We start from the raw sequence: 103,544 nt of genomic DNA on the forward strand, positions 1-103,544 counted from the left end.
AAACCACATCATGTTCCAAACCACATCATGTTCCAAACCACATCATGTTCCAAACCACATCATGTTCTAAACCACATCATGTTCTAAACCACATCATGTTCTAAACCACATCATGTTCCAAACCACATCATGTTCTAAACCACATCATGTTCTAAACCACATCATGTTCTACACCACATCATGTTCTAAACCACATCATGCTCTAAACCACATCATGTTCCAAACCACATCATGTTCCAAACCACATCATGTTCCAAACCACATCATGTTCTAAACCACATCATGTTCTAAATCACATCATGTTCTAAACCACATCATGTTCTAAATCACATCATGTTCTAAACCACATCATGTTCTAAACCACATCATGTTCCAAACCACATCATGTTCTAAACCACATCATGTTCTAAACCACATCATGTTCTAAACCACATCAAGTTCCAAACCACATCATGTTCTAAACCACATCATGTTCTAAACCACATCATGTTCTAAACCACATCATGTTCCAAACCACATCATGTTCTAAACCACATCATGTTCTAAACCACATCATGTTCTAAACCACATCATGTTCTAAACCACATCATGTTCCAAACCACCACATCATGTTCTAAACCACATCATGTTCTAAACCACATCATGTTCCAAACCACCACATCATGTTCTAAACCACATCATGTTCCAAACCACATCATGTTCTAAACCACATCATGTTCCAAACCACATCATGTTCTAAACCACATCATGTTCCAAACCACATCATGTTCTAAACCACATCATGTTCTAAACCACATCATGTTCCAAACCACATCATGTTCCAAACCACATCATGTTCTAAACCACATCATGTTCCAAACCACATCATGTTCCAAACCACATCATGTTCCAAACCACATCATGTTCCAAACCACATCATGTTCTAAACCACATCATGTTCTAAACCACATCATGTTCCAAACCACATCATGTTCTAAACCACATCATGTTCCAAACCACATCATGTTCTAAACCACATCATGTTCTAAACCACATCATGTTCTAAACCACATCATGTTCTAAACCACCACATCATGTTCTAAACCACTATCATGTTCCTAAACCACATCATGTTCTAAACCACACATCATGTTCTAAACCACATCATGTTCCTAAACCACATCATGTTCTAAACCACATCATGTTCTAAACCACCACATCATGTTCTAAACCATATCATGTTCTAAACCACATCATGTTCCAAACCACATCATGTCCTAAACCACATCATGTTCTAAACCACATCATGTTCTAAACCACATCATGTTCTAAACCACATCATGTTCTAAACCACATCATGTTCCAAACCACATCATGTTCCAAACCACATCATGTTCTAAACCACATCATGTTCCAAACCACATCATGTTCTAAACCACCACATCATGTTCTAAACCACATCATGTTCCAAACCACATCATGTTCTAAACCACATCATGTTCTAAACCACATCATGTTCTAAACCACCACATCATGTTCTAAACCACATCATGTTCCAAACCACATCATGTTCTAAACCACATCATTGTTCTAAACCACATCTTGTTCTAAACCACATCATGTTCTAAACCACATCATGTTCTAAACCACATCATGTTCTAAACCACATCATGTTCTAAACCACATCATGTTCCAAACCACATCATGTTCTAAACCACATCATGTTCTAAACCACATGATGTTCTAAACCACATCATGTTCTAAACCACATCATGTTCTAAACCACCACATCATGTTCTAAACCATATCATGTCCTAAACCACATCATGTTCTAAACCACCACATCATGTTCTAAACCATATCATGTCCTAAACCACATCATGTTCTAAACCACCACATCATGTTCTAAACCATATCATGTCCTAAACCACATCATGTTCTAAACCACCACATCATGTTCTAAACCATATCATGTTCTAAACCACATCATGTTCCAAACCACATCATGTCCTAAACCACGTCATGTTCTAAACCACATCATGTTCTAAACCACATCATGTTCTAAACCACATCATGTTCTAAACCACATCATGTTCCAAACCACATCATGTTCCAAACCACATCATGTTCTAAACCACATCATGTTCCAAACCACATCATGTTCTAAACCACCACATCATGTTCTAAACCACATCATGTTCCAAACCACATCATGTTCTAAACCACATCATGTTCTAAACCACATCATGGTCCAAACCACATCATGTTCCAAACCACATCATGTTCTAAACCACCACATCATGTTCTAAACCACATCATGTTCTAAACCACATCATGTTCCAAACCACATCATGTTCCAAACCACATCATGTTCCAAACCACATCATGTTCTAAACCACATCATGTTCCAAACCACATCATGTTCTAAACCACCACATCATGTTCTAAACCACATCATGTTCCAAACCACATCATGTTCTAAACCACATCATGTTCTAAACCACATCATGGTCCAAACCACATCATGTTCCAAACCACATCATGTTCTAAACCACCACATCATGTTCTAAACCACATCATGTTCCAAACCACATCATGTTCTAAACCACATCATGTTCTAAACCACATCATGGTCCAAACCACATCATGTTCTAAACCACATCATGTTCTAAACCACATCATGGTCTAAACCACATCATGTTCTAAACCACATCATGTTCCAAACCACATCATGTTCTAAACCACATCATGTTCTAAACCACATCATGGTCCAAACCACATCATGTTCTAAACCACATCATGTTCTAAACCACATCATGTTCTAAACCACATCATGTTCCAAACCACATCATGTTCTAAACCACATCATGTTATAAACCACATCATGTTCCAAACCACCACATCATGTTCTAAACCACATCATGTTCTAAACCACATCATGGTCTAAACCACATCATGTTCTAAACCACATCATGTTCCAAACCACATCATGTTCTAAACCACATCATGTTCTAAACCACATCATGGTCCAAACCACATCATGTTCTAAACCACATCATGTTCCAAACCACATCATGTTCTAAACCACATCATGTTCTAAACCACATCATGTTCTAAACCACATCATGTTCCAAACCACATCATGTTCTAAACCAAATCATGTTCTAAACCACATCATGTTCCAAACCACATCATGTTCTAAACCATATCATGTTCTAAACCACCACATCATGTTCTAAACCACATCATTTTCCAAACCACATCATGTTCCAAACCACATCATGTTCCAAACCACATCATGTTCTAAACCACATCATGTTCTAAACCACATCATGTTCTAAACCACATCATGTTCCAAACCACATCATGTTCCAAACCACATCATGTTCTAAACCACATCATGTTCTAAACCACATCATGTTCTAAACCACATCATGTTCTAAACCACATCATGTTCCAAACCACATCATGTTCTAAACCACATCATGTTCTAAACCACATCATGTTCTAAACCACATCATGTTCTAAACCACATCATGTTCTAAACCACATCATGTTCCAAACCACATCATGTTCTAAACCACATCATGTTCTAAACCACATCATGTGTCAAAGAAGTGACTTTGTAATACTGCTGCTTCACAATGCATTTCTAATTCTCTTCCCAGTCACAGTAGATGCACTTCGAATAAGAAAAAATGAGCCCAACATAAGGTTCTAATTATTGTGAAGTACTGACTGAAGGTGTCCCCCTCAGCCCCTTCATAGACCGCTGTAACACCAGCTTTGATGCAGTGGCAAGGATCCGAGGAGAGACTTTCTTCTTCAAAGGTCTGAGTGCACAAATAGAAAAAAGACATTCATTTTGTGAAGATGACAACTGTCTGGCACTGACACCTTGCACCACTGGTCCTTATTGTCCCTCCAGGTCTGACTATGTGTCGAGTCAATGGTGGGGGCTTGGTATCGAGTCAGGGGGCCTCAGTCAGGAGGCTGTGGAGGGCTCTACCTCCTGACCTGCCTCAGCTGCATGCTGTGCTGGAGAGACCCTCAGATCATGCCATCATCTTTATCAGTGGTATAATAATGTTAATACATGATATTAATTATACTTTATTCAACTTATACAGGATTATTCTTCTTACTTATGAAAAGCATGAATGAATAAATGGATCAGTTACAAAGTTCATTCATAAAAGATTGACGTCTCCAACTGTGTCTTGCTGCAGGTTCTCAGTTCTGGCTGTTCAGAGATCTGTCGCTCCAGGAGGGCTTCCCTCAGCCCCTCTCCTCCCTCAGGATGGGGCTGAGCTTAGATGGAGCAGACAAAGTGGAGGAAGCAGCAGCAGAGAGGTGGGGTCTTGTCTGGGAGCCGGAGGAGGGTCCTGTGTGGGGGAACATGGCAGACGCTGAGGAAGAGAAGCAAGAAGACGACTGGACTCAGCTCCTCAGAGAGGGAGTGAGTGGCATCACCACAGACAGCGAGGGTGTGTACAGATGTGCCAGTAACAGTGAAATAATGGTTAGGTTCAAGTAATGTGGTCACAGGTAATAACACACCTGAACTGCCCAGGAGCCTTACACCAATCACACATATATCTTTGCATGTACATGTGTAGGGTTGTTGAGCTTCTATTTGCTAGCGCTCCAGCAAACATTGTACGCTAAAGGCTATGAGGCGGGACATCTCTAATACCTCATTCACACCAACGCAACTCCGGTTCAAGCTCCGTGCTAGAGCTTTTCAGGTTCAGAACCGGTTCTTCGGTTTAGCTCCGGCTCTTTTCACACCTCCCAGAGTCCGACTGGTGCTGCGTCATTGTTTGCATCATGACGTAACCGTTTGCGTGCCTGCTTCATAACGCCAAACGGCGCGGAAACCCCTCACAGCTGACTCCGACAACAACAACAATGGCCGATTGTGCTCCAGCTTCCTCTGCACCTCTTCGGAAGACCAGATTCCCAGTAAGTAGCTGGTCTCTTCAGTGGACCACTGCTGCTTGTTAAAGAGCCTGTGACACCATCCCAACAACTGTTGTGCAATGAAATATTGGGCTACTAGTAATCTCGAACCGTCAGTTTAAAAAAGAAAAAGCAATACCGTTTCGTTAAATATCAATGATTTCGAACATCGCGGGGAAATTCCTTCGACTCATTTTGAAGTTTTGGGGGAAGCCGGAAGTGACGTCAATGCGGGAACGCTTCGAGAGCCAAACACGGACAAAGTGTGTTGTCATGCGTAGAAATGGTGAATTACTGAGTTTAGGCACGTTAATAACGTTGTAATGAAGTTGACTACAGTATATTCATATTTGTCAGTGCTTTCATGTCAATTTGGCGACATAAACATAAATGATCGTGGTGAAGATGATGATTACATTAGGATTAAAAATCGGGAGTGAGAGCTGCTGAATTTCCTCCCGTCGGATGTGATATAAAAACAAATCGATTATTTTTGTGGTTGTAAACTCAAGTGGATGAAACTACATTTATTAGTGCTTTCATGTCAATTCGGCGAACATATGATACATTAAATGATGAGTGAGGATGATGATTAAAAATCGTTTGTTTGAGCCGGTCTGCATTTCCTGATGAGAAAACAAACCGATGCTTTTTGTAGTTGTAGTACACCAACAACATGGATTAAACGTGTGTTTTTTTTACCACAATGTTGGGGAAATTAATGGATAAAATGCACGGATTATTATTATTATTCCCACTCCGGCCCATCGGGACGAATCCCGATGGGCCGGTACCGAAGTGGGCCGGTCGGATAAGTCACTAGCACATCCCCCACAGGCGGCGCGTGAGGCTCAGGTTTGAGAAGGCTAAATAACTTCTTTTACCTGACGCTGCCCGCCTCCGGCGTCTATAGAAAAGAGATCAACTCAGTGTGCGGAGTTTAAATCTCTCAAGTCATATTACAGGATAAAGGAAATACAGTTTAAACTGCCGTATGCAGAGAAGACGCCGACGTGTCGCACTTATCATTCATATTACATCATCAATCAGATCATCGATCATATAATATCATAATATATCATATATTTCCTTATCTGAGTCAGCTTCTCCAGCCTCATCTGGCCGTGCAACACTCACAGTGTCACAGACTAGATGCAGAAGTATTATTTAACACATTATGTTGACGAAACACTCGAGACAAATGTAATTAAAGTCAGATCCACTCGTGTTTTAGACGTGAACGCGCTCTCAGCTGGAGAGAGAAACCCTGGCTTGATTTACCGAGTTGATAACCAGCGTCGTAGGACCGCTTAGCGAGATCTCGTTTGTTAATTTGTTGTTGTTAGTTTGTTTGTTACTCAAACATATCCAGGGTCTGTTGAACTGGCTTCGTAGTGCAGGGCAACATGATGACCAAATGAGGTTTGATTTCACCGCAGGTTTTATTAGAGTGCAAAACCCTGCCCACGTTCAGCCCATTCAGTTTCTGCAAGCTAAAATCAATGGGCATGTCCGTCAATGGCCGGCTATGCTTTCCAATTTGATATGCCGTTCGAAGAACTCTGATAGTGGTCTCGTATTCTGATCCATAGACTGCTTTTGAATTGCTTCACGTGAAGCAGGTTGAAGTATGTCAGCAGCTTTTACATGGGCTTGTGATTCTTTGCGTTCTTTGATTTTTTTTCTCAGGCTAGCTTGTTGTTTGCACGTCTCACTACCGAAATGAGACACTGCACACTCACCCCATTCAATCGAGAGTTTCAGTCCTTCTCCAGTGTGTTTTCCCAAATATTTCACCTCTTTACATATCCGACATCCCAGCTTTTTGCCTTAACAATGAGCCATTCATTGGTCTTGCAAAAATAGTCCACCTGGTACCTTGTCCAGCAGTCAGGTGCATCGTTTTGCCCGGTGTTGTTGGTGGTAGTTGCGCCAGCAGCAGCTAACGTTAGCGGGAGAGTAGGCTCTGTGGGAGCTAGTGCTACTGAACTTGGAGCAGGAGGCTCGACGAGAGAAGGCACCATTTCAGACACAGCATTTTCTGTATTTGTATTTGTTCTGAAGGGTGGGGCGATGGCAACTTCTTCAGCGGGACTCTGGCTGACGCCTATAGGATGGATGCGTTGGACCTCCACTTCCATTTCCGCTTCTCCCTGCAGCATCGCACGAAGGACGGAGTCCACTGGAACACCCTCGCCCACCGCAAGATCACCTCTCTGCTGCTCCAGCACTTTGCACAGGCATGGGGCGTCCTTCTGCTCTGTCCACTGGCAAGTGTTGGTGAGGAGGACTTTCTGAGATTACTGCTCAGCAGCCAACCAATGGAAATGCTACCAAACCTGAAGGTGAGATATCAAATGATGATGATGTGTGATCAGATGTATTACTATCCATTGATGTTAGCAAAGAGCAAGCAAATGTGTGTAAAATAAGTAATATCTCACAGTGTTCCAAGATTAAGAATTCATTTGGATTTCAGTTCAGGGAGTGTGTGTGTGTGTGTGTGTGTGTGTGTGTGTGTGTGTGTGTGTGTGTGTGTGTGTGTGTGTGTGTGTGTGTGTGTGTGTGTGTGTGTGTGTGTGTGTGTGTGTGTGTGTGTGTGTGTGTGTGTGTGTGTGTGTGTGTGTGTGTGTGTGTGTGTGTCTGTGCGTGCGTGTGTGTGCGCGGCACTAAGGCCAGCGTCCAGCCACAAGGGAGTGTGGGAGTTCATACAATCCTGCTGATCTGACCTGTCGGAGGGGAAAACCTCCATATCCTCCATGTCCCTGAAAACAAACATGAAAGGCTCCTGAGCGTCAAGGTCTTCTCTCTCCATCAAGGCCTCCTTCATTAATTGCAGTGACAATTTAGTCTATTCTGACATGTGTTTGTGTGAGTTAATCTTTACCTATGATATCTGGTCGCTGAAGGGACTGCAATAGCCTGGATGCTGGTCATCAGAGTAGATGCCCTGCAATTCTCCTCTTTTACCTTTCCCAACATCCCCTATGAAGAGAGAAAGAAAATATTGTAATTGAATCACACTAGGACCACAACACACTAAATATGTAATGACACATAAACAATATTATCCAGAATAAGAAGTCTACCTGGTTTGCAGTTTGTGTAAGGCTCAAGCATCCACGGCAGGTGTAATGGTGTACATGACGTTGACATCCTGCTTGTATGAAGCAGAGAACCAACTCCATGTAGCAACACCTGTGTAAAACTAGCCTTTCAATAGAGCCAGTAAAGATATGCATCGACACCACAGCTGTCGTATACTGCTGCACCTTCACTGAATCACTTGCTCTCAAGCCAGCGGAAGTGGGCCCCTCTTCTGAAAGACACAGTGGACATGGTGTCTCTGAAGGTGGTACGCACTAGAGCGAGTGTTGAGTTACTCCTTTCATCCAAGGTCCAGTGTTTCCTAAGCTAAAGGAGCTTATAAAGGAAGTTTCTATCATCTAGAGCAGGGGTGCCCACACTTTTTTGGCTGGTGAGCTACTTTTGAAATGGCCAGCTCACCGAGGTCTACCCTGCTTCTTTTTGGGGGTTGTCACATTCTGGATCCTTTTCAAAAGCTGCTTTTTCACAGTTTCCTTACAAGACACACACACAACAGGTTGCGTTATAACTCACATTAAACAAACTTGTATCAAACTAAATACACCATACAAGTAGTTGCACAGAGCTCTTATTGAACTGGATAAAACACTCCCAGTTTGATAGGCAAATGATTGCAGTGCTTTGTCTGAACCATGAGTTGAAAACTTGAATAGTGACATACCCACTCCGCTCTACTGGTTTGAGATCTGTCCCGAAGCATTGGGTAGTACTCAATTAGACGCTTCGCCATTGCAGTGAGTTCACGGCTGCATGGATAGTTAAAGTCATCCCCAGCTGCTCTTTTAATGGAAATCATGCTTGTGACTGTATTCCTGATCAATCCACAGCGAAGATCTTTGGAAAGGACGTAGTCTGCTTCTTCTCCAGCACGCTGCTTTTCAGAAAAGGTGCTTCGTGATTGCTCCAATTCTGTGTCTGTGTATAAGACAAAAGGCAGAACTCATTCGCAAATTGTACGTGTCCGCCATTGTTCGGTTAGAAGTGGAAGGAGGCTGTAGGAAGGGAGGGTAGACAAACAAAACAAAGCCAAAAAGAAACAAAGAAAAGCAGTCAGGAGAAAGTTGGTTGAGAGGGGGGGGGCTTATGGATACAGAGTTGAAGAGGTGGGTTTTGAGGCGGGACTGGAACAGTATTGATGTGTGTAGGGAGTTTGGTAGTAATATACTGTACATACCTGCCAACCCTACCGATTTGGGCGGTGGTCTACCGCTTTTGACATGTTTCTACCGCCTACTGGGTTAGCTGGCCTTCCCTACCGATTTTCAATCTTCCCGAACTAGAACAAATAGAAAAGAAGAACTAAATAAATACAACGACCTCGCAAGACGGGCTCACCTCTCTCCAGTGATTTCATAAAGTGGGTTATTGAATCCGAAGCGTGTTGCTTCTGCCCTGGGAGACGACAGAGTCATCCCCCCGTTTCCTCGACCACGGTCTGGGAGCCGACAGCAAAGTTCAACAACTGCATGACCTTAACCAGCAGACTCACCCCGCAGCAGTTATCTGAAGTTCAGCCTACAACTTTGACGCTTGTTTAAAATACCCACAACATGTCCTAACATGGGTTTAAACTGCAAGCTATTAAACTTCATTGACTTCAATACATACTTTTTCCGAAATAAGGTCCCATGGGTCGGAAGTAGATGGGCGGGACTTCGCCTCTCTATACACAAACAGTCCACCCAGCCTCGTTTTCAGACAATTGCACATGATTAAAATCTTAATATAAGCTATGAATAAAAGTGAAAATAATGTTACTTACCCTCTCCACTTGCTCGATGACAGCTCATCACAAAGCAGACAGCCGTGGAAACAAAGCACAACGTCCGGAGCCACATAACTGCAGTGGCGACTGGTCATTAGGGGCAGGTGGGGCACCCCTAATCTTGTTGCTTTGACTGAGTTAAGTTGATTCCACATTTACTGTCAAGTCTATTACACTTCAATACATTAGTTGATCAACTTGTAGTCTGTTGACTCAACTTCATGTGTCAAGTTATTTGGACTAGAACATATTAGTTACGATAACTGAAGAAGATTTTGGTTAAACTTATTTGATTGAGTTCTTAAAAATGTGTTAATCAAGTTGGCTCAACATGTACAACTTGTTTTTTCAACTTCTAGTACCAAGTTCACTTACCAGGCAAACCAATAGCTACAAAGTTATACTATACATCAACGTGAGAACTGGCTTAGTCTAACCTGTTAACACACGAACAATAGCTGAAAGGACATTTCAATCAGGACTGTTATTACAATATCAATAACTGAAGAACTCACACACTCATTAACTCAGTGTTGCTTTTTAATTCAAATAAGTGTGTCAATGGATGTCAACATATAAAGACCTTCCTTGGGACATGCAGACCAAACAAAAAACACCCTCTAACACTCCATTGTTTTTGCTCTGGGCTGCTCAAAAACTGAAATGACACTGTCCCATAGATACAACTGTGATTGAGTGACTTGTTGAGTCCATTCTGAGGAGCAAGTGTTCAGGGGTGCTGCAGCAACATGCAGTAAAACACACATAGCTAATAGTATCTCTCTCAACGTAACTGTCAGTCAGAACATTAAAACACTAACAGTACTGACATATCCACTCTGTTCATGGTTGCTGTACAACATCAAATACACACTAGTGTCTCTCGGACACTCTCTCAAAACAGAGCAATAGCAAACAAAATAAACTGGTGTACTGGTGAAACTTTTTTTGAAATTCAGTTCCTGCCAAAAAAGACCGAGATTATGGAATTAAACCAATAAATAAAAGCAAGGATAATTGTGTGTTATTGGTGAGTAAATAACAGTGTGTTATTTTGAAAAGAATAACAAATTAGAAGGAAAAAAAGATTTAAAAAATACGAGGCTCTGAGCCCCATGTATTTTCCTCACAGACGGCAACACTAAAGGTCTACAATAAAGACCTAAATTAATATTTGGGATGTTCTTGCCTTTAGATTCTCCCAATAAGTCCAAGTACAGAGGGTGACTTTGCTGTGAAAAAACACATTTCCACCAAAAAAACGTTAGCATTCATGAAGTAATCTTCGTCATAACTAGAAAACTAAACATCATGTACATGTACTGCACAAATAATCAGAAATAAAAACTCATTACTCGCATAAAATGACATCAAAACGCATTTTAATGGCCAAATGAACCTTAAAATAGGCATTTTCCACCGAGAATAACACGAAGGTCAGCCATCGTTGTTGATCACGTGGTCTATGAAGGTCTATGGGACGCCCTGCCCGTAGAAGCCTGATGGGCAAGGGGTACCCTGTACGTAATATAGCGACGGGGAGGGGCCCTGACCGTCCGTCAATATATGACGGGATGGGAGTGAGAACGTGTTGTGTGTGTGTGTGTGTGTGTGTGTGTGTGTGTGTGTGTGTGTGTGTGTGTGTGTGTGTGTGTGTGTGTGTGTGTGTGTGTGTGTGTGTGTATATGAGTTGGAGGACTTGTTGGTGTGTGTGTGTGTGCGTGTGTGTGTGTGTGTGTGTGTGTGTGTGTGTGTGTGTGTGTGTGTGTGTGTGTGTGTGTGTGTGTGTGTGTGTGTGTGTGTGTGTGTGTGTGTGTGTGTGTGTGTGTGTGTGTGTGTGTGTGTGTGTGTGTGTGTGTGTGTGTGTGTGTGTGTGTGTGTGTGTGTGTGTGTGTGTGTGTGTGTGTGTCTTTAGTTTCTGTGTTTCTGTGTGTTTTTCTCTGTCTGTCTGTCCTGGTATTGTATCCGGGTCAGATTGACCCAAACCTCTTATGAAGGACATAAATGCGGGTGGGAATTTTTCATAAGTTGAAAAAAATAAAAACAATTCCACATGTCCTTCACAATAAATAAGCCCCGGCCATTGAGTTTCAGGTTGAACGAAAATATCCTTATATTTTTTTTTATTCATTGAAAATGGAAAGCGGGTCAATTTGACCCGAACACCACACAAGGGTTAAAAAAGTATCCGTACAGACCAAGCGGCAAACTCTGGGGAAGAGCCGGGAAGCCAATACGGAAGTGCCACACACTGCAGTTCATATATTGGCCGATAGGCGATGGCTGCAGAAAGGAGCAATTTCCATAGACCCCCATGTTAAAATGCCCAACTTTACAGCAGAAAAAAACATGTTTTTCTCCCTGGCTCCATACATTTTTATTATCGATATAGTTAGATTCCACCTTCATGATTATGGATCTGTGAGTGAATTGTTTTCTAACACGACCCTTTTATTTATATTAGGTCTTAAAGTTTTTGCATTAATTAGGGCGTGGTCACGTTGATGGACACGCACATGCCTCACTGTCAGCTAACAGCAACTTGTCCACTCTGCTAGGCTACAACCATAGAGGCTACAACGTTAGTTAGTCATAGTACTGTACTTGACCCTTTAGCTTTAGCCGTGTTCGTGGTGATATACCAGACAATTAAGATGTCGTGCTGTGCGCTTGAATGTACTAACAGAACTTCCAAGAAGTCTACTCTCAGCTTTTTTCGGTGAGTAAAATGATAATATTATACATGTTAACCCCGTTAGCAGGTGTTTGTGTGCTTGTTAGCTTAGCTTGTTATGCAGCTTATTAGCCAGCTAAGGACGTACCCCTTTATACATGTGTATATATATATACAGTTTAGTTTATGATTCAGCCTTGGGTAAGACTTGTATAGTCTATGGCTATGACACCCATAATGCTAAATGGGAGCAAATGTTAAAAGAGGACCCAATTATCCCAGTGGTGGCCGCCGGAGTCCGCCGCCGAAGCTAACCGGAGCCGTAGCTAGCCCGTTAGCTTCGGCCAGCGGCGGAGCCCGGCGTTATAACTGGAGATCAAGGAATGCAGCGAAACGCGGACTTGGTTCGCCTGCAGCCCGCTATAGTATTAGCTAAAGAAATTATGTTGAACAAGGCTTATTAAGCTGAACATCGCCACAATTGTTCTGCTATGTATCGGTACTTATTTTATTTTATTAACGTGTGAATGACAAGCATTAAGAATAACAACAAATAGCTATTTATCTTGCATATTGTCTCGTTTGATTATGAATGTAACGCTTATATAGTGGAACTACACTGTTTTATCAAAACCAAAGTGCCACGCAGTAACTTGGCAGGCATGTATTTCAGCAGGAAATGTGCAACCTAGATTACATTTACCAACACAGACTATATAGAAATATTTGTAAAAGTTGTTCATGCGTTATTAAGTGAATATGGCATGAACCCTCCTGTTGTCTTTGGGTCGGTTTTCATGTATTTTTGAATAAAGGTTTCCTTCAGGTGATCCAGACAAGCTGGACCAGTGGGTGCTGAACATCCGGAGGAATAAATGGACCCCCAACGTTTCTTCTCGCCTGTGCAGTGAACACTTTGAGAGTCATCCCTTCAGCACGGACTCATGGGTACAGATCCTTTTAAAAAATAATAATAACTTGGTTCCATTTGTGAGTGTAAATTGTTGTTACTAATTAAATACATGTTATACATCATACAATGCTAAATAATTGCTATGGCACAGCTTGCACATCAGTGATGAGTAATGTTCTTTTGATTAAAGGCCAAATTAAGATTTTGCCAGTTAAGTATAGAAACATAAAAATCGAATTTTTTTTGCAAACCATCACATTTCTCTTCAATTTATGCAAAGACTCTTTATCATAGATAGAGAATTGCCATTTCCCCCACATACTCTATGTTAAAAACAGATGAATTATATTACCTTTTTTACGTTATTGTAATAGCAACATTCATTCATCTGTTGTCATCTTATAACTTATTTATCTTAACAGCTATCACTGTAAAAAAAAAAAAGATTTAATTTTACTATACAATATTTATCTTTACATTCTGTTCTTGCATATGTCTTATTATATTTACGTGTATATAGATTTCTGCCTGCACTAATTTATTATTCTTAATTTAATTTTGAATTTCTTTTATTGTTTTATGTCTTATATAACTATGTTGCATTGTTGGAGGAGCTCGGGACAGATGATTTGCATTGCCATTCCCACACTGTAGCCTATGTGCTATGACATCAATCCTTTGAATCTGAATCTTGGAAACACGTAATTGTTGAATAGATTAACTGAATAGTTAACATGTTGGCCCTCTATTGTCTTTTATAATGCACTCTTACATTTAAAACAACATTATTCAAAAGAAAGTTGAATATCTACAGACCTCAAAAAGTTATTTTATGTGTTTTTGTTTATTATTTTTATTAGGGAAGGAGATGCCTGAAAAACACTGCAGTGCCCACCATTTTCTATTTCACCAAAGAACAACAGTCTGGAAGGAGAAGCAGGTGAGTAACAATGACGAGGTCAGTGACACTCCTAGTTCGACTGTTAACAGCAAGGAGGAGGTTGCAGATGTCGACCATGGTAGTGGTGAAAACAGTCTTGCTGCTGATCAGAGCAATATCATTATGATACAAGGCATGCCTGAAGAAGCCTTTGTTGTTCCACATGTGGAGCGTAATGACATTCCAACAGCCAATGCTTGTGAGGATGTTGGTTTGGGGAGCAGCAGCCAACAAACAGACTCCGCCTCTGTTCACTCTTACACTTGGGCTTTAAACCAAGACGGGTCATACTGAATAGTTTGTGCACACATTTCTAACATGTGATCTTTCTTTCATGTAGGACGCTTGAGGGAAGTTGCAACGCCTCGGCCAATGGGATGTCTTCTCCACGTGAAAGAGATTGAAGGCATCATTTATAACTTGAGACCATTTTCCAAAAGTGATGACTTGTATTGGCTTAGGCAGTAATGGATTACATCGAACACGAATCAAGATCGTATAGAGAAAAAGGGAAGTGTAATCCTTAGTTACATAGGAAAAGATGTAATCGCATTAGTTTGACTTTTCTAATAATAGGGAAACTCAGGATTACAATCTTATTCAAAACCTAAAAAGAGCAGATAGTGCTTGTTGTAAAATTATCAAATTGTATCTCTTCTCTGAAGCCGTACTGTTCTGTAGGATAATACTTTCATTGTGATTCCGACACCTACTGCCTGAATCTGCTTTATGGTATTATATTATACATTTCAGTAAACACATCATATTAATATTTCTTCTCTCCTGTGTTTATTTGCATTGCATTTGATATTGAGGTGATCCAAAAGAAAAATAAAGTTATCAGGTTACATTACTTTTATATCTTGATACTCACATGAAGTTACTGGTTGTGTTTTTGGCAAGTAGCCCTCCCAACCCTGTACATAAGTTATATCATTTGAATTACTGATACAGTTGTTGCACATCTTTAATTTATGTTCTAGTGTACTTAAGTCATAAAATGATTCGAAACCTTTACTTTTCATAAAATGCAAGATGTAACTTTCAATGTGAAATAGATCTGATTAAATAAAGAGTAAAAGCACAATCTTAAATGTTGACAGTTATCATTTTCCTATGCTTATTGTTAATGTAGTGGTGTTATAAACAAAATGTTGTCGTAAAGGAAATTAAGATGTTTCTATTGTAAAACAAATATTTATCTGCATACTGAACAATTTAGAAACTCTCTCAAAGGTATTATCTTCTGTGACGTTGCGACCCTGTAGGGATTGTGGGTGTTGCACTTCATAATTACATTCTATGGTAGGCTTATGACATTGATGCCAACATACATGGGATTAGGGGAGACCTTCTTGTTGTTTGTATTGTCATGATAAATGACAGTGTAGTATTCATTGTCAAGATGTTGTGTTTTTAAACTTGGGACTCTTTTCAGACTGCTCCGGCTTGGGAAAAGATTTGAGCCTTAATGTGTAATGTTTTCTGTATTGTATGGTAAGCTTATCCTTTCATTTGATAGTCCCATTTGGATGTGATAGCTAACATTTTCAGTAAGCAGTAGACAAAAGAAGTGAAAATATGAATGTAATTTATTTTCAATATTTACATAAATACAGAATTATTTTAACAAATAAAATAACAAAAAACATCATAACAAATACAAAATAAAAGGTTTGACAGACAGCCATGCCCAGCATGGGCCTGGAGAGCTGCAGAGTCCATTGGGGGAAGAGGAGGGGGTGGGATGTGGGGAAGAGGAAGAGCAGCCATGTTGACAGTGTCATGGCTACAGATGTAATGTCTAACTCAACATTAGCCATGACAGTCTGGGCTTAGCAAGGGCCTTAGAATACATACTCTAAAGGCCAAATCCAAAGACAGTGATACTGACATTTTAGCAGTTCACAGTCTTTGGAGGTGGTCTTTCAGGCAATTGGCTAGTGACTTAAAAAGAATATAATTTCTCCAAGGGGTGAAATTAACTCCATCTCGCAAAAACAGCCCAGGACTGTCATGTCTAATGTTGGAGTGGTCAACAATGGCACCATTTAGGCTATGAACAAAAGTAGCCATAACACTGTTAACAAACTTCCGGGCCTTGTCAATTTTGACAGGATTTGCACCAGCCCTCCACCGGCGCCTCTGAGAGAGCATGATCTTCATGCCAGGGTGCCGATGGTGAAGCTGGTGCAGGTCCTCCTTCATCTGGTTTAGCAACTGAACACTGGGCACATCCCCCAAGTCATTGCCGCCACAGTGGATGAGGAGGACATCCGGGACTGCTCTTCCTCGCAGGGAGTAGGAAAAGAAAGGGAGGACACCTCTCCAGCGCAGTTCACCCCAACCGAACCAGCACACCCTCAGGTCGAGGCCAAGGTTGCTGCCGATGGTCTCTGTAGCTCTCTGGGCTCCACGCCGGACATAGCTGTCTCCGATTATCCATACAGTCACTATGGGAGGAAAATAAATGAGAGCAACAAATGCTTCAGATAATGAGGAATATCAAATTAAGTATAAAGGGTTGCTCATTTTGTTCCTTTGACAATAACATACAAAATAACTATGAAATCACACCTGTATGGTTAAAAGTAACAAGAGAGCAAAACCTCAAAAAACAGATTAACAGCAAACAGTTTATATATATATATATATATTTATATACTGTGTGCTGTTTATCTACAATTGTGCACACATGTATATGTATAGTATGTTTGTGTGTAATGTCAACCATCTGAAGTCATGTAAAGTAAGCCAGGACCATCAACTTACAGGTTGTGCAGTTTGGCGTGGAGGAGGTTGCAATCTTCTTTTTGCTTAATGCTGAAATAAATGTAAAAAAATTAATCAATATAAAAGCACCTTTCTTTTTCTACAGTCATATTTCATTAATCACATTTAATTCACGCAACACTAGCCATATCTCTGCTAGTTTACAAAGTTTAGTTAAATGACATTTATATTTGAAAAACGGTGAAGCACTTAAAAAACAATTGTATTGTGTAGGTTCAAGAACATTTAAATCAAAAGGACAAGTTTTGTAAAGTTACAGGGTATCTTACCTTCAGAATATGCCGGGAACGAGGAGCAGTGACCGCAAACTGGGTTGTTAGCATAGGTTGTTAGCTTATTACTGAGAGCATGTTAGCTTAGCTTCTTAGCCTGAGCTAGGTCTGGAACGTCACGCTCGGTGGCAGCAGGTCCCGCCCTGTCCCGCCTCGGCTCCGCCTCAGCACCGCCTCTTTGCCCTTATTTGGAGCAGGCGGGAGAAGGCGGGAGTTAGACTCTGGCGTCACTGTCGAGCCGTTAGTGGCCGACTCCGCCTACTAAGGGCTTCACGGCAACTCTGCAGAATTCTATGGGTGACGTCACGGACCCTACGTCCATTTATATATACAGTCTATGGTACAGACTCAATGTTGTTTCTGCAAACAACATTGAATCTGGACGGACCGACCCATTAAGCGACATAAGCGGCCGCTTAGGGCCCCGCAGCCACTAAGGGCCCCCTTGCAAAAAAAATGGAAAAAAAGAAAAATTGAAAAAAATAATAATCTCAGTACACCGTCGTCGTGATAAGTATGTTTCATTAATTTAAATAATTGTTAATATCTCTAGATTGCCTACTCTCAAAGTCATTATATTATTGAGTCAATAATATGATACATTAACTGTGCTTTACCTGAACCTCCCCCCTCCGTATCATAGGGCCACACTGCAGCAGGATCTACACCCAAAAGGCGTTTCTTTGCTGGTTAAATCATGGAGCCTGCTCATTGTAATAAAGAAAGAACACATTCCTTCTGATGATAATGTTTGGATCCTCTGGATGTCTGAGGGTTTGCACCATTATGCCCACACGGTATCCAGCAGGCCTTCTCATGTAGAACAGTCCACAGAGCACTAAGAAGTTGAAAACGTCTGGACTTCTAAAAACGAGCGAGTACATGATGAAGGGAACCATCAGCAGTGCTGCCCCAACAACTAAGACTAATGTGTGGTTAATGCACAGGCCAACACATTGCATCAAGGAAAGAGCGACTGCAATCCCTGATTTGGCCACTGGAAATGTTACTGAAGCAGCTCCCATCAGCTCGGGACCAACGGCAACTACCCTTCGCCTTGCGCCTGAACATGTAGATGAAAATCCTTTCAGTACCTTGGACTAGTGTTAATTTCGTTGACTAAAACTATGACGAAATATGTTCGTCAACGACCTTTTTTTCCATGACGAAAACGAGACGATGACGAGACGGCAGTAAACAATAACTGTAACGAAATCATCAGGCAATATCGTTGACGAGAAGTGACGAGACGAAAATGTAGTTTACTAAATAAAAACTATGACAAAATCTGTCTTTACTTTCGTTGACGAAAAATGAGGAGACGAAATATTATCAAAGATAACGTTAAATCTCTGATAGTTAGTTTTTCTCCAAGCAGTTCCATTTCCGGTGCTGCGGCAGAGCAGCAGCTGTTTCTGTGCTGCGCGCGGCGGTACATTTGAATTACACCGGGCAGCGGCATAATATGAACTGTCAGGAAGACTCGGGTCTAACTAACCTTATTTAACAGAAAATAAAATGGCAACAACAGGGTTTAGGAGCAGTGGTCGCGTTAACCGAATACCCCCCGTCAGCGCGAGTGAGTGATACATTGTGCACTCGACGGATAATAATGGATTATGACGGAAATGTTACGATCCTGTCCGTCAAAATGACTGGCAGCGAAAAAGTCTAAAGCCACCACTGCTTGGGAGAAAGAAACAATGTGATATGTGGGCTCATTTTCGCTACAATGAGGCGGAGAAAAAAAGCGAATGCATTGTTTTATCAGAAGGGAAGCAATGTGGCCATAACACAGCTGGTAAAAACACCACACACCTGACCAGATACTCTGCAAAACTGCATTCTTAATCATTCAGCCTGTGTTTTTCATCAAATAAGGACAAGATAATCTTATTTATTTATATACTAAAATGACAAATTATTGGTTTTGGCTAGACTAGTTTGACTGAAATGTTCTATATAATCTGATGACTAAAAAAGACTCAACAGTTTTCATTGACAAAAAGTAGACTAAAATAATTAGTTTTCTTTGACTAAAATAAGACTAAAATGCTCAGACTTTTAGTCGACTAAATCATGACTAAAATAAGACTAAAATGCTCAGACTTTTAGTCGACTAAAACTTGACTAAATAAAAACAGGATGAAGGTGACTAAAACTAAAAAGGAAATTTAACACAGGACTAAGACTAAAACTAAATTAAAAAATAGCTGAGGAAATTAACACTACCTTGGACGCAGCAGCTACTATCCATCTATATGCCACGGAATAAATAGATGCAAAAACATTAGGACTAACACCTACTATTCTGTATCCAGCTGTAGATCCTACCAACGGCTCAAAACTACCAGAAATTCTTCTTCGAGCTAAAGGAATAATGACTGTAATCCCTAAAAGAGTAACTCCTCCTATCATATATCTATTTCCAATCATGTATGTGATGTGAGCTCTCAGCTGTTCAAGTAGAGGAAGTCCACCTCCATTTGGGGTCTGAGGGGGCTGAGGCATCCGATGAAGCCTGAGCAACCTGACAGCCTCACTGTGATGAACCTGTTGTGTTCCCTGACCACACAAGGGAGGAAAGTGCTAATGGGAGCATTTATCCAGACTTGTGTGAAAGGCCAGTTGTTGTGTCTGGTGGGGACACGGGATTATGCAGGAGAAAATCACTTCGATGCTTTTAGAATCAGATATAACAATTAAAAATCCCTTTTCGTTTCACACATGTACAATGGTGTTACTTGAGTGGATATTATACATTGCACATGGTGGTGTTAACTTACAGTCTTCATTGTGTGGTGGTCAGTGGTGGAAAGTAACTAAGTATATTTACTCAAGTATTTTACTTGAGTATTTTTTTGACGTGTGTACTTTACTTCAGTGCTTTCATTTCATGCTACTTTATACTTAACCTCACCTCAACCCAAAGCACATGCCTGAAGTTCACATGAGGTCAGACTGCAGTTTAATGCCACTCATAAAACATTCCCCTGATCTGAGGAACACAGCTTAGTGAGGAATCTAATGCTTTTAGTTTAATTTGCTGGAATCATAGGCTGTATACATAAAGGGTGGAATATGAATGGGTTAAGAGGCAACGCTGCCACTGTGTGGTTGATGCGGGATATGGCATGCAGACAGATATGGTGTCGGATGATATGAATGCCAATCCTCTGTTTAACAATTCTGTGCTTTAGTTTTCTTACAGGTAACAGGGGATTTGAACCTTTTCTGTTTAACCGTAAATGGTTTGTACCTAACCTGTTGAGTATATAGTGCACAACCTCAAACTCATACAATACAAATAGAATAGAATATAATTCCTGACCTGTCCGGTGGTGATTATCAGATGTGAAGCTGCTGGGAGTTTGTTCCAAGGTGGGGCTGAAGAGCATTTCCTATACATTGGAGCACCAGAGACAATCACTACACTTGATTTCCCTCCATGTGTCTGCACCGTGGAGTCCTTACATACAGAGCTAACAGCTTGAAGACAATGCATCCCAGATACTGTGTTACCTGACTGAAAGAAGTCATGAGGAAAAAGCATGGATTTTCAGTTTTTACTGCCTTGTGAATTCATTTTCAGGAGATATTTATTTACCACCTCAGGTCTGGAAGATATACGATTGCAGGGGGTTTTCTTACTCATTGAAGAGCTGAACAAAGACCACAGTCAAAGTGAAGTAGTCATGACCGCAGAAAGCATTGCATTTATTTGACAAAATGAGTTACTAGTTACTTTACAAATACAAATGATTAGATTAAACAAAATATGAATAAACAGCGATATATAATTAAAGGTTAAGATATCCAGCAGCAGTATATAAAGTAAACGTTGCTCCACTTTTAACAGCTGTGATGAACACATTAACGTAAACAAAATGAAAGAATCCAGTAATTCAATATAAGAATCTAAAATGGGACATTGGGCGCAGTAAGTACTTTTACTTTTGGTACTTTAACTATTTTTTGATGCCAATACGTCTCAGCTTATAATGCTTTATACTTCTACTGCACTTTTAGTTACTAGTTAGATATAGATTATTAGATAATTCAAACATAAATCAATTATTAAATACACTTTGACAGATATTTATGATATCCAGCAGCAGGACATCAAGTTGCTCAAATTAGCTCCACATGTACTAACTGTGATAAAACACATCAATAATCATTATAGTAACACAATGCGATTCTGAAAAGGGCCATTATGCATAAGGAGTACTTTTACTTTTGGTACTTTAAGTATATTTTGATACCAATGCTTTTGAACTTTTACTTGTAACAGAGTATTTTTACCCTGTAGTATTTCTACTTTAGCTTTAGTAGAATATCTGAGTACTTCTTACACCACTGCTACCTTGAGTGTGGAGCCGTGTGCTACGAAAGCCTGAATTTAAAACAATTAGTTTACAGCTGAAGAATGTTTTCAAATGTAGAGCAGGTTGTGAGCGAGGCTCCGTTTGTAAATGAGGAAGCAGTTCAGAGTGTCAGCGCTCAGAGTTTGATGAGCCCTCCCTCTTCTTCCTGCTCTCAGACACAGCCAGCTCCACTCTGTATTTCCTGGTTCCTCCCCTTCAGATCCACACTGAGGAGGAGGGGCGTAACCAACATGTGGGTAGAGCTGATAGGCTCATTCACTGAACACACCCATGCTGTTCAGATCACAGCTCATAGTTTCAGGTTTCAGGAAGTGAAACTCAGACACTCGCTGCCACTGAGAGGAGAAATGGCGCAGAAAGGAGTTCAGCTGGACCGGGAAACTTTCTCTTGTTCGATCTGTCTGGATCTACTGAAGGATCCGGTGACGACTTCCTGTGGACACAGCTACTGCATGAAGTGTATTAAAGGCTTCTGGGACGGAGAGGATGAGAAGGAGATCCACAGCTGCCCTCAGTGCAGGCAGAGCTTCACACCGAGGCCTGTCCTGCTGAAGAACACCATGCTAGCAGCTTTAGTGGAGGAGCTGAAGAAGACTGGACTCCAAGCTGCTCCTGCTGATCTCTGCTATGCTGGAGCTGAAGACGTGGCCTGTGATGTCTGCACTGGGAGGAAACTGAGAGCCTGTAAGTCCTGTCTTATGTGTTCTATATCTTACTGTGAGAAACACCTCCAGCTGCATTATGAATCACCTGCCTTTGAGAAACACAAGCTGGTGGAGCCCTCCAAGAAGCTCCAGGAGAACATCTGCTCTCGTCACGATGAGGTTATGAAGCTGTTCTGCCGCACTGATCAGCAGAGTATCTGTTATCTCTGCTCTGTGGACGAACACAAAGGCCACGACACGGTGTCAGCTGCAGCAGAGAGGACTGAGAGGCAGAGAGAGCTGGAGGGGAGTCGACTAAACATCCAGCAGAGAATCCAGGACGGAGAGAAGGAGGTGAAGCGGCTTCAGCAGGAGGTGCAGGCCGTCAATGGCTCTGCTGACAAAGCAGTGGAGGACAGCGAGAAGACGTTCACTGAGCTGATCCGTCTCATGCAGAAGAGAAGCTCTGACGTGAAGCAGCAGCTCAGATCCCAGCAGAAGAGAGAAGTGAGTCGAGTCAGAGAGCTCCAGGAGAAGCTGGAGCAGGAGATCTCTGAGCTGAAGGGGAGAGACGCTGAGCTGAAGCTGCTGTCTCTCACAGAGGACCACAACCAGTTTCTGCTCAGCTACCGCTCACTGCCAGCCCTCAGTGAAGCTACACACTCCTCCAGCACCAACATCCGTCCTCTGAGCTACTTTGAGGATGTGACGGCGGCCCTGTCAGCAGTCAGAGACAAACTACAGGACGTCCTGAGAGAGGAGTGGACAAACGTCTCATCGACTGAAGTGGATGTTTTACTGTCAGCAGCAGAGCCCGCCACCAGAGCTGGGTTCTTCAGATATTCACAGGAGATCACTCTGGATCCAAACACAGCAGGCACATATCTGGTATTATCTGAGGGGAGCAGAAAAGCAACATACATGAAACAACATCAGTCTTATTCTAGTCATCCAGACGGATTCACTGGTTATTCTCAGGTCCTGAGTAGAGAGAGTCTGACTGGACGTTGTTACTGGGAGGTGGAGCGGAGAGGGGGAGAAGTTTATGTAGCAGTCGCATACAAGAATATCAGCAGAGCAGGGAGTAGGGGTGAATGTGGATTTGGATTCAATGACAAATCTTGGTCGTTAATTTGTAACCAAAACAGTTATACATTTCGTCACAACAACATCAACACTCCCGTCTCAGGTCCTCAGTCCTCCAGAGTAGGAGTGTACCTGGATCACAGAGCAGGTATTCTGTCCTTCTACAGCGTCTCTGAAACCATGACTCTCCTCCACAGAGTCCAGACCACATTCACTCGGCCGCTACATGCTGGAGTTATGCTTTATCCTAATGGAGCCACAGCTGAGTTTTGTAAACTGAAATAGCCTGAAGTCATTTGAGGAACTCTTCTACTTCTTAAACTCATTGCGTCCATCATTGTTGCTGAGAGCTGAGTGTTCATGTCTTCACTGCACAGAGATCAGCTGTCAATCAAACATGATGGGATGTGCTTTAACGTCTTCTCACGAGTTGTTCTGTAGATGCTGGAGTTTCTTCAGGCGGCGCTCCTTCCTGTGTCTGTGTAGCCGTGGAGGCTGTCACTGCTCAGGAGGGTTGCTGTTCACCTCAACTCATATTTCTCTGCATGGAAATGTAGACTTTGCTCTAGATATTTGTTGAACATCGATATTGATGTATTTGTATGTTGTTGTTTCTCTTGTAAAGCATGAGAGAGAGAAAGCACCAGAGCTTCTTTCATTGTAGATATTTATATTCTAAAAGTCTTTTATTGTTGACTAAGTCTCAACGTGTTGAATGCATAAAGGAGAGTTTGAAGAAGGAAATAAAACACATTAAAAGAAAAGCTAACGGGTTGAGTTTGTAATAAACTGTGTTTCTATGTTCAAGGTGTGAGATGAGTGCCACATTTACATGTCTGTACAAAATAACATGTTGGGTTTTTTCTTGTTAATAAAAGAGCTAAGAGGACACAAGTGGAAATCTCAGTCTTTGTTTGTAATCTTAAAATGAATGATCTCTCCTCTCCAGTGAAGCTGCACTAAGTTGAGTATAATTTGTAATACATAGTTCTTTTTTTACTGCTACGTCCCCAATAAGCTCGAGGACAGAAATGGAGACACAGCAACAAATAACATTGAGAGAGTCGGGGGGAAAGTGAACACAAGCCATTTATTTACACCAAAGAATGGAGAGGAAGAACCGTCTCTGGAAGAGGATCAGGAACATGTGGAGAAATGTGAGATCTGAACAAAAGTGATATTTTTTTATGTTTCAAGATTTTAGTCAGAATATTGAGAAACAAGTCAGAATTCAGAATATTTTAATACATCTTTTTCTTAAGAACATTTATTTTCGGAAAATCTCAGAATTCAGAATAAATATATTTTATTCCTTTTTTTTAATGAAATTACAGAAATCTGAGATTAAAGTGAGAAAAGAATCGCTGTGGTCAGACCTCAACATGTTCTTTACGAGTGAAAGTCAGAATTCTGATTAAAAAATTATTCTTTTACAAAAGAAATTCAGATTTCTTTTAAAGAAAATCTCAGAAATCTGACTTTCTTAAAATATATTTTATTTATTTTCATGAAAACCTTCAGAATTAGTTTTTATAGATCTGAGATTTAAGTAAGAATTTTGATTTATTTCTCAAAAGAAAAAATCAATGCTTTCTTTGAAGCATGATTTTTTTTTCAGTAGTCTAATAAATATATGTGTTATCAGTTGCAAGTGTGTATTTGTTGTAATAATGACGAAAACATAATACATTTCACAGTAATTATAATAACAAATAAAAACGATTTCCTTAACCCTTGTGTTATGTTCACATTTCGCACCCTTTGGTAATGTTCGGGTCAAATTGACCCGGGTCAGATTTCAGGGTTTAAAAAAAATACAGAACTAAATTCAACATGCAGAATTCCTTATATATATTGTCTTTAACTTATTCCCCAACAATATAAATATAAATATATGATTCGTTTTTGAAAATACTCTTTGCTAGATTAAATTTAACAATGGAAGTGTCCATCGTTTTTTTGTGATAAAAATGTAATTTATGTTAAAAAAAAATACACTGTAATAAAAACTAGGTTTACATGTTGCTCATGCTTTTCTAGGACACATGTAAATGACACGTGTTTTCATTAATGTTTATTATTTTTAATCTGTCATATACTAATCAAAGCCCTGAAGGAAATAAAGCAATTGGAACACAAGAACCACACATCCAAAAGTATTTGGCTGTGAAATATAGAGGGAATGAAACATCCATATAAATTACATAGAACAGATATAAACGCAAAGCAAATAAAAACAGTTACCAGTCATATTCATAAAATACAGTATATCCGAAAAATATATTGATGAAGTGACGCTGCAGAACATCATGTGAGTCAATGGGCAAGTCCGTTTAGGAAACACATGATGTACAGAACTTCTTCGTGTGGATAGCACAGATGTACGTGTTGCAGTTGCTGCATGTAGTCTGTGTCTTGGAGTCCTTTGAGGGTCCACAGACCTCACAGCTGGCTGTGGGGGTCTTCCAGCAGCTGACTGTGGGGGTCTTCCAGAAGCTGGCTGTGGGGGTCTTCCAGAAGCTGGCTCTGTGTCAAGTTCATCTTCCAATTTGCTGTCAAATTCTGAGTTTACCTCCACATTATCCTCATCTTCAAAAATGTCTTCCTGTTCCACTTCACCGTGTTCCTCTAATGCATTCCACTCACTCTCATCCATCATTAGCTCCAAGGCTCTGAGCAGAATATCTTTTGGCCATTTTGTTGGTAGATAATTGTAGTTCTGCACTATACACTGTAATGTGCTGTGTATCACAGCGCACTGAGATGTGTGACAAACTGTAAAGCATTAACCCATCACTGTACCCTGTATGCAAGGGCTGGTTTGCCTTCACTAACTGTACGGAGGCTCAGTCACTGGTACATTTGTATATATAAAGCCATGTTAGGGAAACTTCCATCTTATATCTGCTCCCTGATCTCACGGAGAATTGTAAGTGGCTACTGCCTGAGATCGAATGCTGTGGTTTTATTAAATGTGCCAACTGCTAGGACTGTCTTAGGGAAGACAGCTTTTAGATGCGCAGCTCCTCTGTCTTGGAATAGTCTGCACATTAAATGGAAACTGAACAATCTGGTGCCACTAAATGTTTTTAAAGCTCGGTTGGATGCTACTCAATCAGAAGCTATTGGTACCTGTTTATGTGGATTATTTTGTAAATGATGCTGTATGATGTCCTTTTGTTGTTCTGTTTATGTTTTTATGTTTCATGTGGAACTACTTGAGCAGGTCTCCCTTGGAAAAGAGATCAATGATCTCAATGGGATTTTATCTGTATAAATAAAGGTTTGAAATAAAATGAATGTGAGGTTATGTATCTGTGTAGTCCCTCCTCCGGCGTGCAGGTGCGGGGGGGGAGTGCGAGAAAATGTAAAATGTTTATAATGTTCTAGGATAGTTTTGTGTACACACTACAAAGGGTAAAGATCAAGGGAAAACAGGATCAAACAGCTTCTCGATGCAAACAAGTGTGTGTGTGTGTGTGTGTGTGTGTGTGTGTCTTTAGTTTGTGTGTTTCTGTGTGTTTTTCTCTGTCTGTCCTGGTATTGTATCCGGGTCAGATTGACCCAAACCTCTCATGAAGGACATAAATGCGGGTGGGAATTTGAAAAAAATAAAAACAATTCCACATGTCCTTCACAGTAAATAAGCCCCGGCCATTGAGTTTCAGGTTGAACGAAAATATCCTTATATTTTTTTTTATTCATTGAAAATGGAAAGCGGGTCAATTTGACCCGAACACCACACAAGGGTTAAAAAAGTATCCGTCCAGATTCAATGTTGTTGGAGGACGAGGGTCCAGAACCTCCTTCACTCCCTTTGTGACATAAGTGCCCACAACATAACCAAGACAAAGGAACACCATGGCTATCACGGGTTATTTGTCTAAGTTTTGAATATGGAATACAATTAATTAATTCTTGTCTCTGGAGGATTTTACCGACCGACTGCAGTGTCGGTCTTAAAAAGTGTCTCACTGAACACAAATGTTCTAATAGTAGAAGCAAGTAGATCCCTACGACGTCCTCGTTCTTCCATCGCATAGCTGACGTCGCGGTCCTATGGCGTTAGTGCGTCGCTGCTGGTTGCACGTCGAACAGACGGCCCCGCCCCCTTTTACAGGTGAAAACAACAAATCGGCGCCGAGCGGAAAAATATACTTTCGTCAAGCTGCTGTGTTGCACTTTAAACAACAAAAGAAGCTCCAAAATTACGAGTTTCTTTTCTTCCAATTATTAAAAAAAAGGACAATAGAAGAAATCTTTGGCTTCAGACCGTTCACAGAGACAGTAAACAAACACTTGATCACAGTTAGCATCAATCATGCTAATGAGGTTACCGGCAGTCGTCAAAGTGCACAGTTGTAATGTTAGAAGTCAAGGTGATGAATTAGATGCAGCATTAAAACACTTCTAACGTCAAAGGAATCGTTGTTTTGTGTTATTTCGTTCAAGTGTCGTTTGCCACTCGCTCACTGATCGCTGTTACATTAGATGTTTATTTTCAAACAATATTAATTATAATTTGAGCATTACATTCTTGGCTTCTTCCAAGGAGGATCAGAAGGCTAGCATTGTCATAGTTCATTATGCTTCATCTGTTCGTGTTGCATTTGTTCCTGGTTCATATTATTTACAGAGGTTGGAGCCTGACACGACAGTCGTGTGAGGGACTGCGTGAATGTGGTGGTCCCAAACCCACCCCGTCTCAAAGTAAGGCAACAGTTCTACGATGCATTTCAAAAACAAACTAGTACAGGTGTTGAAGGGTTCTGATGTTTTCTGATTAGAAAAGTGGACGGCTGATGCAAAGTCTGGATCAATATGAACAAAGCTCGGCCCGGATTAAGTGCTGATAAGGCAAACAACATTTTGTGAGTATAAATAAGCAGCTCTATTCCCAGGAACACAACATCAGTACATCTGAATAAGGGACGCCAGGTGTGAAGAGTTCACTTCTTGTATCTTCCCAGGAGTTCTCGGGCAATAATCATCCTCTGGATTTGAGCTGTGCCCTCGTAGATCTGCAAAGGAAATGAAATAACATTTAGAAAAGTTATTCTAACGACCTCAGCCATTAGCAAATGGGTGCACAACATCCAGGGCTTGAAATGTTTTATAAACGTCCCGAAATACAATTTAAACCATTCCAAAGTTGAGTGTGTGAACAATAGTTCTTTTGAATGGAGGCTTTACCAGAGGTCATTAAAACAAGTTTGTTGTTGCACTTCTGCACCTCTTGCAGTATCAACTACATTTACACTAGGGATGGGTACCGAGCCCCCGTATTAAAGTGGCCCCGGGGCTGAATTATTAAAGACCGTGGTACCGTTAAGCTCCGACATTATCGGTCTTTTTATCGGTCCTGGAGACATCTAAAAACATGTCATGTGTCTTATTGCTGCACAAACATTATATTGCAGTTTTAGTTTCGCCAACTCCGTTTCTAATGTGCAATAAGGCTACAACATGCGTCTATGATTATTTTCATCTTTCCAATCCAGACGAGAGATCTCTCTCTCCCGTCTGTGTGCGAGGGGGCGTGGCAGTTTACACACACGCAGCTGCTACATGCAGCAACACACACACGGCGGGGATGGCGGAGAGAACGCGCTACGAGGTGTGGTGAAACTTTACCCGTCTCGAGGTGGACAATGCTCGGTACCAATAGTGCAATAAGAGTTTAGCATGTCAGGGCGGTAACACGAGCAGTTTGTCTAAACATCTTGCGAAAGTGCTCCACATCCAGACGGAGGAATGCACCGGGTTCGACTGTCTTTCTCGTAGCTCTGTAGCCCCATCCACGAGTAACGTTTCCACGTCAGGTGTGTTATGTATGCCTGAATCTTCCTCCAGAAGAACCGTTAGGCCTTTGGCAGCATACCTGTCTGCCCCACCTGTGTTGCTCTGTACTAATGTATTTATGCAGTAACGCAGTACATGGTGTACTTCTACTCACTACAGTTCAGAGGTACATGGTGTACTTCTACTCACTACAGTTCAGAGGTACATGGTGTACTTCTACTACTCTACAGTTCAGCGGTACATGGTGTACTACGACTCCACTACAGTTCAGAGGTACATGGTGTACTTATACTCACTACAGTTCAGAGGTACATGGTGTACTTCTACTCCACTACAGTTCAGAGGTACATGGTGTACTTCTACTCCACTACAGTTCAGAGGTACATGGTGTACTTCTACTCCACTACAGTTCAGCGGTACATGGTGTACTTCTACTACTCTACAGTTCAGAGGTACATGGTGTACTTCTACTCCACTACAGTTCAGAGGTACATGGTGTACTTCGACTCCACTACAGTTCAGAGGTACATGGTGTACTTCTACTACTCTACAGTTCAGAGGTACATGGTATACTTCTACTCACTACAGTTCAGCGGAACATGGTGTACTTCTACTCCACTACAGTTCAGCGGTACATGGTGTACTTCTACTCACTACAGTTCAGAGGTACATGGTGTACTTCGACTCCACTACAGTTCAGAGGTACATGGTGTACTTCTACTCCACTACAGTTCAGAGGTACATGGTGTACTTCGACTCCACTACAGTTCAGAGGTACATGGTGTACTTCTACTACTCTACAGTTCAGAGGTACATGGTATACTTCTACTCACTACAGTTCAGCGGAACATGGTGTACTTCTACTCCACTACAGTTCAGCGGTACATGGTGTACTTCTACTCACTACAGTTCAGAGGTACATGGTGTACTTCGACTCCACTACAGTTCAGAGGTACATGGTGTACTTCTACTACTCTACAGTTCAGAGGTACATGGTGTACTTCGACTCACTACAGTTCAGAGGTACATGGTGTACTTCTACTCCTCTACAGTTCAGAGGTACATGGTGTACTTCTACTCCACTACATGTATTTAATACCTTTAGTTACTTCACAGATGTGGATGAATGATGTGAAATATAATCAAGTGTTGAATCAGACTTTAGTTCCACCTGGAGTAAATCCACCAGCTACCCTGCAGTCTACAAAGTCATTCAAACTAGCTGCACCTTCACCAGCTCTGAGAACACTTTGATGATCAATCATTATAAAACATATCATATATATTATTTTGAAATGGACCAATCTGCACAACGACTACTTTTACTGTCTTTCACTATATTTTGATGAGAATACTTTTCTACTTTTACTTGAGGAACATTTTGAATGCAGGACTTTTACTGAAACAGAGTATTCCTACACTCTGGTACTTCTACTTTTAATCAAGTACAAGATCTGAGTACTTCTACTTTTACTAAAGTACAATATCTGAGTACTTCTACTTTTATTAAGTACAAGATCTGAGTAGCCTACTTCTACTAAAGTATAAGATCTGAGTACTTCTACTTTTAATAAAGTACAAGATCTATATACTTATACCACCTCTGTGTATAGCCTATGAAAAAAACGATTAGAAAACAAAGGCTAAAGCTAACGTTAGCAGATAGTGACAATGCGACAGAAAAACGTTTCAGTGCACATCACGCTCTGCCGCTCTGCTCTGAACACCTGAACGGCCCGTTCTAACAGCTGTTCACCAGCGGCTCAGTCTGTGCCACAGTGACTCCGCACAGTTAGCGAACGCACCGTAGCTAATGTAGCTCACCCTCATCCCGGAGCAGCAGAGTTCAGCCGACAGGCAGGAAGACTCGAGCACACACTTCATATATTAAAAAATAACACCATGCGCGTCATGATGGCACATAACAGCTCGCGACCGCAGATTATTTCAGCGATTAGATTAAATGTAAATTATATTTGACGCAACTTTAGTTACATTTCCATGACTTTTCCAAAACTTTGGGAAAAATATTGTTTTCCAGAACTTTTCCAGAGCCTGGAATTTACATTTTCAATTTCCATGACTTTTCCAGGTTTTCAATGACCGTACGAACCCTGAAGAGTACCGTTAAAGGACCGGATCGATAAGCAGTATCGATAAAAGTAGTAGTACCGTTAAAACCTTAACGGTACCCATCCCTAATTAACAATGAATAATCTTCTTTTCTAGATGTCCTTAGGTGCAATCCCTGAAACATCAGCACCCACCTGGTAGATCTTGGCGTCTCTCATCAGCTTCTCCACGGGGTATTCGCTGTTGAAGCCGTTTCCTCCGAACACCTGCACGGCGTCAGAGGCCACCTGGTTGGCGATGTCTCCGGCGAATGCCTTGGCGATGGAGGCGTAGTACGTGTTCCTGCGGCCCTGGTCCACTTCCCAGGCCGAGCGCTGGTACGCCATCCGGGCCAACTCCACCTTCATGGCCATCTCAGCCAGGATGAAGGACACGGCCTGGTGCTGTTGGACAGGAGGAGACAGAGGGGCCTGTTAGTCCTCTCCTCACCTTTTAACACTATACCTGAAGCTAAAGCTAAACAAGCAGCGGGAAAAAAATAAATAAATGATATCCTATAAGAAAATAATTTCAACTGAAACGAAATGATCCGATTCAAAACTAGTAAAAATGAAGATAAAAAAGTTATTTGAGCTTAAATATATTAGTACAGTATAATTTTCTGTGAATTTCAATAACATTGATCCCAAGAAATGGTACAAACAAGACACTCCAGGAGATGGCGCTATGCTTCGTTTATCAAAGTTAATCCCTGCTGTTTTTCATATGCAATCTAGTCTCCTGGAATTCAATGACAAGAGCAAGATGTATTTATTTATTCTTTCAGCACTCTTCAGTAAATTCTGTAATTCATTGAACTACAAATGGGATGCATCAGCGTTATAAGCCTGTGATGGAACGTGTGGTTTTCTGCTGATGAATGAAATGAAGAGAACCAACCTCAGCAATAACTTTTCCGAAGGTCTTCCTCTCCATTGCGTAGTTGGTTGCTTCATCAAGCGCCCTCTGTGCCAGACCTGTGGCTCCTGCTGCCACCTGCAAAGCAATACTTACATTAGCATCACAGATACATGTCTTCAGTGATAAATAAACATTAGCATGAACCGTTTGGTATCCAATTGTTTGCATGTAGCAATATAATATCAGATATGAGATGTCAAAAGAGACATTTATACATGGTGCTACAAATGTCAAGTTCAGTTACAGTTAGGAGACTTACCGGTGGCCTTGTGTTGTCGAAGGCCCCCATGGCAATTTTGAATCCGGACCCCTCTCCGATCAGGACGTTCTCCTTCGGTATCCTCACATCCTCAAAAGTGATGCCTCTGGTATCGGAGCACCTCTGGCCCATGTTTATCTCCTACAAGCACAAAACAGACGAAAGCCCTGTTATCTTGTGGTGTGCATATCACAGTGAGCAACACCGGGAGGATGGGACCACTGACTGGATAGCAGATGTTTTCCTATCAATTCAAATCTAATGTTATTTTATACAAATACACAACATTAGTCTGGAGTTCATAAGGAGCTCACAAGGAGACAAATAAGAAGTCTCAAAGCAGAGGGACATGTAGCAAGATTCTGTCTCTAGAAAGAACGTTAAATGGTGAATTATATACATTTGGGGGATTTTAAACAATAACATTCAAAATCATTCCTTTGGCGTCTTGGGGATAGGTGACTTTTCCCAGGTAAATTGTAAAAATGGCATCGGTTTGTATATTCTGCTACTTCCTAAAATGTACTATCACAGCTTTTGGAGCACACGTGCAACGTTGCAAAGTACCATTACTACATTTAGCTATGGATAAAACTACATTCCTAAAACAATTGAGCCTCATCTTACCTTCCTTCCTACTATAATTCCAGGAGTGTCAGCCTCCACAATGAAGCCAGTGAAAGCCTTGCTGGTAGGACATTTAGGATCTGGGTTAGACCGGGCCAGGAGGAAGTACCTAGGAGGATAAGAGACGTAGAAAAGTAATACAAAAAAAAACTTAGAGCAACAGACAGATGTATGTGTATTTATGAGTGTTATGGATATACGTACATATACATATCAGTTGACAGGTTATTAGGTACACCTAGGTTAAACTAAAGCAGTCTAATACAAAGCCCTTCAATAAAGCCTCCTTTAACCAAAGTTATCATGTTCAGACTTTGTTGCATCAAAAACTAGGAATGTCAGCCAATTTAAATATTTAATCGCACTTTTTTTTTTAATCTGTTCTAAAGGCACGTTTTTAATACTCTTATCAACATATGAGTGGACAAATAAAACACACACACACACACACTAAGAGAAACAGTACATACCAGTTTGCTTTCCCGCCATTGGTGATCCACATCTTCTGCCCGTTAACAACGTACTCGTCTCCCACCTTCACAGCACGGGTCTTGAGGCTGGCCACATCAGAGCCGGCGCCGGGCTCCGTCACACAGTACGCCTGCAGAAAACACCCAGCAGTCAGTTAACCCCGTCAGATCTGAGGCAGGAAAGAGCTATACCTGTGTTCACGTTGTGTTGTTTGTGATCTTTGCATTAATACAAATAACACAGTGAATGATTTACATAGGGCAGCGGCTATTCATTCGTTCTGTCATTTACATCCTTGGATGAAGAATTGTTTACACATAAACAGACTATTTTTTGAATACGTGTGCTATCAACATCAACAAGCATGACTACGCCAGTGTTATTTCTCATACTTACACACATGAGAGGCTCCTCCATCATCCTACCCAGGTACTTACTCTTCTGCGCTTCATTGCCGGCTAGAATAACAGGCATTTGCTGTGAGAGAGAAACGGATGATTAAACGTTGGATTTGCAAATCAGTTTTGAAAAATGACCATCGTAGTGGACTATATTTTTGTGATTTGATTTCAAATAATAAGCAGGGAAAACGACCACCGTACTTTTCGGACTATAAGCCGCGACTTTTTTCCCCATTTTGTGTGTACAGCTAACGGCCACTAGGGAACCTCCTAAATCTATGGATTTTACAGGTAAAATTAACCACCTTTAACTCTATGGGCTCTATGACCGGTCCGCGCCCGCCATCTTTAAGGGCGGGCTCCAGCAGGAAAAGATGGAGGCCGGAAAAGAGTGAGACAGGTAGCGCGCCAAAGTAAAAGTGGAACCGAGAGACAGAACGAGAGCAAGACAGACGGACAATTTAGCTGCTGCGGCTTATATGCAGGTGCGCTTTATAGTCCGAAAAGTACGGTACTTACTCCCAGAGAGTTTGCTTCGATAGCGGTCTGTATGCCTGTGCAGCCATAAGCCAACTCCTCTGTGATGAGGCAGTTGTCAAAGATGGTCAAGCCCATTCCACCTGATTACAAAGGGACAAACATAGCAAGGTGTGTCAAGGTGTTTTTACACAGGCATTAATAAACTTCATTTTCAATTAGAAACCATTTAAACATACTTAAACTGAGATGCTATTCTTTATTTGCGTGTGGGTATAGGCCATCACCTTCAGACTAAATTAATCTGAGACAAGATGAAATAGTCAATCAGCAAGTAAATAACATACCATACTCCTGTGGAATGTGGCCGTTAATTAAACCGAGTTCCCATGCTTTCTTGATGATGGGCAGAGGATACTGCAAAACAGGACGTTGAAGAGTTATTCAATCTTTTTAGAAAATAATATGATCACCACTCTCAGGGGACATTCACGATGCACCAGCACAAAACAAATCTCTGAAGGATTAATAATAGACCTCTAACAAGGCAAACACAAATCTATGTATTCGCCACATGATAAGGATCGGTGCAAATATTTAACGATTTTAATGCACATAAGCTACAGTGTAGAAACGGCATAAGATAAGGGGTTCTTCTTTAGCCAATACTACACAGCTCCATAAACCGACAAACAGTCTGAACCGTAAACAAACAACAACATTGAATAAGATTATAATTGAATATAATCTATTATTTGCATGTATTATACTCACTTCGCCACTCCTGTCATACTCCGCTGCAGCAGGGACGATCACTTCACGAGCAAACTTCCTCGCCGCCTGTTGGAACTCTTTCTGTTGCTCAGACAGCTCTGTGGGTCAAAGCAGCACAACACAAAATCAGCAACTTCAAAACTGGTCATGAATGATAGCGTTTTAATCATCTATTCTACTTCCTTCTCACCAAACGAGAAGCCGAGGGATGTGTTGTTAGATGCAGAAGCACTGGCAGCAGCGGAGTTCTGCAGCCGGATCCCCGACCGCACGCTGGCTTTGAGAAACTGTGGATCAAACTCAGTTTAACAGGGCACCTCCACACCTCTAACGTTTTCATGAAGAATTTAGCGCATATTAGCATTTTCCTCTCAATGTATTTACCATTGGCAAAGAGTACAAGCTACCTCATGAATGTTATATGGTCTCTTTAAAAAAAAATGATATACTCTGCTACTTTTTTACCATGGTTTACTTCTCTGCCATGTGTTTTTTTAAATTAATAATAAAGTGTGCATACTTAGTTATTTTTCCTTTCTTAATATGTAGGACTATTGTCTTCACTTTATCTGCACTATATCTCTGCTGCTGTAATGTACACCCCCCGTTGTGGGACAAATAAAAGGAATTCTGATTCAGAGCTACTTGAAAGTATTCACCTCACAAAGTTTGATACACATAGAGATTAATTTAGTTCTGAAGTGAAGGTATAAATAGAATCATTAAAGACTTTTCTAACGTATTGGGTCAAACATTTTTATAAATATGCAGCACAATAAAACCCGATACACTCATTGCCCAATTGTTTTTCACATCAAGCCATGAGGAAATGACAAATGCCCTTGTTTTCATTACATCACAACAGCCCAGCTCACAATGTGTTTGGCTATATTGCTTTAAGAAATGTAGGTTTACATGCCAGAATGTTTAGTGTGATTGTAGGACACATACGTAACATCTGATGGAAAGTACCATATACCTTGACTATATCCTTTTTAAATGTGGTCAATGTATAATATTTTAATCATGTACTAATATTAAAAAGAAAAGTCCTTGTATGTTAAAGAACTGTCTGAAAGAGTCGGATACTGATATCCATGACTTGAGTTTTGTTCAACGACCTTCGCTGTGTTTCAAAGATGACCAGCTAGCTGATCATTTGTGCAGAAAGACTTTGCTCATTATGTTTAGCGTTATCTTGGTCATTGTTTTGACAATGACGTTGTTTTGTAACGTCGGTTTTAGACGTTAGAACGCTGTTAGCTAACGTTAGCCGTTGACGTAGTTTAACGTTCCTCTGATTTAAACATTAGGACAATAAGACAACAAGCTGTGTGCATCAAATTAACATAACTATAACTTTTAAAATATGCTGCTGAATTAAAGCTAATTTAAAGACACGTACCTTGTTGAGCAGCATTGTTATGTGTCTTGATAGCACCGACTGCACATATAACTAGACTGAACACCACCACAACCTTTGTCCCACATATGACAACCAATCACAGCCGCGGGATTGATCACGTGTCGTCCCTGGGCATGTGGAAAATGACTTTTCCCCCAGTGTATAATAAGTCCCTTACCTAACTTTTTATATCCATAGGTATGGAAAATGTTTGGTAACATTGTGGTAATGACAGCTTGTATTTGTTCTTTCACGATTTGTATTGTTACACATGGACACATTAAAACTAAGACTGCGTGATGTAACCCACCCTGGTATTAGGAGTAGTATCCAGGGGAGATAATTACGTATGTTGTCGTTGACATTATTTTCCCCTTTACTTATTCAACATATATGATCATATATTTTGTATACTAAAATTGACATCAGGGGTAGACTTATAAATACAAAAGTACATTAAAAAAAACACATCAAGTTTGATTGATTCATACTGTTTTTGATTGTACTACTATTAAGTTTCGATTCAGTCCATTTCTTTCTTATGTTGACAGGGGCTATATAAATAAACAAGCCTTGCTTCATAACCAAACATGTCGGGGACTAGCAACCCAGATAAATACTTTTCCATTTATTTGTCTTGGCATTTCACAAGTGTAGAGCACATAATATCATGAAGTCATTACCTAACAGTCACACATACAGTGGGGCAAAAAAGTATGTAGTCAGCCACCAATTGTGCAAGTTCTCCCACTTAAAAAGATGAGGCCTGTAATTTTCATCCGAGGTACACCTCAACTATGAGAGACAGAATGGGGGGAAATAATCCAGGAAATCACGTTGTAGGATTTTTAATGAATGAATTGGTCAATTCCTCTGTAAAATAAGTATTTGGTCACCTACAAACAAACAAGATTTCTGGCTCTCACAGACCTGTAATTTATTCTTTAAGAGCCTCCTCTGTCCTCCACTTGTTAATGGCACCTGTTTGAACTCGTCATCAGTATAAAAGACACCTGTCCACAACCTCAAACAGTCACACTCCAAACTCCACTATGGCCAAGACCAAAGAGCTGTCAAAGGACACCAGAAACTAAATGGTAGACCTGCACCAGGCTGGGAAGACTGAATCTGCAATAGTGCAGCACGGTGTGAAGAAATCAACTGGGAGCAATTATTAGAAAATGGAAGACATACAAGACCGCTGATAATCTCCCTCGATCTGGGGCTCCACGCAAGACCTCACCCCGTGGGGTCAAAATGATCACAAGAACGGTGAGCAAAGATCCCAGAACCACACGGGGGGACCTAGCCAATGACCTGCAGAGAGCTGGGACCAAAGTAACAAAGGTACCATCAGTAACACACTACGTCGCCAGGGACTCAAATCCTGCAGTGCCAGACGTGTCCCCCTGCTTAAGCCAGTACATGTCCAGGCCCGTCTGAAGTTTGCTAGAGAACATTTAGATGATCCAGAAGAGGATTGGGAGAATGTCATATGGTCAGATGAAACCAAAATAGAACTTTTTGGTAAAAACTCATCAAGACGTGTTTGGAGGAGAAAGAATGCTGAGTTGCATCCAAAGAACACCTACTGTGAAACATGGGGGTGGAAACATCATGCTTTGGGGCTGTTTTCTGCAAAGGGACCAGGACGACTGATCCGTGTAAAGGAAAGAATGAGTTGAAAGTCCTTGTTGCCCAGCAACAGCCCCAAAACATCACTGCTCTAGAGGAGATCTGCATGAGGAATGGGCCAGAATACCAGCAACAGTGTGTGAAAACCTTGTGAAGACTTACAGAAAACGTTTGACCTCTGTCATTGCCAACAAAGGGTATATAACAAAGTATTGAGATGAACTTTTGTTATTGACCAAATACTTATTTTCCAAATAAATTCTTTAAAAATCAGACTGTGATTTTCTGGATTGTTTCTTCTCATTTTGTCTCTCATAGTTGAGGTATACCTAGGATGAAAATTACAGGCCTCATCTTTTTAAGTGAGAGAACTTGCACAATTGGTGGCTGACTAAATACTTTTTTGCCCCACTGTATATATGACGCTAATTTTGACCCCTAACACCATAGTAGGGCAAATTCTGAATGCAGCTGCAAATGTCCTTATACTCAACTAAACAATGTTATGTGCCTTTTAATAGTTAATTCATGTAGAGAGCAAAAATAGCTTTGAATTAGGGCTGTCAAACGATTAACATTTTTAATCAGATTAATCACAGCTTAAAAATTAATTAATCATGATTAATCACCATTCGAACTATGTCCAAAATATTCCATTTCTTTATGTATATTGTTGGGAATGGAAAGATAAATGAAAGAAGGCGGATATATCCGTGTAACATACAGTAGCCTATGTATGTTTATAACATTTTTCTGTGTGTCAAAATGAAAGTCGGCCCACACATCTATCAATCATCAAACCGTGGGGTCTGATTTCATTACGTGTTGATTTCAATCAACACGGGGGGGGGGGGGGTGATCTAACCGCCTTCTGGAAAAGCTTCACATGTACGTCGGTACCAAATGCGCTTTGTGACACAAGTGACGGTAAGCATTTCAGATTGTTGCCCCGCATGCGTACCTGCGTACCAGTTATGTGCAACTACTACAGCAAAAGTATTCTCCGTCGGGACTTCCTGCAACAACACCACGCCGTTATCTTGATTCTGATTGGCCAGAAGACATTATCAAAGATGTTCTATTGAGAAGACGATCACTACGTGACAAAAGTTTTCAAAACCGTTTCTCGTCTTCGGTATTTCCAGACAAGTGGCTACTGAAATCAATCTTACTAACTGCTGTCTGTTGTGAGTTGTCAGACTTTATTTTGCTTACTTTAACATCATTGTTCATGGTGGGGCTAAGCCATTTCTTGGTATGGGTGTAGCCTACCCCAGCCATACCCTGGCGCTGCCACTGGTGGCACGTATGGGTCGGGCCATTCTGCACATGCGTTAAATGCTTTAACGCAATTAATTCAAAAAATTAATTACCGCCGTTAACGCTATAATTTTGACAGCATTACTTTAAATACATGAAAACATTGATGGTTAGAATTCATTCGAAGTTAGTACAGTTTGTTTCTGTTCAGAACTATACATCTGTTGTAATATTTACATACTGCTTTCTAGGCAGGAAAAGCAAAACATATATATTTTTTAAACTAAAATTGTGGACACAGTTACGAGACAGTTGTGGGGCTTTTGGATTTTATTGACGTATCAAACAGCTGAACATCCATTTGCCTTTCTTGGCCTTGATCTTCCTCAGGTAGAACTCCAGCTCCTTGCCTTCCAGGATGTAGCCGTCACACCTGCCGGGTCTGGATGCAATGCAAGCTGCAGGAGGAGAGACAACATGTCAGCTGAGGGGAACAACCGCTATCAAAACCTGTCCAACCCCTGTCTATTTTACAGGGATCCAAGCTCTGTGGCATTAATACTTTGACTCTTTATCATACTATAACGTTTTATTTAAATTAAGAGAAATTAAGGATTTGTTGCCAAACGCCCATGAAAATGTAAGATCTGTAACTTCAGCACCCAGACTAGGTTATAAGTAGGGATGTCCCGATCACCTTTTTTTGCTCCCGATCTGATTCCAATTATTTGATTTTGACAATCTGCCGATACCGATTTTTCCCGATCCGATCTTTATGCGATGCGTTAAGAGAAAAAAAAGGTAACAGATAACGGCTGGTCATCTAACGCGATGAATTCAGCTATCTGGGCTTACTGCTACTATTAGACACTGCACCCACTCTGTTGCCAGATTTCAGAGAAATAAGCAACCAGGTCTGAAAACAAGCCCAAAGAAAGCAACACATACATGATGTTGTGTAATTTTAAACCAAAACTAAGTCCTCAGGATGACTTTAAGACGTGAACATGGTCATTTTTGTTTTGTAACATTAAATTAAAAAAATATATATTTTATATTTAAAAAAAAAAAAAAAATCCCGATCCCCGATTTTTTTCTCCCGATTCCGATCTTTTGAAAATCGCGTGATCGGCTCCGATCCCCGATCGCGTGATCGGATCATCTCTAGTTATAAGTGATGTCTGTGCAGGTAACGGGTCTTTCTCAGAGTCACATTATCATCACTTTCATTCAGTAGCAGAACTGGACAAAGTTATCTTCATTGAGAGACGTATACCAGCACAGACAGAACTGTATAGAGGCGTAAGGGACATTTTCTACCATTTAGTTTACTTGAGATCTTGGTGGCTTGGTTGGAAATTAGCCAGTGATGCAGTCCATGTAATGATTTAAGGACCATCACTACAGTAGACGACAGATGTTCAGACTCACCAAGCCGTTTTCCCTGCTGGAACTGCTCCTCCAAGAGGGGGCTGATCTTGGCCGTCTTTTGGCGTACTTCTTCTGGGTCCTCTTTGACCTCCTCTTCCTCAGGAGTCTTAACAATGGAAAGAAAGCCCATTAGCAAGATATTAAAAGAACTGCGATGCATTTCTGAAAGATGATTCTAAAATGCATAAAAATGTACTACTCATTACAGGGGCATCTGAAGCGCTTATGAGTCCCTGCTAGTATTAATTGAAAGGGTGCTTACAGGAACTGTTAAATAAGCATTCAAATAAATAAAGACAGAAAACTAACCCATGATACCGAAGTGTTTAGGACTTTAGGAAACTGCAGAGTAAGGGGGTGCAGGTAAGAGGTCTTTCTCAGAGTCACATTATCATCACTTTCATTCAGTAGCAGAACTGGACAAAGTTATCTTCATTGAAAGACGTGCACCCCCGAGAGTCTCACGATCTGGAATTACGAGAGGTGTCTTTGTGTGGCTTTAACAAAATGGATGCATTCTCTGGCCCAAGTTACACACATGAGTTATGATTCTCTACACAGAGCAAGGGGTAGTGTAAATGTGTGTCCTTCCACTTACGAGCTTGGCTCCCTTCTTGCGTCCCAGAGGAGTGGCGAAGTGGGCCTCGTACCACTGCCTGTAGGGAAGAGAGTCCACGAGCACGATGCAGTTCTTCACCAGGGTCTTGGTTCTGACCAGCTCGTTGTTGGAGGCATTGTAGACCACATCAATGATCCTGGTCTTACGTGTGTAGCCTGTGTACACAACATAAAGGGCAGTTAGTAAAAGCTAATGGCTGCTTCCTTTGGACCTGTTGTTAGACAACGAGTAAATAAAACTTTATTAAAATGCTAGGCACAGGAAACAGATCTTTCTCAGATGTCTTTGATATCAGCACTTGCATTCAGTAGCAGAACTGGACAAAGTTATCATCATTGTAAGATGCCTTTTGTGAAATAAATCAAACTTACACTCAGAGCCCCATGAGAAGTTACCGACATCCAGCCTCAGAGCACGGTACTTCTTGTTCCCTCCACGCACCCTCACTGTGTGGATGCGACGGGGTCCAATCTAAGAAAAACAATAATAAAAAAGACAAATGTTAGTTTTGCGGTTTCCTAGGATTCGGGTTATCCATGAGTTAAGATTGTATTCTGATGCGTTGAAGTGTGTCAGAGTAACTATGACATGTCCGGGCATTGGTAAGTCAAGAACTTTGATCCAAAACGGCTCAAAAATGACAAACCTAAGGTCTCTTTTTCATCACCCACACTTCAACACCGGCATGAAAGCAGGTGATCACTGTTTTACTCACTTTTGTGTTTGCTGGAGGGCGTCCAAGCTCATACTTCCTTTTCTTGTGGTAGGGCTTGCGTTTACCGCCGGTCTTGCGGCGTTTATGCCAGTTATCCCTTGAGATACCTTAATAGAAAGAAACGTGGATAAAGAAGCAGGGGTTAGATCACCACAACCCACAGGACAATTTCCAGAATGATTTGCTATGCTTGAGCGTCAGTTCTCCAAGGTAAGTTTTCCTCAATTGAATTTGGATCCGCTTATGAGTTTCATCATGTTGCTCAAGCATTAAAACGTTACAATTCTGCACAGGAGAAGGCATCTGTGTGTGGCAGTAACAAAATAGATATATTCTCAAGTTACACACATGAGTTATGATTCTCTACACAGAGAAAGGGGTAGTGTAAATGTGTGTCCTTCCACTTACGAGCTTGGCTCCCTTCTTGCGTCCCAGAGGAGTGGCGAAGTGGGCCTCGTACCACTGCCTGTAGGGAAGAGAGTCCACGAGCACGATGCAGTTCTTCACCAGGGTCTTGGTTCTGACCAGCTCGTTGTTGGAGGCATTGTAGACCACATCAATGATCCTGGTCTTACGTGTGCAGCCTGTGTACACAACATAAAGGGCAGTTAGTAAAAGCTAATGACTGCTTCCTTTGGACCCGTTGTTAGACAACGAGTAAATAAAACTTTATTAAAATGCTAGGCACAGGAAACAGATCTTTCTCAGATGTCTTTGATATCAGCACTTGCATTCAGTAGCAGAACTGGACAAAGTTATCATCATTGTAAGATGCCTTTTGTGAAATAAATCAAACTTACACTCAGAGCCCCATGAGAAGTTACCGACATCCAGCCTCAGAGCACGGTACTTCTTGTTCCCTCCACGCACCCTCACTGTGTGGGTACCTTAATAGAAAGAAACATGGATAAAGAAGCAGGGGTTAGATCACCACAACTCACAGGACAATTTCCACACAATGATTTGCTATGCTTGAGCGTCAGTTCTCCAAGGTAAGTTTTCCTCAATTGAATTTGGATCCGCTTATGAGTTTCATCATGTTGCTCAAGCATTAAAACATTACAATTCTGCAAACAGATTGACATTTGAATCTTGTTAAATGGACTTCCTCACTTTGTGCAAAACTTTTCATTTAGAAAACAACAAGGAAAACATCGAAGTGCCATCAACTCCTGGTTAAATAAAAACAATCTGTATTCATGACTAGAAATTATACAAAGCACTTTTCTACATCCAGTTTATCCTATATTCACTTTACCGTTCTAAAGTAACTTCATAAACTCATGGTTAAGCTGGATTAAAGGAGATGTATGATCCAGAAGCCTACGTTTTATACTGTAATTCGGTCTCATAGAACTTAATAGACGTGTTGTGCATCAATTCTATCTTTAGACATGTAATAATTATCTTAGCTAAATTTGGTAGCAATTTCAAAATCTGTTAAAAATGGAGGCCTTGCAAGAACCAGCATGTACCTCACGTGTCCAAGATACACTTCCCATGCCCAAGATACACTTCCCATTACCGTTCACGTTGATCAGATATAACAAACCAAACGTTAAATGCCCACAACTTCCTTCACCAATAAGTATTCTTATTATTCATCGGGTTCGTTTTAGTGCAGCAGCTGGACACGATCACTGCCACCCTGCTAAGCTAACTAATGCTAGCATGCTACAGTTAATACGCAGATAAAACCTCTTGACGCTTTTCATGAACGGCAAACCGGTTAAGTACAAACATCTGAATACTACTGAAATAAGATACATAGCCCCAACAATTGAAACTACACTGCCAACAAGCAAAGCCATCTTGGAGCCCTCCACACATCCTTTTCAGAATACTTAACTAAAATATAAAAACTCCAATGCAGTCAAAAAAGATAAAGCTGTATGTGTTCAGATAACATTTAGCTTCAATATAGCAAACCATTTCAGATAGATATCTTCGTTAAAACATCAGATGGACAAGGATTCTCCCTCCGACCAGAGCGTGGGTATTCTTTTGCCAAAACTACACAGCTCCATAAACCAACAAACTAACTGAACCGAAAACAAACTAACAAATTGAATAAGATTTTAAAAAGTAGAGCGGATACTAAAAACTAAGCTATATGCTACAAGGAGATAAAAGGCATGTGCACACATCGCTCAGACAAAAACAGAACAACAACATTAGTGAAGCTTTAATGTTAATCAATTAAGTCAAGCTATATTTAATGTTACACTGCCACCTATTATTTCCATATTATATATAATATTATATATTCATATATCATACTCACTTCATCACCACTCCTGCCATAGTCCGCTGCAGTGGACTATGGATCTCTTCACGTGCAAACTTCCTCGCGACTTGTTGGAACTCTGTCTGCTGCTCGGACAGCTCTGTGGGTCAAAGCAGCAACACCCAAAATCAGCAACTTCAATAACAACTTCAGTTATTTTTCCAAATGTGGTGAAACTGGTCATGAACGCATGATAGGTTTTAATAATACGAAATCAGCAACGCTGTTAGCTAACGTTAGCCGTTGACGTAGGTTAACTTTCCTTTGATTTCAACGAACAATTTAAACATTAAGACATGAAGGCAAAAAGCTGTGTGCATCAAATTAACATAGCTAAAACTTTGAAAATATGTTGCAAATTTAAAGACACGTACCTTCCTTGTTGAGTGGCATGGTTAAGTGTCTTGAATCCTAGCAGCAGACTGAAGACCACGTTTGTCCCAAATATGCACCAATCAATCACAGCAGCGGGATTGATCACGTGTCGTTCATGGGCCGTGAAGTCCCGCCCATCTACTTCCGACCCATGGGACCTTATTTCGGAAAAATTATGTATTGAAGTCAATGGGGAGAGAAAACTTATCTTTCGATCCCGTTTGAATTGTGCCATGAATTACACATATGATGTTTGTCAATCTTAAAAAATCATTTCCATGTCAAACACTCACAGTTTGTCGTAAAACTGTTGAAATATAAGAGTATGAAAAATACACAACTAGAAAGACTACAAATCCCAGTAAGTTATGTCAAAACTGAAGTCATAATTGTTTTCCTCCACTAAATATAAGAGATAGCTAAGATAACTTTAACAAGATGCCTGTGTGCTTTGTATCAGCAGGTTGTAATCATACCAGCAATGGATCTTGCTCGTTCTTTCGCTTCTCGTCTGATGAAAGGACCAGGAGTGGCTGGATCAAGTTAGCTACCTAGCTAGTAGCAAGCACGTTATTTAGCATTACAGCCGGCTTAGCCTTGTCATTTGTATTAGCCTTAACGTGAAGTAACATTAAGTAACCCAAAATGTTAAACAGTAAGAGTAGTAGTCATATTTCGTGAACTCTTTGAAGAGTCGCTAAGGTAAGAGCCTTGTATGCTAGCGAAGAGGCTAAACTGAAAATGGAAAAGGCTCAAAATCAGCTGGAAACAGTAAGAATAGACACAAAGTTGGAAGTGTTAACGCTACAGCGGGAAACTGATGCAGTCGTGGCGGAGGCACAAGTATTGGAAAATTCTGAAGTCATGCAAATTGAAGTTGAGAAATGCAAATCCGAATCTGAGAAGGTTAAAGCTGATCGCACAAGTGAATATGTTCAATCACAAATCGACCTCCAGATTCTTCATCCTCCCATACGACGCTCGTCAGTTTTGCACGTTGCTTTTCCCTTACGTGCTGAGTCCCACGAAAGCCTCATAACGTGGATTCCACCCGAAAAGAACATTTCACAACAGATCGACGGTCAGCTAAAGCCTGTAAAGAGTGACAATATTCATTTACCTGCCCCAGACGAACCTGAATGGACTATGGTAGAGACAAAGTCTGAAGCCAGCAGACCAAACCCCACCATGAACATACATGCTCAGTCATATACTCCACAACATATTCCTCGAGCTAGCTCACCAGCTACGATGGAGCCTTTGGCACAGTATTTGGCACGACGAGACCTTGTCAGTTCAGGACTGTACCAATTTGACGATAAGCCTGAGAATTTCCGTGCATGGTACTCCTCATTCACCAGTGCAGTCAGGGAAGTTCACCTCACAGCAACTCAAGAATTGGACCTCATGACAAAATGGCAGGGAAAGGAATCTGGCTTTACACAGAGCATGGCAGCGACTTCATGAGTGCTATGCTGCTCCCGAAATCATCGAAGAGTCCCTGTTTCAGCGGTTAGACAGCTTTCCTAAGATTACAGCCAAGGAACACACCAAATTACGGGAACTTGGAGACTTGCTTATGGAGATCCAAGGCGCTAAAGAAGATGGTTATTTAACTGGGCTGTCGTATCTGGACACTTCACGTGGAATTGGGCCTATCGTAGACAAGCTACCTTATGTGCTCCAAGACAACTGGGTTTCCACTGGGTATCGGTTCAAAGTAGAGAACCACGGTCGCTTCCCTCCCTTCGAGTATTTTTGCAGGTTTGTGTGCAATGAGTCGAAGAAGAGAAACAATCCCAGCTTCAGGCATCAGGGAAACACCGCAACACCCACAAAATAAGATAAAGTCTTTTTGAATAATTATAACACAAACAAACCCATCTCAGTGCACAAAATTGAGGTTTCTGCACCCAACGAGGATCCTAGCAAGAACTGCCCATTACATAATCAACCTCATCCGCTAAGAAAATGTAGAACATTCCGAAACAAACTCCTCAACGACAGGAAAGCGTTTCTCAAAGAGAAAGGAATATGTTTCAAATGCTGTTCTTCATCCTCCCACCTAGCCAAATACTGCAAGACTTCTGTAAAGTGTTCTGAGTGCGACAGCCATGCATCCTGGTCCAGCACCTCAAAGCTTCAAGGCTCCTTCAACGTCACAAGAGAACGGCGGGGAGGGAGAAGATTATAACCAGGACGTTGTTAGAACTAGCTGCACAGAAGTTTGTGGACTAGGTCAGTGGAGCCGATCATGCTCGAAAATCTGCTTCGCAAAGATATACCCCAAGGGTTCTAAGGACAATGTCATTAAAGCCTATGTAATTCTGGACGACCAGAGTAATCGCTCATTAGCTACCCCTGAGTTCTTCAAACTATTCAACGTAGAGAGCAAACCATCCTCATACTGTCTCAGAACTTGCTCTGGCATCGTTGAAACATCTGGCAAGAAGGCAGAAGGATTTCAGATCGAGTCTCTGGATGGAAAAGTCCTCATCTCTCTTCCACCAATCATTGAATGTCACGAGATCCCAAATAATCGGTCTGAGATTCCCACACCCAGTGCCGTTCTTCACCAGCCTCATCTTCATATTGCCAATCACATCCCAGAACTGGACCAAGAAGCCGAAATATTAGACTGATTCTAAGTTTAGTGACCTCACAGAGGTCAGGTGGGAGTGTGCTGTCTTAAAGGCGCTTTGTAATGTTATAATTTGTTTGCAGTTCATAAAGTCACCACTAGGAGTGATAATGGTCATGCTATTTTTAAGTTTGCTGTTCTTAGCGTCACTTCCGGTTTACGGCATCGCCACTTCTGGTTTAACGTTAGAGAAACGGCATGGCCAGAGAGTGTATTTCTCCAAATATAATCGGCTTCCATCCACAAGAAACATCCTAGAGGCAATGCTTTTTCATCGCCATGTCTATGAAGAATTGTGACAGTAAACGGTCAAACTTACTACGACTCTGTCTTCATTGGCTGCGGTTTAACTCAGTGTTTTCATCAGAGTTTCAACACACTGCATGAGAACACTACAGTTAACATTGAACATTAAAAAGATCAGGCAGTTCAGGGAGAATCGAAGGCAGGCAGGCAGGCAATTTTTTTTTTGTTGTACTTCTTATCTTTTAAATTGACAAACATCACATGTGTAATTCATGGCATAATTCAAACGGGATCGAAAGATAACTTTTCTCTCGCCATTGACTTCAATACATAATTTTTCCAAAATAAGGTCCCATGGAGGTCACCGGAAAGGGAAGGACTCTCTATTATACTGTTTTTCATCAATATATTATGGGTCTCAGATGTATACAAAACATGTCTCTGAAGTGTTTTGCTCCAAATACCAAACAGATCATTGCAGCATTACCCATAATGCCCTGTTGCAAAAGTGCTGATTCTCTGTCTGTTACTTTAGATGAAAATAAGGAGCCACTCCCCACGCCCCTCTGAGAGGTATTTAGTTAAAAAGAACACAATAGGCGCGTTCACACCGGAGTACTTTCCCCCCGTACTTTTCCCCTTTAGTTCCGTTAGTACCCCTGATGTCGCGTTCACACCAAAAAGAGTACTTAGTGCCGGGAACTTTTACCCCCATTGTCAGTGCCTGCTAGAGTGGTGGTACCAAAAAAGTACCAATTTCTATTGGCTGGGCGAATTGCAAACCACGCCATTGTATTTGCTGGCATTAGCATTATTAGCATTAGCCCCGGGCGCCAACGGAGAGAGAATAACTTATGGCGGTGGAGTGATGAGGAGGTGTCGGCGTTCTGGCGATTTACTCGGAAGGCTTCAGTAGAAGCTGCTGGGAGTCCCAGCAGCTTCTACTGAAGCCAGTCCCGAACTCCAGGGACTTCCGGCCGGGGACTTCGGGTGGCAGTATATGCCGTGAAGTTGTTTGCGGCCTGCCAGTAAACCCAAAGCAGAAGAAGACAAAGTGACGTCAGCGGCTCATTTGCGTAATCTTCCCTCATGGAAAAGTACTCCGGTGTGAACGCGATTGGTACTAATGGCACATTTCCACTGCAGCGGGGTAGCCTCGTTTAAGCATCCCTAAGCGTCCTCGCTCAGGCCTCGGGCTGCCTCGCTGGCCGTCCGAGGCCTGAGCGCATTTCCATTACAGTTTAGGACCTGGGGTAGCAACGCAGTGTAGGCTTTTTTTTCACATTTCGAGTTGTTCCGTCAAGCTCCCGCTGGATTTTATCATCCCCAATGAAATGTAGGAACGTGGTCACCTCCTCGGTCGACCACGGTGTGCTTTTCATTTGACGTTGCCATTTTTGTAGCTCCTCCGTTTACAAAAATGCTGTGTATAAAAATGCTGCAAGCTTGCTTCTAGATATATATGCGACGCTAGGGATGATCTTGCGCGCGATCTTGTGACGATTCTCTCTGACCAATCAGCAGTCGAGAGTGTTGACGTCACTAGTTCAGCCCTGGCCCTGGCCTGATAGAACCACGATTTTATGGGGCCGGAAAAAGAGGGAAAAATTACCCGCTAGCCGGTGCTACGCTATATGGAGAGGCCACCAAAAACTGGCCTGCCCGCTTGAGGACAATTAAGGACGCTTAAAAGGGGCTACCCGCTGCAGTGGAAATGCGCCATTAGTGCCCTGGGGTAATAAGTGCCGGCACTAAGTACAGCAATGTACTTGGTATGAAAGCAGCTAATGGTGCTCTAGAAGTAGATACAGGTGATAAGGTGTGGGGGGGGTTACCTTGGTTGGTGATTGGCTAATGGTTACACGAGCCAAACAATCGTTATGACATCACAAAGTGTCCAAAATCTGATCAGCTCATTTTCAGACAGGTTTTTCTATAAATGGATCAGGACAAAAATTTAGCGAATCTTTTTTCCTGTAACTTTCAGAATGTCTTTAAACAGAGGGGACACATGTTTAAGTATAAAAGAGATGAACAAGTGGATTTTGCATAATAGGCGACCTTTAACCTCTTTATATCCATAGTTGTGGAAAATGTTTGGAAGCATCGTGGTAATGACAGCTTGTATTTGTCATTTCACTCTTTTTATTGTTACAGATGGATGCAGTAAAACTAAGACTGCATGTGTAACCCACCCTAGAATTACCGGGGGCAAATTACGTTCGTTGTCATGTCGGGGACTTTTGTGAACATCATATATTTTGTATACAAAAAGTTGACATCATGTGTAGACTTATAAACTAATGAAAAATGACGTTAAAAAAATAATACAACAAAAATAAAACATGTTAAATACAATTTCATATTTCAGATTACATATTTGTTAAATACACAATTAGCCTTTTTATTAATAATGTTTTTAAAAAGTGCTACTTTATTTTTGGTAAAACATTTCAAAAGTAGTTTTGGATTCAGCCCATTTCTTGACATTTTCCTAAAAATGAAATGAACTGCTCTGCTTCCATACTATCACCCTTGAATTGTGTAACAATCTCTTTATCCTGGAGTTTTATTGTTTGTTCCGTTTTTATTTTTGTTTAATATTTTACCTCAATACCAAAACATGTCAGGGACTTTAACTAGATTAGATTACTTTATTGTCATTACAAAAATGCAAGCACAGTGTAACGAAATTTAAGGATGGTCTAACCAGATCGCAAAACAGTCAGTTACATACGCAATTATCAGAAGTATGTACCAAAATAAATGATACAAAAATAAAGGTAAATAGGAATAAATACACAGATAATAATAAATAAATACAGTGAATACAGAATTGCGCTTCAGCACAGCACACGACAACAACTAGGCAGTATGGGACAGCGTGGAGTTAATTGTCAGCAGTCTGACTGCTGAAGGGAAGAAGCTGTGCGTAGTCCTGTTTGTTCGACCTGGGAGGCTGTGGTAGCGTGTCCCAGAGCGGGTGCCACGTAGGGGGATAAACAGTGTATGGTTGGGGTGGGAAGAGTCTCTGATGATGCGCAGTTAGTTCAGAACTATGCATTTCTTGTTATAATTGCAGCCGTAACTGGCTTTCTAGGCAGCAAAAGAACCTTTACAAATCTTAAAGAAATCAAAAATAGTGATGAACCTGTCAGATAATTATCGCCCCCTTCCAGTATAAAAAACTGCAGAGGCTTCTATTCAGTAGCAAGGGTTATGCATATTGTTAAAATAAGTTGAATGTTTAAATGGTCTACCATTTTCTCAAAAAATAGAAAACATGTGTACCAGAACTTAGTTCTTTCTTCTTAGCTCTTCCAATAATCATGTTAGGACCCCTAGATGTATCATAGTGGTTACCTGTGTATTGAGAAAAGAAAATCACTGAAGTTCCTTAACTCTTCTAAAGGCTGTAATTTCCGTTTAATTTCATTCACTTGGAAAACTTGCATAAGAATAAACTATTTAACCGAACCTGTAGCAACCTTTGAGATGAACCTGACTTATCTACAGGGAGTTCCTAACAGTGGAGTAATACATAAATGCCAGGTTCTTTCATAAAGGAGTTGACAAAAAAAGGGTAGCGAATGAGGTAGTTGACACGATACACTTCAAACAGTTGAGAAATTGGGTTGAGTTTAGTATGCGACACATTTTGGTGGATAATATTGTAACCATTACTGCAGTACAGGCTAGATCACTCATTGCTAAATCTATTTAATGAGATGGGAAAAGAATCACCATATTTAAATGTTTAGCCATTTTGATATTTGCATCTTCTGATATTTTGTTTGCACGTTCTACTAAAAATTCCCGACAAAATGCCACGATTTTGAACCGTGGAAATTCACATTGTACATTAATTTGTGAAGTACTCAAATTCATGAACTACATTTAATGACATTGATGTCATACAGTTTTTATAGAACACATTTATTTCTAGTTTTGTAATTAACTGCACTGAAAAATACATGTACAATAACTCGTTTACATTTACTGCCTTGACCGTATCGCTCTTGTAAGCGTACTGTTCAAAGTATCAGGTCCAATTTAGTCCCTTTATATATTAAAAGTTTTAGCTTGTATTGTCAAAATGATACTTGTACTGTCCGCTGTGCGTGATTGCCCCATCGGGAACGCTTATTTCGCTGTACTCTAGTGACAATAAAGGAATCTAATCAAGATTTGAAAACTTCCGCCATTGATATGCATTTCAGCTTCCAGTAGTCTACTATGAAACCCTGCAGCCTTCTAGTCCAACGTGGGGTTTTTAACTCACAATCCCCACTGACATGAAATACTGTCTGAGAAAACACTCATTGGTTTGCCTGATAAGCTCTTATGAAAACCTTCAATGTTTACATTAAATCACAACATAAAAATGGCTTAATTGGGATCAATTAGGTACTTCTTGTCTCCTCTAACCATGTTTATCAGATGAATACATTTGACAGTTTGTTTCAACCCGTGGCACAGGCCAGATTTCTGGGTGAAGCCGGTCCAACTAAACCTATGGCTGCCTGTGGCCAAGATGACATTCAATGCAGTTTTCTATCAGTACTAAAACAAAGAACCAGTAACGAGACAGCAGACAGTTGTGGGGCTTTTGGATTTTATTGACGTATCAAACAGCTGAACATCTATTTGCCTTTCTTGGCCTTGATCTTCCTCAGGTAGAACTCCAGCTCCTTTCCTTCCAGGATGTAGCCGTCACACCTGCCGCACTGGCCGGGTCTGGATGCAATGCAAGCTGCAGGAGGAGAGACAACATGTCAGCTGAGGGGAACAAAGGCTATCAAAACATGTCTATTTTACAGGGATCCAAGCTCTGTGGCATTGATACTTTGACTCTCTTCATCATACTAAGAGAAATTAAGGATTTGTTAATAAACGCCATTGAAAATGTAAGATCTGTAACTTCAGCACCCAGACTAGGTTATAAGTGATGTCAGTGCAGGTAACAGGTCTTTCTCAGAGTCACATTATCATCACTTTCATTCAGTAGCAGAACTGGACAAAGTTATCTTCATTGAGACGTGCACCAGGACAGACAGAACTGTTTAGAGGCGTAAGGGACATTTTGTCTGATTTTGTTTTCTTGTGATCTTGGTGGTAATTTAAGTATTAGTTTTTCTTCAAAGACTACCGTATATGCTGCCTCTGGAATAGGTTGAATATAGCTTCAAACCTTGCGCAGATTATTGCCTAAATGATAAATTGGAGATATCCTGCTGTAAATTTAGATTCTCAATCCTTGAAAGTATATTTGCATTTCCCATATTTCATTTGAAATGTTCTTCAAATGAAAAATATCTTGAACGCTAACAAATAACCCCTTTGACAATATGACATTTGAGATGTGTCTTTTAGTCGTGGGATTAACCAGCATCAGATTTTGAGACTAGAAGTATATTAATAACAAAAGTGCACATTTCCTTAAACTACCAGGTGAAGTGCTTCCAAATAAATTAACCAGTGATGCAGTCATGTAATGATTTAAGGACCATCACTACAGATGTTCAGACTCACCAAGCAGTTTTCCCTGCTGGAACTGCTCCTCCAAGAGGGGGCTGATCTTGGCCGTCTTTTTGCGCTCATCGTACTTCTTCTGGGTCCTCTTTGACCTCTTCTTGTTCAGGACATCCTCTTCCTCAGGAGTCTGAACAATGGAAAGAAAGCCCATTAGCAGGATATTAACAGAACTGCAGTGCATTTCTGAAAGATTATTCTAACATGCATAAAAATGTACTACTCATTACAGGGGCATCTGAAGCACTTATGAGTCCGACAGGAACTGTAACATAAGCAATAAATAATCTAAACAGAAAGGTTTCTGTCTGTTTGGGACTTTAGGAGCAAGGGGTGCAGGTAACAGGTCTTTCTCAGAGTCACATTATCATCACTTTCATTCAGTAGCAGAACTGGACAAAGTTATCTTCATTGAAAGACGTGCACCCCCGAGAGTCTCACGATCTGGAATTACGAGAGGTGTCTTTGTGTGGCTTTAACAAAATGGATGCATTCTCTGGCCCAAGTTACACACATGAGTTATGATTCTCTACACAGAGCAAGGGGTAGTGTAAATGTGTGTCCTTCCACTTACGAGCTTGGCTCCCTTCTTGCGTCCCAGAGGAGTGGCGAAGTGGGCCTCGTACCACTGCCTGTAGGGAAGAGAGTCCACGAGCACGATGCAGTTCTTCACCAGGGTCTTGGTTCTGACCAGCTCGTTGTTGGAGGCATTGTAGACCACATCAATGATCCTGGTCTTACGTGTGCAGCCTGTGTACACAACATAAAGGGCAGTTAGTAAAAGCTAATGGCTGCTTCCTTTGGACCTGTTGTTAGACAACGAGTAAATAAAACTTTATTAAAATGCTAGGCACAGGAAACAGATCTTTCTCAGATGTCTTTGATATCAGCACTTGCATTCAGTAGCAGAACTGGACAAAGTTATCATCATTGTAAGATGCCTTTTGTGAAATAAATCAAACTTACACTCAGAGCCCCATGAGAAGTTACCGACATCCAGCCTCAGAGCACGGTACTTCTTGTTCCCTCCACGCACCCTCACTGTGTGGATGCGACGGGGTCCAATCTAAGAAAAACAATAATAAAAAAGACAAATGTTAGTTTTGCGGTTTCCTAGGATTCGGGTTATCCATGAGTTAAGATTGTATTCTGATGCGTTGAAGCGTGTCAGAGTAACTATGACATGTCCTGGCATTGGTAAGTCAAGAACTTTGATCCAAAACGGCTCAAAAATGACAAACCTAAGGTCTCTTTTTCATCACCCACACTTCAACACCGGCATGAAAGCAGGTGATCACTGTTTTACTCACTTTTGTGTTTGCTGGAGGGCGTCCAAGCTCATACTTCCTTTTCTTGTGGTAGGGCTTGCGTTTACCGCCGGTCTTGCGGCGTTTATGCCAGTTATCCCTTGAGATACCTTAATAGAAAGAAACGTGGATAAAGAAGCAGGGGTTAGATCACCACAACCCACAGGACAATTTCCACACAATGATTTGCTATGCTTGAGCGTCAGTTCTCCAAGGTAAGTTTTCCTCAATTGAATTTGGATCCGCTTATGAGTTTCATCATGTTGCTCAAGCATTAAAACGTTACAATTCTGCAAACAGATTGACATTTGAATCTTGTTAAATGGACTTGCTCTCTTAGTGCAAATAGTAACAAGGAACACAAGTGCTATCAACTGGTAAAATAGAAACAATCTGTATTCATGACTAGAAATTATACAAAGCCCTTTTCTGCATCCAGTGTATCCTCTATTCACATGCTCATGGTCAAGCTGGATTAAAAGAAATGTATGACCAAGAAGCTTACGTATACTAGAGTAATTCTGCCTCAGAACTTAGACATGTAATAATTAGCTTAGCTAAATGTGGTAGAAATTTCCAAATCTGTTAAACATTGTGGCCTTTCAAGAACCAGCATGTACCTCACGTGTCAAAGATACACTTCCTATTGCCGTTCACGTTGATCAGACATAACAAACAAAACCGTATGTTAAATACACACAACTTCCTTCTCAAATAAGCATACTTATTATTCGTTGTTTTAGTGCAGCAGCGTGTCGGGATCACTGCCACCCTGCTAAGCTAACTACTACTAGCATGCTACATTTAATTCGCCACTCTATTGGCACTGTTAAAACGTCTCAACGCGTTTCATGAACGGCTAACAGTTCAGTACTAACATCTGAATACTACTAAAATCAGATAAATAGCACAAACTATCAATAGTGTGTCATTTTCAAACACATTTCAGCACCAGAAGCTAACTACACTGCCAACAAGGCGGCCATCTTGGAGCCCTTCACACAGCCCTTTCAGAATACTTAAATAAAATAAAACAACTCGAATGCAGTAAACAAAGATCCAGCTGCATATGTTCAGATAACATTTAGCTGCAATATAGCAAACCATTTTAGACAGATATCTTGGTTAAAACATCAGATGGACAAGGATTCTCCCTCCGACCAGAGCATGAAAACACGTACCCATTCTCAGGCGCCGGCTAGAAAGAGGAATCGCAAAGGATCATGGGCAGGTTTGAAGCCACGTGAGCTCGCGATAATTTGCGAGATCTTCATATGGGCGAGGTTTTGTTGTCCACAGAGGAGTATCATCGCGGGTGTTAATGTTATTGCGGATTAATGAACAATTACAGCGATGGAAATTGCTGGAAAAGTAAGAGTACAAAATTAAAAGCAGAGGTGGTTGAAGTTTCAGATGTTGTACTTCAGTAAACATACGAGTACCAGAGTGTAGGAACACTTTGTTACAAAAGTTAAAGTAGAAAAGTATTAACATCAACATATAAAAGTACTCATTATGCAGATTGGTCCATTTCAGAATATGATATGTTTTGATTATAATTATTGATCCTTAAAGTCTTATTGAAGCTGGTAAAGGTGCAGCTTTTTTTGAATACCCTGTAAACTGCAGGGTAACTTGTGAATTTAATCCAGGTGTAACTAAAGTTATTATTCACGGTGTTGATTATATTTCCCATTATTAATTCAAATATGTAAAGTAACTAAAGGTACAAAATAAACATAGAGTAAAAGTACACGATTTACCTCTGAATTGTAGTGGTGTAGTACAAAGCAGCAACAATTTGACTCAATCAAAGTACAAGTCCCTCAAAATTGTACTTAAATACAATACTTGAGTCAAGTACTTAGTGACTTTACACCACTGGGTAATAGCACTAAAATATACTAATACAATGAAAATAACTTGTTTTACTTTACATGAACTTTATTATAACTGAACAACTGAAGGATATTTTATGAGCTCCGAATGGTTCAAAATATTAAACCAGTTTACTGATAGCTGCAGACGTGTGGCTGGTGTGAGGAATGTGAGCATGTGGTTAGGGGTATCTGGAAGAAACCATGACATGCATGCAGGTCCGCTGCAACTTTTACTAATTTTAAATGCAGGCTGAAGACCTTTCTTTTTGCCGCTGCTTTTAATTGAACTATTCACATCTCACACTGCACTGTAACTTTCTGTGTTTTTATTATCTTTGCTTTTTGATGTTTATAATGGTTTTACGCTGCAATATTCTAAATTATCTTAATGTCTTTCATTTTTCTAAAGCACTTTGAATTGCCTTGTGTTGCAAGATGCTTTATAAATAGCCTTGCCTTGCCTTGGTGTCTGCGGAATGAGACACACAGGTACAGGTGAACAGAGACAAACCAGGACACCGTTTGCCATTCTTAATCACTGCGAAGTGACAAACGGACCTTCAGACCAAACAACTTCCTCTGAGTTCTCCACACACTGAAGGTGAGTCTGACCCTAAGCAGCACTTCAAGTGAAGTCAAGTGAAGTCAGTAGAGGAGGAAGCGGAGCAATGACTGACTGTTCTCCCTGTCTGCTGTGTTTTCAGCTTTACTCAGAGACAACGGCCGTTTTCTCAATCTCAAGGATACTGGCTTCCAAGCCAATATGTCAAGGATGCTACGTCATCGAGTGCCGCCGAAGGACTGTTCCAATCTCCAGCATACTTGGAATTCCACCGAGGCCGCGTCCTTGGTTTGGGGTTAATTTCATGTGTTACTTTGTTACATTTGTTATCACCAAAAATGTGTTCAGTGAAAGTAAAGCAAGTTCATAATTAGATATTTTGGTGATAACAAACAAATTACCAACACATGTTCTACGCCACTACTTAGGCTACTTACATTTAAATGTGTGCTGCGTCGGTTCAGCAATTCTCCGCAAGGGTTTTTGAAATTGGTCCGTGCGCAAAGCATTGTGGGGATTTTAACGACGCGAAGTCTACCCATGTGCAGCCTCGACATTTCCCCCAAACCAAGGACGCGGCCTCGGTGGAATTCCAAGTATGCTGGAGATTGGAACAGTCCTTCGGCGGCACTCGATGACGTAGCATCCTTGAAATATTGGCTTGGAAGCCAGTATCCTCGAGATTGAGAAACGGCCACGGCCAAGCCACAGAGGAGGAGCTGAGAGCTGAAGAAGACGTCTCCTTCCTGCACAACTGCAAGGCTGCAGTGGAGAGGCTGCAGCGCCCCCTGCTGGAGGATCTGCCCTCAGGAGCTCTGATAGACCAGGCCAAACACCTGGGCAACCTGAGCTTCAACATCTGGAGCAAGATGAAGGTGTCCTGCCCGCCTCTCATCCTGGACCCAAACACTGCTAATCCAAACCTCTTCCTGTCTGAAGGTCTGACCTCTGTGAGATGAGGAGAGCATCAGAAACGTCCTGAAAACCCAGAGAGGTTTGATAACTTCTGCTGTGTCCTGGGCTGCTCTGAGGGCTTCGACTCAGGGACGTCCAGGTTGGAGACAGCACATACTGGTTACTGGGTGTGTTAGCAGAGTCTGCCCAAAAGAAGGGAGACATATGGTCTGGATTATGGAGAATGCAAGTCTGCAGGGTCACCGTTAGATCGGCACACTCCTCTCAGAGTGCAGACGAAGCCCCGGAGGGTCAGAGTGAATCTGGACTGGAACAGAGGAGAGTTGTTGTTCTCTGATCCTGATACTAGCACACACATACACACCTTCACACACACACTTTCAGAAGTGAAGACATTACCAGTGAAGGTGTGTGACAGTGGAATAACGCAGGGTTATATCTATGATGGTGTTTCACTGAATTGAACCCCTGGAGCTGCACCTGTCTCAATTCTTGTTACTTAGTTTTACAATAGCATTTTTGTTTTGAATTGTCAATCTTTATGAACCTAAAATACATGCTGATTTCCGTCCAAGGGAAAACGTGGGTACAACAACAAATTGTAAGATTCATGCATTTATTCATTAAAATATGTGTTTCATTTAGAGGCAATAAGGGGACGAGTTTTCTTCAAATGATTTCACTCGGTGTCAGAACGTAAAGCTGGGTTGGTTTAACCTTTTCTGTTTGATTGCTACCGTGTCCTTTTAACCCTTTCACGCATAGAGGTCAGCGGACAGTTATTCAAAAGGTCTTTTCTTCTATATGCATGTTTTTTTTTGCATAGTTGCACCATCAGCCACTACATAGGACCCTATTGCATCACCCCATCCACTGCCACTCAGCGGAGAGTCCGTGCTTGATACATGTCTAAGATGAACGACAGAAAGCCACATGGACAAGTCACCTGCTGATATCCTGCCAATGCTTTCATGGAAAGCGCTCCCTGCAGGTATAACACATTTGGTGACAACTAAGGAATCATATAATTCATACATTGACAAAGTATTTATTTTATGTTTGCAGGAAATCATGATTATTTGCCTGTGCACTAAAGTGGACGTCATGCATCACTGGCTATATTTCAACTACACTTCATACTGTTACTGCTACTGTTCTTCTTGAAAATACTTCATTTGCAATATCTTTGTGGGCCTTAAATATAGATACTTAAGTTATTATAATGTAATTTTAAGTTTGCACATCTTTATTTATCATTTTTTTCAAATTTTCAGTTTAGACTTTAACGCATACTGTCCACCTGATTTGACATATAAAAGATTTTTTTCCTAAATTTGAAAAACTAAAGTTGAAATCTTGTTTTTAATGCCACGAGAGCAACAAAAACCCTTGGTAAAAACATCCTGAGTGAGGCTTTCATAATTCATGCATGAAAGGATTGTTGTTCATTTTTTATTTGATGGGTTCCAAAATAAAATTAAAAAAATGTATCCGATTGAATGTTTGAGCAACCATTCATTTATCAGCTACAAACAAATACATGTCGAATTCTAGTTCGGATGAAAAAGTTTCCAAACGTGAAAATCCATAACTAAATAACTCATATTTGCATTTTAGACACATGAAATAAAATACAAATAAACAGTTATGGGGATTACTTTATTAAAAATAATATAAATATAGTAGGTGTTGAGATTGGTCCAGTACTGATCTTATGGCCCTTAGCATACATCCATCTTCATCCGATTGTTGTCCAACATGTCATCATTCTGTGCATAGGAATAGGTTTCAGAGCGTAACACTGCACATCATAAACTACTGTTATGTAATTACAAGAACTACAGAATAATAACATCTACAACGTCAGTCAAGATAATCGATTGACTGCGGGGGCAAAATGCATTATTTTCCGCTTTACTTTTGTATAAATAGGCATCCAAAATGTGTAGAAGTGGAAGCAGCACTAACAACAACAAAAAAATGCTAATATTCTCATCATATCGTTAAATTAATCCTGTTTCAGTTGCAGAACAATACTCATCCAAACGTTGCCCTCATATAACTTTTCAAGCCCGCCACAACCTCGTGTAGCAACTTCAAACACATCCATTCATTTAATGTTTAATTCAAGAAGTAATAAAGTCATTTCATGTTTCCATAGAGTTCTTTATTATATACAGCTATGATTAATTGGCAGTTGTGTCGATATGTGGATACAATTGGCGAGATTTTTCTTCATTCATCAGTGATTTGAAAAGTGTTGGTTCGGGTAAGCAGCAGGAGACGATCACTCCTCCCAGGGGCTCATGTCGGTGTCGATGGCCACGCAGTTATAAGCAGCGTAACGCAGCTTCTCCTCGCAAACCTTTGCACTGCAGGCACAACAACAGCAGAGAAAAAGGATGGGATTGAAAAAAGGACCGTTCGTGTCAATACAAATACGTTTTCATTCATAAATTCTCAGACCAGTTCTGGTGATCCACTAAGTATAAGACGAAGAGTAAGAGAAAGCCTTTGAATGAACAAGTGAACATTTGAAGGAAACCCCCAAGAAGAAGACTTTAAGGGTTTTTTGTGCAACCAATTTTATTTTTAAGAAGAAATTAGCTCACAGCTGGTGTTTAACTTAAACTCCTGCTATAGCTCCACAAACAAGTGCACAGTAAACACAACTATACAGTAACAGGTTTTGCAGGAACAAACACATATCATCAGCGTACCTTGGGTAGTTGGGTAAATACAGAGTGCTGGAACAAGTGGACGAGCGTGGAAGTGCATCAGTTGTTTCCATGCTAAATGAGAAAACAGAGAAATTAATACCTCTATTGTAACGCTCTTAAAGATCCGTTTGTGAAATCTACAATTTCATTTTTAAGGATGCACTCACCCTTTATCTGGAAAGACGTAGATAGGCGCAGGAAGACGACTTCTACCGGTTACAAACCTCAGAAACCTGCTGCGATCCTCTGAAAACAGAAAGTCAGCGTTTCCATTTGTATGTTTTCAGCCTAACAAATGCATCCAAACACTTCAGGCGAGCTGATATCACAAGATGTTGAATACAGTACATATGCTCTGTAAAATATGGAAGAATGAACAGCAAGCTGACCATTGGTGAAGCTCGTCAGTGCATCCCATAAGTACTGCACTCTGACGTCACTCATTTCCAGGTCCTCATAGCGTGCTGGTGGGGAGAAAGGAACAAAATTAATGTATTATAATTACCGTACTTTTCGGACTATAAACCGCGACTTTTTCCCCCATTTTGTGTGTACAGCTAACGGCCACTAGGGAACCTCCTACATCTATGGATTTTACAGGTACAATTAACCACCTTTAACACTATGGGCTCTAGGACCGGTCCGCGCCCGCCATCTTTAAGGGCGGGCTCCAGCAGGAAAAGCTGGAGGCCGGAAAAGAGTGAGACAGGTAGCGCGCCAAAGTAAAAGTGGAACCGAGAGACAGAACGAGAGCAAGACAGACGGACAATTTAGCTGCTGCGGCTTATATGCAGGTGCGCTTTATAGTCCGAGAAGTACGGTAGTTATTTTTGCCAGTGTTTGTTCGAAGATGATCAACAATCGAGCGTCTTCAGCCGTTCTGATTTTTCTTTTCATAGATGATTGTATGCAGAGTTGGGTGTAACGCGTCACAAACGCGTTACTGTAATAATATTACTTTTTCGGTAACGGAGTAGTGTAACGCGTTACTTTTATAATTCAGTAATCACACTACAGTTACTAACATTGCCCCGACACGCGTTACTTCGTTACTTTCTAAAATCAGTCATAATCAAACCTCAACAAACACCTGCAAAGAACACATGCTAAGGTGAAGCTAACGCACATAGCTGTTGTTTATTTATATCACACACACGTAGTTCTTCATCTCTGTTTTCCGGTTGTTGCCTGTTTTGAATGACGAATACACACCGCCGCCTTCTGGTAACTCACGCATGCGCAGTTCGTACGTGCTCGGCTGAAGTCTTTTCGGTGTGCTCCAGTCTGGCTCCAGTGCAACACATGGCCAACACGCAGGAGAACACGCTGACGCAACAGCGTGAGCAGAGATAGACTGCGCAAAATATACAGATAGCAGGAGACAGAGAACAGCCACGGTCAGATAGCAGGAGACAGAGGACAGCCACGGTCAGATAGCAGGAGACAGAGGACAGCCACGGTCAGATAGCAGGAGACAGAGAACAGCCACGGTCAGATAGCAGGAGACAGAGGACAGCCACGGTCAGATAGCAGGAGACAGAGGACAGCCACGGTCAGATAGGAACACATTCAGGAGCTATCTGGATCAGTCTTATGCGATAATGGAAACTGAACTAAAGAGAACATTTGAAACTTTAGCAGTCTGCGTGATCTGCCTGCAGGGAGGGGCGGGCCGGCCCTGCGAGTAAAGTAACGAGTAAAGTAACGAATTACTTTATGTAGAGAGTAACGAAGTAGTGTAATATATTACTTTTTTTTAGTAACGACCCCATCTCTGATTGTACGTGGTCTGAATAAAAGCTTCTAAAAGAATAATTCTGATACATTGCTAGTTTTAATAACTTCCTCTTTGGATTGACCTGTGCTTGTTAACACCCCTTTTGACAGTTGGGATGTTACGATCACATGTTTTCCAATCTTAGAAATCACAATGTTCTTTTAACTCAATTACATTTTTAGACTGAATTTGCAGTAAACAACAATTATTCTTAAGATAAAAGGAGCTTGTTAGCATTCTGATGTTTAGCATGCATATAAGCATGCTAAGATCAGCTAGTTATCACTAAGCACAACTACAGCTGAGGCTGATGGGAATTTCACAAAAACAAAGTATTGGACGATGGCGCTAGATTAAAAGTGTATCAAGTTAGGACAATACTCGTCGATGGTTTCAAGCATGGCACTAAACGGACGGTGTCACTGAACACTCACTGAGTCGTTTCAGGGCTTCCACAGTGATCTCAGGGTCTCCACACACTTTCTTCTCCACTTCCTGCCAGGTGAGCATGTCCAGCACGGCCTGAGGAACGACCTTCAGCAGCCCTGCCTGCAAGGCTGCGATCTGAAACACACACACCATCAGGCACACGCACTTCAGGGATTTAGCTCACTTTGGAACAACTCGCAGTGTGAAGAAAGGCAGTCCCACCTGCTGCCTGCTCTCCTCCAGCCGAGCTTTCTGCACCAGGCGGACAAACTCGCTGCGTTCCTCGTAACCAACGGCAACATTACTGCCGCCGGGGATGAGCTCCACCATCTGGCTGTCGCTCAGCAGCGTGGTGTAAACCAGCTCCTCCCCAAACCTGAACTCATACGTCTCCTGGTCCATGTTCTCCATGGCATCCAGCAGGTTCACCTAGACACAAACCCACAAGTAACCTGAGACGGTTTCTAGAAAAGTCCGGATTAGTGGCTCCATGAGACACTTATGGCGCATTTCCATTGCAGGGCCTCGCTCGGCTTAGTACGGTATAGTTAGGCCTTGTTAGGACTGGCTCACTTTATGCTATGTTTCCATTACAGTTTAGAAGCTGGGGCAGTAACTATAGTAACGCAGTGTAGGCGGAGCCGTGACGTCACCTTCAATAGAGTGGCGAAGTCACGCCCATCTACTTCCGCCCCATGGGACCTTCATTCGGAAAGATAATGTATTGAAGTCAATGGAGAGAGAAAACCTATCTTTCGATCCCGTTTGAATTGTGCCATGAATTACACACATGATGTTTGTCAATTTAAAAAAATCATTTCCATGTCAAAAAAGTCACACTTTGTCGTAAAACTGTTGAAATATAAGAGTATGCAAAATACGCAACTAGAAAGACTATAAATCCCAGAGTCGCGTAAGTGATGTCATAAACGTTACTTCACATTACACTCGTGTTCCTCACCGAAACCTTGTAAAGCCGGTCCCGCATGCTGGCTCTTACGGAACCGACTAACTCCCCTTGTGTGTGTACAGTTCTCAACATGCCCAGACTTGCAGTGATTTTCACCTCTTTTAATACTTTTCACTTCATTCTGAAAGAAAGAGGTGAAATGTGGCAACGTGACGGCCATCTTGGTGTTGGTGACGTATGCAAGACCAGAGATGTAGTTCATTGAGCGGTTCACACAAACAAATGTGTAACTTCACAGTTTTACTTTTATTTTTTTGACTTGCAAAATTATCTTTTAAATTGACAAACATCATATGTGTAATTCGTGGCACAATTCAAACGGGATCGAAAGATAATCTTTCTTTCTCCATTGACTTCAATACATGACTTTTCCAAAATAAGGTCCCATGGAGGTCCGCTGGAAAGGGAGGGACTTCGCCTCTCTATGAGAACCACGGAAAAACAACATCAGCCGTTAGCTGCATTAATTCATGGTTTTTACTAACCGGTATCAGTATGTTGTTACTTCGGCATCATTTTGAAACGTGTATTACAATTAAATCACGGTCAAATATGTTCATCTTGTTGTAGTTGTAGCCCCCTTGCCAGCGATTCTCTCTCTAGTTTAGCATGCTCAGCCCGACTCAGCCTGGTTGTTGGCCCGCTAAGAACCTTCAAAGTCTCAGTCTGCAGAGCCTACGTTTGACATTCAATGTTATCAAGTGAAATCATTTTAAAGTCCTCACCAGCACAGAGTCTACAGCGGGGAAGTCTTTGTTCCAGCTGACTGCCTCTCCGGTCAGCTGCTTCCACACGAGCCCGGGCAGCGCCAACACCTGGGAAGGAAATCCACTCTGAGCATACATTGATTCTTACATTATTGACATACAGTTTAAAGAGAGTAAACTGCACTCACCAGGAAGTCTTTTCCTCTGAGGGCCGCTCCCATCAGCTGGCCAATCCACTCGTACTTGTTGAACTCTCTACAGGACGGGTTGGGGACGTAGTAATCTCTGGCCTCTAAGGAGCCCTGAGGAGCAGCAGGTGAAGAAAAACAAGTGTCGATTTATTTGTATTCAGTATTAGTTAGGGGTGGGGGAAATAATCCATGCAGCACAGTATCGCGATACTTTGCGTGGCGATATTGTATCGATACACGGACGCAGAGTATCGATATTTTATTATATAAACTATTCATATTGCAAATCCAAATTAAAGTTTTTGGTAACAATTGCTTTTTCAATCCACTAGATGGTGCTGAGCTTTTTCTTGTGTGGTCATAGCCATGGGCAGGAAGTTAGTCAAAACAAAGATGGAGTCTTTGATCGAAATATATCGAAATATATCGTATCGCAATATTTAGCATATCGTAGAATCGCAATACTGTTGTATCGTGGCTTAAGTATCGCGATATTATCGTATTGTGGGGAGCCTGGTGATTCCCACCCCTAGTATGAGTCCTGTACCAGTTATACTTTGGTAACATTTGTATTTTCTGTAGCTGGTGAGGGTGAGGTGTTACCTGGTTGGAGGTGCGGCTGAAGAAGGGCAGCGGCATGGCGCACTCGGCTGAGCTGGGACAGAGTTCCTCCGACATGTCAGCCAGGCTGTCCCGAAACCCTCCTCCCTGATCGATGATCCCCTCGGCGATGAACTTACACTCCCACCACTGGTCGTACCGCGCCGGCCATCTGGCAAACACGGAGGAGAGAGACGTTGGATTCAGATCTCAATGGTTTTGTCATTCAGTCAAATTCAGGTAAAAACCAAGATTGCAAGCTTAGAAGTACACACCTGTAATCCAAAGTCTTCTCAAATTTGTCAGATGGCTTGAGGCCTTCATACACCTGCAAGGAGAACAATGGAAATCATAAAGCAACAGTAACAGCTCCCATAATGCATCAGAGACAGACAAACTGAATAATATTTCCTCAAAACATAATCCCCCCAAAAAACGTTTGATGGTAAAGTATTAGCACACACACATACCAACACTTAAATCACTCATCATGCAGAAAAGCCCATTTTAGAACAATTCATTGGATTATAACTATTGACCGGTTCATTTAGGTCTCGCTTTAATGTTGAAGCAACTAAAAGTAGGGCTTATTAATTACTGGAAGTATAAACTAACACCAAATAGAAATAGTAAAGTACTTTAAGAAGTCAAGGCAAGTTTATTTCTATAGCAACTTTCAACACAAGGCAATTCAAAGTGCTTTACAAAAATGAAATATATTAAGAGCATTAAGAGAAACATATTATAAATAACATTTAAAAGTGTTTAAGTGCTTAGTTCCTTTCCATATAGTGTGAGTACCTGATTGAGCACAGCGTTCTTGCAGCTGGGGTCCAGAGAGGGGTTGTCTCGGTGCTCCATGGCCAGCCGGCGGTTGATGTAGAGTCGGGGCATGAAGTTGGGCTTGCTGGTCTCCGAGTCCTTCAGGCACTGAGTGATGAGCGCCGAGCGCCGCTTGGACAGCAGCAGGAACTGCTTTATGCTCTACAGGAGCGCAGGAGAAAGACATTTCAGAGTCATTTCATTAAATAGAGGTGCACTGAGAAATAGGGAAATTATCGGAATGAACAAATAACAGTTTTACAAGCTAGTGGTTGTGGAGAGATATTTAATATTAGTGTCTAACATCGACTAAAATATTTATAGAACTTGTAGATATTGTCAAAACAGCATGGTAGCACAAACTATAACATCTGTTATGCACTGTTTAACACTACTGGTACGGCCTTTTTCAAACCAATGTTCCTATGAATACCATTTATTTAATAAGGAGATTGACCTATTATAATGATTAATATAATAATAACAAAACAAAGATTCAAATATACATTTAATAGACAATAGATGTTAACCTGTTGGTCACAGGGGCACTGAAGGAGACATGTTGCTTATCGTATACAGCCTACTGTATATGGAGAGAATAATGATAAGTGCTAATAAGAAGCGCATGAGGATATTCAATAACACATTTATTACTTATAACCAAACTCTTTCAAAATGCTGTTTCACTGCAATTTAACAAAGTAGAGCAGATACTTTGGGCTTAATTATTATTCAGAGTTTGTCTTGCACATTAAAAGCTTCACAAAGACTCACTTTGATCTGGTTGAAGGTTCCCAGACTGTAATCCCAGGCGGGAACCAGGTGTGGGAGCACGCTGTCCAGCAGACAGATGAACCTGAGAGAGAGGACACAACTAAACAGTCAACAACAACAACAACAACATTGAGAAATGCTTCATGCTTAGAAATCGAAGGACCTGTCAAAGCATTGCATCGGACTTTTCATTTCTAACATTTAAACCACTTTGGGGTAAAAGTATTGCACCCATTTTATCAGATTTTTACAAAAAACAGCTCATGTTGGGGATCAAGGCAAGGCAATTTATTTGTATAGCACAATTCATACAGTAATGCAATTCAAAGTGCTTTACAGGATCAAACAGAGAAAACACAATACATTGAGAAGAAATACAAAACACACAAAATAATTAATTAAAAGAAAGAAAACCATGTTTCACATTTCGAAAATTAGAACATTTAAATTTGAAAAGCCATATTAAAAAGAAATGTTTTTAGACCTGATTTAAATGTTTCTAAAGTGCTAGCCATTCTCAGATGTTCTGGGAGTTTGTTCCATGCATTAGGAGCGTAGATGCAGAAGGCTGCAGAAGGCTGCTTTCCCACGCTTTGATCTCACAAATGAAGACCTAAGGGGTCTGCTGGGTTCGTACCACTGAAGGAGGTCCTTGATATATTTGGGTCCTAGCCCGTTTAGTGCTGTATATGTGTGCATTAACATCTTAAAGTCAATTCTCTCACTAACTGGACAGTGATCTCAGCACTGGAGTGATGTGATCTGTTTTCTTTGTCCGGGTTAAGATTCTGGCAGCAGTATTTTGAATTAGTTGGAGTTTACGGAGTGATTTCTTTGTGAGGCCTGTGAAGATGCTGTTGCAGTAGTCAAGCTTGCTAAAAACAAATGCATGGACAAGTTTTTCAAGGTCTTGCTTCGACATAAGGTCTTTATATTTTTAAGATGGTAGTAGGCTGATCTGTTGATTGCCCTGATGTGGCTGTTAAAATTGAGGTCAGAATCTAAAATTATACCTAAGTGTCTTGCTTGACTTTTCGGTTCGAGTAATAGTGATTCCAGGTGTGCAGAGACTTTAATTATTTCTTCTTTGGTTCCAAAAACAATTACTTCGTTTTTTTTTGTGTTGGGCTGTAAGAAATTACGGCACATCCAGTCATGTATTTGTTTTAGACATGTGATCAATAAATCAGTAGGACCGTATTCATCTATGGAAAGTGATATGTAGATTTGGGTGTCATCCGCGTAATTATGAGAGGAAATGTTGTTATTTCTAATTATTTGAGCAAGTGGCAGCATGTACAAATTGAATAGAAGGGGCCCGAGGATCGACCCCTGGGGAACACCACATGTCATTTTGGTTCTGTCCGATGTACAGCTACCAATTGAAACAAAATACTCTCGGTTTTCAACATAGGATGTAAACCATTTTAGGACAGTGCCAGACAGACCCACCCATTTCTCTAGTCTTTCTATTAAAATGTTGTGATCTACGGTGTCAAACGCCGCACTGAGGTCTAATAGAACTAAAACTGTCGATTTCCCACAATCGGTATTACAAAGAATGTTATTTAAAATCTTTAATAAAACCGTCTCTGTGCTATGACGAGACCTAAAACCAGATTGGAAAGTGACTAAAATGTTATTGGAGGTCAAAAAACTGTTAAGTTGAAGGTAGACAACCTTTTCAATTATTTTGCTTAAAAATTGGCCTGTAATTACCGATTGTCAGTGTATCAAGGTGTTCTTTTTTAGCAGTGGCTTAATAACTGCAGTTTTAAAGCCCTTAGGGAAGTCACCTGAATGGAGCGGCATGTTCACAATCTGCAGTACATCTGAGGCAATATAGCAATAGACATTTTTAAAGAAGTTTGTCGGAAGACTATCAAGACTACATGTAGTTGTTTTTAGATGGAATATAACGTCTTCAAGTGTTTTATGGCTGACTGGAACAAATTCTGACATGTTTGCTTCGTTAATTGCGCGAAAAGTAAGGGGGACGTCTGAACAGCGTGCTGCATGTTAGCTGCTAGCATGCGAACATGAAGAGTACCTCTGTATGACGAGTGCTCTGCGGTACAGGACGTCGGGCGTGTTGCCCTGCAGGCGGGGGTAGCGCACCAGGTTGGAGGACTGGAAAACATCTGCGTTCAGACCCAGGTCTCTCTCACAGGACGACTTAATCTTCAAGCCTCGGATCCGGACGTCTATGCCCTCATCTGCAGGATCAGAAACTTTATTTAAGGTTCACAAAAACACTTTAGAATCTTTTGATGTCTTCAAAACCTGGAAAAAAAGACACAAATACATAATAACAGGGTCTACTGATCGATTTCATACAGATATGGGACTTAACCAGGCCTGGCCATAATAGTATATATAGACATTTAATTGGATTTATTAACTTACCTGTATTTATTTAATCGAAAATCAGATGATTGATTTTCACTTGTTCCCTCTAACCCAGCGGTTTCCAACCTGTTGGCCAAGGCATTGCAAGTGGGCCGCCAAATCATTTGCAAAACATAATGAAAATGTTTCCAAACAAAATCATAATTAAGATTTTATTTCCTTCCTTTCTATTTCTCGATCCTCCTTAGCAACGGTCATTACAGTCCTTGACAACAGTCGGTACTACTGGATTTACAACGTGTCACATGTTCTGAATTGACCAATCAGAACTTTATTTAGCCTCAGTATTGTTTATGGTTGAATGTGGGCCACGAACATTTTCTAGATTCTTAAGTGAGTTGAAAAAAGGTTGGGAACCGCTGCTTTAATCCAAGCTTTATTGAATTATTGTTCATTTGACTTTGCAGAGAAGCCTGTTCAAAAGCCTTACCTCTACATTCCTCAATCCGAACCTCAATCACAGGCAGGTGAGCCGTCATATCCTCCAGCACACACACCTCTCCAATCAGGTTGCTGGAGGAAAATATTCATAAATTATTATTATGAACGTTTTTTGGGAAATATGTTGACAAATATATTGTTGAGGAGGCTCACTCGTCTATGGTGACGTCACTGAGCTTCTTCAGGTTGTCTCCCTCTCCTCCGTACACTGTGACTCTTTTGGGCATGTAGTTATCATCTGTGGAGTCCACCGTCAATATCAGCTTACTGGAAAAGCACATGATGTACAATAAAGGCATGTCCACCAGAAGAATTCATTTGAGATACGTCATAGATGAATGACCAGCAATTTCATCCTGTAAATCCTAAAAATACAATGTGAAACATGTAACATTAAAAAGTTCAGAGATTAGATCACAACGTGTAAAATGTCAAGTCATTACAACTGGCATTAAAGGTCTCCTATTATACTGTTTCTCATCAATATATCACAGCTCTCAGATATCTACAAACATGTCTCTGAAGTGTTTGGCTCCAAACACCAAACAGATCACTGCAGCATTACCCATAATCCCCTCTGTTTCAGCCCTGTTTCCAAAGTGCTGATTCTCTGTCTGTTACTTCAGATGAAAACAAGGAGCCCCTCCCCACGCCCCTCTGAGAGACATTTGGTTACAAAGAACACAATGGAGCTCTAGGAGGAGATTCAGGTGATAAGGTGGGGGTTGCTGATTGGCTAATAGTTACTCAAGCCACATTTTTTTTATGACATCATAAAGTGGCCAAAATCTGATCAGCTCATTTTCAGACAGGTTTTTATAGAAATGGATCAGGACAAAAAGAGAGAGAATCTTTTTTCCTGAAACGTTCAGAGTCTCTTTCCACATAGGGGACACATGTTGATGTAGAAGAGACATGAAGAAGAGGGGACACATGTTGATGTAGAAGAGACATGAAGAAGAGGGGACACGTGTTGATGTAGAAGAGACGTGAAGAAGAGGGGACACATGGTGATGTAGAAGAGACGTGAAGAAGAGGGGACACATGTTGATGTAGAAGAGACATGAAGAAGAGGGGACACATGGTGATGTAGAAGAGACATGAAGAAGAGGGGACACATGTTGATGTAGAAGAGACATGAAGAAGAGGGGACACATGGTGATGTAGAAGAGACATGAAGAAGAGGGGACACGTGCTGATGTAGAAGAGACGTGAAGAAGAGGGGACACATGTTGATGTAGAAGAGACATGAAGAAGAGGGGACACATGTTGATGTAGAAGAGACATGAAGAAGAGGGGACACGTGCTGATGTAGAAGAGACGTGAAGAAGAGGGGACACGTGTTGATGTAGAAGAGACATGGAGAAGAGGGGACACATGCTGATGTAGAAGAGACATGAGGAAGAGGGGACACATGTTGATGTAGAAGAGACGTGAAGAAGAGGGGACACATGTTGATGTAGAAGAGACATGGAGAAGAGGGGACACGTGTTGATGTAGAAGAGACATGGAGAAGAGGGGACACATGTTGATGTAGAAGAGGGGACACATGTTGATGTAGAAGAGACATGAAGAAGAGGGGACACATGTTGATGTAGAAGAGACGTGAAGAAGAGGGGACACATGCTGATGTAGAAGAGACATGAGGAAGAGGGGACACATGTTGATGTAGAAGAGACATGAAGAAGAGGGGACACATGTTGATGTAGAAGAGACATGGAGAAGAGGGGACACGTGTTGATGTAGAAGAGACATGAAGAAGAGGGGACACATGTTGATGTAGAAGAGACATGAAGAAGAGGGGACACATGTTGATGTAGAAGAGACATGAAGAAGAGGGGACACATGTTGATGTAGAAGAGACATGAAGAAGAGGGGACACATGTTGATGTAGAAGAGACATGAAGAAGAGGTGACACATGGTGATGTAGAAGAGACATGAAGAAGAGGGGACACATGTTGATGTAGAAGAGACATGAAGAAGAGGGGACACATGTTGATGTAGAAGAGACATGAAGAAGAGGGGACACATGGTGATGTAGAAGAGACGTGAAGAAGAGGGGACACATGGTGATGTAGAAGAGACATGAAGAAGAGGGGACACATGGTGATGTAGAAGAGACGTGAAGAAGAGGGGACACATGGTGATGTAGAAGAGACGTGAAGAAGAGGATTTTGCACAATAGGTGACCTTTAAGAACTAGAGTGTGTTTTAAAGGCGTCTAAAGCGGCTTATTGGTATTCAGGAAGGAAGCAGGGACACAATGTAAGACGCAGCTGAAGACCAGCAGCTCCCTCACTTCACCACGGTGCCTCTCCTCATGTGCAGGCGGATCCAGTGCTGGCCCTGCATGCCGTCGCTCTCCCAGAACGTCTCAGGGTCGCCGTCCGTCAGGTAGCTCGCCCCGCCGCTGGGATCCTCCTGTCAGCAAATAACAAGATACATCTATGAGAAGATACCTTCACCGGCTGACTCTTAATTACATCTTTTTAACAGGGACTCAATTAAAGGTGGGGTAGGTAAGTTTGAGAAACCGGCTCGAGATCGCTAGAATTTGAAAATACACAACCGGAGAAAATCTGCCACTTCCTTTTAGAGCCCCTCCTCCAACACACGTGACCAATGAGGGCACGAGATAAGTTTGTGCCCCGATGGAAGGCTGACCAATCCGTTTAGCCGGGCCGGCTAAACGGATTGGTCAGCCTTGGTTGTACTTTTTACAGTATTATGGCTTCTACAGATGAATTTTTTTTATGGATTTGTTGTCAAAGCACTTCAGATATTCATTGCTATCGGGATGTTAAGAGCATTCCATGGAATATAACAAAAAGTGTATCTCGAGCCGGTTTCTGAAACTTACCTACCCCACCTTTAAAAGTAGTATATTATGAATAATGTCTGACAAAAATGCGTCATCATCGAGGTGAAAAGCAGACAGAAACAACCGACGACCAGACCATTTTTCATATGCACTTCATATGAAATTCACGACATACATCTCAAGAACCTACACACTTTTGTTCATTTAATACACACCACCAAACTCTCACCGAACATGAAGAAACATCGATGCTGGTGACGCACTGCTTCACGCTGCCCAGGTTCTCGTCCTCCTTCCCTATGTGGTCGTAGAAGTAGTGCACCAGGTCCTCGTCACACTCGTATGACCAGGTGGGAGGAACAAACCTTAGAGATTTGAAGTGGAAAATAAGCTTAATGTGAACATCTGTAGCTGGATAATCACAAACAGGGATTCTCCGATCTGACTCAAGTCTAGGGCTGCAAAGATTTGGAGAAAAAAAGAACTAACTGCGATAATTTTGCACTTGGGAAAGGATTCCGGGGTTGATTAATGTTTTCAGCATTAAGACATATTTTTAAACATGATTTCTTACGTGTGTAGAATCATATTTGTAGGTTAGGATATCAGCCCGACAATACTTAAAACATTTGAGCCTTTAACAAATATTGTGGTTCCTGCGATGTGAATATTGCAACAGTCCATTTGGATAACATTGATTACTCAACACAAACACGCTCACCTCAGCTTCTGGACGGCAGAATCATCACACTCGGCGATCTTGGGCTTGGAGCCGATGTGCAGCGCGTTCTCCACCCCCACCACCTGCTCCCAGCGGTTGCAGGGCTTGTGGTCGTATCCGAAGAGCTGCTGCTGTCGGCTGATGGTCTCCGGAGACTCCACCGGCACCAGCCTGTCCCCCCCCTCCGTGTGTTTGCACACCAGGATCCAGCCCTCCTCCAGCTCCTGGCCCGGACGGTGCTCCTCCAGCTGCTCCTGGAGGCAGACGGGGACAAGTTATGTCAACATGTGTTTTCAGACCACATAGGAAGTCATCCAAATGTAATTCAAGTATCTGAGTTTTATCTTTTGTAAAGGTCTGACTCTTTGTTTGCATTTGTAAAAGAAAAATTGTAGTTCTTCTTGTTAAAAAAAAAATATCCGAAACAGTCAAACCGCAACTCTCTCTGAATAAAGCCTTTGTTATTAACTTCACACCACATTCTAAAACTAAACCACTTCTTTTTTAAATATATGTACTTATGTTCCTTGTTCACATTGCAAATTCTTTTTTATAATATTGGCTCTTGTTTTCCCATTTTTATTTCTATTAATCTGTTTACGTATGAACTAAAGCAAATTCCTGGTACGTGAATCGAACTTGGGAATTAAAGGTCCCGCGTCACGGCCATTTCTACTGATCATAATTCCATTGTTGAGGTAAACTAGAATAGATTTACATTGTGCAATGTTCCAAACTCACATTGGTTTCTCACAGCATCTCTGTAAAGTGTGTGTGTTCACTCTCTGTCCTACACGGCTTGTTGGAGCGCCCCCTCCTCCTGCCCCTGTGAGCCCAGTGGCCGTCTGCGACACAGCGAGACACAGCAAAACCCAGCAACACACACACCCGCAGCCTGGCTGGGAGTTTGTGTGAACCACATGGGAAGTCATCCAAATGTAATGACAGTGTCCCGCTCCTCGCAGCAGCAGGCCTCGCAACGTCCCGCGAGTGTGTGTGTGTGTGAGGAAGTCCGCAGATTGGTCCAAACGTAACGGCTCCGCGGATTGGTCAATTTGGACCAATCTGCGGAGCCGTTACGTCACTATACCCAAGAAGTAAACAATGGAAAAAGAGAAATGTCCAACGAGGCGTTCTGGGGCAGCAGGACAGGTCTTTTCTGTGTTAGAGCTTTACTCGCTACAGGGTCTACTTTGAGGGTTTGTGACTGCAGACCGTTTACATGCATAGAAAGCTACATAACAACAAGGGGACGGGTGATAACCGGAAAAGCATGACATGGGACCTTTAATATGATTCTGATTCTGATAGACAACAAAATGATGCATTTACAAAGATGAAAATCCTGAATATTAGCACTAAAAGACACCCATCTGTTGAAAAGTACATTAATATAATGTAATAGTTAAAGTAAAGTAGATATGACAGCTCTTGAGGCAGAATTAGAATAGTTGAAGTAGATTACTGGTCGTTCACATAATGGTATGTCTACTTTCCTTTATAATCCTTTTCTATATATATTTGTTTTTGTACACATGTGCTTGCCTCTTTATTTAATAAGTCAGCCTACTAATAATACAACACTACAGTAACCTGCAAGGGGGGAAATAAACGTACCTTGCTGATTTTCACCCACAGACCCTGGCTGTTGCAGAACTCCTCCCCTGTGGTCCGGATGCAGGTCCCCTTCTTTGGCTCTATGTTGTACTTGCATAGCTTCTTGATGTTTGGAGTCTGGTGTGGGCTGTCGAACACGGGCACGAGCGTCTTCCCCACCGTGGAGCCTCCTCCTGAAGTTCCTCCTGTGGATGGTCCGGAGGAAGAGGAGGATGAATCCTTGCAGATCTTGTAGCAGACCTCTCTGGGAACAAAACACAGACACTGCGGCACCGCCTCGCTCCTCTTGAAGCACTCGATGCAACGGTTCAGGAAGCGGATCCTGCCCAGCAGCAGGTGAGGGTTGTCGCCCACAGACATGATGAGGATGAATATGACAGTCAGCAGCACAGTAGGGGGCCCACAGCTGACATTACACCACTTTCCTGATGCTTCTGTCAAAACAAAGCCAACAACACAGAACATTCTCGTTACACAGAGCATTCAGTGAACAGCAGCCACATCCTGTTATGCAATTAGATTGTTATCTCTCTTCCACAGGAGTATAACGGTTATATTATCCTCTGATTAGTGACCAAAGTCCGCAAACAGGGAGAAAGTCTCGGCTCCTTATAAGAGCTAACGTTAGCATGCTAGCTAGGTAAATGTATTCTGAGACGTTAACGACAGACGTTATCAACAACAACATGTTTATTTTAGAGTTAATGAGAGAGATTTAATGACATTAGGTGGAAGGTGGTATCTAAAATCAACATTGACGTACCCTTTCTGCCGATTAATATTTATAAGTGAAACTCGTCTGTCGTTCTAATCTGACTTCTTTGGATTTCTCAACGCGGAAGAAGCGCATCAGAGACTTTTGACCCTGTGCGTTTTCCGTCGTTTGTATTTCAAAATAAAAGTCTCACCGCGGATGGTGAATCATCATGGATGTATAAAGAGATTTAGGAGGCTTTGAAAAAGGGGGGAAATAAAACGGCTGCTGTTGGAGTGGACCGGAAAACAATTGCAGAGACACTAGGCTTGTTTGAGACACATTGCGGCTCGCCTCGAAAGTAGACGAGAGTAGCCGATCGCAGCCGGGGGAGGTCTCAAAAAGCTCGCCTGAAGTCGGACAGCTCGGAGACGGCTTCTTCATCTTCTTCTTCTTCTTCTCTCGGTTTTTTGGCGGATTGCAAACAACTTTAAGGTGCATACCGCCACCTCCGGAGTCGGCTTGACTCGGTTTGCATTTATAAAGAATGCACACATGTGTTTAATCGTTAATGTCAGATATGTACTAAGTAAATACATTTGTTCCTGCTCAAGATTAGATTCAACTTTATTGTTATTGCACATATTACAGGTACTGAGAGAACGAAATGCAGTTTAGCTTCTAACCAGGTGCAACAAGCAGTGAAGTGGAAAGTAATGTTCACAATCTACAGAATAACATATAGAATGAATTGAATGATGAATAAACAGTGGGGTATGAATACACTAGATATCAGCCTGTGAGCAGTATGCACAGTGTGTATTAATACACTAGATATCAGCCTGTGAGCCGTATGCACAGTGTGTATTAATACACTAGATATCAGCCTGTGAGCCGTATGCACAGTGTGTATTAATACACTAGATATCAGCCTGAGAGCAGTATGAACAGTGTGTATTAATACACTAGATATCAGCCTGAGAGCAGTATGAACAGTGTGTATTAATACACTAGATATCAGCCTGAGAGCAGTATGAACAGTGTGTATTAATACACTAGATATCAGCCTGAGAGCAGTATGAACAGTGTGTATGAATACACTAGATATCAGCCTGAGAGCAGTATGAACAGTGTGTATTAATACACTAGATATCAGCCTGTGAGCCGTATGCACAGTGTGTATTAATACACTAGATATCAGCCTGAGAGCAGTATGAACAGTGTGTATGAATACACTAGATATCAGCCTGAGAGCAGTATGAACAGTGTGTATTAATACACTAGATATCAGCCTGTGAGAAGTATGCACAGTGTGTATTAATACACTAGATATCAGCCTGAGAGCAGTATGAACAGTGTGTATTAATACACTAGATATCAGCCTGAGAGCAGTATGAACAGTGTGTATTAATACACTAGATATCAGCCTGAGAGCAGTATGAACAGTGTGTATTAATACACTAGATATCAGCCTGAGAGCAGTATGAACAGTGTGTATTAATACACTAGATATCAGCCTGAGAGCAGTATGAACAGTGTGTATTAATACACTAGATATCAGCCTGAGAGCAGTATGAACAGTGTGTATTAATACACTAGATATCAGCCTGAGAGCAGTATGAACAGTGTGTATTAATACACTAGATATCAGCCTGAGAGCAGTATGAACAGTGTGTATTAATACACTAGATATCAGCCTGAGAGCAGTATGAACAATGTGTATTAATACACTAGATATCAGCCTGTGAGAAGTATGCACAGTGTGTATTAATACACTAGATATCAGCCTGAGAGCAGTATGAACAGTGTGTATTAATACACTAGATATCAGCCTGAGAGCAGTATGAACAGTGTGTATGAATACACTAGATATCAGCCTGAGAGCAGTATGAACAGTGTGTATTAATACACTAGATATCAGCCTGTGAGCAGTATGAACAGTGTGTATTAATACACTAGATATCAGCCTGAGAGCAGTATGAACAGTGTGTATTAATACACTAGATATCAGCCTGTGAGCAGTATGAACAGTGTGTATTAATACACTAGATATCAGCCTGAGAGCAGTATGAACAGTGGGGGTATGAATATGCTAAGATATATAAAACGGTATGCAGTATAGTATAAAATATATAGATATTAATTTCATGATGATAAACATTGTGGAACAATGATGAAAAATGGGAATGGATGTGGCGACGTAAAACTGACACAAAACAACAACAAACTTTTGCCAGCCAATGGGAGAGCTTCATCAGCAGCACGTGGTAAAACCCACCAATGAGCGCTCAGCTCGAGATACCAGCGAGCCGTTTCCCATCAAGCATTTCACTTCCGCAGCTCGTGGAGAGCAACTGCGCCAACTCGCCTCGCCTCGCTCTCAAGGCTGCGGGCGTCTTTGTCCCGCGAGATTTCAAAGTCTCATGTGGGCGAGCCTCCAGAGCAAGTCGGACAAAATGACTAACCATCATGCAACGCACTAGCAAGACGTTGATCGCAACTGCGCAGGTCTGCGCAGGTCTTGCTTGTCTCAAACAAGCCTACTGCGAGAAGGGTCCAGCCGCAGCCGCAGCCAAACGGTGGAGGTTGAACCTGTAGGAAGTTGTACTTCCAAATTATGGTCAGAAGAGAGCACGCCCAACACGTGAAATGTAGTGTAGTTTTCCTTAAGGCCCTGACACACCAAGCAGTCACCAGAGGACTAGCCGACGCTGAAGTCGGCTGTTGCCTGGCCGTGTTCTCCTGCGTTTTGGCCATGTGTCGCACGGGAACACACCGCACCGACTTCAGTGCGTGAGTGGCAATAACTCTCGGCGGTAGTGTGTATTCGTCATTCAAAAGAGGCAACAACCGGAAGACAGAGAAGAAGAAGAGTATCTTTTCTCCGTAATATCATACAGAGCTGGCCTCTCCTGGATCAAGGTGATGAGCAGGTCTTCGTTTGCATCATTCCAGATCGCCATGATGAGATGAAAATGAATAGCAGTCTGTGTGTGCCTTCTTAAATCGTTTGTTTACGTCCCTCACTTCCGCTTCGCTTCTCATGCACTGATTCGCTAGCTGAACAGCCAATCAGAGTGATTATTTGGTCCGACTGCCAGACCCGATGCATGGCCGATTCAACATGTTGAATCGGCCATGCATCGGGTCTGGCAGTCCAAATAAGGCGTGTCACGGTCGACGGTGCGGGACACACCAACCTGACTACGGCGCCGCGAATGCCCGACAGCCTCTGACGGCCTCTGACTCCCAAAATCGGGTTGGTGTGTCAGGGCCGTCAGAGGCATTCGCGGCGCCGTAGTCAGGTTGGTGTGTCCCGCACCGTCGACCGTGACACGCCTTATTTGGACTGCCAGACCAAATAATCACTCTGATTGGCTGTTCAGCTAGCAAATCAGTGCATGAGAAGCGAAGCGGAAGTGAGGGACGTAAACAAACGATTTAAGAAGGCACACACAGACTGCTATTCATTTTCATCTCATCATGGCGATCTGGAATGATGCAAACGAAGACCTGCTCATCACCTTGATCCAGGAGAGGCCAGCTCTGTATGATATTACGGAGAAAAGATACTCTTCTTCTTCTCTGTCTTCCGGTTGTTGACTCTTTTGAATGACGAATACACACTACCGCCGCCTGCTGGTAAGGAGAGTTATTGCCACTCACGCACTGAAGTCGGTGCGGTGTGTTCCCGTGCGACACATGGCCAAAACGCAGGAGAACACGGCCAGGCAACAGCCGACTTCAGCGTCGGCTAGTCCTCTGGTGACTGCTTGGTGTGTCAGGGCCTTTAGACCCTCGATTAGATCGGTGCAATCTGTGAGTGTTATAGTGTGTGATAATGTAAAGTCTTGTTTTGGTAATTGGGTGTCTCTTTGTGGCCTTTTCTTAGCTTTGTATTCAGTCTAAGTGGTCATTTTCTGTATCTCTGTCATTCTGTGTCTCTTTGAAGTTGTTTGGTCTCTTTGTGGTCATTGTCTGTATCTTGAGGTGACAACCTGAATGTTTCTGTCGATCAGCTGGTTTACTACAAGAGAAACGAGAAACACGTTACCTTGAGCCAGCCGGCGTAGAAGAAGAACTGCAGCAGAGTGAAAACAGGGACGTACAAGTCTATTTTGTGATCCTTGTATCCTTTCTCAGGGTTCAGGAATTGCCGTCCAACCACACAGAAGGCAAAAAAAGAATAAACGGCTAAAGTGACTACCTGATGGAAACAAAAACAAGTCAGAGATTATATGTGGTGGTAGAAGATCGTGTAGTTGATAAATAGTAGATTAAAATGAAAAAATATAACAATTTTGGATTGATTTTGTATGAAAAATGACTGTATCAAACTAAAATGTCACACGTTTAATGAAGTCAGCTTCTGTTTTCCTTAATGTAGTGTAGTTTTCCTTAAGACCCTCGATTAGATCGGTGCAATCTGTGAGTGTTATAGTGGAACTGAACATTGCAGGCCTTTTGTTGCGTAGTCGCTCACCTGTTGAACATGACCAGAATAAACACAAATGTATTGTGATGATGAGTAAAGGAGCAGCAATTTGCGGTATCTCATTCTGGATATCGGGGCTTGTAAGTTTCCCGTTCCCCGGCAGGTCGTCCAGTCTCCGTTTTATTTATCGGTCATCGATCTATCGATTCGATTTATGAGTCGAAAATTATAAAAGTAGGGTAGACATGTGGATATTATCCGATTATTCTCCCAGATCTTATTTCGAGCTATTTTCCAAAATCCTATGGAGAAATATCATCGCTTCTTTGTCGAGGGAACCGTTCTTATTATACATCCATGGAGGGAAGGGAACCCATGCGCAGCTTACTTCCGGGGTTTAGGACGCGTCACGGTAACTCTGAATTTGTAAACAATGATTTTCGAAAAATAAAAAAGTATTGAAAGTCAGACAATTTACAATATGCTACATTCACTGGCTGCTGTGACAGATTTTCCAGATACATGTTCAGCCTTTTGGTGGGTGGGCCTTGATCCCAGGTGGCCCACCCACAGCTGGATGGATGTGTCAGCGATGGAGAGTCTAGGTAAGTTATACAGGGGTGCTAGTGAATTGTCCGACCGGCCCACTTTGGTATTCCCAATGGCCAGTCCGCCCCTGAGTCTATATATCTTGTGTTTTGAAGGGAACTGCATTGTGTTTTTACGACATGTATAGTTGGTAAAAAAACGAAAATATGTTTGATACATTTATTTTCATAAATGAGAGGGGAAGTCACGCTGAATAATCACATTAATGTTTCAAATTCACACATAGTACTTTTATTAGTAAACCTGTTGTGTGTTATTTCACCGAGTGTTTCAACAACAAGAGAACATCTCTGGTTAGAAAACGCACAATGTGTTCAAGGGTCCCAATCATTTTCAGTAATTGTGTTCCACTGCAACTTTAAGCAATGACATTCCTTGTTCTTTCTGGTAGATGTTGTTTTCCTCAGGAGAAGCATCCTCCTCTTCCTCCTCACGTGGGAGTGACGCCCCATCCAGCAGAGATGGAAGGCTGCAGCCGCGAAGGATTCCTTTACCTCTCAGCAGAACACCCTCCAGACCCTCACCCTGAGAGCCCTTCAGAGGTAAACACTGTGCAGTGTCTGCAGGCTGGTGAAGCTCCAGATCCTCCGCACTCATCCTGCAAATAGCAATATTTGAGTTTTAAAGGTCCCCTAGTATACTGCTTTTCATCAATATATCACAGCTCTCAGATATATACAAACATGTCTCTGAAGTGTTTGGCTCCAAACAGCAAACAGATCATTGCAGCATTACCCATAATCCCCTCTGTTTCAGCCCTGTTTCAAAAGTGCTGATTCCCTGTCTGTTACTTAATAAAATAAGGAGCCCCTCCCCACGCCCCTCTGAGAGAGATTTGGTTAACAAGAACACAATGGTTTTCTAGGAGGAGATCCAGGTGATGCGGGGGGGGGGGGGGGGGTTACCTTGGTTTCTGATTGGCTAATGGTTACTCAAGCCAAAACATCGTTATGACATCATAAAGTGGCCAAAATCTGATCAGCTCATTTTCAGACAGGTTCTTATAGAAATGGATCAAAAAGAGAGAGAATCTTTGTTCCTGAATCTTTCAGTCTCTTTCCACAGAGAGGACACATGTTGATGTAGAAGAGACATGAAGAAGAGGGGACACATGTTGATGTAGAAGAGACATGGAGAAGAGGGGACACATGTTGATGTAGAAGAGACATGAAGAAGAGGGGACACATGTTGATGTAGAAGAGACATGAAGAAGAGGGGACACATGTTGGTGTAGAAGAGACATGAAGAAGAGGGGACACATGTTGGTGTAGAAGAGACATGAAGAAGAGGGGACACATGTTGATGTAGAAGAGACATGAAGAAGAGGGGACACATGTTGGTGTAGAAGAGACATGAAGAAGAGGGGACACATGTTGGTGTAGAAGAGACATGAAGAAGAGGGGACACATGTTGGTGTAGAAGAGACATGAAGAAGAGGGGACACATGTTGGTGTAGAAGAGACATGAAGAAGAGGGGACACATGTTGGTGTAGAAGAGACAGGAACACATGGATATTGACCTTTAATGTTACTGGTCTGAGAGCAGCAGCAACAAAAAGCATAGCAAAAGTTAAAATGAGTTGACCTCATGTCAAAGGTGGATCCTTTGAAGGCGGGTGTGAGAGTCTCTGCTGCCGTGGACAGAGTGTAAGGGACGGAGAAATGTCTCTGCTCCCAGTGCTTGTCCTTCTCGATGGGAGCCAGGTTCTGGTACATATCGTCCACAGCCAGCATGGACACCTGGAGCAGAGCGAGAGCGGTGAGCAGTCGATGTTGAAGAGAAACCTCGGATGCATTAGTGGATCATGAGACGATGAGCCCCTCGGCAAAGACATGCAAAAGGCCTCAAAACCCACTTTACATTGGAGCAGGACATCTAGATTATTGTTCGGTCTCTTTTTGTTGTTGTTTTCGGTCTTTCTGTAGTCATTTGTTTCTCGTTGGAGTACTTTTGAGTCTCTCCGCTGTCTTTTCGTGTCACTTTGTAGCTGTTTTGTGTCTCTTTTGTGGACATTCTCAGTGTTTTGGAGTTGTTGTGTTTCTGTCTGTAGTACATGTGTGTCCATTTGTTGTCTCTTTGTGGTCATTCATGTCTCTCGGTAGCAAACTTGAATCTCGTTGTCTTTATCTCCAGGCTGTTTGTGGTTACAGTGAGTGTCCATGGTCATTATAAGTCGCTTTTGTAGTCAATGCAATCTCTTTGTACTTGTTTTGCATGTCTCAAGTTCATTTGTATCTCTTTGTGATAACGTAAAGTCTTGTTTTGTGTCTCTTTGTGGCCTTTTCTTAGCTTTGTATTCAGTCTAAGTGGTCATGTTCTGTATCTCTGTCATGCTGTGTCTCTTTGTGGCCTTTTGTTAGCTTTGTATTCAGTCTAAGTGGTCATGTTCTGTATCTCTGTCATGCTGTGTCTCTTTGTGGCCTTTTGTTAGCTTTGTATTCAGTCTAAGTGGTCATGTTCTGTATCTCTGTCATGCTGTGTCTCTTTGAAGTTGTTTGGTCTCTTTGTGGTCATTGTCTGTATCTTGAGGTGACAACCTGAATGTTTCTGTCGATCAGCTGGTTGGTTTCAAAGTCGTCATCATCCTCGCCAAATGGATTGATGATCAGCTCCCCGACCTACAGAGAGGAAACCGGTCATGAAATCCCAACAACAGTTTCCTCATCAAAATTAAAACAAAAATCAGTTTACTCCAAGAGAAACGAGAAACACGTTACCTTGAGCCAGCCGGCGTAGAAGAAGAACTGCAGCAGAGTGAAAACAGGGACGTACAAGTCTATTTTGTGATCCTTGTATCCTTTCTCAGGGTTCAGGAATTGCCGTCCAACCACACAGAAGGCAAAAAAAGAGTAAACGGCTAAAGTGACTACCTGATGGAAACAAAAAGAAGTCAGAGATTATATGTGGTGGTAGAAGATCGTGATAAATAAATGAAAAAATATAACAATTTTGGATTGATTTTGTATGAAAAATGACTGTGTATCAAACTAAAATGTAAGATAAAGGGCAAACAAAAGCCATCAAATAAAGTAAAAATACAGTAAACTGTTGATAGTTGTCTTTTTATACTTTTTAATCTCCTGGGCCCAGGAGATCAACATTTTTAATCTCAATCAGATCCGATCAGATTTTGAAATCCCATTTTTTGTGATCCAGGATCAGACAAGTCGGCCAGATTTTGTCCCTGGAGTTCAAAGCAATTCAGCATAGGATCACCCTGATCCAGATTCAGACTTTTCAAGATGACTAGATCCTGAATATCAGTGCTTTAATCCTACCGAGCGCCATCTAGTGGACATGAAACATACTACAAGGAAGACAAGAGCCCACATTGCAGAGACATCTATTGTCCGCAATTACTTTTGAAAGGTGATGACAGATGATGGACTTTTTTTTTTTGTTGAAGATATTTTTTCTCTAATCTAAATTACATTTGTGATTGACAATCTTTGTTGTGATAATTTTATGTGCATAAACATTTATGTTATCAACATTTGGTTGAAAACAAAATAGGTCACCACAAATTTGAGCAAAAATGAAAAAATAAAATGTATTTGCCATGAAGGCAAAACATGGTGTATTATTTCAGTTAACAAACTTTGCCATCTTATTTAAATTGAAACATATTTTTAAATAAAATGTACAGTACATTTTGCTCTGGTAATCCACCCCTCTGGTGGGATCAGGATAATCCAGTTTTTGGGATCAAACTGATCCCAATCCTGTGTGGTCGGTTTGAACTTCCCGTTTTGAAGATTTGATCCAGATTAAAGTTTGGATTTGATTTCCTGATCTGATCTGATATCAAAAGGATCCTAATCCTGTTCTTTGGTTTTGAATACCCAAAATCCAGATTGAAAGTTTTGAACTATGGGCCCTGATGATACCTGAGTGTAGACCAGAGGGATGCTGATCCAGTCGTAGTGGAACAGCAGGCTGCATTTCCCTCTGTACTTATTCAGCTCCTGCAGGTTTAAAAACACATATACATTTACAGGACGTGTTGAGACACTGGGACTTTAAAGCTGCATTTCCACGTCCCTCAAGTGTGAAACATTGAGTTGTTTTGTCCCACTCACGTCCATCAGCAGTCTCAAAGCGATGTCGTCCCTCACCCTCCCCTCCTCCCTCGCTCGGGACGCCAGGTTAGAGAACCAGGTCAGAGGCATCCAGTACTTGTTGAAGTCCGAGTGCAGAGACTCAAAATTATTCAGCTCGTGTGTCGTCATAAATCCTGTACACAGACCACAAGGTACACAGCGTACATTTTGTATTGAACATGTCAGAAACAAAACATACAACAATAATAATAATATTTTGTTTTGGTTGGTTCTCTGGTAGTTGTATGTCTAACTCGTATGGCTCTTTGGTGCAGGATGAAGATAGGATGTGTATTTGTTTTATATGTGTCCCCCCAAACCTCCACTCCGTACACAATGCATGGAAGTATGAAGGAGCAGCATAAACAAGGACACTATGTATTGGGTCTTTGTGTTCATGTCATCATAAATCAACATCATTTCAACATTGTTTTTAGTATGTTAGGCTTTGACAGACACTTTTAAACAGTTGAATTCATCGAATTGAAGAGCATCCCTTTTGGGTTTTGTGTGACTTTGTCTCAAAATGTTACTTTAAAATCAGCTGGGTCCTCCTTCTTAACTATAATGTTATATATTTATTAACTTACATTTTACAAGCAACACCTTCTTGTTCAAATGAATTCATAAAAACTTCAGGTTTTAGAGACTTGTATTCCATTCTATTTCTATGTAACGACTGTTATACTTTTGTAATGTTATATTTATATGTTACTATCTGTGTTTTTAATTGTTGTTTTACTTTTATGTATGCAATACGACATCAAGTCAGATTCCTCGTACGTGTCAACCTGGTATTAAACCTGATGCTGATTCTGAAATGTCCAAAGGAACAGCAGGACTTTAATACTGCACCAAATGTAACCTGTACCCTCCCCTCTCTATCCCTCACCGGCCTCCACGATGTGCTCCATGGTCGGGAACCTCTTGAGGACTCTGGTGCTGATGGAGCGCAGGATGAGGACGGAGGATAGGTTGGCGTATCTCATGAGGGTCCGTCGCAGCAGACGCCCCCTCTCGTCCGTCCCGTGCACGTTTCCAGAAACCACCATCATCAGGTTGTCAGGCAGAGGGAAGTTGGTGTACTGACCCCACCATCTGTTGAAGGCCAGGGTCACATAGAAGCCTGCACAAACAGTGAGATGCATCCAATAGACATTTTCTTTTAATTAATTTCGGCTGTGTGACATACATTTTGGTAAGGGATGTAAGTTGAGATTTTTTCTTATTATTTTGGAAGTTCATCCTCAGCTCCTATAATAGGTCTAAAATAAACAGTCCAATAAAAATACAAATACATAAACACAAAAATCACCCCTCTGAAACCCATTAAAACCACATTTGTATCTCACTGCCATAACATTATTCATCATATTACATCAGCCCTTGCTTCAACATGTGTAGTTTTTTCTTATTGTATACTTGCTGCTGTATTATGTAAGATGCAATTTAACATAATCAGCTGCTAATCATTGACATACCCCACACTGTGAACCCCCCTAGCTAAAATAAAAGGAAAACATTTTAATTCAATTTGATACTGCTGATAAATAAGGATTTTAGTAAAAAAAAAACACTGTTAAAATGATAAATAATATTATTACTTAGTATGTAGTACAGTAAGTGGATTTTTTTGTACATTTGATACAAAAATGTTAAAAGGAATCAAAATGTGTGCTGATCATTGACACATCCCAGAGTTTTCATTTTAAAATTAAAACAAAAACACAATCATTTTATTAAAAACTATAAATGATTCAAATATAGACAATTATTATTTGATAAAGTCACTTCAAGGACTGAGATGGTTGAAAATGATATCTAATTCAAGGAGACATTTTTAATGATCTGATGACTTCAGAGCAACTTGATTAAAAGGAGACACAAGGGTTCGGTGTCTTATCTTTCCAGGACGTATCTTCAGATTATGCGACGGAGAGGTCCGACTCACCGAGGACGAACAGGACTGGGATGAAGTTGGTGTTGGTGAACTGGTCGCAGTAAAGGGCGATCCGCTCAAACAGATCCTGCTGCTTCGGGGAGAGGAGGAACCTGGGAGGAGAATTAAAACAGAAGCAAACACTTAATCATACCAAGCACACGGCAGAACTAAAAGATGGAATCAGTGCATTTACCTGTAAAACACACTGAAGGACACATACACCCCGCAGAACAGCAGGAAGTCTTTGTAGAGCAGCTTGTAGATGCTTCCCTTCCAGCGGAGCAGCAGCTTGCAGAAACCCCCAAATCGAGCGTCGGCCACCTCAAGAGTGTAAGAAACTGTCATGTCTGGGTTCGCTACAGCTGAATAATCCTGGAAAATATCAATATGTGATGCATGAATTATGATGTATACATTATATTACAACAATCTCCCTTTAAAATACAATATCAATCAGTGTCTCACCTGTGAATGCAGGTGAGTCACCTGGTGCGGCCGTCCTGGGAGGAAGAGCTCTTCCTCTGGCTCTCAATTTAAACCTCTCTGTTGTCGTCATAAATTAACTTTACTAATTTATTACCTGGGAACCTGAAGATACACACCTAGTAACTCAGCGAGTGTGCAGTGTATCCTCGAATGGTAATGTTAGGGACTTATTTTGTGTGATCAGATATTTATCATTGATATAATATATGAAGACAGAAGCAAATTCCCCCAGTGTTTAAAAAGTATTGATTACAGTTCAATTCAGTTCTTTGATAACAGTTGATATGAGAGTTTGTGTTTTCACAGAGCTGTAAATGTCCAACATGATTTAAACCGGATTTTTTATGAATGATTAATCTACAGATTATTTTCATAAATAATTCAATAAATAGTTGGCAGTAAAAAAGTGTTGGAATATAATAAAAACAAGATTAAGAAAAAGAAAGAAGAATATAGTACGAATAATCATCACCATAATAAGGTATATAATAATAATAATAATAGGTTTTGTCATTGTTTGTTTGTTTTGAAAACTTGAGTGGGGATGACAACCATCTCTGTTGTTCTCTTATATATTCATATTTTACTTCATATATCCTTTTAAAAGAAGTGTTTCCCATTAATTAATTAAATGTATCTCTGTTTTCTTTTTGTTGCTAATTAATTCCTTAGTGTCATGTTGACATCTTGAATGTAATGTAATTGTACCCCTACTCTAATACAAAGTTATACAACAGAACAATATGTAGAAACAACGCAAAGCGGTTTCATTTTCTGTTTATTTAATATTGATTTGAACTTTCCCTTAACAAGAAACGTTGCTAATGCAAATAAAAACAACCGCACAAATATAAAAGACAGATATACAATCATCTCAAAAATATATGTTCAAAAGAAACAGGAAGTAACATAGAAGGTTAAGCGTAGCCCTTGATGGTTAAAAACAGTATATTTTTTATATTGAGAGTATAAAACAGTATTTTGAGTATTTTTCCACATCTAGTATCCGTTCCAGGTTCTTCTAAAATCAGGACACTCTGACTTCTGTTATCTGAGAGAAACCGATGCCTGGCCACAGAACATCAAATAACCCACAGATTGATTTGCACAGCAGTTATTTACTGTCCGGTGACAGCGTCAGATGAGTTCGTCTCTCAGTCTGTTGTCATTGGCTGCTGTGCTCTGCTCACTTGTTTGTTTTTCACATCGTTACAGAGTGTGTTGTAAATCTGTTTTATCCTCTGTTTGCTCTCCGCTCAGCTGACAGGATATTTACGAGACCGTCTCCATCAGAGCCGGAACACCCTGTGGACTTGAGGACTTCCCTTTATTATGTATCGGCAGAATGTGAGCCTCTCTGACTGCAGATTTAACTCAATGCATTTATTACCAATAGATTTATGCATCATCTTAATAAAGTGTTTTTTCTTTGGCTGATGCATGACGGATGTAGTTCCTGTCACTAGAGGGCGCTCTCGTTGAGCAGCAGGCTCTCCGCCCTGAGGCCTGTCGTCTGTATTTATCTCATAAACAAAGAAACATTAAGGCTATTGACAGAAAACAGTGAAAGAGCATCCGACACATTTAATGTCCTGCTCATTTAAAACCCTGAAAGAACAAATCACTGTTTGTACTCCATATTTTGAATGAGATCATTCGTGTTTATCCATCTTGTTTTAATTGTGTTGTCTATAAAGCACATTATTACAATTTCCTATAATGTTAATTGTTCTTTTTCAACTGAAATATGCAGTAGTGGACTAAGAACACGTACTCAAGTCCTGTTAATAAGTATAATTGAAGTACCTTAGTTGACTATTTTAATACACCCTACATTTTGGAGTCCAATTGTGCGGATTCAGATTATTGATACATAAGTGATAAGATATAAATAGACTGTATTGGCTGACTGTTGGTGGGATTGAAATGAAGATTTATATTTGTCAGCATGTGTGTATATATCTTTACTGAATCTGTATCACTTGCTTTTGTTAAAAAACTGAGAAAATTAATACAAATATTTACCATAAAAACACCCAAAATGTTAAGCTCCTCTCTACCGTCTTATTCCTGAGATATCCAGAAATGATGCCCACTGGTAAATAAAGTATTTCAAAAATATATATATATATATCACATGATCTCATATTACTCTGAAATAGACTATGCAAAAAAAACGTTTGTACTTTGATTTTGAATGCAAATTTTCCTTATAACATTTGTCCACTGTTGAATTGTTACTTTTACTTAGGTTAAATATCTGAGGACTTTTTCTACCTGTATAAGTACGACACAAAAATATAATTTAAAAACTATTACACACGTACTCTCCACTTTTTCACGTGTGTCTCTATCCCATGTTAATCTAGAGCAGGGGGGTCAAACTCAATTTCATCACGGGCCACATCAGCATTATGGTTGCACTCAACGGGCCGGTTGTAACTTGAAGACTTTATAAAAATACATATATAAATATTTAATATATATAAATTAATGTATTATACAATTACATTATTGCCTCTGCATTGGATTATTATCGGATAGGGTAATAACTTCATAATTAACTATGTCTGAAAGCAGAAGTCTAGGGCAAATAATTGCAAGTCTCTTCAGTGAGAATGTCACAAAATGATTTAAAAAGAAAAGCCACATTCTGGAGAAAAAGTTAAAATCCAAAAAATGAAGTGACATTTTGAAGAAAAAAAGTCAAATTCTAAGAAAAAGTCAAATTTGAGATGCATTGTGGGACATGTAGTTTTTGGGCAATGTGCTTCTGTAAATCGGCATGTAACTGTATAATAAACATATTACATTCTTTCAGAGCTCTTGTGGGGCCACATGAAGTGAAGTCACAGGCCGGATTTGGCCCCCGGGCCTTGAGTTTGAAACCCCTGATCCAGAGTCAATGGTTAGACTTGAATCTTGATTTAAAGACAAAATAAACTCCCATAAGCCTCCATAGATATTTGTTTTCCATCGTTTCCTGCTCATATATTTCCGGTCCTGCACTGGATCTCCTGGTGCTTGGTTTAGGCTTTTGAGAGCAGGACAGACTGATCGTATTGGGTTTCCTAACGCGGTAATTACAACTTCCCACAGCGAGATGAAACGAGAGCTGAAAGTGGGATTTCAAGTATCTGGGGGCGGCCCGGGCCATTGTCGGTTCAGAAAGATACGAAAGGCCACAGAAAAAAAGGTTCAATGAAAAGATCTGGAGCATGCAGCAAAAAAAGGAAGCAAAACAATAAAATATTTAGTTTTTCTTTCCTCTTGTTTGTTTGTCATCATCACACAGCTGGAAAAAAACATTTAATTTTCTTGCAACAATAAACATTTTGTATATAAAGAACTGTGAAGATAGTGCATCTGCCAGAATGAACAATATCATATTAATCAGTGCATCATACCAGTATACCCATTTAGTTTCAACAGACAAGGATCACTCATGCCACTATGTGCTAGTAGCTGTTACTAAACAAACGGAGGATAAGGACTAAATTCACTTTACAAATGTTGAGGTCATAGGTCTTATTACTCTCAGCAAGTTTGGAGCAGAAACCAACATCAACAAATTGTCGATCCAGATTAATAACTTATTCTTAATGAAACATTTGAAGGCCTACAAGAAGTCAAGTTTTAATTTATTGAACCTAAAAGACATGTTTTAATTGACACTGGCAGTTAGCTTCGTCTAGCTTAGCAACATTACAGCACAGCAGGCCTGAACATTTATGGATTTATTTGACACTTTAACAAGAAAAATACTTGTAATCAAGACTTTGGAGGCTGGTGGGCTTTTCTTTTTAGCCTTTCAAAAAAAACAACAACACAAGAACAAAAGTAGACCGTGTTTATATGCGGTATCGGCATCGCTAGCATGAACACTGGTAGCCAAACGTTACTTTCAATTTACCTAGGTAGAGACATGGGCCAAAAAATGGCTAGTGACATAGTTTCAGAAAAAAGCCAATTCTTGGGAACATCTGACAGTTAACAATAAGATAAAGAAAATAAATAATGCTACCAAGAGAATGGTAAAACTACATGTGCCTAGTAGCTACAATACACTCACATTTGTTATATCAGGTTATTTCTGTGTACAAAATTACAAAAAGCAACATTCACTCCTGTCTGCTTGTCTTTTGACCTAAGGGCCTCTGGCAGTAAACCTCACCGTGTCTATAAATACATCTTTAATGGAAAAACCTGATTACCCCACTGGAAAATATACCCCGGTGTTTTAAATTCCAGGAAGCTCCACACCCTTCAGGCGGCACCCACTGTCTCTGCGTCCGTCTCACTAAACACAAGCCAATTAGCGTTCTTGCGAGACGTTTCCCACAACTTGGATGACCCTAATTTTTTTGTTTTCGTCTTTTGTGTCTCCAGTGTCATTTTGTGGTCGAACCATTGCACAGAAATGCTCTGCATCTCAGGTTACGTTACAGAGATGTGTATCTGAAAACCAGCATTCCCCTGCATTTAGATCTGACTGCGCTGATTGTTTCCCACATGCATTTAGTACGTGACGTGAAACATGAGCAAGCCAAAATGTAGACTCCTCACCTAAGCTTTACATTCCACATCTCACAATGAATTAACTGCAATTGGATTAGTCATTGTTCATTTCTGGATGTGCAGCTTAAAGTGAAGGATCCAGAACATCCTGTATGCAGGACAAGTCAAACTGGAAACAGTTACTCTCGGGAGAGGTAAAGGAGAGTGCACACAACTTGCCTGACTTCGATTAATAATGCATTTGAAATATGTCCTGCTCTTTGTAATACAGGTGAAAACAATGTGAAGTGTTCATGTGTGTGGAGTGCAACATCATATATACAGTAAATGTCTTTTTTCCAGAGTCACTGCGTTCCTCAGGTCCCACAGGAACAGCTCCGGATGAAATCACTTCCTCTTACATTGTGCTCACACTCACACAGTCTGTTTAGAGCATCATTTGACATTTTGATGGAAAACACTTTCTTGAGTTCGATGAGAAGAAAGATGCAGGTTCTCAGAGACAGGATTAGCTTAGCCTAGCTTAGCATGTCCTCTGTTCCCATGTTCCTATGTTATTTATATAAACTAACATATTCAAATAGTGGTAAGGGCTGTATTTGCAGAGAAAATTGAAAACAAATAAAAGGGAGATTGACGACTCAAAAGAGGTTTGAATGGTAGATCGTTTAACCCACAGCCATATATCACAACTTTGGTGACTGACTAGCGCTAGCAGTTTTCTTGTTAGCTGTTAGCTAACCAGCTACAGTAGCTTTCAAACTAGTTCTGCAAAATAGTGACATATTCAAAAAGCTTCTTGCCTTGCCTAATTCAAAAAGAGTGGGTGGATAAACTTTACCACTTTCTGGTTTCAACAAAGCTCACTCATTTCTAGGTTGTATCTAATAAGTGAATCGACATGTGGCTATAAACAAACACAACCCAGTCAGGCTATCTGTTTCCCCCTGCTTCCAGTCTTTATGCTAAGCTAACGGCTCTATACTTAAAGCCCCTAAAAAACTTGGTTTCAAAACTTAAGTTTCTCTTTAAAATGAATGTTTATCACTAAATAAACCATAGTCAAAGTTTAAGTAAAGGAAAATATCCATATTTTGCAGTTTAACACTCAACGATGTTCAAACCAGTGAAAAGAGCACGGATAAAAACAAATGCAGAAATCTGTGAGTGTGAATTAACTGAACTTTGCTGCTGTGTTTTTTTGTACTTCTGGCACAACTATTTCCTTCGGGATAAATAAAGTCTTATCTTTTCATATCTTAACAACGTTTTTGGTTTGACTCCAAACCGAGAAGCTGATTGAGCAAACTGATTTTTAGAGAACTTTAAAACAAACATATGTAGGACTAAAATCTTCTCATGTAACTCTTGAAAAAAAAAAAAACTACATTTGAGCAATTCTTTTGACCTGTTGTCACGAGAGGCTGACGTTCTCATACTCTCCGTGGTCCGAGTCCTCGAGCTCGATCCCGGGCACCAGGCTGTAGTACTCGGTGCTCTGAGTGAGGTACGCCTTCTCTCTGTCAGTCGAGTCCTTCATCACCTCCGTCACGCTCACCGTGTCCAGCTCGGTGTTCTTGGTCCCTTCAGAGCCCGGAGGAACCTGCTTCCCCTCTGAGGAGCAGATGGAGGTCACACGAGGAAGAGACTCCACCGAACCCAGCTTAATCTCCACCTCTTCGTAGATGTCTCTGGTGCTGCCCAGCAGGGTGGAGGCGGGGCGGAGCAGCAACTGGTTCTTCAGGATCCCCTCTTTGTGTTCTGCTTTATTCGGATCGCCAGGCGTAGGTTTCTGCTTGCTGCGATGCTTCTGGCCCATAGTGGAGTTGGTAGCTCTCTTTTTCGAGGTGCTTAATGACGCTTCCTTCTTTTTCCTCTTCCTCCCGCAGCACCAGCAGAGCACCAGGGCAGAGAGGATGAGGAGCGGCAGCACGATGAAGAGCGCGGTGAGACCAGCTGGGCGGCACACGTCACTGATTCTCACCGAGAACACCGTCCTGCCGGCCAGGTGCCGAGGAGTCACGCAGGTCAGGTTCCTCACCAGATCCTGCATCTTAACGGTCCTGTTCAACTTCCCAGCGTCCTCCAGGCCTTCCAGTAACAAACAAGAGCAATCCCACGGGTTCCCATCCAGATCCAGTGTTTGCAGACGGGGCCTCGCAAGCACAGAGTCTGGCAGGAGGCGAAGCTGGTTCCCCTGAAGATTCAGCTTCTGGAGGACGTCTGATTCCTGGAGGAAACCCTCAGGCAGCTCCTGAATCAGATTCCCGCTCAAATCCACCTCCATTAGCCTCGGCTGCCCGCTTAGAAACCCCCTCGGCAACGCTGTGAGTCTGTTATGACCCAAGAGAACCCTCTGTAAGGTAGTCACGTCTTTACCGGTCATATTAACCGAGCTGATATTACAGAAGGAGAGATCCAGAGTCTTTATGTTTGTCTCGTTGGTGAACACAGACCAGTGCACATGGCTGAAAGTGGAGCCGGAGTAGTTCAAGCAACAGGCGTCAGCCGGTATCTCAAAGGGAAACTGGGATAAAACAGTGGCTTCTGGACACACACATGCTCCCACAGGTCCCATCTTCAACAGGAACAAGAAGCTCAGCAGGGCGCCACGCTGGGAAGGCATCTCTGAAACAGAAAACACAGACTGTAACTTCACCAGAATCACATCGTCTTTCTTTCTTTCTCTCTTACCTACCTGCCTGCTGTCTCTCCTCCTCCGACTGGATCAGCTTTACGAAGGCTCACGGTTGTAAACCTAGCGATTTCTCCGAGGACTCCTTGTTGTCGTGAGGATTGGGGGGGTTGGCATGGTGATGCGGGTCACTGGGGATCAGGAGTCCAGTGTTTGGCTGTCGGAGAGGAGACAGATGCTGCTGTGAGTTTCACGTGAAGGCTCTGCTCTTAATCGGCAGATGGAGGTTGTACACACGTTACCTGAAGGCAAAGATGGAGCCTGAAGAGGTTCAGCCAGCAGGTTATTGTGTTTACTTACATTGGAAGCACCCTTAAATCTGATGTTAAGAGGATAAAATATATATGTTGAATTCATTTTATATTTTAGGCTCCTTCTAAATAAAGGAAATTACCTGTCAATGAAACCAACTTGTCATTAATTGGCTTGTGAAGAATGTTTATCCATCTTATCTTAAAACAAATTGTTTGTGTTTTCAGTAATTCAGAAGTCACTGTTAATTAAAGATTCATCCTTTACTTTCGACTGTCTAAGTCTTTTCTTTTGTTCCACGATTACTGTACATGTTGATTACTATGGTGCAAACACCAACAGGGAATGGAAGCTTTTATAAACCATCCATCTCCATTGACAAAAACACTCATCTGACTCGCAGAGTACGGCAGTTGCTGGTCTACCGCTGCCTCGAAGACATCGTTTGTGTTTTGGAGTTACTTTGGGCAATCCTAACTAACCAGAGTCACAACATAACACACACACACTTACCGATCGACGCAGGGGTAAACCAGCCGCTCTCTTGTTCTGAGAGGTAAAATGACTGTTTTTGTCAATGGAGTTTGGAGGCTCTGAAGAAACCATAGATTACAGCTTTATGTGTTTTAGGTGAGCTTTAAAAACAAAATGGCTACATGTTTTGATGCTTTTACAGCAGTACATCGCTCTGCTTCCATGTCCATATTACTGTCTGCCTCTCTAAACTGGGCGTGTGCCAACCGCCGTCAACTGTATGTAATACACCGACTATAACTAAGTACCTCATACATCCCAGCTTCAAAACATACAAACTATCCCTTTAAGATTATCGAACAAACATGCAAGACATCAAAACACAGTAGAAAACGGCACAATTTACTTTAAAATAATGTGAAATTCCCTAAACTCCCTGTAATTAAAGTAGAAATTACCCCTGGCTATGTCAGTGTCATGTTTGATACCGTGTGTCTACTTGGCAGACCGTAACATGACAACATTTGGGAAGCCCTATGATTGAAGAGAATAAAAAAGTAATTGCTGGGCACTTCCTAAATCTCCTGTGTGTTCAGTGACGCTGCCTGAACGTAAAAGCATGTGTGGTCGACATAAACAAGGCCTGTGCTTTCTGACTTTACATGTGAAGCAGGCAGGAAGAGAGGGAGGGAGTTTGGTCATCAGACTTCCTCACACACCACAATGGAAATGTGCTCCACAGTCCGGAGGCAGGAATGTGCCAACACCCCAAACAGGACAGTGTAAACGGGACCATTGAGTCCGCTGGGATCGTCCATTAACCAAAGAATCAATTCACCTGCTGAAGATAAAACACGATTTGCAAAGACGTTCACTTGGGACTGCACTTTGTCACAGTTAATGATAATCTCAGCATGCTAACAAGCCCAATAATGATGACGCTGGATTTCAGCATGCTAACATTAGCTAAACAAGTGCAGCTAGGGCTGATGGGAATGTTTGGACACAAAGCAAAGTCCTAGACATACTAAACATTTGATCTGACGAATGAAAGCTTTTGTCTCCTTCACGAGGCAAGCATTCATCGTAAATATCTGTATCCAAGACTACACATGTATTTTCAGCCTGGACTTCAGCAGAGCAGCAGAGTGTAAGAAATGCAGGAAGTGTGCGTCACAGGAAAGAAACTCGGACTCTTTGTTTCTGGCAGAGATGATGTAATATATCCAACACGGAGCAGAGGAGGAGATACTGCAGGTGCGAGGAGGGCTGTTTACGTTATCAAGAGTTATTTTCATTCTTTTGTGTAACTGTACTTAATATTAATCTAGCATGGAGATAATCCGCCAACACCGAGCCGTGGAAAGTGAGAACTACTATGACGACTCATTTTAATAAAAAACTCAAAGTGCCTACATGTGTTAAAATCAGCTCCACATTTACAAGCTGCAACATAAACGTGATTTAATGAAAGACCACTTTTATAATCAATAATATGAAATAATGATGTTTGTTTTGAGTCGAATGCTGATGTAGTTTAAAAGGACTTTTACAAGTAGAATATAAGTGTTATTGATATGTTCATTCATGCCTTGAGTTTTCTTCCACTTCTGTCAACACTGAGTAATATTCAACCAGGTCGTTGTTTTCTCCGCGGTTCGCAGCAGGTGAAACCGTTTATATTTCCGGCAGCAGACGGCCGGTTGTTTGGATTAAACAAAAGAACAAAAGGTGATTGATGCGAGAAATGACAGCTTCCACAGCTGAACAAAGAGCAGATACACGTCCAGTGAAAGTCTCCATTATATTACAATATAGTCGTCAACTTCATCGTTCTGCCCCTCATTAACTTCACTGAGCTCTAAAAGAGGGAAAACACCTTTAGACTTTAGTGACATCATGACAAATATTATGATGTCTTCCTGTTAAGCCCCATTTCCCCGAGGGCTGCAAGAAACAGCGTCTCAGGGCTTCTTAACATTTAAAAACCTATGAATGTGTCACACCCACTTAACGGGAAGACACTCAGCTATCAGACGATATGAACCAAAACGAAACATAAGGGTAATAATAACAAAGGCTCTGAATTAGCCCTGAGCGAAAAAATGCTAACACACTTAGCACAGAACTCACCCCTTATTACTTACTGAAAAACAGGCTCAACATGTATTTTATTATTATAATATATAGTCGTTATTCATTTGTTTTAAAGCTCAATAAATAACAAAGAAGACCTTTGACCGGCACTTTTATAATTTTGTCCGGAAGATTTAAACTTTAATACACGCTGACTGGCGAAAAACTCTGCCCGGTTCCCTCGGCCCCCACCGCGGAGAATAAACAGAAGGGCAACCATGACAACCATGCTTCTTCGCTGCTTTTGTGGAGGAAGTTACAGCGCCACGTACAGGCTCGGCATATGTACTGCAGCTTCTCCAGCGGTTGGAGCTAAACGGAGCGGTCTCGTGTGGACAGACACTATCCGGATAACTATTGCGTGTGGACGGAAGCTTGTTTGCGATTGCGTTAATCCTACGCGTTTGGCCGCAGCCTAAAGCTACTTTATTTTATTCAAAATAACTTAAACGCAGCAACAAGTGACCACATGGGGGCAGCAGAAACAAGGTGTTGATATAACATTGATATGTTATCACCTCTTAAATCGAAGACATGCATTTAAGGTTGGAATAGCACACTGAGATCAACGATAACTTCAATTTAAGTTGAGTGTTTTTCCAAGTGATGAATTGAGTCAAATATTGTGTCATTTCCATCTGTGTTTAGCGGCTTAATGCCCCGCTATATTTACCAGCTAGTCGATAACTTTTTCAGCGGTTTTATGCTCGACAGGTTGAGTAAACTTTTTCATTAAAAACAGCTCAACCAAACTGTTAAAGTTGTGGGACGTAAAACAACAAGATAAACTCTGTAAAGCTGAGAGTAATAGCAGAGACTTCTTCCACATACAGGAAGCCTACATGCTCACAGTATATAAGATATGTGACACCTATTGCTCTGTGATGCTGTTCGGTTCATTCGGTTCAATTTAAAGCAGGAATTTATTTTAAATCCCCCAGAAAATAGAGATAGAAATCTGCTTTTGTTCTGCAGTGCACCTTTAACTATCACTTGATGCAATACAGTTATGTGTGATAACATCGACCTTTTCAGATAAGCTTGCGTTTGCTTTTAATCTCAACCTTTAATTTAAAATGTCACCGTGTGAACTGAGCCTCCTGTTATTAACACACATATCCTCGTTATTTGCATGCTGCACTGCTCTGTACAAAGCGTCCGTCCTGACTGATAGCTATCAAGAGACGTTATATTCAACATTTGAGGGAAAGGAAATAATAATAATAATAATAATAATCCTTATATTTATTATAGCGCTTTATCAAAGACTCTCAAAGCGCTTTACAAATACACATTACACATACAGATCATACATGTAATGTTCATGTACTGTGGACAATACCCACAGGAGCAAATCCGGGTGAAGTGTCTTGGTTTGACGCAGTGGGGCGGGAGCGGGTTTCGAACTTCTGATGATCAAACGCACAGACCACTGCGCCACCCGTCCCGAAATAGTTGTTTGAGGGTAACAATTTGCTTAGATTTGGATGCTTTGGTCGTAGTTTGATGTAAGACTGTTTCTAATTCCAAGCATTCACTAATTGAGATAAGTGTGGCTGCTCAGCTGATGACGGAAAGAGTCTAAAGGTGGGAGTCGACTCACACGTTTCGCTATCTGACAGAACAGAGATCTGCAGTCACTCAGGTTCTGCACAACAGTTTCAAGACAGCAGTGTGAATATCTGCCGATGAGTTTATCTTTGGGTAACAGTTAAGATAAGTCTCAACTGATCACCTCTTTCACAATGTAGTGTTTGTTTGCAGAAACTCCATGGCTCAATCTGTTAAGATCTGTCTGTGTTGTATTTTGTCTGTTTCTGTCTTTTGTTTCATGTTTTATTTTGAAAGGTCTTCATCTCCTGTCTTGCCTGTTTCTGTCTGTGTTTTGTCTTGTCCTGGGTTGCGTTCCGAGAATCCAAAAATCAGCTCCTAAATTCTAATCCTATCTCCTATTCCTTGACCTCTGAGTGAAACATCACGGGTTAAGGGATAGTGGATAGCAGAATTCAAAAGGACTTAGGAGAAGAGACTGCGGTACTTTAGAGAATCCGAATGCACTTTCACTATCCGACGTGTTTATGATGCGCCAGCGGACGTCATGAATGTGCGTTTGTGCGTCTGCTGCTGTGGGGTAACTATGGAGACTACCGTTTTTTTACAGCGGACTACAACATGGATGTTTAATCAGAACGAGGGACTGCTGTAAACTCATCTAGAGACTCTGCACCGTGCTCTGAAGCTGCTGCTTTGCTTTATGAACGTGGACAACAGAGAAACATATTCTTCAGGACCAAAGTTGGAATTGAAATAAAAAAGGAAAGTGAAACTTATGCTCGTCACCCTCTCCCTCCGGTCCACATTAATACAAATGATCCCAATACGTATGATTGTATGAACTAAATATCTTAAAATCAATACAAATGTATTTATTATAAACGTTAGTCCTTAACATCTATCACTGTGTATATCACCATTCAAACATCTTTTAAAAGTTGAACAAACCCCACACAGCTCAGCGAAGACTAAAATGTTGACTTTATTTGATCATTTCAGTAAAAACTAACGTTCATATTTCTCTTTTTGATTATAATACTGATGAACGTTCAAAACAAAGCACTTTGGCAACTTACCACCTATGTTTTAAAATGCTTAATAAGCACCGTAACTAGAGATGTCCCGATCACGTGATCGGCTCCGATCCCCGATCACGTGATTTTCAAAGAATCGGGGATCGGGAGAAAAAAAATCGGGGATCGGGATTTTTTTTTTAATTTAATGTTACAAAACAAAAATGACCATGTTCACGTCTTAAAGTCATCCTGAGGACTTAGTTTTGGTTTAAAATCACACAACATCATGTATGTGTTGCTTTCTTTGGGCTTGTTTTCAGACCTGGTTGCTTATTCTCTCAAATCTGGCAACAGAGTGGGCGCAGTGTCTAATAGTAGCAGTAAGCTAACGAGAGGCTACGTTCAGCTGGTGACTCGGGAGTCGGGACAGAGAAAATGTCAGGAGTTTGGAAGTATTATAAAAGTGAAAGCGAAGGCAGTGTAACAGCCAGATGCAATGTTTGCAAGGCAGAGGTTCCGCGTGGTGGAAAGAACAGAGCTACGTTCAACACGACCAATCTAATACGCTACCTGAGAAACAAACACCAACAACAACACGACGAGTACACAGCGGCCACTCGGGTAACGGCACGGAAACAACCGACACTTTCAGAGACTTTCAAAAGGAAAGAGAAACTGCCCCAGAACAGTGAAAAGGCCAACACAATAACAGCCAAGATGGCTGAATTCATCGCGTTGGATGACCAGCCGTTATCTGTTACCTTTTTCTCTCTTAATGCATTGCATAAAGATCGGATCGGGAAAAATCGGTATCGGCAGATTGTCAAAATCAAATGATCGGAATCGGATCGGGAGCAAAAAAAGGTGATCGGGACATCCCTAACCGTAACTTTCATGATATCATTTCTCGGTCATAATCGGTTGTTTCCGTGAACGGCCGACTGTTGAGTGACGGCAAATGCTGCGGCTGCAAGGCATTGTGGGGCAGCACTTTCTCCTCTCCTTTCGGTTAGGGAGGTCCAGTGGTTTCTAAGCTAAAGGAGGTTATACAGGAAGTTTGAAACCTCCTTTCCTTTCATTTGGAGAATTGGAACGGCACTTATCATGGCTGCCACTGAGGGACTTCCGGGTCATTTCACTCCGTTAGGAAGGTTCCTGAGCTAAACGGACTATTGGAACGCAACCCTGATCTGTCTTTGGTTTTCTGTCTGCGTTGTGTTTTGTCTTTAGATCTGTCTGTGGTTCCCTGTCGTTAGTTTCCCTGGTGTGTCTTATTACCCGATTGTGTGCACCTGGTGTCCCTGTGTTTTCCCCTCCTCACCTGTGTCTTGTTTGTATAATTAGTCTTGTGTGTATTTAATTTCTGGTTTTTCTGTCTTTGTCGGTCCGTCTTGGTCTTCGGTGTGTGTTCTGTTCTGTCTTTGTTTCTAGTATAGCCTTGAAATAAAGGAGATACTTTTGACACTTTAATCTGCATTTGGGTCCTGCTTCCTGCACCGCAACACAATTAATGGATTTTAATCATAACACATTAATTAATAACTACTCAAAGACACTTTACCTGAAGGTTTTTCAACTGCAACACTTGATCTCAAAGGGACATTACTCATGGACTCTTTTTTGACGATTTGAAAGAAGACTTTTTGGTTAATCTTTTTTTGGTACATTTTAATACAAATATATGAAAGTAAATCCTAAGTTTCCTATCGAGTTTCTTTCATTTGTAAAAGCTTTGAAGTTAATGAAAAATAAGAATGCAACAAAATAGTTTTGGACATAAAATCCCTCGACTCCTTTGCCTTTAGTATTATTATTATTATTATTTGATATTGTAAAGTCTTGTTTAAGGATTCATTAAGAGTTGTAAGACTTTCACAGGTAATCTTGACTTTTGTTTTTTATTATTTTTTTATTATTGCGAACACATCTCAAAGCCATGTTGTTTTGTGCATTACAAATGAAAAAAAACAACTTCATGAGACACTTGTTAAACTGAGCCTTGGAGCTGTGGGTTCATACTCACAATCATAATCCAAACAGAGATGAAGTTCTCCTCTCAGGGTGTGAAGAGGAGTGAGGTTTAAATCTGGAGAACATGATGTCACGCTCTAACAATGTGAGCAGCTACATCCTCTCTGAGGCACAGCTTCCTCTGACATATAACGGTCTCCTTTCATGCAGCTTTCATCATCAAATATGTTAAAAACCCGGGCTGCAGCACCACTAACCAGAGACGGACATGTTCTGAGTATTTCAGCTTCCAAACATTTAAGTTTTTAGGCCTAATTGTCTTAGTTCGTATACTTAATATCATTAAAATGCACACATTCAAGTTAACGTAAATACAAAAGTAGTCAAGTTTCAGAATTTGTGTAGGTAGAAAAACAACAAAACACTGAACAGAACATTATCAAACAGTTCTACATTAATTCAATGCAAAAAAACAGAATTAAAGAGTTAATTTAATGTACTTTCTTGTGTTTAGTCAAACATTTTTAAGGGGGTGGGGTTGAATTGTGGAGGACCATGGACTCATGACCTCCGTATCTGCACCTCTGCACAAAACGCACCATAATATCACTATATCCCGCCATAACAACAACTACACCCTGTGAATCAAACGCAACACGTTAGCCATGCATGCACACACCTGTTTGAGATACAAACACGTGTCTTCTTACCTGTGACGGTCATGTCCGCTGCAGGTGTCTCTCCGTCTGAAGCTGGAGAGAGATGAGACTCTTCTTCAGGTTTCAGTCTCCACAGCAGCGGTGAGTTCCTCCTCTCTGCATCCCGGCAGCAGCTCCCCTCCTCGGGTCAGAGGGTGTGTCTCCCTCCGAGCGGAATGTGGACATACAGCTTCCAGATAGCTTGTGTGTTTGTGTGTGTGCGGTAATCATGTTTATTCACACACAGTGTTCGGTTAAAGTGCGTTTATCATCGACTGAAACTGGCTGATTTAATCTTTACGTGTTTCAGTGACCGCAGAGCGCCCCCTGGTGGTTGTACTACGTTTATCATCAAACGGTTGAAAGTAAAAGTTCATGTTAATCTTATTGCATAAAGATACAAGCATTTAAACCTTTTCAAACGGGTATTTCCACTATAGTTTCGTGCTTGAAAAAGAGTTTCAATGACTTTGGCTACAAGTTTAATTGAGTTGATCAGTTGGTTTTTATTTTATAACTCTAATCACTTAAAGGTGGGGTAGGTAGGTAAGTTTGAGAAACCGGCTCGAGATCGCTAGAATTTGAAAGTGCACAACCGGAGAAAATCTGCCACTTCCTTACAGAGCCCCTCCTCCAACACACACGAACGCGCACATGACCAATGAGGGCACGAGATAAATGTGTGCCCCGATGGAAGGCTGACAGGCAGGTAGGCCGGCCCGGCTAAACGGATTGGATGGTTGGTAAAAAGATTGGTTGTACTTTTTACAGTATTACGGCTTCTA

The 103,544-nt window shown here is 41.2% G+C and overlaps 9 protein-coding genes, 2 long non-coding RNA genes and 9 other non-coding genes across 24 annotated transcripts; 3 read left to right on the forward strand and 17 right to left on the reverse strand.

Annotated features, from left to right (window-relative positions):
• The first annotated feature begins 3,915 nt into the window (after window positions 1-3,915).
• On the forward strand, window positions 3,916-8,947 carry LOC117462613 (72 kDa type IV collagenase-like). Its single transcript, XM_034104886.1, has 4 exons — window positions 3,916-4,057; window positions 4,209-4,484; window positions 7,006-7,221; window positions 8,877-8,947. The coding sequence occupies exons 1-4, from the start codon at window positions 3,916-3,918 to the stop codon at window positions 8,945-8,947; spliced, it is 705 nt and encodes a 234-aa protein (XP_033960777.1).
• Window positions 8,948-13,364: 4,417 nt separating this feature from the next.
• LOC139435630 (uncharacterized) lies at window positions 13,365-14,955 on the forward strand. Its single transcript, XR_011644848.1, has 3 exons — window positions 13,365-13,436; window positions 14,262-14,341; window positions 14,682-14,955. It is a non-coding gene; the product is annotated as an uncharacterized lncRNA (long non-coding RNA).
• Window positions 14,956-16,567: 1,612 nt separating this feature from the next.
• On the reverse strand, window positions 16,568-17,562 carry LOC139435645 (uncharacterized). Its single transcript, XR_011644863.1, has 3 exons — window positions 17,404-17,562; window positions 17,114-17,164; window positions 16,568-16,794 (listed from the first exon to the last, which is right to left on the reverse strand). It is a non-coding gene; the product is annotated as an uncharacterized lncRNA (long non-coding RNA).
• Window positions 17,563-22,071: 4,509 nt separating this feature from the next.
• LOC117462500 (tripartite motif-containing protein 16-like) lies at window positions 22,072-25,035 on the forward strand. Its single transcript, XM_034104744.2, has one exon. The coding sequence runs from the start codon at window positions 22,142-22,144 to the stop codon at window positions 23,807-23,809; it is 1,668 nt and encodes a 555-aa protein (XP_033960635.1). The 5' UTR covers window positions 22,072-22,141; the 3' UTR covers window positions 23,810-25,035.
• A 2,965-nt stretch (window positions 25,036-28,000) lies between these two features.
• On the reverse strand, window positions 28,001-36,879 carry acadm (acyl-CoA dehydrogenase medium chain). The gene is made up of 12 exons (XM_034104742.2): window positions 36,774-36,879; window positions 35,559-35,655; window positions 35,369-35,466; window positions 34,942-35,011; window positions 34,637-34,737; window positions 34,113-34,193; window positions 33,716-33,846; window positions 33,246-33,354; window positions 32,619-32,759; window positions 32,339-32,434; window positions 31,594-31,842; window positions 28,001-28,545 (listed from the first exon to the last, which is right to left on the reverse strand). Exons 1-12 carry the CDS (start codon window positions 36,786-36,788, stop codon window positions 28,474-28,476), a joined length of 1,260 nt encoding a protein of 419 aa, XP_033960633.1. The 5' UTR covers window positions 36,789-36,879; the 3' UTR covers window positions 28,001-28,473.
• A 3,101-nt stretch (window positions 36,880-39,980) lies between these two features.
• LOC117462614 (small ribosomal subunit protein eS8-like) lies at window positions 39,981-42,736 on the reverse strand. Its single transcript, XM_071206400.1, has 6 exons — window positions 42,715-42,736; window positions 42,434-42,540; window positions 42,090-42,189; window positions 41,698-41,873; window positions 41,100-41,205; window positions 39,981-40,126 (listed from the first exon to the last, which is right to left on the reverse strand). Exons 1-6 carry the CDS (start codon window positions 42,734-42,736, stop codon window positions 39,999-40,001), a joined length of 639 nt encoding a protein of 212 aa, XP_071062501.1. The 3' UTR covers window positions 39,981-39,998.
• Window positions 40,868-40,935, reverse strand: LOC117463050 (small nucleolar RNA SNORD38). The gene has a single exon (XR_004553878.1). It is a non-coding gene; the product is annotated as a small nucleolar RNA SNORD38 (small nucleolar RNA).
• LOC117463048 (small nucleolar RNA SNORD38) lies at window positions 41,473-41,540 on the reverse strand. Its single transcript, XR_004553876.1, has one exon. It is a non-coding gene; the product is annotated as a small nucleolar RNA SNORD38 (small nucleolar RNA).
• LOC117463052 (small nucleolar RNA SNORD38) lies at window positions 41,988-42,061 on the reverse strand. Its single transcript, XR_004553880.1, has one exon. It is a non-coding gene; the product is annotated as a small nucleolar RNA SNORD38 (small nucleolar RNA).
• LOC117463057 (small nucleolar RNA SNORD46) lies at window positions 42,285-42,392 on the reverse strand. Its single transcript, XR_004553885.1, has one exon. It is a non-coding gene; the product is annotated as a small nucleolar RNA SNORD46 (small nucleolar RNA).
• Window positions 42,737-42,796: 60 nt separating the features above from the next.
• On the reverse strand, window positions 42,797-45,113 carry LOC139435661 (small ribosomal subunit protein eS8-like). The gene is made up of 3 exons (XM_071206401.1): window positions 45,095-45,113; window positions 43,234-43,320; window positions 42,797-43,017 (listed from the first exon to the last, which is right to left on the reverse strand). The coding sequence occupies exons 1-3, from the start codon at window positions 45,111-45,113 to the stop codon at window positions 42,797-42,799; spliced, it is 327 nt and encodes a 108-aa protein (XP_071062502.1).
• LOC117463053 (small nucleolar RNA SNORD38) lies at window positions 43,132-43,205 on the reverse strand. The gene has a single exon (XR_004553881.1). It is a non-coding gene; the product is annotated as a small nucleolar RNA SNORD38 (small nucleolar RNA).
• Window positions 45,114-52,580: 7,467 nt separating the features above from the next.
• rps8a (ribosomal protein S8a) lies at window positions 52,581-56,086 on the reverse strand. The gene is made up of 6 exons (XM_034104416.1): window positions 56,003-56,086; window positions 54,825-54,931; window positions 54,481-54,580; window positions 54,089-54,264; window positions 53,515-53,644; window positions 52,581-52,735 (listed from the first exon to the last, which is right to left on the reverse strand). Exons 1-6 carry the CDS (start codon window positions 56,004-56,006, stop codon window positions 52,626-52,628), a joined length of 627 nt encoding a protein of 208 aa, XP_033960307.1. The 5' UTR covers window positions 56,007-56,086; the 3' UTR covers window positions 52,581-52,625.
• LOC117463051 (small nucleolar RNA SNORD38) lies at window positions 52,953-53,020 on the reverse strand. The gene has a single exon (XR_004553879.1). It is a non-coding gene; the product is annotated as a small nucleolar RNA SNORD38 (small nucleolar RNA).
• LOC117463049 (small nucleolar RNA SNORD38) lies at window positions 53,864-53,931 on the reverse strand. Its single transcript, XR_004553877.1, has one exon. It is a non-coding gene; the product is annotated as a small nucleolar RNA SNORD38 (small nucleolar RNA).
• Window positions 54,379-54,452, reverse strand: LOC117463054 (small nucleolar RNA SNORD38). The gene has a single exon (XR_004553882.1). It is a non-coding gene; the product is annotated as a small nucleolar RNA SNORD38 (small nucleolar RNA).
• Window positions 54,676-54,783, reverse strand: LOC117463055 (small nucleolar RNA SNORD46). The gene has a single exon (XR_004553883.1). It is a non-coding gene; the product is annotated as a small nucleolar RNA SNORD46 (small nucleolar RNA).
• Window positions 56,087-60,323: 4,237 nt separating the features above from the next.
• Window positions 60,324-76,317, reverse strand: hectd3 (HECT domain containing 3). Of its 3 annotated transcripts, none has more exons than XM_071206281.1 (20): window positions 76,087-76,317; window positions 75,179-75,612; window positions 73,562-73,815; window positions 73,070-73,205; window positions 72,319-72,440; window positions 70,172-70,285; window positions 70,008-70,090; window positions 69,219-69,399; window positions 67,169-67,250; window positions 66,374-66,556; window positions 65,848-65,900; window positions 65,576-65,744; window positions 64,970-65,083; window positions 64,800-64,889; window positions 63,327-63,533; window positions 63,110-63,239; window positions 61,288-61,362; window positions 61,066-61,144; window positions 60,899-60,970; window positions 60,324-60,550 (listed from the first exon to the last, which is right to left on the reverse strand). In XM_071206281.1, exons 2-20 carry the CDS (start codon window positions 75,536-75,538, stop codon window positions 60,466-60,468), a joined length of 2,589 nt encoding a protein of 862 aa, XP_071062382.1. In that variant the 5' UTR covers window positions 75,539-75,612; window positions 76,087-76,317; the 3' UTR covers window positions 60,324-60,465. The 3 variants fall into 3 exon arrangements, with proteins under 3 accessions (XP_071062382.1, XP_033960638.1, XP_033960637.1); XM_034104747.2 differs by lacking the exon at window positions 76,087-76,317 and adding an exon at window positions 75,942-76,046 and having other exon boundaries at window positions 69,219-69,384; XM_034104746.2 differs by lacking the exon at window positions 76,087-76,317 and adding an exon at window positions 75,942-76,046.
• Window positions 76,318-81,249: 4,932 nt separating this feature from the next.
• Window positions 81,250-87,577, reverse strand: LOC117462615 (bestrophin-4-like). Its single transcript, XM_071206402.1, has 10 exons — window positions 87,425-87,577; window positions 87,153-87,331; window positions 86,969-87,069; window positions 85,910-86,143; window positions 84,997-85,151; window positions 84,805-84,882; window positions 83,635-83,787; window positions 83,455-83,535; window positions 82,361-82,656; window positions 81,250-81,514 (listed from the first exon to the last, which is right to left on the reverse strand). The coding sequence occupies exons 2-10, from the start codon at window positions 87,302-87,304 to the stop codon at window positions 81,250-81,252; spliced, it is 1,515 nt and encodes a 504-aa protein (XP_071062503.1). The 5' UTR covers window positions 87,305-87,331; window positions 87,425-87,577.
• Window positions 87,578-90,697: 3,120 nt separating this feature from the next.
• LOC117463008 (leucine-rich repeat-containing protein 38) lies at window positions 90,698-102,980 on the reverse strand. Of its 3 annotated transcripts, none has more exons than XM_034105410.1 (3): window positions 102,772-102,980; window positions 94,662-94,815; window positions 90,698-94,591 (listed from the first exon to the last, which is right to left on the reverse strand). In XM_034105410.1, the coding sequence occupies exon 3, from the start codon at window positions 94,587-94,589 to the stop codon at window positions 93,378-93,380; it is 1,212 nt and encodes a 403-aa protein (XP_033961301.1). In that variant the 5' UTR covers window positions 94,590-94,591; window positions 94,662-94,815; window positions 102,772-102,980; the 3' UTR covers window positions 90,698-93,377. The 3 variants fall into 3 exon arrangements, with proteins under 3 accessions (XP_033961301.1, XP_033961302.1, XP_033961303.1); XM_034105411.1 differs by having other exon boundaries at window positions 90,698-94,610; XM_034105412.1 differs by lacking the exon at window positions 102,772-102,980 and adding an exon at window positions 102,114-102,169.
• Window positions 102,981-103,544: the final 564 nt, after the last annotated feature.

The sequence above is a fragment of the Pseudochaenichthys georgianus genome, chromosome 17, assembly GCF_902827115.2.
Source record: "Pseudochaenichthys georgianus chromosome 17, fPseGeo1.2, whole genome shotgun sequence".
Taxonomy (NCBI): Eukaryota; Metazoa; Chordata; class Actinopteri; order Perciformes; family Channichthyidae; genus Pseudochaenichthys; species Pseudochaenichthys georgianus.

What these genes read in the sequence shown, in the direction of transcription:
- acadm (XM_034104742.2), bottom strand. An exon ending in CCACATTCCACAGGAGTATG is followed by an intron (nt 34,738 to 34,941) that starts GTATGTTATTTA and finishes CTTTGTAATCAG; the next exon opens with GTGGAATGGGCTTGACCATC. An exon ending in GAGACGCCAAGATCTACCAG is followed by an intron (nt 28,546 to 31,593) that starts GTGGGTGCTGAT and finishes TTTCCTTTGCAG; the next exon opens with ATCTACGAGGGCACAGCTCA.
- LOC117462500 (XM_034104744.2), top strand. Translation starts at nt 22,142, where the DNA reads ATGGCGCAGAAAGGAGTTCAGCTGGACCGGGAAACTTTCTCTTGTTCG.
- LOC117462615 (XM_071206402.1), bottom strand. Translation starts at nt 87,304, where the DNA reads ATGACAGTTTCTTACACTCTTGAGGTGGCCGACGCTCGATTTGGGGGT. An exon ending in TCCTTCAGTGTGTTTTACAG is followed by an intron (nt 87,070 to 87,152) that starts GTAAATGCACTG and finishes TTCTCCTCCCAG; the next exon opens with GTTCCTCCTCTCCCCGAAGC. An exon ending in TGTCTCTTCTACACCAACAT is followed by an intron (nt 81,515 to 82,360) that starts GTGTCCCCTCTT and finishes TGCTATTTGCAG; the next exon opens with GATGAGTGCGGAGGATCTGG.
- LOC117462613 (XM_034104886.1), top strand. Translation starts at nt 3,916, where the DNA reads ATGTGTCGAGTCAATGGTGGGGGCTTGGTATCGAGTCAGGGGGCCTCA. An exon ending in TGCCATCATCTTTATCAGTG is followed by an intron (nt 4,058 to 4,208) that starts GTATAATAATGT and finishes GTCTTGCTGCAG; the next exon opens with GTTCTCAGTTCTGGCTGTTC. An exon ending in CTGTCCACTGGCAAGTGTTG is followed by an intron (nt 7,222 to 8,876) that starts GTGAGGAGGACT and finishes ATCAATCCACAG; the next exon opens with CGAAGATCTTTGGAAAGGAC.
- rps8a (XM_034104416.1), bottom strand. An exon ending in GCAAGAAGGGAGCCAAGCTC is followed by an intron (nt 53,645 to 54,088) that starts GTAAGTGGAAGG and finishes TCCATTGTTCAG; the next exon opens with ACTCCTGAGGAAGAGGATGT. An exon ending in CCAGCAGGGAAAACTGCTTG is followed by an intron (nt 52,736 to 53,514) that starts GTGAGTCTGAAC and finishes CTCCTCCTGCAG; the next exon opens with CTTGCATTGCATCCAGACCC.
- hectd3 (XM_071206281.1), bottom strand. Translation starts at nt 75,538, where the DNA reads ATGTCTGTGGGCGACAACCCTCACCTGCTGCTGGGCAGGATCCGCTTC. An exon ending in TCGGATTGAGGAATGTAGAG is followed by an intron (nt 69,400 to 70,007) that starts GTAAGGCTTTTG and finishes CCTTAAATAAAG; the next exon opens with TTTCTGATCCTGCAGATGAG. An exon ending in TGGAGGAGAGCAGGCAGCAG is followed by an intron (nt 63,240 to 63,326) that starts GTGGGACTGCCT and finishes TGTGTGTTTCAG; the next exon opens with ATCGCAGCCTTGCAGGCAGG.
- LOC139435661 (XM_071206401.1), bottom strand. An exon ending in CTTCTCATGGGGCTCTGAGT is followed by an intron (nt 43,018 to 43,233) that starts GTAAGTTTGATT and finishes TTGTGTACACAG; the next exon opens with GCTGCACACGTAAGACCAGG.
- LOC117463008 (XM_034105410.1), bottom strand. Translation starts at nt 94,589, where the DNA reads ATGCCTTCCCAGCGTGGCGCCCTGCTGAGCTTCTTGTTCCTGTTGAAG.
- LOC117462614 (XM_071206400.1), bottom strand. Translation starts at nt 42,736, where the DNA reads ATGCCTTCTCCTGTGCAGAATT. An exon ending in CTTCTCATGGGGCTCTGAGT is followed by an intron (nt 41,874 to 42,089) that starts GTAAGTTTGATT and finishes TTGTGTACACAG; the next exon opens with GCTACACACGTAAGACCAGG. An exon ending in GCAAGAAGGGAGCCAAGCTC is followed by an intron (nt 41,206 to 41,697) that starts GTAAGTGGAAGG and finishes TCCATTGTTAAG; the next exon opens with ACTCCTGAGGAAGAGGAGGT.